At 45.1% G+C, this 144,179-nt stretch overlaps 1 protein-coding gene and 1 long non-coding RNA gene across 5 annotated transcripts; one reads left to right on the top strand and one right to left on the bottom strand.

Moving 5' to 3' along the window:
• Positions 1-90: 90 nt before the first annotated feature.
• On the bottom strand, positions 91-14,991 carry LOC134472743 (uncharacterized). Its single transcript, XR_010042680.1, has 2 exons — positions 14,513-14,991; positions 91-427 (listed from the first exon to the last, which is right to left on the bottom strand). It is a non-coding gene; the product is annotated as an uncharacterized LOC134472743 (long non-coding RNA).
• Positions 14,992-45,770: 30,779 nt separating this feature from the next.
• Positions 45,771-128,660, top strand: Chst15 (carbohydrate sulfotransferase 15). Of its 4 annotated transcripts, none has more exons than XM_063244894.1 (8): positions 45,771-45,959; positions 94,145-95,205; positions 95,941-96,280; positions 98,431-98,577; positions 101,754-101,910; positions 115,806-115,962; positions 124,609-124,756; positions 126,196-128,660. In XM_063244894.1, the coding sequence occupies exons 2-8, from the start codon at positions 94,660-94,662 to the stop codon at positions 126,384-126,386; spliced, it is 1,686 nt and encodes a 561-aa protein (XP_063100964.1). In that variant the 5' UTR covers positions 45,771-45,959; positions 94,145-94,659; the 3' UTR covers positions 126,387-128,660. The 4 variants fall into 4 exon arrangements, with proteins under 4 accessions (XP_063100964.1, XP_003479667.2, XP_012999045.2 ...); XM_003479619.5 differs by lacking the exon at positions 45,771-45,959 and adding an exon at positions 46,534-46,689; XM_013143591.2 differs by lacking the exon at positions 45,771-45,959 and adding an exon at positions 47,281-47,435.
• The last annotated feature ends 15,519 nt before the right edge of the window (positions 128,661-144,179 follow it).

Here is a 144,179-nt window from a genome sequence, read left to right as displayed (position 1 = left end):
TAAGATTAAATAGGTGTAAAGGTGTGTACTGTAATGTGTTTGGCAGCATACATAAGAGTGTGACCACCCACTAGCCTATCATGTCTCAGAAACGCACACACATCTTTTTTTGCAGGGGAGGGAAAGAATGGGGACCAGCACATGATTTTTAGGGAAGCTTGATGGGTGTGGAGAATATACATGAATGTGCAAGGCTGGGCTACAGACCAGACAACGGATGATAAATGCTCCTCTGTGGGACTGAAATAGAGGACAATATGTGTGACAACCTCTCCAGGTGTGTGGACAGACTTCAGCACTTCTTCCTTTGCTGAGTTTATCTTCTCTGTTAATAGCATTTCAGCCAGAAGACTGAACACAATTGTGTCCCTCTTTTGAAGGATCTGAGCCAGTGGATGAGGATCTTTGCAGAAAGTTTCTCCATAACCTAGTAGAGGAATAGGGAATGTCAGAGTGACCTTGGTCTTGAGGGAAGTTCAGAGACCTCTCATGATGCCAAGGTACTAGTCTTTGGAGTACTGTTTTCTGAATCCACCACCCTGCCCATGAATCCTCCCTGTCTTAGTTACTTTTTACTCGTTGCTGAGACAAAATACCTGATGCCCAAAGTTAGGGAAGGAAGGGTGTATTTTTTACAGTTCTTGGAGGTTTCAGTGTGTACTCAGCTTACTCCAAATGGCAGGGTGGCATGGCGGAGCTGCCCTTCATGGCCGTTACAAACAACAAGGTGCAAACTGGCAAGAGAGAGAGACAGACACATCTTCTTTCTGCCATTACATCGTATGCTGGCTCCACCTCTAGGCAGGTGTAGCACGCACACCACACCAATAGGAGCGCTAGACAATGAACCAATCACAAATGCTAGATTTGGTCAAGTCCATAATTCATGAGGCTTGGAGCCACTAACATAAACCATGACACTCCCTAACCATGAAACACTCCCCACTCATTCCTGGAACATAGTAAAAGGATAGGATTCTTGCAGAAGCAGGAGAGGCTTGACTGAATAGGGGTCTTTCTCACGTTGAGTCAATTCTCATTTTACATAGGGCACGTCTCTGTTCTGTGCCACTCTGCTGGGCCCTCGGACAGTCCCATTTCTCTGAGGACATGGGGCAGCAGAAGTGGATTGGACTTTGAGATTTGCTACTAATAACCTTGATTTTGTGTGTAGACCTAATCCTTTCTTTCTTGGGCCCCTTGGTCTCTGGTAAAATGGACATTGGTTGCCATCAATCTTTTCCAAATTGCGCCACATAATTCTAGTTTCAAGGGACAATAATGGATGTTACATAAAACCCCAAAGGACTAGTGGACAACATCCTTTGGGGCAGTGAGTCTCAACTTGATTAATTTTGGTTCCAGGGGACATTTGGTAATGTCTGGAGGCAACTTTCGGCTATCATAGGAGGAAAGTGCAACTGGTATTTAGTGGGTAGAGGTCTAGGATGCCACTGATGTCCTGCAATCCTGTAATACCTATGACAGCCACTACCATGAAGAATTGTCAAGTCCACAATGCCACCAGTGCAGAGGTTGAGATGCCACACTGGTGTCTGAGGACCTATTGGAATAATAAACGTTATTGTCAGCCACGCAGTGGAGAGTCCTATCTAATTTTTGAAGCATAATTTTTAAACTTTATTTGCCAGCAGAATATCTTTTGCTTTCCCATCTGGCTGGAATTAGTGTCCTTTGGGAACATGCTCCAGGAAATACTGAATTAGAGGTCATTTAATTCTTCTTGTCCTGCTCCCACTACCTTGGCTTCAATACTCAGGGAACAGAGATCCTAAGAATGGCCGAGGGGCTTCTGTTCATGGTGCTGCACAATGTTTAGAGAAAGCCTTCAGGATTTTTCAGGAAGGTGTCTTAGAGGAGATCCTCTGGCCTCTGTAGCCTGTGCATATATATTATTGCAAAAGCTTTCAGAGAAGATGCAGGGAATCAGATGGCGGCACAGGCAAGGAGCTAAACAAGGATGTGGTCTCCACTGCAATCTCGTCCACCTGGTCTTTCAAAGAGCTTTGGGGGTGGAGTTGTATCACAGTGTTGGAATCATTTTGAGGCATGAGGCATGAGGCCATCCAATATTGACTTTAGCCTTAAGGAGGGCATGACCTCCTAGCAATGTTTCGGCTCTCAGGAAATGGGAAAGGGTGTGAATAGTCACCAGGCAGCCCTCAAAGCTTCTGGGGCTGGCTGCATGTACAAGTAGGGGAAACACAAGAAGCACCAGCAGCTCCTACCTCTATGTGGCATGGTGTGCAGGAGCTTAGGAATTTCCAAAGCAAGGAGACCCACAAGTTAGGTTTCAATTGCCTGGTCTGTGGGCAAGGCCTTCACACTTTGTTAGAAGGGAAGAACAATTTGTCAGGTTAACTACTCTGCTATGTCATCAAGACTTTCTTTCTTGGCCTTACTAAGAATAGTTGAGAAGTAAGTGGTAAGAATGGTTGAGCGATGTTTTCCCTTCTTTTCTTCAGGCAATATTGGGGCTTTTCAAATCTCTCTCCCTAAGTTTTCTGGAGCGTTATTGCTGCTGAAAGTTGTGGATACCCACAGGAGTCATTGCATGGCTGCTGGGAAAAACTACAGAGGAGAAAACCAGCCACTGACAATGTCAGCCACATAGCTGAATACCTGCGTAGGTCAGGCCTCAAGTCAGGGATTATCTCAGAGGATCTAGCATTCTGAGTGGTCCAAGGTTCCACAGCTGATAAGTATCAGAAACTCAAGGCTTCTGGCTTCTCTTCATACCATTCCACATATGAGCTACAAGCCTTCTTCAAAGTGGCAGGGTGAGGTTGATGATGGCATAAACAAGGGTGAAATATGCAAGGACATGATGGAATTCTTTAGCTAGCTTCATATTTGAAAACATGTGGCTTCGAATTGCATGCCAGTGGAACATTCTGGGCCACTTTCCCTGCTCTTTTTCCTAGCCTTGGACTCCATAGTGCCTTGAAAGATTTTGTAGGTGTCAGCCACAGCTGCCTCTCCCAGCCTTCAAAATCATGGGCAGATGAGGCACTCTCCCAGAAAGTGGAGAGACAGCCAGCCCTTGTAGGAAGACATTGGGTTGGAGACAAGGAATTTGAAACCATGGAAGTTCTGATAACACCACTGTATCCTTTCCTATAAGTATTTATTCTCTTTTCAGGACAGCAGTTTCCCATTGGACATTTAGGGTGTTTTTCCCAGATTGTTCAATGTTATAAGTGAAAACGCAATAAATATCTTTGTATATGCAGATCTGCCTTAGTCTTGATGAATTCCCTCAGGATAGTCTTAAAATAACTTCTGGGTCAAATGTAACCACTTCTTAATGAAAGTCTCTTCTATACATGGCCAGATGGCCTTTCAGAAAAATTGCTCTAGCTTAAGCCCCAATGCGATTATAAAAACAATTCACTTCTTTGATTTTTCTACTGTTCAGGGCATTATCTTTGTTTCCATACTGGAAAAAAACCCAACATCTTAGTGTTTTAGTTTGCCTCAAGTTTACTAGAGTTACGGAAATTCAATGAATCTGTTTGAAGACCTAATTGGTATTTATTAGTTATTCGTGAAAGGAATGGCGTCCACCTTACAGCAAATGTCCAAGGAACTGAGCAGAAAAGATAGGCTTCAGAAGCAGAAAAGGGCTGAAGGAAGTAGAAGCAGGGAATAAACAGCCTATCTGGTCATTTCAAAGATGCTTTATGGGTACAAACACAGGGGCCTTCCATTTCATGCTAGATAAGTCTGGCCTATGCTGGGATCTGGCTGCCATTTCTGTCCTGATTTCCCAGAAGGTCACAGAAACAGTTTCAGTTTGGTGGTGTGGGATTTCAGCATGAGTGATTCCCTTCTAGTTGGGTCTGTTGGGGCTTAGTGCAGAAGCTCAGCCAGAGCCAAAGGCCTCCCATAGATGTTAGAGAGTGAGAGTGAGAGACTGAATACCATCCCCTGTGCTTTACCATCATCTGTGTCTGTTCTTTGTGAATCACCTCCTAAGAAACTCTGCACATGTGTCCCCTAACCAAGCATCTCATAAATGTTCCTATGTGTTGAGGATGCCAATCCTCTGTGGCACACGCTTGGCCTGCTCTTTCCGGCTTACAGTTCACCTCATCCTTATGCTGTTGGCATCTAAGTGTCTATCTTTCAGGTAGAAATGATACCCCAAGAATCGCCATTGCCCAAAACTTGTTGAAGGGCCTGTCTCTTTCTGCCACCACATTTTTAAAATTGAAGCTCATCTGAAACTACAGAGTTCAGTGGGGAAGAAGTTCAAGGGGTGAGAGCATATCCTGTTCCTCATTTCACAAACCACGCTGCTAATTGCCCAATTTAGAGTGATTTGGTGGCAGCACTTGGCAGCAGGATGTGAATTGCCTCACGCTCAGGACAGCTGAGGGTATTTTAATTCTGCTGGGTGCTTGTGTACACAGAGTCTTATCTAATCCTCTGCAGGGGCCCGTAGAGGATTAGATAAGATTCCCAGTGGCTTCTGGAATGCTGGTCTCAGAGACTGGCAGACTCGGTGTAAGTCCTAGCTCCTCCATTGACTGAGCTCTTTGTGATCTTGAGCTGCTATTGAGCACCTCTGAGCTTTCTGCATCTCCTGTTGCCCTGCAATGAGGATGCAATAGCGACAAATGGGAGGTGGTCCTCCCATGTGTGGTGAACTGGGATCATTGAGAGGATTCCCTTCTGACCTCTGAATTAGGAAGGATCATATTGCAAATTTTTATTTTTGCCTTTACTCTGTATGCTAGGACTTAATTTCCTCTCTCTATCTCTAAAATAGAATGGCTTTTAACTGTGTGAAAGGGAATGTGGCCATCACATTTCCCAGGGCTGTTCGGATTCTGCAAACAAAGTGCAAGGTCGTGCCCTTTGCACCAGCCAGAAAGCAAGGCAAGGGCTGTCTCAGCTCCAACTTGCAATCGCCCTTCCTGCAGGAAATGGGGTGGGGTGCAAGTGGGGAGTTCTAAGAAAAAAACAAGTCCAAATCACAAGCCGATCTGCTGATGACAGCGATGGCCAATCACTCTGAGCACTTTCTGGGGCCAGGCCCTTCACTCCGTGTGGCTGAATGCCAGAGAAATTGCATGTCCTTGAAGCCAACCATACAGCAGCCACTTCCTGGTTCACATGTAGCACACATACAGACTCTCACATTCTAACGCAGAGGTGCACAGCCCTATACAGTCACAGAGCTCTTCCAAGCGCACAATCACACACTTATACAGTCACTGCATGTTCACCTACTCATGTACTTTTAATATTTACACAGGCTTACATTCTTACTCACATTCACATGGACACCATGAGGCACATTCTTACATACTCAGAGCCACACACGCAGATACACTCCCGCAAACTCACAAAAATACACACTGATACATACATACACACTTACACAAACCCAAATCCAAATACACACACTTGATTCTCACATGGATTCACATTCTCGGTCACACATGGACATTTTCATGCATAGTCTTACATAGCCTCACAGACAGACAGACAGAGGGACACATACACACACACTCATGCACACACTCACACTCCATTGCATCAAAGCCCATCTGTTCTGTGCCTGTGCACAAGACTTGGGATATTGGACTGGCTCATACTGGTCACTCCTGTGTAATGATAAACACAGGTAGAGGGCCATTCAGAGGGATGGGCATCTTGTCTCAGAAAACACAAGGACACAGGGTCCAGCTGGGAGAAGAGACTACCCAGGGGGCCACTGATTTCCTCATGGAGACCTAGAGACCCATAGAAATAAGTATTAGGGACATCTAAAGGATAGATTTGGGCTGGAAGGATTATGATTATTTGTTTATCAAGTGTGTTTGGAGCATCCCCACTGGGATGCTTCAGGCGCTAGGCTGAAACATGAAGGAGCTAATACTACCTTCCTGAAAGAAATGGCTGTTGAAGAGGGAAGCCAGAAAGGACCGGCCAGTCACAGCTCTGAAAGGCTGTGCAGGTGCAGAGCCGAGAGTAGTGGCCTGAGTCACAGGACCTCCCTGTCACCACTGTTTTCAAGCAAGGCAGGGCTGAGCAGCTGATAGACAGGGATGTGGGTGAAGGGCTTTGAGGCCTGGGTAGAGGATTAGATAAGATTCCCAGAAAGATCTGCCTACCTTCAACTCCCTGGGGGCCAATATTTTAGGTTTCATACTGGCCAAAAAATGTGACATGTCTCAGCAGATGATATTGGCAGTTGGGAGGGCCAGGGTGCAGAGCGTGAAGGGGGAAGGACAAAGAGCAAGGCTGGACCTGCAACTCATTTGCTGTGTGCCTTTGTCAAGTCATGTGTCGTCTCTGGGACTCTGCAAGCATAGTGTTGGCTGGTTTCACAGTCACCCCAGCACCGAGGGCTATGAGTAACCCTGTATTGACTGTGACCACAGAAGGTGGGTGGGCGGGCCCCTGCAGTGGCTGTGGGGCCAAGATCAAAGGGCTGGGCAAGAATGTTTCTGGAGTGATGCTATTTATTCCTTTCTGGGATTTGGAACAAAACCCCAGACACAAACCACTTACTTTCCAACCCCCAGAGATTTCTTTCCAAGAATGATATGGGCTAACCAGAGACAGCTGTGTTAGAGCTGAAATTTTTTTCCTTCACACCCTCTTGATAAACCTCTACGGCGGACCCACCATTTGTCTTCTGTAAAACTCATACTATCACTTTAAACAGATCCTTGAAGATGTCCTTAGGGCTTGAGATTCCATTGGAGGGAAAATCCACTATCAGCTAAAAATAAATGGGAAAATAAAAGCTTTCAGCTTACATTTTAAAAACTAAAAAGCATGCAGCAGGTTTTATGAAATGTTATTAACTGGCTCTGATTCTCCCACTCCTTGATCCCTGCTAATGAGGCGTGGCCTTTGACCAGCTGCTCCAAAGGTCCTGACTGGGTTGTGACGTTTTTTCCCTCAAGTGGGCCTCTCAGCTGGTGACCCAGCTGCCTGGGTGTACACAGGGTCCTGGTTTTGCAGAGGCCACCCTATTGGTTTAATGTTCTGTTGTCTTGAGAGTCCTAATAATTATTAAATAAAGGATTCTGCTACAATATGCATCTTGAACTTCAAAGTCAGTAATAGGTCTGAAAATACCTAACACTGAAATAGAAATACAAGGAGAACTTTGAAAATCCACATTCATCACTTCATATATCTCTATTGATTGAGATGACTAAAGCAGTACAGATATTGAATAAGTCTGACTTATGAAAGAATACATATATAACCTTGTAGCTAATATATATTTGCAAAATCTTAAAAATGCATGGATTTTATAAAATATTGTTATATAATAAATCTTAAATAGTCTCAACAAATACCAGAGGATTCACATCATATTGTCAGCACAAGCAATTAATTTAAAAATCAGCATTAAAAAGATAAGTTTGTTTGGAAGTTGCTATGCCCTGCATGTTTGTGTTTTCCCCAATGTAGGGTGTTGAGATCCTAAACCCAAAGGTGATAGTACTAGGGAGCATGCTGGGGGTGATGAGGTTATGCGGGTGAAGCCTGCATGCACAGGATTAGTGCCTTTGTAAGAGGCTCGAAAGAGACTCCTCACCCTTCTACTGTTTGGGGACACTGCAAGAAAATGTCACCTGTGAGTTAGAAAGCAGACCCTTGCTTTCTAAGGGTCTGTGACTGATGTTGAGCCACCCAAGCTGCAGAACTGGGAGAAATAATTTTCTGTTTTTAAGCTACCCAGTTTGGGATTTGCTTGTAGCTGCCTGGATGAGTGAAGACAGAAGTTTTACAGTGTTAACCAAATAATTTAAAGCAATGGCATCACCATGGGAATGACAAAATATTTAGGGATAGACAAGAATAGAAGAACAAGAGCAAAAGACGTGAGATGCAGCGAAAGGAGCACACAGCGGCAAACTTAACAAAAAGAAACATGATAAATATAAGGATTAGCAAAATAGGAAGCAAAATAATCAACAGTTGTACAACAGACAGAGTTCTGGACTTTATGAAGATTTTTCTATTGGCACAGATAATTTTCAGTGAGCTTAATAGCTATCTTCCCTATAAAACTACATGCCATGTTTGTGTTTTTCATGATGTCTGACCCCTAATAGATATTTGTTAAATACTTACAGACTGAATGACTGAAAGAGATTCTAACCTTGCCATTTACTGTGTTAACTTTGAGCATTTAACTTACCCAAGCCTTACTTTTCTTATCTGTCAAATGGGAAGAACAAAGCCTCCCTCACAGGGCAGCTGTAAGAAACAAATGAAGTAATGCACATTAGACTCTAGTGCAGATCCTGGTCCTGGATAAGGAGCCAGACTGTGCAGGGGTGTACTTGGGTGTCAGAGACTTGGCCCGGACCCTGCAGCCTGACGTGTCTGCCCATCACTCTCGCCAGTTCTCTGAGGAGCAGCACTTTGCTGGACTGCAGAGGCACAAGAGGCACACTTGGAAAGCAGGGGAAATCTGGCCAGTGAGAATCCTGAGGAGGTGACAGTGACAGTCCTTGACTGTGGACAGGAGGCCAGCGTACGATCTCTGCCTTGGCCGTGCTATGTCACCTTGGTTGAAATCACCTCCCCCTCACTCTCTGCATGGACCCTCTTTCCGTCATGTGTTTGAATCAGTCATCACTTTCTGTCCTGATCATTTGCCTGTTGCCTTAAGATCCACCCTGCACTTACCCTGCTGTGCTATATATCACCAGAGGCTTCTGCAAACACCTAGCCTTTCTCCTCAGAAGATTCTCAGCTTTGCTTGTCATTTGGTTTCTTTTGGACTCAGCAGATGGGAGTGATGCTACGGATTGGAGGTGTGTGTGTGGTGGGGGGGGCAGGGTATTCTCCACCATTCACCTCCATCAGCTTTGGGGAACATCTCCAGCACCGCTCCATCTCCTCTGCAGTTTGAGGCTCTGGTGGGCAGCCTTGCCCTTAATGGCACCCCGTGGGCTCTGCAACAAGAACTATTCCTTCCAGTCCTTTCCTCAGCCAGCATTGTGGAAGCTGCCAGTTGTTATAGTAGCTCTCTAATTTGGGGGACACCTCCTGATATTGTCCTTTCCACCCTTTCAGCAGCTTTGTAATTAGTTCTCTGTGTCAAAATATTTCCCTTGATCTTCTGTCATGACTTGTCTTTTTCTTTTCTCTTTTCTTCCTTCCTTCCTTCCTTCCTTCCTTCCTTCCTTCCTTCCTTTCTTCCTTTCTTCCTTCCTTCCTTCTTTCCTTTGTTCTTTCTCTTTTGAAACAGAGTCTTGGTCTCTGTGAGTTGTCCACACTGGGTTCAAACTTGGGGATCCTGCTACCTTGACCTCCCAGAGTGCTGGGATTACAGGTGTGGATCACCACTCCTGGCTTATATTCGCTTTCTTGCCTGGAGACTGGCTGGTGCTCCTCGTCAGAGCACAGTTCCTCACCGTCTCAGGGGAAGCCTCTCTGGGCTCCTTCTGTCGTGTTGCCCCTGGTTGCACCCGTAGCACTAGCCAGTGGCTGAGGTGATCAGTTTCCTGTAGCTGCCCACTGGCTCACCACCTTCCTCCCTCAATATGAATACCAACCCCTGAAGCGTAAGCACGCTGTCACGTTCACCACTGTGTCCTCGCTGCCTAACACAGAGCCTAACAGGGGTAAGAGCTCAATGAGTGTTCAGGGCCTATCATCCCATACCACTAGTCAAACATGTGACCATAGGCAAGTTGGTCAGTTGCTGTCCCAAGACCTCCTAATCTCAATTGTCAAAAAGCACTGGGCTTGTTATTAAACATCTAGTGTTAAATAGCTGGGATTCTGTCTTTGGTTTGCAATTACTATTATAGTTCAGCCAATCTAGAAATAACGCAAAAATTTCTAATTCCCTTATCCAGAATTGTCAGTTCTGCTAATAAAAGTCAGAAATCACTGACTCCTTGGAGCATTCTGTTCTGCTGGAAGACCGTTTTTCCTGGAAAGCCATTGCTCTGTAGTGAGTACTCAAGTGTGTGCTCTCCTTAGGAAGAAATGGGACAGAGGAGACATCACTCAGTATCAGCAATGAGTTGACAACATGGACAGCTTGCGTGATCCTTTCCAAATACTGTAAATTAACAAATAAATAAAATGTTGGGAGTCAGGAAAACTCAGCCATTTACTGGATCCTGCCATTCTCTGGATCCTCTGGCAACATATGGAAAAGTTGGGGATTTGTGCTTCGAACTTGAACTCAGCTCCATGCTCTGTGGTGTTTCCACGTGGACACCCACAGCTCTTTTGAAATACTCTTTGGCACTTCATGGTTAGGCAAATTCTTGAACCCCAAGGCCATTGCTGCTGCTCAGCGGCCCCCTACTTCTGATTACCCTCTCCCCAGCTTTCAAGAGGCCCCCTCTTCTGCTCCATCTGACTCTAATGTTTCCCTACATGCAGTTTGGATTTTCCTGTTTATAGTGTCTTTTATAGTGTTTATAGTGTCATTATTTTTTTTCTTTCCTGGCTTATATTTTTTGTTACCTCTCTCCCATATAATCTGAGGTAAGGATCCAATTTATTTCTTATTTGGAGAACCAAGTTTCCCCATACCGTTTATCTAAAAGAAAATCTTTTTCTCTTATATTCAGTCAACATTTTCTGCAGAGTAAAGCAGTGATCATAGACTTTTTGCTTTATTCATGAGTTTAAAAGGAAACACTTTTTAATGTTTTAACATCAAATCGATGCTTATATAAATATTTTTTGCCAGATTAAGTAAATTGGTGACTTTTTCTAGAGAGCTGGGAATTTTTGTCATGCATCAGAATGAAGTTTTATCTAATACCATTTTCTGCTATTACTGAAATGCTTATTTTTTCCTTAATGTCTTAATATATCACAATTATCAGCAATTTACTAATAATAATCATCTTCATATTCCTAGGATAATCCAATTTGAAGGGAGATTATTTTTAGATGTTGATAGATGTGGATTGTTAATATCCTGTCAGGGTTTTCCCATGTATTCTTGTAATTTGTGTTAGCCACTGATTTCTCTTTACTATACTACTCTTACTTGGTTTGATTATCAAGGTCATAATAGCCTCACAGAATGGTCTCTCCTTGTCTATGCACTAAAGAATTTATACAACACTGCAGTTTAAAACTTCATTTGATGCTCCTGTACCATCATCTGGAGTTTGCAGATTTTGATGACTACTAATTCAATTTGTTTGGTGGTCATAGAACTACTCAGGTTTTCTGTTTCCTCTCGAGTTAGTTTTGGTACATGAATTCATTAGGACTTGGACTAATGTCAGGTATCAGATACTGCAGGAAGCCCTCTATGACCATTTCCTGCCTGTATTGAACGAAATTATCTCCCTCTTAACTCCGACACAGTGCAGTGCACTGTGCACATTGATTTATTAAAACAGTAAACCTACTACGTGTTTAGTCTAGGTCAGCGACGGTGAACTTTTTAAAGACTGAGTGCCCAAAATGCAACCAAAGTCCTCCTCATTTGTCACAAAACACCACCACTGCAATTAAACCTGAATGTCCTATGGTTGGCTGCTGGTGTGCCTTGGATTGAATGCCACAGAGAGGGCTCTGTGTGCCTGCTGCGGCATGGATGCCAAAGAAAGGGTCTATGGAGTGCCGCAGAAGGAAGGGCTTGAAGTCTTAATTATGTATTCAAAAAGATCACTGCTCACAATGCTTTTATTTAAGAAATACTTGTTGGGTACCTACCAGGTTCGAGGTACCAGGATTACAAGGTAGAACTAAATAGACAATATTCTTGCTTTCATGGAATTTATATTCTAGTAGGGATACATAGATAAATGGCAAAATACGTAAATATTACCATTTAACGATAGATGCTTTGATGGCGATAACAAAGGAAATTGGTATTAAATAGTGTGTTCATGGAAGACCCTTTGTAGAGGTGCCCTTGTGGTTGGACCTAAAAACTGGGAAGAAGACTGTTGAGCAGAGAAGTATACTGAAACTATTGATTCAGTTTCTGTCTTTTCCATGAGGCTCTGAATTCCCCAAGGAAAGACACCATGAATTATTCACTTCTGTGATCCCAGCATAGCACCAGGCCCAGGACATCCTAAATGCTCACCAAATATTTGTTACACTGTTAGGGGGAAAAGATCAAGGATAAGAGTTGGAAAACTTTAGAAGATTACCATTGGCTGGCTGGAGGAATCAAACTTTATAGTGCAGTTAGCCGATATCTAGTCAACAAATCCAAGTGCTACTTGGCACTGGGTTGCAGGTTTTGAAGGAGACTCTCCCCATCTTGAGATGTTACAATCCAGAGAATACAGACTGGAGTTATTTTCATTCCAGGAAGAATCTAGATCCCGAGCAACTCTAGCCTAGAGAAGTGGGTGTGTGGAATGGCAGTGGGCCAGGAACTGTATCTCCAAACCAGTGTGACCCAGCCTGATGTGCCATGCCCTGTGGGATGGAAAAGTGCTTGTCGTTGTAGAATTGGCTTAGGTTGTCCCTAACCCAGAGCCTTGGAGATGGATTTGAGTAGTGACCAAACTCAATTCCCAGGGTTACCCACTGGGTTGGAGGCAGGACACAAACCACCCTTGCTTAGAAGACAATCACAGCAGATGCTGTGTGTATCCATCCCCCACTGTAGCTTGTTTAAAGTCACTGGGGATGTTTCCTGGGCCATCCAGCTGCCACTGTTTAAACTGTGTAAACACTTGCTGCCTTGTTTCATGGAGTTTGATAGGACTAGTGGGTTGATTTACACTCTGCAAAGGAGAATGTGTCCTCCTCTGAGATGTGTCATCCAAACAGTGACAGCATTTGAAATTAACTGGGCAGGTCCATGTTTCTTCATTTTCTTGCAGTGTCCAAGTGACATTTCCTGCCAGTTTGCTTCAGGCAGCCTTCCTCCTATGGCCAGAAGTGTGTTTACACGCTTGGATGTTTGCATGATGTGTCTAAAACTTCAGCAGGGAAGTTGACACGTGGGGAAGTTGGAAAAACAAACTTTTAAAGTACATTAAATAATAACAACTCTTTGTTTTACTGTTTGCTTTTACTTTGTCAGCATGAGTTTCTAAGACCTTAGAGCCTGTTAATTTCTTCCAGATCCTATCGGTCTTACTGTGATGCATATATTCTGAGAAATGCATTGTTGGATGGTTACGTCATCCTCGAGCAGTATGCTGAACCAGAGTAAGAACACTATGACTTCACCAGGTGATCTAAGTTTACTGGGCCACCACCTATGTGTGATTGAACACTGCTTGAAACCTCATTGTGAGCCTCACAACTGTACTGAAGATAACTGCAACCTCTTTTACTAAAACAAAATTAGAACAAAAATTAGAAAAAAACAAATCTCCCACTACAACTAGTACATGCTGTTTGCTGTGAAGTCCTTAGATCCTTCTCTTGCCAGTCCCTGCTCCCAAGGCTGAAGCAGCCAACACTGGTAACCTCAGACCATTGCCATCTCTTCCTTTCTGCCCAGGCTGCCTCTGTTCAGGGATTTCATCCTGGGACCATGCTTTTCTTTGCCCCACCCCATTTTTTTTGGTACCAGGGATTGAACTCATGATCTTGCATTTGCCAACCAGGCACTTAACGCCGCTGAGCTAAACCCATGGCCTTGGCTTTGCCTTTTGGTGTGACAGATGGTGGACTTAAACTGTTTCAGAAAGTATGCAAATGTGAAGAACATGTAGAAGCACTCAAGCAAATTGAAATAGTACCATGACCCTTCCAGGCTGAGCCCAGGAGGAGCCTGATAAACATTTGTCCAGTGAATGAGTGAAAATGTCAAGTCCTTTAACTGGGACAGGAAAAATGATCGCATGATAGCTGACTTTTTAAATCCTCCATTTTAGCTCATTCTTGCTTTAAGGAAAGCACAGGTGACCATGTTAATTTTTAATACCTAGGAACTTCCAAGTTTCAGCCTGAGGCTAACTAGAAAGATCAGTGACTCTGGAGAGATTTGCCAAAGTGACAGGAGAAAAATCATAGTAACAGTTTCTGCCCGAGGGTCTGGAGGGAAATCCCCAGAGACTGCTGAAATGCACCAATGATGTTACTTCAAAAGGCTCCCTTCCTTAGTTCATTTTTGGAACTATTTTGTTTCCCTTCTTTCACCCAATTGCTTATGATTCACAGGCTCCCATCACCCCTTGTTATTTTCTTATTTTGGGCTTCATCTGAGTCCTCTTAGGACTAATGCAGATAGCACATTCCTGGTTGTAATATGAAAGCTGGGAGGTGCAAGGGAGGCCAAGAGGGAAACCAGGAGCAAATGAAGGGAAGGAGGATAGAAAAAGGTACCTGTCCCTGCCTGGGCCCTTAGGGGGTCCCCAAAGTGTCAACACAACCCACCAACAGGGCAGCATTTGGAGGCATGTTCTAAGCATATGTCGTCTCCTGTGTGTGCTAGGAGCTCAACTGACTGCACAGACTCACACAGCCCCTCCGCCATCCCACGGTGTTGAGACACCTGGAATTCCTGGATAGCTGCCTCACTTGTCCTGCTTAGCAAACCATGTCTCACCTGGTCTGGAGCCTGTTCTGAGCGGCCACCTTTTGGTGGAGTCCTGAGCAGTGGAGTTCCCTCCGCTGAAGCACAGCGGCTCCTCCCGTAGCACCCACTGCAGAGTTCCATAGTGTCCCGTTTTCCAAGGTCTCTTGAAGCTGCCCTTCGATGTCAGCAGGCTGGTTCTGGGTTCTGAGTTCCCTGTGCATCTCAGACCTGAGTCTGGTGGGTGGGTGGGGCTGAGTGTGTACAGGAGGCCATCAGCCCCCCTTTTCTCCATCCTCCTACTCCTGGGGTGGGAGTGGGCAGCAGAACCTCCAGCTTCCTTCCAGCAAGGGAGAAGAGCTGTCAGTTCTCTGCTCTATGGAACAGAGGGGAGGCAGGCACTCAGCATGGGGTAGGAAGTTGACTTGTGACTTTGGCATTCTTAGAGTCTGGAGAAGAGAATGCTATTTGGAGCACTGAGCTGTGAGTTTTGGTCCTGCTATTTTTTTCTCTTTCCCTCCCATTCCTCTTTTCTTTTCTCTCTCTCTCTCTCTCTCTCTCTCTCTCTCTCTCTCTCTCCACTCCTCTGCTCTCCTCTGTCTCTCTCTTTCCTTGCTCTCTCCCCCTTCTCCTCCTTTCCCTAGTGTGTGTGTGTGTGTGTGTGTGTGTGTGTGTGTGTGTAGCACCATGTGAGATATTTTGATCTTTCTGGGGTTCAGGCACACACCTGTGGAGCCACAGCTGCTGACCACCTGCTTCTCCAGCTGCTGTAAAGTCGGAAGCCCCTGCTGAGAGCAGCTGAGTGCACTGAACCTCCTGTGTTTCTGTGCTTTCTGAGAGCTTCCTGATAGCAGAACCGCACCCCTGCTTCCTCTAGCCTCAGAAACTAGCAGGCAATTGTCACTTAGGTTCCCCTTTGGAGATCAGGCATAATTGTTTTACAATGAGAACAGAGACTGAGAAATGTGGTCAGCACTCTGTGCGTTATGGCCAGGACTAGGACTAGATTGTCTCCACTGGTCCCGGGGACATAGGACTGTACCCCACCACATGGACCTCTTGTTTACTGACAAATGGAACAGGTGCAAATGGAGGGGAAAGAGGTCCTAAAGGCCTGGGTGCTTCTGATACCTCTCTGGGGAGTTGTAGGGGAATCTGAGTTGCAGCAGAAATCATAATTAGAAAACCCTGTTACATTAATTACCCTCTCCTGGAGCCGAGCAGCAGTTTCCCAGGAAGCTTTTAGCATCCTGCATTATGGCCACACTGTCAACCCAGGCTCTGCACAGAGAGAAATGAAGCTTGTCAATTATACATGGTCTCTGAGCAGCCTGGAGTCAGCACCCAGTGGGAAGCTCCTATTGGCAAGCCAGAGCCTCAGACCCACGCCCCTGGGAGAAGGAAGGAACATGACTCATTTTCCAGGATGTCCCACCTGGTTTTAGCCCCCTCCCCAGATGTGCCTCTCCTGGGAGTTATTTGGGTATGTAAATCACATCATTTGCACCGTGAAGGTGAAAAGGAGTATGTGTCACTGTCGGCGGAACTGCGCAGAGCATAGCTCTGCTACATAGCTCATTTCTGTGAGTTCCAGAGCTCATGCTGGACCCTGGAGGGCAAGTGTTCAGAGGATTCCTGTAACAAAACCTTGCACAGCATGTAGCACACGCCCACAGTTCACACATGAGGATGCACAGAAGGGAAATGAGCAGGGTGCCATGGAGCCTAAGGTACTGTTCCTGGGAGAGTGCGAGGGAGACAGGGAGGAAGGATAACTCCTCTGTCCTGGCTCTGGGCCAGGCCTTCCCCTTGGCACTTTGAGCCCCAGCACCCATCAGACCTACATGGCCATCTTCTTTCCCAAGAAGAAAAAAGCAAAGTCTGGAGAATGTGGAAATCCAGCCATCCAGAGGGTACTTAGGGCAGAACTGGAAATCCAACTCTTTCCTCATACTTGATCCCCAGAGGACCTCAGGCCAAGCCTGGATCCTCTGGCTGAAGCCTGCTGACACTGGCCCTTTGTAGCTGCTATATATTAGCTTTGTGTCTTGCCAGCCAGCCCTGTTTTGGAGGACCAGAGCCTGTGCATCCCTTCTGAGCACAGCGGATAAGACAGGCTGGCTGTCCTTTGGCCTGGCCATGAAGAGCCGCAAAGGCCCTGGTAGAGGTGGGGTATAATGAAGGCCAGGGCTGAGCCTGACGCTGTCCCTAGAAGATGAAGAAAACCAGGAAGGAAGTGGGCGCTAGGGCTACTTCTGGATAAAGCACTCAGTCTTCCAGAAGAACTGTGGTCACCTGGTCATCTGAACCAGCCACTCCTGCTTGAAAGCTTCAGAAGCTTTTTGTTTTGCCAATGGCTTCCTGCAGGGCTGTTCAGGCCTAGAGCATCATCCCCACCCACATCCTTACCCTGGCAGATCCTCAGTGCCCAGTCAGAAGTGGAGTGTAAGGGCCTTCTATCCCTTCCATTGCCCCATGGTGCCGAGACCAGCTCTACAGGGTACTTTGTCACAACCCTTGGTTGTCATCCCCTTGATGAGGTCACTGTCCAATCTGGCATCCTGGGTATCAAGGACCCACGCACAATGCAAGCCCCTAGTCAGCCTCAGTCACAATTGGAACCACAGAAAACAAGCCCTGCCAAGTGAGGGGACAAGAAGAGTGGTTGCAGTTGTGTCTTTAGAACTCCTGTCTGTACCCCAAACAAGAAAGGGGACAGCGAAAGGACTAGGCCAAGCTGATGAGCCAATGAGAGGTGTGGGGAGGGAGGCAGGGCCTGCAGCTGTCTGTCTGTGGACCTTGTGGTCCACACAGAGCCAAGAGCACAGGTGCAGATGTTATCCCTGTGCTGGAGTCCCTTGTTTGGTAGTGGGAGTTAGTGATGAGAAAGCGTGGTAGGGGTGATAGGTGCCCTGGGTAATGTCTTCTGTGGCCTGCTAGAAGTAGACTGCAGATTGGATAAATAATTTGGGAGCTTAGCATTTATTTCTGCAGGCAGCTATAGCATCCTGGCACTCTGCCCCTGGATGGACCCCTACGTAAGATGCAGAACAGAGGAAAATGGGCCTGGTCCTGACTGCTGCCTCACTACAGGGGCAGCTCTTGATTTGGAGAGAGCCTGGTGGCACAAGTTTATCCAGAGACACTCAGGCTTCCTAGGGCCAGGGTGCACTGGGCTTCTCAGCCAGGGCCCAGGGGTAGGGCCTGGTGGTGGGACCAGAGGCCCAGTCCACCCCATGCCATCAGGAGGAACTTCTTTGCAGGGGGTGACTGGCAGGACACTGGCTGGGGAGGCATCATGAAAAGCAGAGTGGAGGTCCCTCTGGGCTCTTGCTGAGCACCTGCCCTCGCTCTGTGCACTAACGGTGGGCCTAACTCATTCTTTCTGCCTAATTGCCTGGTTTGCATAAAAACCCACTATGATGAGCTGTACAAAGGCTATTTCAGGTGTCTGACATCACCAGCTCAGGGTGGGGGCAAGCCAGGCTTCCAATGGGGTCTCCATGCCTTAAAGTCAAATCCTTCTGGGTGACACCGTGGCCCCTTTTGTCAGTGTCCATCCCTTCCATTGATGCCGAGAGTCTGCAACCTGGAAAGTTTCTTAGGGGTCATCTGGTACTATGCAAGTCCAGATGAGGAAACTGGAGCGCAAGTCCCCAAGGTGAGGGAGAGTCAACCAGGAAGGCAGTGAAGAGGACTCTTTAATGTACTGTGTGTGCAGAAGTCCAGGCTGTGAATTTCCTTCGGAGTTGATTTCCTGTTCCAGATATAACATCTACAGCCTGGGACCGTAGATCTTTAAGTCTTTGCAGAAGACCCAGAGCTCAAGAGAGGGGCCTTCATTGGCCTATGTGGATCCAGTGGACAACTTCTGTGACCCAAAGAAGCAGTGAGATTCCAAATAAAGATGCCTGTAATCTCAGCATTCTGGGAGGCTGAGGCAGGAGGATCACAAGTTCAAGCTCCAGCTTGGGCAACTTAATAGCTTAATGAGACTCTGTCTCAAAAATAAAACATAAATAAAAAGACTGGGAATGTAGCTCAGTGTGAAGACTCCGGGTTAAATCCCCAGAACTGTAAAACAAACAGAGTAAAACCCCTCAGCTCTTTGGTGCCAAATGTGAATATTAAAAAAAAAAAATTCTGGGTAGGGAAGGTAGTGGGAGTTGTCTCTGTCCCCACAGCTGCCCAGATCTCCATCTACTGTGAGAGCTGTCTGTCTTAACACTGTTGACCTGGCTGACAGGGGCAGGGAGAGATGTGCTCACCTCCAGGGTAGGTGGTTTCTGAGGAGCCTGCAGTTCTCCACCCTGCAGAGTTTCAGGCCAAGGGCTCAAGGGCCATGTGACTAGATCTGGTACAGAAAGGCTCACATCTTTCAGAATGGAAAAATAATGGAAGTTTCTGGAACAGGACATGCAGGTGCTTCCTGCTGGCCATGAGGCAATGGTAAAGGAGGGCCCCATTGGCAGGCTGATGGCCTTAGAACTACCTCCTGGTACCACTGAGCTGTCCAGTGGGAGGTTAGTCCCTGCTCTGTCACTTGCCAGCTTCCATGGATTACTGAGCCCTTGTGTCTCCCAAACATTCACATATTGAAGTCCCCCTGCAGCTCCCCCGCACCCCGCCTTGCAGATGGGGCCTTCAGAAGGTGATGATATCTTGAAAGGCTTTCCAGATCTGATGGTCTGGATGTCAAGTTCATGAGATTTCAGTGTTATCATAGGAAGAAACACAAGAGAACTTGCTTCTTCTCTTGCATGTGAGGACTTATCAAGAAGGCACCATTCGCTTGTCAGGAAGAGCCCTAACCAGAATCCAACCGTGATTCCGCTTTCATTTTGGACCTTTGGAACTATGAGAAATGAATATTTGTTCAGTCAAGTATTTTGTTATGATAATCCGAACTAACTAACATACTAGATGTCTGGACTTTGCTAAACTCTGAATCTCTCTGAATCTTAAATGATTTATTTATTTATTTATTCATTATTTTTTTGGCACTAGGGATCAAACTTGTGACCTAGCGCTTGCCAGGCAAATTCTTGTGCCGCTGAGCTAAACCTCTAGCCCCTTAAATGATATATTTAATACTTAAATGTAAGTATTATAAAAGGCAGCACACTTCTGAATTTGTTTTCTTTCCCAACAAACTATCATACTCCTTTCTTCTAGGGAATGTTTTCTACAGTTACTTGACTTTGGGGAACAGTTAAACAAAAATTCAATGTTTATAAGAATCAATGGGACCTAAAAATCTTTGACACAATGCTGGCCACAGAGAAGCTCCTTAAAAATGTCAGAAATATCTATCTAGAACATGTAAAGAATTAAGAAATATCAGACCTCTGAAATTCAAAGACCCGATCCAAAAATGGCATCTGAGAGAAGTATACACTTCTCAGCTGAAGAATACAAATGGCAAATAAATACATGAAAAAATGTTCAGCATCATCAATCATTAGAGAAATGCAAATTAAAACAGCACTGATATTTCATCTTATTCCAGAAAGAATGACCAGGATCAAGAAAACCACCAATAATAAATGCTGGAGAGGTTGTGGGAACAGAGCAACCCTTCTGCACTGTTGGTGGGAGTGTAGACTGATGCAACCACTGTGGTCAGTCTGGAGGTTCCTCAAAAAGCTGGGATTGGAAGTCCCATTTGACCCAGTTATTCCACTTCTGGGTATAGTCCTGGAAGAACTGAAAGCATTATACCACAGTGATATATGCACACCCATGTTTATAGCAACACAATTTGTAATAGCCAGATCTTGGAAACAACCTAAGTGCCCATTAACTGAGAAACAGATAAAAAAAGATGTATTTTTATACAACGGAATACTATGCAGCTATAAAGAAGGATCATATTGAGACTTTTATAAGTAAATGGATGTGACTTAAGACCATACTCATAAGTGAAATAAATCAGACTCACATGTGTAAATACTATATTGCCTTCCTAGTGTAAGAAACTGAAAGAGTAAATAAGATACAAAATCTACAATGAACATTGTAAAAGGGTAAGAAATTGCTCAAAAGGGAAAAAACAGCTCAGATAGGGAAATAGAGAAAAGAAGAAGTACATAAATTTTTATATTATACATTTAAGATATCTAAAATGATTGTGCTACTAATTCTATTAGTTCTAGGAACAAAACAATTAACATTCATAGGATTAGATTGATTTTGCATGTTTATATCTGGTAACCTGAGTAACTCTTTTGAAGATAACTATGCAAAATAACAATCTTAGTTATGTTTCTACCACTTTGTTTCAAAAGCCTATATTGTTATGGTCTTGGGCTCTTTGTTATAGTTATTTATTTGTCTGTTTTGTTTCCTGTTTTTCTTGTATTTTGTTTTGTTTTGTTTTTTCTTCTAACACAGGAAGTATAGATGTACATGTATAGGCTTATACATACCTAGAACTTCTAAAGAATTTACAAGAATTGAAATTATTATGTGTGTTAGTATTAATAGCTACTTGGAAGAAAACGAGACATACCATAACCAATTGCTGATTTTCTACCATCTTGTTTTGAAGTCCAATAATGATTTTATTGTTTTGATTGGTTTTAGTCTATTTTCTATTATTTTATTTCAATATGTGTGAAAATATGGACAGCCATTTTGAATAGAACAAGACATTATGATGGTCATTGTTGATTTTCCTATTGTCTGGTTCTAAAGGCCTATAATAATGTTTTCCCAACAAACTATCATACTCCTTTCTTCTGGGGAATATTTTCTACAGTTACTTGACTTTGGGGGAACAGTTGAACAAAAATTCAATGTTTATGAGAATCAATGGGACCTAAAAATCCCAATGGGAAACAGAATAATGCCTTCATTATTCTGTTTTGATCAGTTTCATACTATTTTGTCTTGTTTGAATTCTGGTGTGTGACGATATGGACAACTGTGGTAGCCACTGTAGATTTCCTATTGTCTTGTTTTGAAATCCTGTGTTGCTTGTATTGTTTTTCTCTGATTTACTTTGTTCTATTTTGTTTTGTTTCATTCTCTTTAAAAAAAACATAGGAAACACTAGTAGAGTTCTTCTCTCTTTACCATCCTTTCCCTATCCACTACTATACAGGATCTGTGGCCAGGAGGCAGAGAACTAGACCATGAGCCCAGTGAGACTGAGGCCACCATTTTTCTGCACACAGGGAGGTGCTAAGTGAGTATTGGATTGATGTGAAAGTGCCAGGGAGAGCTTTGAAGTCCGGTCTTGGGTCCACATCCAAGTACCCTCAAAGGCTGTTTGAACCCCTAGTTTCTTATCCCTGAGGCTTGAGCAAGGCAATCTCTTTATCTCCTTTCACAAGCTCTGGAAGCTTCCATCGCTGGTATTGACTTGCCATCCCAGAGCTCCCAGTGTGGGTACTCATGAAGGTGCAGGAAGGGGCAACCTCAGGAGGCTCAGCCACAAGTACCTGGGTTTTCAGCCCAGAAGCCCAACTAGCTCACTTTGGGGAAGAAGCTGCTCCTGGGCCATGATACAATTCATCCCCATGCTCTAGGTCTGTGATGTGCTCAATTCAGGGGCTGGAAGAAAAGAAGGACTTTGCAGCTTGGAGGTCATACAGCTCAACTCAAAATGAGAATAGATGTGATGTCTGACAAGAATACCGTACTACAGTATAATTTTTCTCCTGTTATAAACCCATTAGGAAATTAAAAATCTCAACCGTGACTTTAAAAAATGGGATGGAATTTTCTTCAGCATCCCCCATGTAAGTTTTTTTTCCAGTGATAAATGCAGAATCTCGTGAATCTCAAGATTCTCACTGAAGAGTACGCTCCCAGAGGTGACTGCTCTGCCTGAGCTATTCACTGATTTGCAGCTAGGCTCTTATTTTTAGAAAAAGTTAACATAAATCCTGACAGGGAGTGCTCCAGGCTGAAAGGGAGAGTTGCGACTCCCAGGTATTGAGAGATTCCTACTGCGTGCTGGGGTCCCAAGGGCTGAGCCACGGCATGGAGGAGAGGGGGTTGAGGAGAGACAGGTCAGCTCATAGGTAGCTGGGAGACATTGAGACCTCAGTAGTTCACAGCTGGGTGTGTAAGACAGATTTGAAAGGAATAGTACAGAGATAATTTGATAAATACACAATCTAGCCAGTCACAGTTCCACCAGGACACATTAAGGCACGGCCAGAGCAGGTTAATTTATAAACAGGACTAGTCTACCACGGACGTTAGTGTGCGACCCGGTCAAGTCAGTGTATGATACATGAATGCTGAAATGTCCCACCAATCTGGAAATCAGACAGTCAGCAAACCTAGACATAGAACAAGCTCAAGATCTGGGCGTAGGAGTGCAGAAATAAGGTAAGTTAGGCCCTGGAAGCCTAGCACCTTCCTGGTGTGACAAGACAGTGTCTTCCTGTCTTCCCTTCACAGCAGGGCTTCTACATACAGGAGGACAGCAGTCAGCTCGAGTGGAGCCACCAGTCACAAGGAGAGGACAGAGCCAAGGTGAGGGTAGCAGCTGAGTCTTGGAGCCAGTCTGCAGCAGGAAGCCACAAGCCTGCACTAGAGAAGGGGAACTTGGGCTGACCTCAGATGTGTGACAGGGTATTGTAAGTGGGAAAGGCATAAGCCAAAAGACTTCCGTTTTGACCCTCAAAGTCAAATGACTGTTCTCTCAAAATATTTTTGCACAATTTGGTTTCATGTAGGCCCCTTCAACAAAAATGTTATCTTCCTGCAAATCTCCCGACAGTGTCACTTGAGGCTTAAGAATGTTACCAGGTGTTAATAGATGTGGATCCTGAATAGGGAGCACTGTCTTGTCATTGATTAGCTGTTAAGGGACCTATTTTCTGGCTCTGCCTGTGCTTCTGAAGTGCTATGTGATTTGGGTACAATGATCTCCAAGAGTCTCAATTTTTTTTTTTGGTAAAATCTGTAAAATGAGAATTTTTGTCTAGACACCAAATGATCATGTAGCCAGAGTCTATGTCAAAATCACCCAGTAATTTTTTTCAAAATGTGCCTGTTTAGATCACGTACCAGATCTACTGAATTAGGACATCTGGGATGAGCTCAGGGGACCTGGGGGTCCAATAAGCTCTATATGTTCTTTTAACCAAGAGCTAAAATTGGGAAGTAATTGGGTTGAATAACTCTCCTTATGATAAACAATGGCCCAGTTTTCTCTAGTTCAATGTGATCAAAGCTTGTTCTCATTCTCATAACAATTCACTTAATGGTTTGACAGCCAACTTCCAAGGAATGATTGAATCATTCTGACTCCTTCTGTCTTGCGTTTTTGTCATCTTCAATGCCATCTTCAACCATCTCTGTGGTTTCACTAGGATTGTCTCTGTTCCCAAACTATGGGGAAAACACCGGGTAGATGGATTTGACAGGTTAGACAGGAATTAGCATCCCTTACTTACTCTGATAAGAACAGTTACATGGTCTTGCTTCCTGCAATGGCTCCTGGGAAAGGTAATTTACAGTCAGGTAAAGATATGGGCCTGGGTGAGAGCTGGCAGTGTACTGTGGCACTGATGAAAGTAATTAAGGCTTTTTTCAGCAGCAAAGTCCCTGAATGTTCATGTGTTTTTGTGCCACCGCCCTAGTTGGAACATCTAGGTGGAGTCAGTTTCTTTCACTTCAGATCTGAGCATTTCTCTCCATTTACCCAGCCCAGATGGTGTCTCCATAAGCAAAGGCAGTGTGTCACTCATTATCACTCTTCCTGTTCTCCCAAGCTCCCTGCATGCACATTTGAACAGATTATGGTCTCAAATGTTAACGGAATGTCTGACTTAAGATCATGATTTCTACAAAACTCCTTAGCTCTGGGAAGAGGAGTAGGTTCCAGCCTGCCTCTGTCTCACACTGTGAGGCCCTCTCTGAGCCTTAATTTTAGTAAAATCCGGCAATGACAAAACTGGCTTCATTAAGCTATTGAAAGGATTAATGAGATAATGGTGATGACATGCTGAGCGTAACATCTGGGTGAGCAATTGTGTCTCCCCTTGTCTTTTCATGGGCTCATGTCGTCTTGACAAAACCCCAGCAGAGGGTTCATAACCAGCAGGGCCAGGCAGAGCAGACTCTTTTTATTTGCGATTGACTTGGAAGTCTCACATCATGGAAAATAACATCTAGAATGTTCAGTACTTTATCTAGGGGTCTAGCTGAGTTTGGTGAAGTCCCAGGAGGAGGAAGAGAATCATAACTGTCACTGTAACTCCTTTCACTTCTATGGTACTTTGTAGCACTCAGGTCCTTCACATATGTTGTTCCAGTTCAGGGTCAGTGAACCCTGGCTTTGCAGGACAGACCGTGACTGTCACAACTACACCACTCTGCTGAGTTAGTGTGGAAGAGCCATAAGCAATATGTAAATGAGCCAATATGACCATGTTATGATCGATTATTTACAAAGACAGGAAGCGGGTAGGATTTGGCTTACTCAGAGTTCCACTGAAGGGTGCAGCTTAGACATTTGGCTTCATAGGACTCTTCTTTTTGCTGCTAATTGGACAAAGGATGACCAGTCCCAAGGCAAGCAGTCTTTTGACTTGTGACTAATCACCTTCTTCCCTGGACAGCTGGGAATACCAAGTAAGCCCATGAGGGTTAAAATGCTTTGCTCTCCCCGGCCCCTTGGTTTCTCAGTATCCTGCTCACAGCGGTATCTTGTAGAAGCTCATCAAATGGAGGAATGGCTCAGGCAGCCTGGAGATTAGGCAGTACATGGAAGACATCACATTATGGGGTCAGATGCAGAAGATCAAAGAAGAAAGTAGAGAGAGGTGTGTGCTCCAAAGGGACAGAGACAGAATGAGACAGAAGATATATAGAGGCCAAGACATAGAGGGACAGGACTAAGAGAGACAGAGAGATATACAGAGATAGAGAGAGAGGGAGAAATGGAGAGAGATATACAGAGGCAAGGAGACAGAAACAGGAACAAAGAGAGATAAAGACAGAGACAGAGACACAGAGAAACTCAGAGGCAGGTAGACTGAGGCAGAGAGATGCTGAGTTCTAATGACATCCTACCTCCACTGGAGTTCGCTGACCCTTAAAATGAACTTCCTTTCTGAGTCTCTTGACCAAGGTTGCAGAGTGTCATGGATTAGGGTCTGGGGTTCCAGACTCAGTTTCAGGGCTGGCTTTGGCCATGAATAGTTCTTAACCTTTAGTGACCATGTCAGAAAGTCTGGCTCCAACATGGCAGAAAGGAACAATGGCTTTGCAGAGAAAGCACTCATAAGCTGCATTGTGTGACCTCCACGGTGGTCCTAGAACTGATTTCCCCGGGGATGGCATCTTCCCATGCTTGGGGGCAACTTCTTCCACCAGAGAACTCGTGGGGTCAGAGAGAAGCCCCACTTCAGTGATCTTGCTTCCATCTCCCTGAACACAGGGAGCTCTTTCCATAACCTCTCTGCACACATACACCACACACACACACACACACACACACACACACACACACACACAATACATGCACATACTATTCACACATATCACATGTATTATACCAATCTGCATGTTGGATGCTGACACACATGCAAATCATACATATACCATGTACATACACATATACCATGTACATACACATACCATATAACACATGCATCAAACCACACACACAGCCATGACATAACACATACCACACACACATCACACATATCACTATATATACATCCCACATTGCATATTACCCCACATACCTATTTATACAACACATACCATACATTACACAATGTAAGACACGCAGCACACTAAACACCACTGCACAAATACACACTTACCAGCCATCCAAACAACTGCCATACAGCACACACAGACTGGCATACCACATGCACATGTGCACATACACACACACACAACACACACATCCTGAACAGTTTCCTGTTGTCTTCCACTGTCAAGCCAGCCCACTCCCTTCTCCTGTCTCCTCCTTTTCACGCCTCCAGCATCCTACAGGCAGGCTTCTGAACAATTCAGCAATATTCAGGCTACATTCCAAGTTCCCCCTCATTTCCTCCTATTGTTCGGGAGAAAGCGTTTGAAGCCTCTATGAGTGTAAGGAGGAAGTGGCTGCAGGATGGCTTGTGTTTGTCAGGTTTGTCAGGGAGGAGGGGGTTACTTTACATTCTGATTCCTGGGGAGGAAATAAAGTGCTGGTGATCTTCTATCTTTTCTTCTAGGTCTTCTTTTCTGTGACTTTGGCACAAATTTGTAGAGTACCCCCTGCACCCATGGAATTAGACTGGCCTAAGTCCAGAAAACTGACCACTGGAAGGTGGGGAAGGAGAAGGGAACCACTCACAGCTGCTGGGCCCTGGCTGTGTGTCTGGGCTGTATGACCAGTCCCTGCCTCCTTGAAGTCCCCAGGGTGTGCTCAGTTTTACCTGATAGATGAAGCCAAGGTCCTGGTAGGAAGTGGCATCACCATCAAGTGTTACCCTTAAAGTCAAGTCTGCCATGGCTGGCCTTCACCAGGCCAGGCCACATTGGGAATATGCAAACCTAGCAAAAGAAACTTTCACCACACATCAGACACTATCTGAGTACACAAAAGGCCTTGGGAAGCAACCAGGAACAAATTCGGAGCTCCTGGGGAGGTGATCCTGACAGCAGTGGCAGACAGGAACTGCTGCTCTTGATTCTGGAAGGGAGCCCAGGGGCCCAGGTAAGAATGTCCAACCCAGCCGGGCGTGGTCGCTCATGCCTGTAATCCCAGCACTCAGGAGGCTGAGGTGGGAAGATGGTTGAGAGTTCGAGATCAGGTTGGGCTACAAAGTGAGCTCAAGGCCAGCCTGAACTGCATAGTGAGAGCCCATCTCAAAAAAGACAAAAAAAAAAAAAAAAAAAAAAAGAATGTCCAACTCAACCACGAGGTTCCCAGTCAGTGTTCTCTGCCAGGAGCAGCAAGCTGATAAGAACCACAAGACCAACTGTTGCTGGGGACTGTCCTTCCTGCCTGAAAGTAGCCTTGACCCTTGATGGAGCACCCATTTCCCTGGATCACCTGCCCTTCCTTCCTCTTCTCCACCTCTCCCTGGTTATCCACCCTCCTTACTCCTTCAGATCAGTGGTGGGTGTGTGTGATGCTGGGTCTCTCACTATCTGGAATGAGCTTAGGTGTGAGCCTGTTTCTTTAGAAAACTGCTTATTTCACAATATAGCAGGGGAGAGGTTTTTTTCTCAAATTTATGAAACCCAGTCTTAACAGTCCTGTCCAGTGCAAACAACTGTTGTCCCATTGCTAATGAAAATGAAGAGGAGACAGGCAGATGGAAGCCAAGCTTGAGCCACAGCTCAGTTACTGAGATGGGTTGGAAGGCGGTCGCTGGAAGGTTCTGACACAGCTCACCACCAGCTCTGCATAAAACCAGACTAGCCCAAGCACTTCAGGGAGCTGGGGTCCAGCTCAGGCTCTGAGATGAGCTCACAGTAGAGCTGGACAAACTTCTGTCTCCTCTTGGCCTCAGTTTCCCCACCAGTTCAGTGAGGTAGCAGGATGAGATAGCTCCTATGCATCAGAACAGCTGGCAGTTTCAAATACATAACTCAGGTTAAGCTCCAACCCTGGAGATTCTCAGTTCATTTGTTCTGGGTGAGAATTAGTTAATGGCCAGAAACAGAGTCCAACATGCAGCCAGTGGACAGAAGCACAGGCCTCAATGGCAGCTTCATTCTTCTCCAAGACCCTCGTGGGGGTGGGGCCTCTGCTTTGGAAGGAGAAAGCAAATGTTTGAAAATGGGAATTATTTTCATTCCCTTGTTTATTTTGTCAGGGTTTACAGTTAACTTAATTGAAATGCTGGCTAATGCTTTCATGGAATTTGGGAGTCCCTACCATGGAAGGATAGGGAGGCGAGAGCCCTGCTGTCCAGGATGATAGCCACTAGCCTGTTTAAAGTCAAATGGCATGAATTAAATAAAATTGCAACCCAGTTTCTTAGGTGTTTTGTTTACACAGGTGGTCAAGGACCACTGGCCGGGGCAAGGCAGTGTTGTTTTAGATGAGACTGCTGTCAAAACGTTTTAGTTTTTACATGGGGAAACTGAGGCTGGAATATTCTACTTTGGAGCAATTGGGGGAAGAGTTTGGGCTCTCAATGCAAGAGCTTCTTCCTTCCCATCTGCCTCCCTAATTCTAAGGCAAACTCAGCGTGCAGTCAGCACCTCACACATGGCAGTTGCACAGATGTGTTGACCTGAAGGAAGACGAGTGGAGGGAAGAATCTTGCAGGGAGTGAGCCTGGTGGAACAGAGAAGGAGCTGCCCTTGATTGTTAAGAAGCAGGTAGAGGTAATGGCTAGAACTGTAGGAGGCAGCGAAAGTGAGTGACAACTAGTGACAAATGCTACCAAGAGGCCAAAACAGGGACCAACTGTGCCCAGGGATTTGGGGGCAGTTGGTAGCCTTGGCCTGAGGGCTGATAGGGCAGAGGCTCTGAGGTGAGTTTCATTGGGCCATGTTTGCCCTTTACCCAGGTTAAATGATGGCAACACTCCCATCTTTCTGGAGCTTTTCATGCCAGGGGTACACCAAAGGACTCCTGTGACCATGCCTTGGGTGCCCTCTTTTCCTTGGCCTCTGCCTGCTGAACCAGAGGCTTTAGTAGGGAGGGAGCCTCAGCCTCACCTTACAAGCTCTGGGTGCTGTTTCTGCAAGTGCCAGGGTGGGATGTGATGGAAAATGGGTCTTCCTCCACAGTCCCGTGGCTCCCACAGAGATGCTCTCAAGCATCTTTACAAAAGGGCTGATTTTTATCAAGTGTGGATCAGAGTCAAACCCGTTATCTGCAGATAACCTTGGCTGGACTGCTTGAAAGCTCCACATCACCTGGGAAACATCTTTCCCCTCTGGCTTCCTCCTCCGCTACAGCCCCAGTCCAGTTCACTCTTGGGAGGTGGCGGGTGATAGCCCTGTCTCAGGCTGCAATGAAACCTCCAGTGGAAGGTATTTTTAAGTAACACTGAGTGATTTTTATAAAAGTATGATTTCATATTCTTCTTGCAAATTCTTAATGGAACATATGACTATTACCATTTTGAATTTTTATTTTATTGTATTTTTAGTATTCAGGGGGCTGATCCAGGGACAATTAGAGCAGTCAGTTAAAAATTCCACCTCAGTGTTCTGAAAGTCATGTGTTAATGGTAATGGAATTATAAATTCCAGGAGAGTGCCTTCCAGAGGAAGGAGAAGAACTTTTCTGAGGTGTGCTCTGGTCTCCAAGTTAGGCCCAAAGGATAATGGTGGCAGAAATGTTTTGTGGGTGGACCAAATGAGTGGTCTTTAAATGTAGCTCACTGCTTGGAAATAGGTGGCTATACCAGAGTGGAAGGAATACTAGGCAGTGGTTAAGAATCTGGTAGTGGGCACAAGTTTAGCTCAGATGTGGCTCAGATGCCATTTGTGACTGGGAGCAAATCACTTAATCTTCCCAAGCCCTATCCATGTTACTGTAGAATCTGTAGAATGGGAATAATGGTTCTCTCTCTGCTTCTTAAACTCAAGATAATGCCTGCCCAGGCACCTCTTGGGAGCTGAGTAGATTTGAAAAGTGCTCTGATGTGTCTTCTCCTGCAGGGACCTCAGACACCTAGAGAATGGGATTCATCCACTGTATACTTAAACCCTATATATAAATGAAATAGTGTTTGCATACAACGTACATGCATCCTCCGGTAGTTTATAGTAATTAATACAATCTAAGTGCTATGTAAATAGTCATTGTACTATATTCATTAGGGAATAGTGGCAAGAAAAAAGTCTGTATGTGTTCAGTACAGATATGATAATATTTTTGATTTGAGGTTGGTGGGGTTCCCAGGTACAGAACCAGTGGATACACAGGAATAACTGTACTTATGCATCTTCATCTTCAGCTGCTTCCCTGCTAGGGAATAATTCCTCTGATGGCAGGGATTTCAGCTGGTTTACTCATGGAAACAACCTTAGGATCTGACAACATGAATTCATAGGTTATCCAATGGATCCACATCTATTAATTCTTTCTTTGTATTTTGACAGCTTAAGTGGTCTCAGTCAGCCTTATTCTACAGACAAGAGAAAAGTCATAGGGCAGTGACTAACTTGCCCAAAGTTGATGAACCAGAATGGTGGCTGATCTGGTCCCTGATGGCTACACTGACGCTCCATCCTTTCACTTACAGGTCCTGTGGTGAACTGAAAACTGATGATCAACTTAAACACCAGCTGAGCTGCATCATCATGGTTCTCAGTGTAGAGGGTCCACTTGAGGACTGTTGCCAGTATAAAAAGGAGAAGTGGAGAGGAAGAAAGTAGCATTGTGGGTTCTCCTAGGTGTTGTTTGGAACTGGTGGTTCTTGTGGAGTGGTTGGTTTTCCTGGGGAGCTTGTCATGCTGGCCTCCCTGATACGAACTCAGCTGTTATCATCGGAGGAGCTTGGGATCTTGTCGCTGAGAACGGCTGTAGTTCGCTTTCAGGGAGCTCTGGTCCTTACTTTGAGCATTGCTTTCTGGCTTCCACTGTTGACCTCTGGGCCTTCCAAGTGCAAATCTGTGAAACAGACTTGCATGAGTCATTGTTGTGGGCTCTAGGCCTTCAGGTGGACTTTTGGGGAGCCTTGTTATGGGCTCTAGATCTTCATCTGGAATCACACAGGATATTGCCATGGGATCCAGGCCCTTGGCTGGATATTGTAGTGTGTGGACAGATATCCCACACTTTCTTTGTTTTTGACTCCTTAAGTGATCATTATAACTAATGCTATGAATTATGTGTCCTGTATGTAATCATTTTCCTTGGGATCCCTGACTACAGCAGATGCCCTCAGCAAAGGACTTCAACTTCTGTTTTTCTAGGTCCCTAGAAATGAGAGGAACACCATGTCTGCCACTCTTGTTAGTAGTTCAAGAATGAGACTCAAATGGCAGAGGACCTGCATTAACCCCTGCTCCCAGCACAGTGCTTTACTTCTCCCCTCCACCACCCAGGGCTCCTCTATCACCTTCCCAACCACCAGCATTCAGCAAAACATCGATTGCATGAAATGTTGGTTAAGATATTACATTTGGGGGTGTAATTATTTCAAAGGCAATTAAGTATTCAATATTTCTTATTCTTCCTGCCAGTAAGAATTAATAGAAAACCTTTCAATCAGCAACAACTGCAAAACAATTTCTGGCCCCAAAGATAATCAATATTACCCAGCCGAGCAGTCTTCTAGCTTCAGTAGGCAATTCATTTCTAATTTCTAATACTTTCTAAACCAAAGAAGAACATTCCATTTCCATCTTCACCAGAAGCCTCTGCCCACATCTTTTACATATATCCTTTGAGAAGGTGCAGGAGTCTATACAGCTTTTTCTCACTGTCCATCTGTGTCTCATATTCCAGGTGCTAGCAATGCTCAAACAAAACTCTGCGCTATGGGAAGAGGGGAGTGATGATTATGTTATTTAGGACATTAGTTGCTACCTTTCTAGAGCATCCTTACCAGAGTTGCTGAGGCTGTGAAGGGACCCCAAGAATATGAGAGCTTCCTCTTGCCACTAGGTATAGTCCCAAAATTTACCAGAGCCAATGGACCAAACATCCTCTCCTCTTCCATGCAAGCTCAGTCCTCACATTGGCCTTTGCCTCAATTTCCCTGCTACTGGAGTCCTGTGTGACAGGCAAGAGCCCTGATATCCTTTCCAGCCCTTGCCTAAGTGGAAGCTATGCAGGATGGGTCTATGGAATAATAGATTTTTGTTGAATCCTACTCTGTATCCTATCCTCATCCTCCACCCCATTTTCTGGTGTTCACAGAATGTTGTGCTCTTACCCCTGCAGGAGCTATGAGGAGGATTCTTGAACAATGGCCATTAATGGAATGAGAAGATTTTATATGCTAATAGGAACAGCTGATCTCAGAACTACATTTACATGCAATAGGGTAAAAGGGAATATGATTCAGACAGGTCAGGAAGAAGATCTAGAGAATGTTCTTGAACCAATGTATCTTTTGCACTGGTTCCTTGGATGTGATGACCACTTGAGTCAGTGTTATACCTGTGTGTTTAGGATTTGCCATCTGCTCATAGATATGCCAGTGTGGATATTTATCAGATTCATCAAAATACTGGCCTCATAGGTTTTAGAAATGCCACAGGAGTCCTGAATGCTGATGGGAAAGCTTCTGCACGGTCCTCTCTCTGCAGGAGCACCTTTCTGAGGTAATACCCTCCCCGAACGAGGACCTCCAATTTTTCCTTTAACCTCATATAAAAAAGAAGGATGTGTGAGCCTCTGAAGCTGTGTGTGAAGAGTAAGGATGTCTCTTTGGTCAGCTGACCAGGAGGGAATAGGTGACATTGGATGAAGCCTGAAAGTCCCGCAGAGCACTATCAGAGTGTGAGAAAGCAGACTGTAGAGGGTGCTACTTTAGCCTGCGATGACACTAGACTTTTTTTGAAGGGGGTAGGTCTCAGCCAGCCTCATTCATAGATGACAGAGAAATAACTTATATAAGCAATTCCAACAATGTGCTATTTAATCCATGAAAGAGAATAAATTTTAGGAGGCAAAAAAATCACAATGAGAAAACATTCATTTCCAACGACAGACCTGCATGCTGGCTTCTCCTACCCCTTCTCTTCCCTGCAGACATATCCACCCTGCCCTTCTCTCAGTTTTATTTTTTTGTAAAGGGATCATCTGAAAGTTATCCAACCAGGGATGAGAGAGCAGAGCTACAAATATAAATCTGTGTATTCCAAGTACCTTCTCCAATGGGACTCCCAAGAGATGTGATTAACTCCACACCATGTCTCTTAAGTGCCCTAAGCATCCGGTCTTCCATTTACTAAACATTTAATGAGCATTTAGGATACATTAGGAGGCTGCCCTGAGCGGTGTGTCTTATCTGAGGAGCATAAAGAGACTAATTCAGTGATCTGTTTTGTTTCTTGAAGTCCTGGAACTGAGGGTTCCTGGGTTTCATATGTGAGGTTTCCTGCTTTGTTTACTGGTGATGGGAACAAGGAGGCAGAGCATGTGATTTGGAGGCCACCTTTCCAATTAACCATGGTTTGTAGTAACTGTGTGTTAACATGGGCAGACATGAGCAAGTCACTGTGGGTGGCAAGACACTATGTGGTGTGCCTCCAGGGAGTTATCATTTGTGTCCATATGACAAGCTACACTGGTCATCTGATGCTTTTGTGGCACAGTCTTTGTGGCTGGATGTGTGGGCCACTTCATGGGCAAAGGTTCTTCACAGGGTAGGGGTGGCTGGGGTGGGTGCCCAGCTCCTATCAGCTTCCAAGTTTTTCTGCTCTGGTTCCCAAAACCTTTTTCTGATGACCCTATCTCCTTCATAGCACCCTGAAACTTCTGACCAGATAGATTTATTGTCACTCATCCATCCATCCATCCATCCATCCATCCATCCATCCATCCATCTATCCATCCATCCCTCCATCCATCTATCCATCCATCCACCTACCAGCATATACCTTCTGTCCTCTATTGCCAACAAGATAAGGGCCAGACTTCTGGTATAAAACAGTTTAGGATGATCTGCCTTGAAGAATAAAGGTCTCAATGCAAACTTATTTAAGCCATAAGGACTTCAGTTGTCTCGCAGTTCAGAAGCCCAGAGCAGGAGACCTCCAGAGAGGATGACAAGCTCTGACTTCACTTCTCTCTGATCTCATCAGCTTTGTCCAATCTTGCTTGTTGCATTCCTTCTTGGGCTTGAGGCATCTTTGCAAGGGACACACATGACACTGTCCCAAGGAAGAAGAAAGGCCCTGTCCTCTTTTGTCTCATTCCTGTAGATGGTAGGCCCAGATTGAGATGGCCTTTGATTGTACATTTTCTAATTCCTTAAGAGAAGCCAGGAGCTGATAATGAAGTGGAATGCAAACCCCACTGACTGTCTGAGTGGATCTTACATCAGGCCAGGACCAGAGGAGAAAGATAAACAAACAACCACCTTCAGTGGGTTCCTGGTGCCAAGGAACCAATCCACTGGGCATGATCATCTCAACAAACTGCTGCCCCAGACAGCACTGACTGTCCTTCCCAGAGCTTGGCATCAGCAACCAGTCAGTGAAGGATAAAATGTAACTGTTTGTTTTCCTCCCAGCCCACCTTGCACCACCCATGCCCCTTCCTGGAGTTGACTTCCCTGGCCCTTCTAACAGTCTTCCTGCTTATTATCTTGGATTCACTTTTCTTTTTGCCCAGGAATGAAGACATCTGCCCTAGCATTCATAGACAGCAAACCTCAGGACTCTTCACATAAAAGGAAGGTAAGAAAGTGAAGTGTCACTTAAGTATCCTTTCAACAAACTTCCCTGAGAATCTACTGAGTGTTATAACTTGTGCCAAATTCCGGAATATAGAAAGGTTATGTAAGGAAGGATCTAGTGACAGAGAGGCCCATTGGCCATGGACCAGGGGTTCCACACACTGAGTGATTAATCAAGGCACATGACTGCTCTGAGCCTCAGTTTCCTGGTCTGGAAGATGAGAATAATAAGTAGTACTTACTGTAGAAGAGGATCATGAGGCCTGGATGAGGTATACTGTGTGTGAGGTACTTAGAAAATAATCAAGAAGTGCTAGGAGGATGATGATAATGATGATGATGACGATGAAGACAATGTCTCTTTTTGAAATCATAGGATTGTATGGAAGCACACATGAAGCTGGACTCAGGTCTGCCATTCTATATGGGTTTGGCCTCTGTTACAGTCACTAGCAACTTCACGTGGCAGTGCTTTGGACACACAATATGTGTCCTGTCCTTGCACAGGCTGCATATACTAAGACTCAACATTCAGGTGTCCTTACAGAGGTTCAGTGACTGAACCTACTGTGGCCTTAGAGGTCCTTCATCATCCCCAGGCAAGGTCAGACAGCACTGCCAGGCAGCAGTCCCACCTACTATTCCATGTTTCTGCTAGAAATGACACTTGTCTTCATACTCCCAAACCCTTGGCCAGAACTCATCACCCAATCCCATCTTGTTGTGAGGGTCTTGAGATGCAGGACAGCAGGGGGATACTCAGTATGCAATGATATGTACCACACAGGGAAGGGTGGGCTGCCTTCCCAGCTGCAGAACTAGGAGCAAAGAAGGGACAGGTGCATGGGAAGCTATAAGCAGTGCAGGGTGCCTCTAGCAGTGACAGAAAGGAGGGAGGGGTGAAATCAGGGGGTAGGTGATGGGGTAGGTGATGGTGAGGAGGAGGCACTGCACTGGGTGGACTTGTGAGCTCTGACTACAACAAAGATAACGGGTGAGGGTGAAGGCTCATTTGTGCAAGGAGACCTTTAGGGAGGCTGTTTTAGGAATTGGGCAAGAGGGGGAGAGACCTGAATTTGGGTTATGGCAGTGGACAAGAGAACAGGGGCAGGTCCTTGAGCTGTCAACACTGCAATCAAGTTGGAGGCCAGAGTAATTCTCAAACTCTTTACCTGGATGACTGTCATATCTGAGCTGGGAATCAGGAAGGCTGGTCATCGCTAGAGGAAGATGAAGGACTCTCTGGATCCACCCAGCTGGCAGCAGGACCATAGCTTTTGAAGGCTCAAGAGGGAGACATCTGGGCACAGAGTCATGCCCCAGCCTCCTGTGTAGTCCCCAGGACACCATGCTGGCACCCAAAGCAGAGCTCCCCACCCTTCCTCTCAGACCTCTGCTAGGCACTGTTCAGAGGAGCTGAGAAATCAGCTAATTCTCACAGAACAAAGGTGAGGGAGGCAGATTTTAAAGGCTCACATATTATTCCAGCAACTGTAGTCCTGAGCCTAAGATTGATTCACAGTGTAGACATACCCAGTCTCAGGTGGTCGCTGGGCTGGGGGACACAGACCCCAGTTGCCCACTGTGGTCAGCAGGGATGTGCTCATAGCACAGAGGACAGAGCACACATATCACATGAATCTCATGCTTTGTAGCACAGGCAGTAATGGAAGCGTGTTTAACCCCCAGTCCAGGCTTCTGCAAAGTAAAATGCAGCATGTCATTTCTAGCTATTCAGAAACCTTCTCTGTCAGCCCTTCTTCCTGCTCCCCAGGACAGGAATGGGTCTTCCAAGCCTCTAAGAAATGAGAACACCTCGTGTGTTATTGAGCCGCGGAGGTGATCTATGTGCTGTGAAGACCTCACCGTCCTCTGTGGCTCTCAGACATTTCAAAGGCTCCTTTCAAGTCACCTCATACCTACTCGTTCAGCCTCCTGGAAGAAGGCCCTGCATCCCTGAGCAAGAGTCCTCAAAAAGGAGCGGGTTATCTGGAGATGAATCAGAGGAACCTTCTCCATAAATCAGTCAACATCTATATTTCATTTTGATCATTTCACAGATAGGTAAACAGAGTTGTAGAGGGGCTAAGTCACCAAGCAAAGCCATGTTAGGACAAAAAGAGGAGCCAGAAGTCCTGCTCTGGCAGATAAAAATCCTGTTTGTACTCTGTGCTCTGCAGAGGAGGACCAGAGCCTGCTAGATGCACTGAAAAGAAAGCTAAGCCTGGACAATCCCACTGGGCATGGCAGCCTCGGGAATGGACTGTGGCTGCCTAGCCTTTACCCAGGCAAGAGGTCTGAGCACTTTTTATTCAGCAGAAGACTATTTAACAATGACTGTTCCTCAGGAAGGGCCAAAGAAGTTACCCACAGCTGGCTCTTTCCCAGCCTGGCTGAGTCAGCAGGAAATTAGCCAACGTGTGGAAAACCTGATGTTCTGTGGTTTCAACGTGTTGATGTTTTTTAAAACACGGTACTGGAAAACCTGAGCCCTGAAAAACACCCATAGACAAGCCACCCTCGTGGTCTCTGGTCCCTGGGCATTGAAAGCCCAGCACTGTGAGGGCATGGGTGGATGGACATTACAGGGGATGGGGCATAGGAAGGGGTCAGAGTGAAGCTCTTACCTCACTTGCTTTCTTATCTATGAAATAAGTCAAATGGAGTGCACTCTTCAGGGCTGAGATGGGGTTGGGATTTTCCAAGCACAGGGTATTTAGCAAAGAGTGTGCTTGATTTGGATTGATTTGTTTATTTATTTGTAAAGGCAAGTGCTCCACCACTGAGCTACATCTGCAGCCCTAGCCTTTGCACTCAAACCCTCTGTGTGACAGTTATAACTCATTCGATGTGATTCCCTGAGAAAGAGGCTTCCCCTTTCTCACCCTACCACTTCATTTATAAGACAGGGCATTAATATTTCCTACATGAATCTTTAGAGACAAGTACTAGGCCCAAAGGACTAGATGAATGAGCAAGTGTTTGTAAGCTATAAAGCCCGAGAGAAACTCACAGCATTGCTATTTTTGGTGAGGTTGTTACCACTGCACAGGGTCTTGTTTATTTGTGTTCCACTTTAGATGAGACTGGCAGAAGCTCTTTCATTGGCATATAAAAGAAAAGGACCGATTCTGTGGGTCCCTTCATATAATAAATATTCCCAAATAATTACATGACTGTCTTTGGATTGATTTTTGACCCTTTAACCACTTGCTTAATTACCTGAACAAACTGAAAGAAGAGATAATTGTGTTTGCAGTCACTTCTCCAAGGAGACAGCCATAGACTGTGATCTCAGCCTAACAAGTTATGACTTCGATTATTGTGGGGACAGTAAAGCACATATCACCTCCTGAGGCCTGAAGGGACAAAGGAGGATCACTCAAGTGGCAGAGAGGCAAATATGGAAAAATTGACTTGTGCATCTCAAGTACCTGGAAGAGCAGGGAAGCCCCTGCTGGAGGCTGGTTTCAGGTTTGAATTCCAATAGAAAAGGATGGGTGCTTGACATTCAGGGCAACCAGAGGTTCAGGCCAGGGTTAGGATGTGTGGATGAGTAGAGAGGGCTATCTGGGGTTCTTCTTTAGCATCTGCTGTACCAGTGAGGTACCTGTAGGAGGCAGACAAGAGACTGATCGCAGGGGGTGACCAGGCACCAATGTTGCCTTGGTGCAAAGTCAGGGCGAGGGGGTCTTTCTCTCTGTGAAAAGAGAGGAACCAGTCCTACATGTGTCAGGGAGCATGGTGGCCTCTGAGCCCAGGAAATTCCTCCTCAACCTCTCAGGCCCCTCTCTCTAGAATCCCTCTCCATAAAGTCAACCTAAGTATGTGTTGAGGTAACGGAGAGGGAAGAGTGAGGGTCTTACCCTTGACCAAGGTCTCTAACTATAGTGAATTCTTAGCATGTTACGTTGCTTTGCATGAGTTTGGAATTTAGGTTAAACTTCTCATAGCTAAGATAGGGCTCAGTCCCCCTGGACAGTTTGCAGCTCCCCATGAGAGCTGATCTACAAATCTACACATTCACATCCCTGTGGGGAGACCTCATGCAACCCCACTGCATCATCTCACTGATGTGTGGATGGGTGTGAAAGATAAAGGAGCCATGTGTGGTGAGATTTAGTCTTTTATAGGTTCTATTAACATCAGAAGCATTTAAAGGAAGCTAAGTCTTTTTAAAGACTCATCTCTATGAGAAAATCCCATGGGCCTTGATCTTAAATTCTGGCCTTCACTCATCTATTAACAAGGAAGAGCATTCATCGGTACCTGGATGGAATTTTTAATTACTTTTTCTTTTAATTTCATTTACTTTGTCATCATTTTTTTATTTAAAAATTTTTAAAAATAGTGATAGTGGTTTTTCTATTTGTGAGAAAACATAAAAGATCCTTTAAATACATTTTGAACTTTTATTTTTTATGTGTGTGTGTGTGTGTGTGGTGCTAGGAATTGAACCTGAGGCTTTACACATACATAAGGTGGGCAAGAGATCTACCACTGAGCCACATCCTCAGCTCATTTTGGGGCATTTTTAATGGATATTTCCAAACATGCAGGACAAGAAGGTGGGTGTGAAATGCATTGCTCCCTAGCTTCACTCACCGTTAGTGTGTGGCCGGTCTTGTTTCTCTGCATCCCAATAATGAAGCAACTTCCAGCTGTCATACAGCTTCAGTTGACTATATTTCTGTATGCCAAAAGCTTATCTGTGATGGCACAGGAGAAAACATAGGTAAATCATGGTACAGGGAGGCCCTGAGTAAAGCAGACTCCAGAAAGCAGCCTGAGTAATGGGTTGTGGATCTTAGCCTAGGAAGTGCACTGGAAATCTGCATCCAGTGTTCACCTGCCCCACCCCTGGCACCAGCATCAACATCAATATCACATCTGCATACCCTTTCAGATAAGGGCCTCCCAAGGACCCTAGTGGAAGTTTCAAGGACTCCCTTGTGGTATCCCTGGAGCCTACTTGGGAAATATTTGCTGAAGGAGTGGGATGAGCGGGCTGACTCATTCTCCAATGAAGATGGGGGAAGCAGGCTGAGTTTTCAATGACTCCTGTGGTGTGTCGACATAGGCGGATCATGAGATGTCTTAGGTACTTGGTTTGGTCAAAGGTAATTCGGAGTCTGCCTGTGAGGTATTTCTGGAAGAGATAAACATTTGAACTGGTAGAATGCATAAAGCAGATTGCCCTCCACTGTGGGGTTGGCCTTATTTAATCCATTGGGATAAAAGACTTAGTAAAGAAGAAAAATCTCTCCTCTGCTTGACTCTCTTTGACCTGGGACATCAGTTCTTCTGTCTTCTGAGCTGGACTTTAGCTAAGATTTACACAATCAGCTTTCCTGGGTCTGGACTTCAGAGTGTCCATATCACGTGAACCAGCTCCTTATGACACACACACACACACACACACACACACACACACACACACACACGTACACATGTCTATGCACATTCTGTTTTCCCCAGAGGATTCTGACCTTTGTCCCTATCATTTGCATCACCTTGCTTCCAGTGTCATGCCTGTGAATACAGAGGATTACATGGAAGAAAAGACACCTGCAAGTATCACTGAAATTACTGCTGTGTAGAAAAGGAGGTGACCCTGTCTGGATTATGCCCAATGGGCTAATGGAATCATTTGAGCCTTTCCAGAAGGTAGCAAAGGCAGGCAGAAAGATTTGAAGAGCAAGGACTTGAAATGCTGCTACGGCTTTGAAAAAGTGGCCACATAAGAAAAAATGAGGTTGTCACAGTGAACCCCAGCTGACACCCAGCCAAGAGTGAGCAGTAACTATAAAGAAATTACTTGAGCTAACAATTTGGATAATCCAGCCTGGTTGAAACCTTGACTTTATTTTTTTGAGACCCAGAACAGAGAACCCACCAGACTTCTGACCCACAAGCTGTGCGCCAATGGAGGGGAGCTGTCTGATGTCATTAAGTTTGAAGTTATTTGTTAATTAGCAAGAGGAGATGGATGCAGATAGTGAGCAACCCAGTTCTGGCCATTTTTCACTATGGGTAACAGAGATCCTGATGATACACTGGAAGAAGGACTTGTGCCACTTTTTATGGCACAAAGAGGAATGTGAGATCCAATGAGATCAAGCTCCTAAGGAATGGAACTGAAGTCAGAATCTAAGTCTGGGGACTTGCGGCCATTTCAAAGACCTTATGTTTACATAGCAAAGTTGTGGTGGACTGGAAGAGGGAAGCACCCTACTCACATCCACAGACACACCCACACTTTCATCAGCGTGACTTTTAAGGACCCAACTTTCCTTACCTTATCCTCCATCTCAGAGTAGATGATTCTTGGAAATGGACACCCAGTGTTTCATGAGGTCAACTCCGTGATTCATTTTAGAACTGCAGTCTGGTGTCCCTGAGGCCCCTCAGAATGCAGTACTCATGGAGTCCAAGGGAGTGTAGAATCCAGGGACAGATGGGCCCAGAGAAGAGGTAGGGCCTTGGTCTTGGCCTGGCTATGTGAACCCCGCTCATCCTATTGCCACAGTGGCTGGACATGGCTGTCAAAGGTGATTAACCAGGGGACTCACAGGCCACATCTGTGTTTTGGGAAAACCCTGGCTGTGTACATAGAAAGAACCTGCTGGTAGAGGTTAAAGAAAGGAGGGAGGGGAATGATAGAAGCTATTATAACAGTCGCAAGGAAGACAGGCCATGGATCCAAACCAGCAGTTCTCAAATGTTAGGGGGTACTGGGGAGCTTGTGAGTGATTCAGAATCCAGATTTCACCCGATATAGATTGAATCAGAATCTCTAGGGCGGGGCCTGAGAATCTTCATGTTAGAATACTGCAGGTGTTTCTAAGATGAGCTACGCCTGGGAAGAGGATGGTGGCCAACTGGAGCTGGAATAAAGAAGTGCCAAGAGCTAAGGATGATATTCCTGCAGGTCCCTGGGCAGGTGCATGTGTGGGCACGACAGAGCTGAGGGTGAAGCAAGTGTGGATGGGCCAGCAGCAAAGCTGGACAGAGGAGGAGTATGAATCAACATCGGGCACTCCAAGTATCTGCCTGTAGGTGTCCATTCCAGTTTTCTTCCTAAACAAAAACTTTATAACATTTGACTGCATTAAACTCGCAACGAGGAAAATAAAATTTATTTAGAAGACATAGGTATTTCACACCTAGGGCAGCCAATGTTGCTCTAAATTTACCAACAGCTTATTTTTGTTGTTGGGTAGATTGTAAATCTTTGACAGGAGCAAGGAGGTAAAATGCTCCAGGCTGTAAACTTTATCTTATTGGCAAAACGTTTATTATGCAGCTAAAAACATTCGGTTAATAGGCATTGCCCTTCAATAACTGATAACAATCCTGGGTGGTGGTGAAAATGACATATATCTCTCCTCATCCATGGTTTTTTTGCATCACCAATTGTAGGTCATGCCTTTTCTCCTGGCCCCCAACGTTCTAAGCTGGACAGTGAGTGCCCTTTCACTGAACTCACTGGAGTCTGCCTGCCTTCAGAGGGCTTTACCTGTATTTTAGGATCCTCAGTCTTCATTGGTAAGAATACTTGGTTCTAGGAAATAGGAAAAATCCTAGAAAGTGAAGTCTGATGGATAAGTTGCTAATCAGACCAGCTGATTTCAACTGGATCATACATTAAACATCTAGGTGTATCTGCTGGCCCACGCTCAAAGTAAGGAACTGAGGATCCAGAGGCATACACGAACTCATTCCTCTGAATGAATACTGAAACCTTAAAGCTGCAGCAGAATTTTTAGAACAAGCAAACCGCCTCCCCAGGACACCCAGTTAGAACAGACAGCCCTCATGACAATGCACCATTGCGGACATTTCTTTAAAATTACTCCCATCCTTCCTTCTCTGAAGATTTAATGATAAGTCAAGTCTGTCACTTTAAGGAACTGCTGCTTATTATCCTAAATCCTGCAGAGGTTTTGGATCAGGTATAGGAAATTTTCATAAGAACCCAAATTTCACATCGATTTGTGATGGATTAGCTACTGAAATTGGCTTAAAGTGCACTTAATGGATGCATTACTGCAGGAGGGATCCACCTAACTAGAGTATTTCTAAATTTATGAAATTGAAATGCACTTCTGGTTACTGAGCAGTCTAACTTTGTCAAAGTCATAGAATGGGAGACAGATCTTTGCCAATGATAGAGGTGGCAAAAATCTGAAGCCAGGACTGCCAAAATGAATTTGAGAGCCTACACAATGACTCCCATGACTCCATTGTACCCAGGCATAGCCCTTTCCAATGGCAGAGCAGAACCGTGTATTGTGAGCCTCAGTGTTTTACTGAGCCCCGGGATATGCGAGACACAGAGCCAATGAGTGGAGTTCATCCTCTCCTCTGCCCCGCTGAACATTCCTGATCTGTTTACCCGTCATTAACTTGACTTTATTGGTACTGTGGGCTTTAATGGAACAGCAGTTGCATTTGGTTTTTTGCTGAGTGTTTCTGAGCCTCAGTCTCCTGGCCTGAAAAATGACCTGACAAAGCTGTTGAGAAGGTCTAATGTTGGAACACAGGAAAACATTTCAGAGAAAGCCCACAAAGGTGGGGCTTTGTTGGTCCCTTTCTTTGGGCTCCAAATTCAGTCCACCACATGACGCATAGGAGACATTCAGAGAATGTCTGCTGAATGAATGAATGAATGTGATTTTAAGGATCATGCTGACTCTACAGACTTGCAGTTTCCTGATGTCCTTGTACTTATAAAATCTTTTGTTCAAGTTATTGTTTACTGATTTATTTGACTAACAAACATTTATTATGTGACTATTATATGCAAAACTACTTTCAGTAACAGTGATTTTAATAATAAATGATATTTTGATCCCTCATTTTGGCCCCAAAATTGTGCTTAGTATTTTTCAAATATTAATAATTTATTTCCACATCATCCCATCGAGGGAATGTTTCAGTCAGCTACTGCCATAATAATCTTGTGTAACAAAATGTTGACATTTAGTGTCTTCCAATAATAAGCCTATTTCCACCCCTGTTTATGTGTGTATAGGTCAGCTGGGGTGGCTCCGAGTCCAGCTATGAGTGGGGTGACTTCATTCTATGGGTGTTCATTCAGGAACCTTGTTGGAAGGGGCAGTTGTGACTCAGAATGTATTTTTCTCATAATGGACCAACCAATTACAAGAGAGCAAGCCCTCGCAAACACATTTCGAACCTCTCATCCAGTTACATCTCCTGATGTCTCACTGTCTAAAAGCAAGTCCAAAGTCAAGGAATAGAGAAGTTCAATTTTCACACTATGAGGCTGTGACAAGGACATAGATTTGTAATATCAGTGCTATGGTTTGAGTGTGCCCCCCCAAGGTTCATGTGTCAAAATTTAATCTCCAAGGTATGAAAAGGATGAAAATTTAATTCAACTATAGAGTATGGAGGTGGCACCCTTGGGAGGGGACTAGAATTAAAGGCCTGATGATTGAATAATTATGGCTTTGTAAGAAGAGATGAAGAACAGAAGACACACATACATGCTCTCAGCCTCTTGCCATGTGATGCCACTCTGTTGGCAAAAGGCCATCACTAGATTGAGGTACTTGAGCGTCTCGGATTGTTTAGCTTCATAAAACTCTTTTCTTTAAAAAGTTAGCCAGCTTCAGGTATTTTGTTATAGCTAGTGTAGAACAGACTAACAAAACTAGTAGTGGAGAATGAAGAACTGAGATCAATAATTCAATCTACTGCCTGCAGGTGCCTCTGTAAGCTCAAAAAAATGATTTATCTAAGGTTGTTCAGTTAGTAGGTGACATAAGTAGGTTTGAACCCAGGCAGCATAACTTCACAATAACAGAGGCCTAAGGGCCTAAATGTGCACATCTAGGGGAGAAGGTGTTTGTTCTCTTAAATTATCTGCACTTTTGTTCACCTATGAGGTGGTGATACCCTGCCGGTATCAGTCTCTCCCATGTTTACACATCCAGCCACTCATTTAGGTGTGCCTTGCATCTGTGTGTTCTTCCAGCTCTCCAGAATAACAAGCCTGAACGCAACTCTTGGATAATTTTTGAAATCAATGTTGAAGGGAAAAATCACCCTCCAGTTAACCTTAGACTCGTGTCTAAATAGCTTTGGAAAGTCTCTGGTGGCATTCATATCAAAGCGCTACCGTGATTTTACTTAAAAACAATTTGCTCCATGTCAGCGGTGATTTCTGACACCTGAATTTGAAAGTCATCTGGGCGGGCCCAGTGCCATCTCTATAATAAGGCGTGTGTTACTTGGAAGGAAGCGAGGAAAGACGGCTGTAAGTGTGGCAGGGAATAATGTTCCACATACTCTTGCAGGAGGGGATTTCCTCCTTGCCGTTTCCATAGAACCTTCCCTGTGTTTGCTTAAACTCACTGTACACCCCCATCTGACAGCTGCCCGGCCCACAGCCTTTCTTGCAGAGGCCTGCACGACTCACCCTTTTTAACAGCAACCTGCACTGTGTCCTCTGATGCAATTACTCGAGTATATAAACCTCACTGAAAGGCTGGCTTTTCTTGGGAGCTAATAAATAAGCTCCAAAGCCACAACGTGTGTAAGACCTTGAAAAATGGCATCATCATCTATTGGGAATTGTGAACCCTGCAGAAAGCAGCTCATTGTATTTTCAGAAAAAAAGATTTTTGTTTAAAAATATAATAAAGAATGAAAAACTCACCAAGCAGAGTCTATATGGAAAAAGCAACCTGGTCTATGATTCTAGGGCTGGTCTCATTGCTACATTAATCTTTCCTTGCAGATTTTATGTAAGAGGCATTATTTGCAGGAAACAAGACAGGGTTTTAAAGAACTCCCCTCTCATCCCGGGTTCCCATCTGCAGTTATAATCCTCTGATTGTGACCTCTGAATCAGTTGCCATGGATGCTGAGCAGAAGTTTATGACCTCAGGGTGGTAATAGCTTCTGGGGGTGAGCTGAAGCCTTAAGCAATAAAGAAAAAAGGAGAAACGCACTGCCAGGAATCACCCTTTACCCACGTGCTGGCACTACAGTTTAGGAATCACTTTCCTGGTTGCTTTGAGAAACAGACACTGGATGCTAGCCACGGGAACACAGGCGGTTCAAAGACTGCGGATTCTGTTTCGTCCCTTGGACCTCATTCCCTTGAGAGACTGGTTTGGTGTTGCAATTGCCCTCCAGAGACACTCCCAGAGTTTCAGGTGTCATTTCGTTCTTTTCATTAACTAATAACAGGGAGAGGTGAGGGTGGGTAGGGGTTGAGTACTGGAGCGACTCCATGTCCTGGGGCTGCCCGGGGTTCCGTGGAGCAGCTGCTTTCGGGACACTGCGGCAGGCAGGCAGTGTCGCTCGGTTGGCAGGCAGTGTTGTTTGCTTGCTCCGAGTTCTGCAGAATCTCACCTCCCTGAAAAAGCAAACACCCTGAGCAGAGGAACCAAGCCAGGCTTCGCAAGATGCAAAAATACAACAGAGGGCGCCGAACCCACCAACACCATGGCCTAGAATATCAATGTATGGGCTGGCTCCAGACCGCGAAGTTCCTTTAAAAAATTGTCCTTAGCGGGGGGTGGGGGGTGGGGGTGTCACTGCCACACTTTCGGGGTTTTGCTTTTCTCCTTTGGAATCAGCGCAACACACAAACCATGTTTACTTGGTAGGGGTGGGGGCGGAGACCAAACCCACCTCTCGGTGCACAAGCCTTGATCTCACATTCCAGACTACAGCTGATGTGTGTCAGCGCGACATGGGGCGGGGGGAGGGTTCTGTTCGGATGTTTCATTCGCCGACTGCACGTCACTCCCAAACTTTTCCTCCCTGCTCTTGGGGAGTCAGGTTGATGCGCCTTGGATGCAGGGTTCGAGGCGCGGGGCTGGGCGCGCTCCCGCGGAGCCCGAGCTGCGGAGGCTTCCGGGTTGGGCTCGGGCTTTTCAGGTACAAGTTGGGTGCCAGGTGCTGGGGTGGGGCGGCGAGAAGCGGCGGGTAGAGGTCTGGCTCCGAGCTCCAGACCCCCTCTGCGGGTTTCGGTCAGGCAGCGCAGGCGGCGGCCTGGGTTGAGCGGTAGGAGTCCCGGCGGCGGAGGTTGCGCGCAGCCTCACTCCCAGTGGCGCTCCCGGCGCGGAGGCGGTGGCGGCCCAGGCAGACAATGAACTTACGAGCACGCCGAGCCCAGGCAGGTTTGGGCCCTGTGCCCCTTGGTCCGGCGTCCCCAAGGCTTCCAGGAGTCCCAATCCGGAGGCTCCCTTTTCCCACTTGCTTGTCCTGGGCGCGCTCCAGGCACCCGGAGCTTTGGGGGACCCTGCAGCAAAGGCTGCCCGGCGACGACGTTGAGGCTCACACGCCCCCTCCCTAGCCTAAGAATGTGGCTGGAGCTCGGGGACTGGGCACCCGGCGGCACGCGGTGGCGCTGTGGACAGCTGGAGGCGAGCGGAGGATGCACGGTGCGGAGCACGCACCCGCCGGCGGTCCCGCAGAACCGCCCCAGGAGTAGGAATCAGACTGTTCTTGTACCGTGCAGCTCCGGGAGCTGCAGACAGAGGACCAACGGACGAACAGCACAGGGCTTTTGCGGTGTGAATGCACCGTGAGTAGAGTAGGGGCAGAGATTTCCCCCGGGCAGTGCGCCCCGCACCCTACCCCCGGCACACTTCGGGGAAGTTACCAGGAGCGGCCCGGGGCAGGTAGGTGGGCATTTGCCTCTCTTTCTCAGGGCTCCGGCTCCCTGTTCCTCCAGATCCCCAGCTCTAACCCTGCGGCCGTTCCACGCGGCAAAGCTGGGGAATGAATTGGTCTCAGGCCGGGAGACCCGGGTACCGGAGCAGGGGCGGTGAGGCCCGGCCTAAGAAGGGAAGAGGGCGCGGTTGAGCCCCCAGCGGCCAGAACTTTTGCTCCCCGCCTTTTTCTCTCCGCCCTCGGCCCCTCCCCGCGCCCGCCGAGCCTGCGGAGGCGGCGTGACTCGGGAGTTGCGGTGCTTCTCAGAAGCGTCCCTAGACCGATCTGAGCGCCGCAAAGCAAACGAGCAGGTCTGAACCGCGCAGTGTGGCGGCCTTGGGAAGCTCGGGCGGGCGGCCACGCTGTGAGAGCCGGGAAGGCAGCGACTCCGGAGCGGGCGGGGGTGGAGGGGTGGGTACTGTTGATCGTGGTGGAGTGCGATCTGTTTAGATATGTGCGGGTGGAGACTGCGCGGTTACTGTGGGAGGCTAGTGGCGGGTCGTGGCGCGATTGGCCCGATGGAGCCCTCTGGGATGGCGCCTGGAGGCTCGGGGGCGAAGAGAACCTGCTCTTTGAGGGGAATGAATGAAGAGCTGTGGAAGCGCCTTCCGCCTCGGGCTTAGGGATTGGACGCCCTGCGCGCGCGCGCGCGTGTGTGTTTAGGATTCCGAGCTTCCTGGGTCCTGGGTACCGCTGATTGTCTGGGCATCCCGCGTGCCTACAAGTCGTCTGGCCCCTGGCATTCGGCGCAGCTGAAGCGGCGGTATAGGTGCCGCGCAAGGCTGGGGCACGGTTGCCGGCTGCTGGTGGCGGCTGGCCATAGGTGGTGACTGGAGAAAGGTCGGCAAGGCTGGGGGCTGGGGGAATGGCTCGCCCCTGCCCCTTTTGCATCAACTGAGATTCTTTAAATGTAGGGAATGCCTTGATGGATTCGGGTGGCCACCCATAACGGCGCTGGTAAGGCATCTGCACCCCCAGAGGTTGCCTAGGATAAAAACCAGCATAGATATTTCCCCAAAGTTTCTCTCAGGTCCTCCTGCATCATCTTCCTCTCCGGCGCTCTTCTGCAACCCTCACTCATCTGGAACGCTGCAAAAATCACAATCCCTTACTTCTGGAATGTGACATTTATTGATTTTACAAATTGTGTGTTGAATCGGAATCTCCTGATTGATACGTAATGATACACCTATCATGCATAATAGTGTGGGAATAGAATTATCTTTTAATTAGTTTTTGCCAATGAATTTTTCTCCACCAAAGCTGATTATTGGACTGGTAAACTGAGCCAGGAAGTGAAGTGGCTTGCTATGGTCTCCCCTAGGGCATTGATGTGCAGGAAATGGAACTGCAGGGCCAGCTTTCTCTTCCAACCCAGCTCCCCAGGAAGCCCCCTCAGGGGCTGATGAAAATGATGGAAATCCAACACTGTGTCTTTGTCCCTACCAACATGCATGACAGCAGTTAGGGGGCTCTTGTGGGAAGTGTGTGGCATTAGGTCATCTAGGGTATTGTGCAAGTCTGGGAAGGTTGCTCTGCTTTGCTTTCCATTGGTGACTAGAGCACAAAGATGCCTGGACCTCTGCCTTGAACAAGGACTTAACATCATCACTATGGCTGCTATGAGGGCTGCTGCATGCTTCCACAGGTTCCTCCCCCCCATCACTGCTTCCTGTGGCCAGCAAAGGTGAGGTGTCAGAAAAGACACTTGCTTTTTCTCATGCTGGAAGGAGCAGATAAATAACCCTAGGTTAACTGCAGGAGACTGGAAAGTTTGAGCTTGCATGACAGGAAGCTGTAGACTAGGACTAGGAAATGCCCTGATCTAGGGACCTGGGGAGGGGAAGAGGATGGTGGGGTGTCTGGAACAGGGCCAGTTGGGAATAAACAGAGTTGACTGGTCTGGTTAATTTTCAAAGCAATTCTCAAGCCTGGTATTAAACTGTGGCCCAAATTGGAGAAACAGGATAGAGGAGTGAATGTGAGTGTCCTTCCAGGAGTCAGAGATGTGATATATAGCCTCATATGATGTCACATTAACAGACAGATGTGATGCACTCAGGATCACCTGTTCTATGGTTCAAGAATTGGTGGCTGTGTAGCATGCCTGTGGCTGAGTGGAGATGGAAATGAGGCCTATGGAGGCACCTTTGAATGCCTGTGTCTTGCGTTGCTGTGGTTAATCAATGAACTCCACTGTATGCACAGCAATATTTTGCATAAAATTTTTCATACAGTTTTATTTGCTAAAAAGAACCCATAGTTGAGCCTTGGGATTATACAGAGTCCCAGCCTTCACAGGAGAGGGCAGACAAAAATGTTGAGTGTCAGATAGACACATGATTCCTAAGATGTGGTTAGACCCAGGGAGGCGGGTTTAGTAAGGGCAGGACAGGTATTGATTGATGAGCCTCCCTTTCCACATATGTAAACTGAGGTTCGGAGTAGGGGAGTGACTTGTCGAAGGTTACACACCTCGTAAGCAGAAAGTTAGCCCTAGCTCAGGCGCTGGCTCCTTCATCCCACAGGGCTGGACCAGAATCTTTTACAAACTCCTCTTTGAGTGGCCATTGCTTGCAATGGGAGGCCCCTGTGTTTCCTGTCTGCAAGTCCTGGTGCTGGTCCCTCTCTGTGGTCTCAGTATTTCAGAGAGGCCATTTGAAGCCTATTTGTAGGAGAGGGTTGTTGTCATCAATTCTAAAAGGAGGAACTATTTTTTAAAATTTTAACTGGCTTGGGAGTGTCATTCATTTTGACAGAGGCCAAATCTTTAGAGCATGTGATTTAGAAGTGATTCAGTCACTGGTGAGAATAATGTAACCTATCTTCCCTTTTCCTCTATAAGTTGATATTGTTACTTCAAAGGGTAACTTTATTCCTGGCCTGTGATTAAAAAGACATTATTTGCACTTAGTTGGTTAAGCATTGGGAGACTGGCTATTCCAACTTGCAGGGTGTGTTCTTTACCATCCCCAAGTATGAGGATCTGATTTCTTCACTGAAATGGCTTATCCTTTAAAATAAAGCACAGGACAAAATGATGTATGTGTGGGCGTGTCTCCACAGCATGAGATGCCATTTACTACTTAGAAGACCCAGGTTAAATATCCAGAGAGAAAAAGAGAGGTTTTGTGTTAATTTGGCCAATAGAGACTTTTTAAAATATGAAAGTTGAGGAAGGCAGTGAATCATCATAGCTGTCCTTACAGGATCACAGGTGACCCTGTATTAGGCAGAACCCACAGGTGTGTTCCTTTGTCCCCTTCAAAGGTTTGGGAGATGGCTGGAGATCACACACCCTGAGATTTTGGCCATCCAGACGTGCAGAGGAAGGAGCATAGACTGACAGTGGAGGAAGGAGAGGATGGTGGTGGGGTGGAAAGAGAATAACAATCGGGGCTCCAGAAGGAGAAAGCAGGAGTGAATCAGCAAGTGGTTAAATTGGGGGAGGTGGCAAGTAGGAAGCTGTTTTGCATCTTTGCACAATTCGGAGGGATGTGGAAGAAAGGGGAACCGCATCCCTGTCATCTGCAGCAGCTATCTGCAGCACTTATGCATTCTGCTAGGTATAGCTCCAGCCAGATGCATAGGGGCACAGAGTCAGCACTCAATATACAGTGGCACAGCGCTGAGATTAGTGGGTGAGGCAGAACTTGTGCAAGTCACAATTACATAATGCTGCTGACAGGAGTCTTTCAGGGGCTTTGGGAAAGTGCAGTGTGAGCCTGATTAGTAACCTGGGGGTTAGAGTACTCTGGGACTGCTTCACTGCCTCCTCCCATGTCAGTGTCTTATAAAAGAGTTAAACCCTGGCAGGTGTTTGGACAGTGCCTGATACATAGTAAGCACTCACAAACAACCGCAATTTTGATGTTCTTTAGCTCAGGAGCTCAAATCCAGAAACAGAGGGAGGTCTCTGAATTCCCTAAAATGCATGTCTACATTTTTATATAAGTGTATATGTAGCTTGGCAGGGAACATGATCTTTAGCATATTCTGTCTCAGAAAACATAAGACCAGGAATCCCTAGTTGCCTTGGAGTCCAGTTCCCGAGGCTGACTCTGTCTATTTGTGCAGAAGGGAACTGGGTGGGTAGCTCCCTTCCAAGTGCCCTTCACTGATTTTTTTGGGCAGGCTGTGGATCAGTTTGGCTCTCCTGGTTCTTGATGTAATTAAGCATAGAAGAGGTCAGGCAGCTCTAGGTGGAAATGTACTGGTGTTGCTCAGCTTTGAATGTTGCATCTTGAGCCACCTCTAAGTTCAAAAGTGTCCTAAGGGAGGGTATGGAGAATCTCCTGGCTGGTGACACATATTTTATATTTCTAGGATTCATCCTGGTCCAGGCCTTTTAGGTTTCTGAAGAAAGTGAGGCTGATAGATCCTCAAAAGCAGAGGGTGTCATTATAATGGAAACATGGACACTTTACAGAATTTTGTGGTGAAAATATTGAAATAGGCAGGCTGGTCACCCAGGTGCCTGGAAAATACCCCAACATAGGCGACTAATTAGATACGGCCTAGGCATAATTATTTTTCTTACAGTACGATGGTACATTTTATGTATCTTACAGTACATTTTATCTTGAAATAAAAATATGTGCCTGCTGGGCTATTTTGCTCCGTGTGGTCAAAAAGATAGCGAAATGGCTGCAGAGGAAGAAGATGCGATGGAGTTCTGTTCCGTTTTTCTGTGTCCACAGAGGTGGCTGGCCCATGGTAATGGGCCCATGGCATCTTTGCCCTGAGATCAAAATCTGTGTCTCTGTATCTGAGCGATTGGAGAAAATGTAAGATACACTATTAGTCTCAGCTCTGTTGAAGAGGTGTGGCAGCGTGTCTGCACTTTCATAGTGACTGGGAGCTCATTGTCAGTTAGGGAGGTTAGAGCAGCCAGCATTTCACATTTCTGTCCAGCAAAGGACCGATGCTGGATTCTGGGACAGGGGCTGGACAGGGGCCGTGTAGGTCATAGAGGAGCCTGGGCTGCACACTGGTTCAGGCTCATGACCCTGCTGTGTTTCTTTGCTCCATGACCTTGGCAAGTGGTTTATTCTTAGTCTCTGTTTTTCTCCTCTATAAAATGAAGTCAATAATCTCTACCTTGTTGGATCATTTGAATATTAGAAAGTACAATTTAGGATTCAGGAGAGTGTCCCGAATCTAGCCACTGAGTTTTGAACCTATAGAGAGACAGATGAGGAAGAAGATAGGCAGAGATCATATGTGATATTTGTTCCTGATGTTAGAGAACATGGCAGGCTCACCCACGCTGTCGTGTGCAGAGCTGGGAACTGGTGGCCTCTCTCTGGCAGCCCCCTTTCTCCACTGGAAGTAACTGCTCGTTATTGGACCAGGCCTGGCTGGGCTGCGCAGATCCATTTCCTCCTTCCACACTCTGAACGGTGTAGATGTCACTAAGTATAGACTCCTGCAGTGTTCACGTGTGGAGCTGCCTCCACTGGGCAGGATACATTGCTAAGCCCAGTGCCCAGTACATGACGAGGGTTGATAGATGACATCTATTAGATACACAATAAGAATGACCAGAGTGTGCATAGTATGTCTACTCCAGTGTCATCTGCTGTAGGCAATTAACTGGCTTTAAATTCAAGAAGCACATCCTTTTCCTCCTTCTGGGAAGATGGGGAGTGATTAGCCAAATGGAGATAACTACTATTTGTGGACCCCAAGGTTGCATTCTAACAACTCACTTGGAGCCTAGGTAGTGGCTGATTGTCAGCCTGGGAATCTTTTCTGTCTCATCGTCCTTTGTCCTCGCATCTGGTCTGCACGTCTACTAGACTGAGTTGTCTTTGAAGTAGTTTCCCTGGCTATGTGGGCCTGGACTTGGCTGCACTCAGTCTCCCTGCCCTCTAGTGAAGGGCAGTTCTTGAGTATGATTGTCCTGTTCCTTCGCTGTGTTGTTACTCCCTTCTTCTTGCCCTCCCAGTGTCATTGCCTTTAGGAAGTGCTAGTCACACTGCGGTCTCCCCCGTGTGCCTCCCCAACACTGCCCAAGTATAACCTTCCTCTTGTGACTTCTGAAATTACACTGTGTTCTAGTTCTCAACTTTGAACCTGTCTGTGTTTCAGTTTCCTGGGATCAGTTTGTTCACCTGGCCTGGTGTGCCCCTCTATAGTGAGACAGTGTGTCAGGTTTTGTTATACTTTCTCACAAAGACTCTCTTGATGATGACTGCCATTTATTGAATTCATGCATTGATTAAGAACCGTGTTTCCAAGACTACTTTCTCCCCGAGACTGTGTAGCATTCACTCAGAAGAAAGAAATCCTGTTTCGGGTAGTATGGTAAAGGAAAATTAGTGCTTGCCACTAAACTCAAAGGAGTCCAGAGCCTATTTTAATGATCTTGGGCTTCCTGGCACCAGGTTTTGGAGCTATTAAAAAAAAGTCTTGACCGTGTGTGTGTGTGTGTGTGTGTGTGTGTGTGTGTGTGTGTGAGAGAGAGAGAGAGAGAGAGAGAGAGAGAGAGAGAGAGAGAGAGAGTCCTGGGGAAAATACCGTGGAAATTTCATTGGCGTTTCACGAATATAAGCAGGGACCATCAACTTAGGCAAAAGGTAGGGGTCTGTTAGTCTTTCTTATAGCTGGTATAAATAGCTTGTCTTTATGTTCCAGAATCTTTTGTTTGGAATGTAAATATTTCCATTAAAATATATAGTATGCTATGGAATGTATTTTTAGCAAGCATAATTTCTAAACCCCAAATGAGACTATTGGTCCATGGAGGATTATTTTTTTCTGATTTGTGTATCTATTTATCTAAACACTCTTGCAAATGTACACACAACAAACCACGTTTGCTTTGCATATATAAGGGATCTCCAGGATTCCTGGAAAGTGGGGTAACCCAGGCGGGATCTGAGCTGAGTGGCACAGTTTCTCAGTGTGCACTTCATTCAGTTTCTTCTGTCTGTTAAATTTCAGGACTGTGGGGACAGACTGGGCCAGTCCCATGGAATTGTCTGGCCTTCTTCTGTCCTGTATTCTGGACATGCAGGTGGGGGCTTGGTGTCTGTTGGTTGACTTATGTGTCCTGACTTTACAGCTGTTGCTTTAGAAAGATACTGAGAAGAATGGGTCAGTGCCCTTTCTGTGGCCTGGTGGAGGAAGCAGGAAGCCCTCATTGCCGTGAGAGAGCCAGTGTTGACCTGGGAAGGCCTCCGTGATGTCTTCCTCTGTCAGATTCCCAGGGGGCCGGTCTTTAACTGCCATGGAAAAAGCCCAGATGTATCCAGTGCTGTGTGCTTCTCTGGTCCCCTCTGTTCTCCGTGTGAGCAGCAAGGCTGTGGAACTAGGCTTGGATCTCTGCCTCCCACGGAGGAATGGTATTCCTGAGACTGTCTCTGTGGCAACCCAAACCGTGGTGGGGTGACAAGTAACTTCCCTCCACCCTTCTAATTTCTTTGGCTGGGTTATAAACTAAATTAACAAAGGGCAAATGAGAAGAAAACCAACATTTGACTCTATACATACAAGTGTCCTGCAAAACAGGAGACTGGGAAAGGGTAGGGATGGTTGAAGGCCATTTTGAGTCAGAAAAGGAGGAGGGGCTGAGGGCTTCCTGATATGGCCAGCAAGTCATAGGCAAGTCAGGGAGCAGTGATGGTCTCTCAGGTCATCAAAATTGTCTTAGAGCAGACTCAGCATAGGTGAGAAGAGGGGAGGAAGAGTGGAGTAGGGTACGAAGGTGGAGGAGGCAGGAAATTCTCATTGCTATGAGGCTCAGTGGTAAAGGAATAGGATGTCTTCTTCTGTCAGATTCCAGGGGGCAGCTTCATTTTTCAAATGTCCTCCAGCCTCCTCTCTTCTGATCCACGTTAATCTTACCTGGCTGATGAGAGCCTGGGAGGGTGTTATGGCTTGTGTCTGGATATCCCCCCTTACTATTCTCGTGATCGTAAGTGGGGCTTCCAGGTGGTGCTGGATCTAGTGTGTGTGAGACTGGGATTAAGCATGTGATGCTGGGAACAAGGGTGTGTGATTGCTAGATTAGTCCACTGATTCGTTTGACATAGTTCTGGGAGTAGATAACGGGAGCATTTTCCCTGGGTGTGAGTGCCTCCACCCTAAGGGATGGAACAGAGAGGGCAGGAGGAGGGCTGCTGAAGCTGTTGCTAGTTGCTGTTGCGTGGCTACGTCGCTGTTCGATGCCTTGTGCCTGCCCTTCACACCTGGACTCTCCCTTCTCTGCAGCGCCCTTTTGCCATGCCACCTTGCTTGGGGCCTGCCAGCTCTTTGGACTGCGACATTATGTAGAATAATGTGAGTCAAAAGAAACCTTTCCTCTTTTAATTTTGGGTGTTGAGTTTTTGTCTCAGAAACGAGAAAAGTAACAGACCGAGGGAGTTCATGACATTGAATTTCTTTTGGAGGATCCTCTCAAGGCAGCTAAGAGAGCCTTTTCCTCCATCCTTTTCATCCTGTGGCCTTAGTTCAAGAGAATCAGCATACTAAGTGGCAAGTTTAGGTGGCATTTCTTGAATTCCTTCCAGCCCCCTGGCCCAGCTGGGCTCAGTAGTGTCAGCTTGTAGTTTTAGCTGCTGAGGAAGCTGAGCCTGGAAGGTTTCTTGAACCTAGGAGTTTGAGGTCAGTCTAGGCAAAACAGGAAGACTGTTTCAAAACTAACCAACCAAACAAACAAAACATGACCTCCTCAAAAAAACAAAAAACAACAATAACAAAACCCAAAATCAACCCTTCAGCCCAGAGGTTCAAGTAGAGAAGGCAGGGAAAGTGGAGGTCATCTGGTCTCCTGGAAGTTCAGGAGAGAGCAACCTGATTCCCAACCAGGTCCCAAGTCCAGGCTGCCCCTGCAGCCTCCCTCTCACTGCAGGATGAAGAGCACATGAGACTAGAGTCAGCCCTGGCAAGAGACTATTAGGGCCCATGACCCCTGGTTCTGGCCAGTAACTCTGGCTCCCTGCAAGCCTGGAACCAAGGGCATCTGTTATCTTTGCTTCCCATCCAGCCCATGCTCCTTCCCTTGGGCAAGGACAGCTCCTCCTCCTTCCGACTGAGCACTGATACCTCTGGACTGGGATCCTTCCTGCTTTCTTTCTGCATCTCCACCTTGCAGAGGGCAGGGAGTCCTGAGTATAGGAATGCCTGGTGTCTTCCCACAGTCCCTCCTTCACTGGGATCCCAGCCTGCTGAACCCCACGGGGAATAAGAAATGAAGGAGGTAATCCAAGGGGAGATGAATGACTGATCCTGAGTTCAAGTCCCCTCTTGTTCCATAAATCATCATGCATGGAACTTTTCATTTGGCCCTTTGACCAAATCTCATGTGAAAGGTGCATCATGGAAGCTTAAGAACAGGGGTCATCATCTTGCATGTTCTGGGTGTTGCTGAACCGTGGGAACACTTTGTTTTCTGTGGTCACCTTAAGCCTGTTTCATGATCATGTGACCCTCCTTACTGTCGTAGTGTTTGATAAAGGTGATATGTTACAGAAAGACCCCATCCAAGGCCACACCAGGACAAGGATCCAAGTGTATTATATTGAAAGTCAGAGGAAATAGCTGCTTTCAGAACCTGCCAAACTTGCCTAAGAAAGTTATCAGTAAGAATAAATGAGGGGATGAAAGGACGCACCGATTAATGAGAGCGATACCAGCCTGACATTTTGTATCACCTTAACTCTGCAAAGCTATTTATACCCACTTGATAGCAGCTTCAGTGAGAAATTAGATGGGGAGGATGTACCAAGAAGGAGAGTGGGAGCTGGCAAACGTGATGTCCTCAGCAAACTGTCTTCCTGGCCCAAGCAAAAGAAAGAAAGAAAAAAAAATTCATGTGCTCTCTGGTCATCACTTGAAAGTCTGTGGATCCTTTTCCTTGTACATTTTTGACTCAGAATAAAAATGATGTATTAAAAAGCACGTGAAACTTCAGTTGCCATTTGAGTGGTAGAAAATAAATTTGCTTTCAGCTGTTAAAATTGAAACAAATCAATAGAAATATGCAAGCCTGCCTATTTTTGAGTCAGCAGTTTTTTAGATGGCAGGAGGAAGACTTGACCACTGATCACCTTTGGTTTGCTCAGATGCTGCCAGAACTGGAGAATTTATATAAATAGATATTATGATAGATATGAACTCATCTAATTTATTTTGAAAATCATATAATAGATTTTTAAAATTCATTCAAATCTTTTTTTTTTTTTTATCGGTACCAGGGATCGAACTCACGACCGCCTGCTTGCAAGGCTGATGCTTATGTCGCTGAGCTAAATCCCCAACCCCCCATCAAATCTATTTTTTAAAAAACATTTGATGAGATATAATTCTTATATGTCATACAATTTGCCCATAATTCACTATTTTTTGGTATATTCAAAGATATGTACATTATATCACCACAGCCACTTTTTCATCTCCTTTTTATTAGTATGTGTTTATGGTACATAATATATGCATTTGCTATGTAGTATTGTTACATGTGCATATTGTATTTGATCTTTTTCCTTCCCTTCTGGCCTCTCTCTCTTATCCCCAGTTCTCTTTCCTATAACGTGTATCTCTCTGTTTCCTACAGTCTGTCTCTTATTTTGCTCTTAATTAGCTCTACTTTGGGTTTCTTTTATGAGTAAGTAACCATACAACATTTAATCTTCTGCACCTGACTTGTTTCATTCAGCGTTACAGTCTCAAGGTGCACTCATTTTTCTACAAATCACTCAAATTTATCCTTCTTTGTTTTTTAGTAGTACTCCACAGTGTATATATATATACCACATTTTCTTTACTGATTCATCTGTTGATGGGCTTGTAGGCTGCTTCTAAGATTTAGCTGTAATGCATTGTACTGCTGCTATATAAATGTGGGTATGCATGGATCATTGTAGCATTACGACTTTAATTCTTTCAGGAAGATACCCAGAAGAGCTATAGCTGTGTCAAATGGAATCTCTATTTTTAATTTTCTGAGGAATCTCCATACTGACCCATAGTGGTTGCACTGATTTGCACTCCTGCCACAGTGTAGAAGAGTTCCCTTTTCTGTACAACATTTATTTTTCATCACAGCCAACTTTAGAACATTACATCAACTCAGAAAGAAGCCCCGCACCCTTCGACTCTTTCCCCTTGTCTCTTCATACCCCACATACATTTCTCAGCCCTAGGTAACTACTACTTAACTTTAGCCTCTGTCAATCCTAACTCCTTTATTCTGGATTTTCACATGAGCAGAATCATATAGAATGTGGTCTATGGTGACTGACTTCTTTCCCTTTGCCTGGGTAAGCACAATTTATCCATGTTGCAGCGAGTGTGTGCCATTCCTTTTTATGGCCAAGTAATATTCTACAGATTGGATATACCATAGTTTTATTTATCTGTTTGTGCACTGGTAGTCATTTATTTCAGCTCCATATTTTGACTCTTATGAAAAATGCTGTCATAAATAGCATTTTGTAGACAGGTCTTTTTTTTTATGTGAAGTTTTTTTTTTCTAGGATTATATTTTTTGAAATATGGCTACTTTCTCCTATTAATAAGATTCATTTATTTGTTTATTTTCTTTTCCCTGGCCCTAGAGAAGTCTTGGTTTCCAAATGAGATCTTTACCGCCACCCCTTGCTGTGATCTTGGCTAAAATGCTGAATAGTCTAAATGTTACAGTTGGAAAGGTTTCCAGTGAACATAGTTCAGAACCACTTTACAGAAGGGAAAACTGAGGCCTAGAGAGTCCACACACAAAGCCAGATTGAATCCAGGTGTTTGGAGCCACAGTTTAGTTGCTTTGAATGTTCCCATAAATTCTAGGATGCCTTCTTGACTGGCCGGGGGTGATAGGTCAGGATTGGGTGGACAGATGGTGGCTGCCTGCCCCAGCCCATTATGCTAACCCTCCCTGACCTGACACAGGCTGGAGAACAGATAGTCCCTACCAGACAAAAAACAAGAACTGCAACTTGTGGCGCCAGCAGCTTTCTAGTTCCTTTTTCCTGCAGCCCTGGGAAGCCAAGTGCTTATCTGGGGAGTAATTAAATTAGGAACCAATTCAGAGAATGAAATGTTATCTGATATGGCCAAACCCAGAAAGAAGGGGCTATGATTGGGACTCCAGGATACATTATAAAGTTGTTTTTTAGAGGATTGTGCTGACTAAAATACTAAAAGAGTTATGCAGGGGTCAAACTGGAGACCTCCAGGGGTCCGGGGATTTTGCATGGACTGAGAGTACAGTCCTCAGGACTTGGCTGTGTCCTTTCAAGGACTTTGTTTCCAAGATCCACTTGAGCCCCTTGAGGTAACGATGCGTGTTTTGTGGTTGGAATGTTCTCTCTGCTTAGGAAGGTTCTTCAGTGAGAGCCTCATAGAGCAGCTCTCCTGGGAGAGCTGTATTCATGGGTATACAGGGTACCATGTCACACTTGGGCTGCTCACATTGCAGAAAAGGCAATTAAGGATGGCTGAAGCTGTTCCCAAGAAACCAGAAAGCAGCATGTTTCTTTGCCTCCTTTGTACAAGTGTACAAAGAAATCCTAGAAGAAAAGCCTAGAAGTCCCTGTCATTTTCAGACAGTTTTCCAAGAAGTGCTCTGAGAGATGGAAGACAGTGTCTGAGAAAGAGAAGTTCAAATTTGATGAAATGGCAAAGACAGGTAATGAAATCAAGCAATAAATGCCATGATCAAGAGAGGGGTTATGCACCAGCTCAAGCAGGCAAGAAGGACCCTACTGCTCCAAGAAGACCACTCTCTAGGTTCTCTCTGTTCTGTGCAGAATACTGCTTGTCTCAAGATCAATCCACAAACGCTGGCATCTCTATTGGAGATGTAGCAACAAAATCTGGGTGAGACGTGGGAATACTATAGGCGATGAGAAGCAGTTGTATGTCACTTAGTTGGCAAAGAGGAGGGAAGAGCACAGAAGTATGCTGCTGACTACATCTAAAGGGAAGCTGATGATGCCAAGGATCTAGCTAAAGTCACCTAGGAAAAGTTGGAAGAGGAAGGGAACCAAGACAAGGAGGAGGAGGAGAAGGAGAAGGAAGAGGAAGAAGTTGAATTGTTAAAAAACTTTCTTAAAACAGATTCTCATGAATGTATATCATGTTATCATTGGCAACCTAAGGCACCTTTACAACTGTGATAAATAAATTAGGCAGGAGCTCAATAGCTCTATTCAAGGGTGCCACAGTGGAGCCCTTTGGAAAAATGCGTACTCTCTGCTCCTACATCAGTTCTGTTGTGTCAGGTCTTTGGCGGTGAGTGCTGGACCTCTCTGTGTGTACCTGTGTGTGTGCATATACACACAAACATGACCCCACATGTGTTAAACTCTTAAGTTAAGGAGCTCTTCTGGAATTTAATAGTGATTATTCCTTTCACCAAAGAGCATTTCCAGTTCTTTCAGGACAAAGATGAGGGAAGGTGATCAGCACAGCGATCTTGGGAACAAGCCTTATCTGTCCTTGATCTGGGTTGAGATTCTTTCTGTGACAGTCCTCAGGTTTCACATCCAGATTTCCTGGATGGAGCTAACAGTTTGTTTCCCACTCTGGGACGAGTGTGAGATTTCAGATTTGCTTTATTTTTTCTCTGTGAACGGCCCCACCTCATCTCTCCACAGTGGCCAGGCTAGAGGTACAGATACATCCTTTGACAGTTACCCACACAGTGCAGAATTGCCTCCTTTCTGTCTCTGCCACTAGAAGGTTCTCTGTCCTTTGGAACAGGGAGTGTGTCCTATTGGAAGTTAGGTTCCCAGGGCCTAGGCTATGGGAAAGAGGGGTTGGGTGAGTGAATGGACAGACAGGTGGGTGAAAAAAGGTAGGCAAGAGTGGGCAGAACTATCTTGGTAATTGAGACCCCTGACCCATGAGCAAGGATGCTGAGGTCTTTCAGATCATTTGTTTTGTCCCCCTCCTCCTTCACTTCCCTTATAATGGCAGGGGAAACGAAGACGTGAGTGACTTGCCTGGTCCCTCAGCTTTCTTCATGAAAGACAGTTGGCAGCCTGAGCCTCTACTTTCTCTGACTCTTCTGTCTTGGGCTTGCATGCCCCACCCAGAGTAAAGAATTCTTTACTGGAGACCTGCTGTGCCCCATGGTGCTCCAAAACTAGAGGAACACAGTCCCAGAAATCACATCTGTTCTGGTGGCCACATCACAGCTATTGAGGGACAGAGAGTCCTAAGTACCCATATGAGAGAGGGCTTGACAGACTGGATGATGGGGACAACCTTACCAAGGAGGTGACATCTCAGCTGATTCTTGAGTGACAAGAAGGTGTCACTGCTTCAGAGGTGGACAGAGGAATAGCCAGTGCCCCAAGGAGGAGCCAGTTGATGGGATGGGGTTTAACTGTGTGGGAGAGAGACTTAGTTTATGGCATGGGTGGGTTGGTCCTCTTTTGTTCTACATCCTCCAAATTGTTATTTGCAATTCCATCTTCTCATAACCCACTTCTGGATGAGGAACTACTGTTTGAGCCTGTCTGGCCAGCAGCTGTTTTGTATCAGAAGACATGAGGAGCCAGAAACAAAGAAAACTCCCAGCACCTCTGTTGTCTTTTGAGGTTTTGGCTTCTGAGGAGAAGCTATTTTTATCCTTGAGGGGCAGGTCTCAGGCTGGGGAACTGAAAGCATCCTTACAAAGGCAAGATTGAAATACATTGTGAAATCTCAAAGGTGAATACAGGCTGTTTGGCCACAATTCCCAGCAGCCTGGTTCCAAGAGAAGGGATCATTTGGAGAGGGATTGTAAGTGATTCCTACACTGGGTCTAGCCACTCCCTGGAATATCCTTCCACTGTCCTGCCCACCCTCAGGGCTTAACTTGCCTGGAACCTTCTCAGAATTCTTGTTCCCTCCATGGCTGCCTGAAGATGTTTCCAGTTGTTAGCAGGCACTCAGTTCCTTGAGGGTCCTGCCATTGCCAGGGAAACACTGTTCTCCAGGGAATAGCGCTTGTTCTCTTAGGCACTCTATCAGGATGCTCTGGACAGACGCTGGGACTGCCCTGGACAACATGTCATGGGCGACATGTAATGGATCAATGTTAATGGAACGTTGCAGTGACACCAGTCTTTTCAGCATAGAAACCACATCCAAGGCACCAACTGGTTAACTTGGTGCACAGCAGATACTCAACAGATGATTCTCATTGTATTTCCATTCAAAAAAGTCTCTCTGGTCTTCTGTAGACATCATTGAGAAAGTTTTTCCAGTAAATGTTTATCAGTAGTTGCAGTAGTAATATACAGCTCTGTTTTGTGTTGTTTATGATTAATTTTTAAGCCATGAACAAAACACGAAGTTTTCCTGTGTTTTAGTAAATGGAGAGATAATAGAAAATATCTTTTTCCTGCATAGTTTATTCTAGAATCACTAGAGATGTTCACTCAACATCTTGTCCTGAGCTTCCCTGAGGTCATACCACTTCCTGGAGACTCTGTTGACATGTTACAAATTTGCTGGAAGTCCCCTTAATCTTTTGGCACTCCTGAATGTTGCCTGGTAATTATATTATAACTTTTTATTTTGAACTACTTTCAGGAACAAGAAGTTGCAAAACTTAGCTGGGTGTGGTAGCATTCTCCTGTAATCCCAGAACTCTGGGAAACTGAGGCAGGTGGATTGCAAGTTTGAGTCCAGCCTGGGGCAATTTAGTGAGACAATGCCACCATATCTCAAAAAGGCGGTGGCTAGGGTTGAAGTTCAGAGTGTAGGCCCTGGATTTAATCTTCACTACAGGAAAAAAAGAGGAAGCTGCAGAACTAAGAGTTTTGTTGACTTTGCTTAACTTCCCACAATGATAATCACCATGATAATGTTTCATGTAACTCTAAGGCATCAAGACCAGGAAATGGATACTGGTACATTAGCATTAGCCTACCTGCAGACCATATTCTGTTGCCTTCTAATTTTATTAAATCTAGGAATCCACAGCACTTTGGAAGCATTTAGAATTTCATAAATTTCAACGTTGTTGTTTATATTTAGATTAGTTTTGAATCCTTTCCAATTGGCAGTCAGTTAAAATTTAATTCCCATTGGGTCAACAAATACTTGGAAGACCCATGTAGTACGCATTTAACGTGTTCTCAGGCTTGTATAATGCTTCATGTACCACCCTACTGTGCACAGACACAGAACATTCTCCCCAGATCTGAGAGATTTGCCGAGACAAAGAATCCTAGAGAGCAATGTGAGATAAAAGAGCATAGGACAGAGAACTGGGGAATCTGAGTTCTGATCACAGTGACCAACATGTACTGAGTAGTTAATGTGATCAAGGCTTTACTTACTTAGTTTCATTTAATACTCTCAGCCACCTTTGAGGTGGATACCATTAACACTCCATTTTACAGAAGCAAAAACATGAGTTCAGAGGTGTTTACCCTGCCCAGGTTCTCACAGCTCAGTAGTAGTCAGGGCTTAAACCCTGGCAATCTGATGTCACAAACTGCTTGGGTCTTACCTTGTGGGTCTCCTTCCTCAGTTCCGTGTCCCTCACACACTTCTGCCTGTGGTTCTCACCGACTGCTCTGGGTTCAGGGCTGCTCATTTGACTTCTCTGAGTGCTCTTGTCTCACCTGCCAGGGGCTTATTGGAGGAGACCTGTCACTGTCCTTCCAGAGAAGATAGTTTTCATGGTGAAGCTTCTACTGGTAGACTAGGGGAACTGAAAGGCTAAAAACACTCAAAAGATGCACTCTACCCTTCCTTGTAAGTGCTTTTAAGATTGGGGAGGACTTCAGTCCTAGCCAGAGGACTGGTGTGTGTGTGTGTGTGTGTGTGTGTGTCTGGCTCTCCTGCCTAATCTCATGAGCAGCCTTAATCGTGAGAAGCCATGAGAGTGGGATGTGAGGGCTTTATCTGTTTTTCCCTAATTGATTTTGCATTTTCCACCAAGAAAAGTCAGGATGAAACTTGTTTGTAAAGGGTCTTTAAACTGTGCAGGCTTGAGGTAAGTTATAAAAACTAACAGAGCAAGGCACTGAATTGAATGGCTTAATTTTTCTTCAGGTTTTGGGCTGAGCGCATCACTCGACTGAGGTAAAGATTGTCACATTTATAGGGCCTGAACGTGAGTTAAGTCTCAGCTCGTAAATTTCACCAATGGCCTTGCTTGAGTACCTGCGCTATGGCCTAGACTCGGGGGATGAATGCATAATCACATTAGTGTGATAAATTAAAGGGACCCATGTTTTTTAAATCATCAGGCAGAGCTGCATTAGCGGAGATACTGTTAGAGATCAGAGTTACGATGATAAACAGGCTCATGGAATTGGCTTTTGCTAACCTCCTCCTGGTAGATTGTGATGTTCCTTCCACACCATTCCTGGAAAGGTTCCTGCTTACACCAGTGATGAGCTGAAACCCAAAGCATAATGCCATTTCCTGAGTATTTGCTTTTCAATTGTAACATATACCGAGAATAAGAAGGATTCCCAGGCTGTGTTCTCTCATTCCTACCCCAGTTAACTCTTATAGGCAGTGCCAGGATCAGCCATATAATTTGCAGGGCCCAGTGCAACATAATAATGTGAGTCTCTTAAGAAAATTAAATAAGTATTTTAGAATGGAGACAGCAGAGCACTGAACCAAGTGTGGAGGCTACAGTGTGACTGTTGCATTTTCCACACTCATGGAACTGGCCCTGGAACCTTTTATGATGCTGGACCCGGAATGAGTTGATTTAGAGCACCTGGGGGAGTAGACTGTAAATGCTTCAAGGGCAGGGCCTGCAGCTGCCTACCTTGGTGGTGGGAGACTAGCAGGGCAACTGACCGAGTACAAACGTAGGAGATGTTTATGGAGCAGAATCAGCAGAGCTGTTCTCTGCATCTGTCTCTGGGATTTCACGTGGCTGTCTCAGGTTCCATGCATCAGGAATCTGAGTCTACCCCTGGGGTGTTCAAAAAGGACCAGGCTAAGAACTAAATTTTGTAATGAAATCTACTGTCTTGACTGCTGTGAGAAGAAGAGAAAACCTGAATGTAACCCCCCCCCCACTTTCTCTCTCTCTCTCTCTCTCTCTCTGTGGGTATCAAGTTTTAATGATTTTTTTTTTCTTACTGCAGAATAGAGAAGGCTGACAAACAGCAATCATCCAGTGCAGTGAAGGCTAAGGTAGCTCTGTGTCTCAGTCCTAGAAGAGGAATTGTGTGGAATCTTGATTATTATGTGTGTTGGTGTAGACTTTTTTGATTATGGCTAATTGGAGAACAATATGTTTCACTTACCTGTATGTCAAATTCTTTTTCCCTCCTCTTGGCTTTTCATTTCTGCTATTTTCTGCTTGGGCTCTATCCTTCTTAGCTGAATGGAAAGCTGGGGGAGAGCCTGTGATTTTCAGGGCTCACTGCAGGTCACCCTTGTCACTTTTGAATCACAAAGAGTGCCAACTCACAAAGTTAGAGAGGAAACCAAATCCAGCACAGAGGCATCCCTCCCCTGGAGCAAATGGCTCTGGTGCTTGGAAGGAGCTCCTGCTCTTTTGTGTTGAGTTTTTGTTCTCCTCCAGCATGTTAAGCCCAGACTTGTCCAAGCCCAGTGGGTGCCCTTTCCCTTTCTAAAGCCAGGAGAAGGCAGAGTAGCATCCAGGGCTGGCTGCCAAAGAGGGGGCTCCCAGCCAAGGAGAGCCCAGACTTTTCAGGATTTAAATAGGAACTGGGATCTTGAATGGGGATTAAAGTTACCTTTATACTGGGGAGCAGTGTGGGGGGTTGGTTCTCTGCTCAGAGCTAATAGGTAGAGCAGCCTGGGGGAAGGGAAATGTAGCCTTGCTTGGATTTCCTCCTTTTGTCCTGGTTTGTACAGAGGGGGGAGATATGTCAGCTCAGAGCAAGCCAGGATGCTGTGCTCTCCTCACAGTGTCTCAGGCTGATGAGTCTAAATGGCTGGGAGCAAGAAAGACAGAAACTGTCTCTTTTGCCGTTCGGCTATAGAGAGAAAGCAGGGCAGGAAGTCCACTATTCTGGGGACCTGGGAAGGGAAGTTGTATTAGGTTGTTTGGAACTGGATCCTCCCAATGATGGGAAAACTCAGGCGGTACTTAACTTAGTCAATAACAAATAGAACACCTGCATGTTCAAGCAAGAGCTCATTTTATTTATTTTCTTTGTTTAATATTTAATCTTTAATATTTAATCTACACTCATTGTTTTTATTTTTAAAGGATGCTTTTATTTCCTGATGTGAAAGTCTAAGATATCTTAAATAGTTGGCTAACTGTGGAAATCAATTCAGTTGTCAGAAACAAGGATTCTGGCACATTCTGAACCTTAATAAAGGAATCACAAGTCCAGGCACTTCACTGGGGTTTGGGTAACCTGCATCCTGATGTTCCTGTGAATAGCATGCTGGCTTACACATCTTGAATAGTTGGTTTAAGACTGTATCTATTTGATACACAAATAGAAAAAGGAGAAAGAGAACAAGAGAAACAGGAAAAGATGAGTGTGTCCAAGCCATATCTTCTCTCTGCAAAACACCATCAACTCCACAGGGATGGGGATCCTGTCTGAGGTGTCCACCCACTGTACCCCTGAACCCAGTGGGGTCTTGTAATGAGCAGATGGTTCAGATATGAGGTCCCCATTAAGGGCTGTGAGTCAGTGTTCTTGGACAATGACCTCAAGTGGAAGAAACTATGAAAGCAGAAAAAGGGCATGTTGTCACAGTTGGGACTTTGCTGTCTCTACTTTGCATAGCTCATTGGTGTCTCTAGTCTGAAGGCAACATGACACCTGTTTCTAGAGGCTCAGAGAGGTTAGCTAACTTTACCAAGTCTACCCAACTAGCAGCCCTTGAGCTAATGTTTGATTCTAGGACTCATCCCAGTGGCTGTGCTCCGTTCTTCTTGTGCAGTAAGAGACAGAGAGAGAGAGAGAGACAGAGAGAGACAGAGACAGAGACACAGACACAGACACACACACACACACATACACACATACACACACATGCACACAACACACAGAGCAAGAGAAAGAATATGACTCAATGGATAAGGTGGTGTTCGGGTTGCTTTGTCATCCCTGCTTTTGAACCCTAAACCACAGACACGCTGATTGGGAGGCAGGCGTTCATGACTTGCCCAACCACTGCCCTTATGGAGCCTAGAGTGTAGGGGGTGGACCAAGTATCAACACTTAGTCTAGTGATCATCTATGTTTAGTTGTGACCAGAGGCAAAAAGCTGAGGAGTGGGGTGGGGTGTTTCACAGTGTACAAGGTGTGGTGAAGGATCCAGCGTGGCACTGGAGCCTTAGGCTATGATGGAGAAAGCCAGGAGGGGGTGAAGCAAGGGAGCTCTGAGCCCAGAGGGCAGGAGAAAAGAGCCAGGAAGGCCTTCTTGACAGGCAGAGCCCACAGATGTGTAAGGTGTTGTTCACGGGAATATCAGGTTGTAGGTTACCCAAACCCCAGTAAGGTTCCTGGACCTGTGGTTCAAAATGTGCCAGAATCCTTGTTTCTAGAGACTAGATTGATTTCCACAGCTGGCCGACTTCCCCGTAGAACTACAACCACACACCCATCCACTGTCTGCCCCTAGTATGTTGCCTCTGCAGTCCAGGTGATGAACATTGTTTAGGCCTTGAGGGGAGCTTTGGTTCCTCAGGTAGCATTTAAGGGTCTAGGGATTTCTTTCTTTCTTTCTTTCTTTCTTTCTTTCTTTCTTTCTTTCTTTCTTTCTTTCTCTATGGGGAGATTTGAGAAATTCTTTGGAAGCAATGTGCAGAGTGGGAACTTTTTATGGCAAAAGTGTAAGGATTGGAGTTCTTCTCTATCTTGGGGGCACCGGCTCTGTAGAGTAACAGGAGGACCCCGGGATGAAATCTCAAGTTACCCTCTCTGGGCATACAGCAGAATGTGTTTGGGCTTGCAGTTTGCACAGTACACTTCTATCTCCAAGAAAGCTTCTGTGGAAAGAGGGAAAAAACATATGGGTGACATCTCTTTTAAAGCCCCACCTTGAATGTCTTCCTTGCTCCTGTGTGCCTGGCTTGCAGGTGACTGCTAAGAAATCCACCTGGAATTCACCCAGAAGAGTGATTTAAGATGCTGGAATCAGCTCTAGCAACTAGAAGTCATTAGCTTTCTGACACTGGCAAGCTGGACCTCAAAGTAAACCTTGAGTGGTTATGAACTTTGTTAAGTGTTTTCAAATGTGAGGACAGAAAAAATTTTGGTTTGGTGATCCCAAAAGAAAATGGGCATTGTTTTGATGGGAGAACACTCACCTTGAGGGTCAGAGTACAAGGTCCAGTTGATCCATTGCCTGTGGTTGTTCTCATTTTCCAGTGTGAAATTTGCCATTTACCTCTCCCTTAGTTCTTTATAAGACAGAAACTTAGTTCTTTATAAGACAGAAACTTAATGCCACACATCTAACTTGCTTAGTTTTTTAAAAAAACTTTTTAAATTAGGGTATAACATACATAAAAAGCCTCTACATGAATGTACTTTTGATAGATTTTCACAGACAGAGCTAATCTGTGCAGTCAGCGCCTAGGTAAGGTGTGCAGATAGCACTCTAGAAGCCCAGGACCAGTGCAGGTTTTTACCACCTTCACCCCCGTCCAAAGGAAACCTCTATCCTGACTCCCATTGCCTAGATTTTTCTGGTTTGTTTTTGAATTTTTTGTAAGTGGAACTGTATGGTTATGTTGTCCTTTGTATCTGATTTCTTTTGTTCAGTACTACATTTGTAAGATTATGGGTGTTGCTTATTCATTTTCGTAAGCTGAGTTACATTTTTACCCATTCTCCTCTGTGTATACATCACGTGATTTACAGGTTGGAGCTTTACAAATAAAGCCAGGGTTTGTTCTAGCTTTCATCTTTTGATGAGTGTAGAATGTGCTTCTGATGGGCACATGCCCACGAGTAGATATCTGACCTGGGGATCATCCAAGTGATATTAGGACTATACAGTCTCCACCAGCAATGTGAGACTTTCCTGAAAGATAAACTAAGAGCCTGGAAAAATGCAAGGTGAGAAAGACTTCCCTTTGCCCCATGTCCAGTTTCCCCAAAAGAAAAACCTCAATGATAATCACTGCTTGGTTGAACTGGGGAGCGAGCAGAGAGAAGTTTTTATGGTGTCCCAGATAGATACCCCTGATTCTCCTGGATTCCAACACTCCACAGTCATATGGAAACCAGTGTTTATTTGCAGATCAGTCCCATGTCAGAAGCAACCCATTTTATACTTACTTCTGTCATGGTTTATGTCAGTGGCCCCCAAGCCTCATGCAATTATGGACTCAACCAAATTTAGCATTTGTGATTGGTTTGTTATCTAGTGCTCAGATTGGTGGTGTGAGTGTTACACCCATCTACGGGTGGAGCCAGCATACAATATAATGGAAGGAAGAAGCTGTGACTCTCTCTCTTGCTGGTTTCTGCCTTGCTGTTTGTGGTGGACGTGAACGGTGGCTCTGCCATGCCACCCTGCCTTGGAGCCAACTGAGTATGGACTGAAACCTCCAAGAACTGTAAGAAATAAACCTTTCCTTCCTTAACTTTGGGCATCAGGTATTTTGTGCCAGTGAGGAGTAACTAAGATACCTTCTTTTGAGCAGTTCATGCCTTTTTCTCAACCTAGGGTGAACTTTTCCTGTCCTCAGGCTGCCCAGTGTGACTGACAAGAGGAGGCTAGAATAATGAGTATTCTTTGTGTCCCTGAGCTGAGCACAGGTACAGGTCACCCCATATAGACTGGAAATTTTCAGAGGAGCAGTCTGCACTGTTCCACCTGGGATTATGGTTATCTGCCCTACCCCTACCTGGGAAGGTTCGGCAGATCTGGGCAAGAGCCTGAGGCGAGGCTTACATTCATTTTAGGAGGCTGGCTTCTCCGAGCCTCTGTTTGGAGGCTGGCAGGGAGGGGAATGAGGAGATAGGAACAGATTTCACCCTTCAGGGGCTCTTTGTCCCCAGCAGCCTGGAGTAGCTGGACCTCCTGAGATGCTGGAGATGCTATATACCTGCCCCCTTCCCACCTGTGCTATCCCCCAGGACAACAACAGACCCAAGCGGCCCAAGAGCCCTTGAAATTTTATGTTTTGTTTCACTTTAACTAATTTACATTTAAAAATGGATTTTCAGTTCAGTGACTGAGAGACTTAAAGATTTGGGCATGTAACTCTCCTTGTCTACCTGTATGTTTTTCGAACTTTAAGTACAGAACAGGTACTTCTGGTGAGAAGTTAGGATCTAAACTCAGATGTTCATAAATGCAAAAGACAAAACAAAGAAAAAAAAAAAAAAACACCCAACAACTTTCTTGGAAAACTTAGTGTGACATGACTAGAGACTTATTAATTAACTTCTCTTCTTGAATAACTTTTTTATTGAATCCATGTTGAAATGATAATGTTTTGGATAGGCTGGGATGGATAAAATATGTAAGCTAATTTGTGGAATGTTGAACGTAAGTGTGTTCACATTCTGTTTCTGTTGGACAGCATTGCTAAGAGGATTCTTTCTTTGATGCTAAAAGTTGAGCAGGGAATTGGAGGGGTGATGGGAGCCCTCTGCTCTGCTGGGAGAAGGAGAAGGATTTGGTTCTGACTACCCGAGGGCCCTGTGAATGACCTCTACTGGTTGCTGACAAGTCTCTTGGACTCTGGCTAGCCTGTCCCAGTCCTGCCTTGTTCCAAGAGCGAATGTCCTGGCCCCCACCTTTCCCTTCACTTACCCCATGTGGCGTCTTTAAGAATGAGTGTCTTCCTGGTGCTCCAAACCAAGAGTTTGTTTCTCCTGAGAATACCATGGGCACCAGTCAGAATGAGAACTCTGCTTTTAAATTCAAATTTAATTTAATTTTCAACTCGGATGGGTTAGAGACCAGCTCCAAATACTAAACAACAGAGAAATAGCCCCTGAAAGTGAATGGGGTTTCATTTTTGCCTTCTGAATTTACCTTTTGCTTCTGGAAGAGTAGTGGGGATCTTCTGGAAGGTATCAGGTGGAGGCTGCAGCAGGCAGGGACTTGCATGCCAGCATGCATGCTAGCATGCCAGCATTTTCTGGCATTCAGCACTTGGTCTACCTATCTTGTTATCTGTTGCATTCCTTGAGTTCTGAATGCTTCCCCACTAGCCTGTGATGTGGAGTGGATTTACCTGGAACCTGCTATCTTAATCTAAGGGTCACATGTGACCCTCAGGGGTGGGGAGAATGACCTCCAACAGGTGATCACCTGCATTTTTCTTGTAAGAAATTTCTAAGGGCAAGAGGCATGGGACTGTTAGGAACCTCAGATATACACTCTGCTTTATTCTGAAACCCCTAATGCAAATTTTTCTTTTTCTTGGAGAAATTGTTTTCTTGGACACAATATGACTCTTACTTATTGCAAAAAGAAATGCATGCATTTGTCTAGGGCTTTTCTTTGCAAAGTACTTACCCAACTGTCCTACATCATTTACTTCTGAAACATGCTGCCCTGCATCATTATTTTCATGTAACTTTGGGAAGCAGCTGTGACCCCTTGTCCAATGTCCTGTAGCTAAAGAGGCACACGGCTGGATCTTAGACCCAGGGAAACACTGATTCCAGGTGACTTCTTCACCCTTGTTATAGGTCACATTTAAAGCAACATAAGCATACAATCCTGGTTGGGGACAGGAAATGTTGAAGTCAGGCATTGTGAGAAAGCTGGGTCTCTTCTTGGAAGGATCGGAATCTGCTCTGGCAGGGTCAAGCTGGCTATCTGTGGAGGCCAAGCCTCACGCTGGCCTCTATGTCCACATTTTCTTCAGCAGGAGCTGCTGGAGGAGCACTGGTGCTGATATGGGGATCCTCTACTCTGCCTCTCCTAAATTTTTGCAACCTCAAATTTCTGCCACTTGAACACATAAACTTGAATTCCCCAGCCCGCCCAGACCACAGGCCCTGCATACTGCTCTGCTTGCTCATGTTTCTCTTTCTGTATCATCCTGTGAGGCTCAGTGACCTTGATGTTGACATCAGAGCAAGGGATAGGGACACTTGTAACTTGCCAAAGACCCTGGACTCCCCTTTCCCAAGTCCCTGGGGCTGGCCCTGATGGTATCTGTAGTATGTCATGTGCTTCTGCCCACTATCATCCACGTTGTCCTATGAGAAAGGAAGCTCTGGAAACATCAAGGACTAACATGCATATTACTAAGCTCTTGCATTTCCTCGCCATTTGCACGGTGCTGAACCTGCAGAATTCATTCGAACCTCTCTCTATATTCAGGAAATGTTACAGGATGTGGGAATTCAATGAGATGTTGACTGTGGGAGTTTGCAACTTGGCCTAGTGAATCCCAAAGCATAGGCTCACCATTTCCTTGGGAAGGGTCTCTAGGGAGTGATACTGATCCTCATATGAGTCTTTGCAGTGACAAGGAGCTGGCCTTATGGCTGAGCAGCCAGGCATTCGCCCTGCCTGGTCCTGTCCCACTGGCGCCTGCCACAAACAATCTGGAGAGACATGATCAGGCGTGTTCTGACAATATCCTCCTGGCTTGGATTATTTTCCTTGCTATACTTTCTTTGTGTGCTTCTGGGTCCAAAATACCATAAGACCAAACATTCTGAAATAAAAAAAGATTGTTTTTTTATTGTTTGAACTGGTGTTTTTTATTAAAATAAAATGTATTGCAGTTATCCCCAAGACAAGGTCTCCCTTTTATTTTTTCCTCTTGGATATGAGAGCGGGGATATTAAAGCAGGTGATGAAAGAATTTTTTATGAGAACGTAGTGATGCTTTTCACAATTGACTTAGAATACATTAAAATGCATGTCTTCTTCTTCTGGATTAGAATATGAAAGATCAGCTATTGCAACAAACAGTGAAGTAATTCATTGCTGATGCATTTCAGAGAGTCAGGCTTCTAGAAGTGCTCAAAATGACACAGACCAGGTCAGATCAGAGACGTAGACTGCATACCACTAGATTTAAACCAAAGAGCAGGTGGTGTAGGAATAATGATGACAACAATGATTATCATAATAAAGGCAGCTACCAACTATTCTGACAATTATAGAGTGCCAGGCTACTTGCTCAACCTTTTCCACGGGGTATCTCAGTTCTCTCTGGTCCAGTGTACTGATCTTATCATTGTCATCCCCATGGACCACTGAGGCGGGCTTAATGCCAAGAGGCCCCTGTGTCCAGATGGCCCATGTCCTTGTAACCACCACTTTGCTCCAAGTACTCAATACATACAACTACTGTAATATAGAAACTGGGCTTCAACATTGCCTGCCTCTGTCTCTGACCTCCAGAGAAGGTGAGAATTCAAAATGGCTCTTCCTGAAATTACCCACATGCTTATTTTTTGCTTCAGTTATTTTGCTAATTAAGGCAAAGTTTCTGGGAGTTTTGACATTAAGTACCATGATAATTGCCTCAATGCAAAATCATCACTATATGCTTAGACATAATCTTTAATGAAATTCGAAACCCAACTCTAGTGGGGGAAATGGTATTAATGTCCATACTTAACTTTCTTTCACAAAGTACTTGATGCTGTAGATTTTGAGTTATAAGCTTAATTGCCCAACATGCAAAATTTGCCAGTTGCACCATTCATATGACTTACACTCTGTTTCTCGTCTGGGAAATGAGGGCTTTAAACAAGGTGATCTCTCAGATGCCTCCATCTGGCCCTGAACTTTTGTTCCAGCATTCTCCATGCGGATTGCAGGCCTTAGGAACCAGGACAAAAGTAAGCTCTCTCTGTTTACCTTTTCAAGGAATAGCACTGATTACTGAGCCAATTGGTCTGAATACGTCTGAAAAACACCTGCAATTTCAGTGAATAATATGCATGTAAATTACTGGCCAGAAAATAGCCAACCAATGAAGATAAATATCTAAGAGCTCCGTGCTACCTCTGAAATGTTTCTATCTCCTTGCAGTCTCCGAAGATAATTTTAAGGGCTTTTTGAAGTACGTTGCTTGCAGATGTTCTGACATCAGTTGTGTCCTCATGGGTGTGTGAGATGCGAGTTTGGGGTACAGTTGTCACCTGGGTCTGGGGGTTATAGGCCCAGTGATGCTCTGAGAAATCCAGCCAGTTACTGTGGATTATACAGCTGTTCCCCCATTCCAGCTGAAAAGTCCTTTAGGGGGTGCCAGACCCTAGTGGGATGGGGACTGATGGGACACCGGAGGTGGAAGCAGAGCCTACAGTGCACATTAGCACTGTTATATAGTCACCCAAATGCCCTGCATGGCCTCAGAAGGCTGTGGCTAGGCTGGGGCTATGTTGGTAGGGGACCAGGAGGGCCACAGGACAGCAGTGCAGAGAATGAGCTGTCACTTTGCTGGAACCCACCCCCCTGGCAAGGAGGTGCTTGGCAGCCCAGATGAGATATCCCTTTCCCAAGATGAAAAGTCTCTATTTTTTAATTTAATTATAAACCAAACACTTTTGGCCATTCCAGGGGGGAAAAAAATCTTTAGGATTTTTTTCATGATCGTTCATTTTTGTTCAAGTGTGAAAACGTCAGGCAGAGGGAACTAAATAATGGGTCCATGATACTAATTGTATTGCATCAGAAGGTAAAATATTCTGACTTTCCCAATATTGAGAAAAAAGATGATCTGAAATTGATTTGTGACAGCTTAGACTTGTTTCTTTTACTGTTTTCGTAAGAGGTGTGGGGCAGGCCCAGAAACATACAGGAGCAGGGCAGAGCATGTCCTGGCTGTGGTAGAAATGGAGCCCTGGGATGCATTCCCAACCCCACTGGTGGTTGCTGAGGAGGCTGAGGAACAGCAGTCTCTTTCTCCCCTTTGTCCCGCCCTATACCCTGCTGGGGTGGAGCTGGTGGACACAAAAGCTTTCCAGCCTCAACATTCTTTAATGTGGTAGTAAGTTATGGAGCCTAAAATTTTTGTCCTCATAAAAAACGGTAAGTCACTCCAATTAATTCAGTGGAGAAGCTCATTAAGTGACTTGGTATTTAACTTTTCTGTAGTTTAGAAGAGAGAAGGGTAGCTGAGGGGCCCATAATAAGAAAAAGGAAAGAGAAAGGAAGAAAGAGGAAAGGTCAGTTTAGGTTTTTGGTTGGCTTTGAATATGTGATGCCTTGGTTACTTTTTTTATTGCCCAATAGCCACAAATTAAGGGAGGAAAGATTTCTTCACAGTTTGTAGAGGTTTCGGTCTGTAATCGACTGGCAATAAGGCAGGGTTGCTTGACGCAGGAGCATTGGAGAGGAGAAACAGTTCAAGTCTCAAAAAGCAAGAAAGAGAGAGAGAGAGAGAGAGAGAGAGAGAGAGAGAGAGAGAGAGAGAGAAAAGAAGATAGCAAAAACAGGCAAAAAAGAGACCTTAGCATTTTTTTTCTGCTCCTTTTATGGTTTGTCTAGGCTACTAGGATTAGAAGAATGCCAAATCAGTGGACTGATTCAGTAATCACATATCCTTAATCCCAGCATTGCATCATGAATCAATCGCATACCCTAGATCCACTCACCTCTGAAAAAGCTCCACCTTCAACCACATGAGGTTTTGGAGGGAAATCTAGACACAAGCCATAGCACTTGACATTTTGAAACACTTACAGATTTCTTTTATGGAAAAGAAAGGAACATGATCTACCGAGAGGAGGGATCTATCCGTTTCTTTTGGCCTGTCTCAGTACTTGGGATTTTGTGGTGTGTTGTGAATAATGCTGTCATTCTGATTCATTGGGAAATTTGCCTGAAAGAGATATGAGAACTAAAAATGGAGCAAAACAAAACAAAACGGAGAAGACCAAACTACCCATACGTAAGACTCATGTAATTTATTAAGACATATCATTTTGGTGTTTTCTTGAGTGTGAAAGCTAATTTAGAAAAGGCAGGGAGGCGTGTTTGAGGTTGATAGGAATGAGATGCCTGGAATCCTCATAGATCTGCTCCCTGCTGAACGTGGTGAGGAAAGGTGCAGCTTTCCTTTGGCCTTAGGGCCAGTTATGCCAGGGCTATTCTCCTGAACATCCCAAAACAGAGGCTGGTGACAGCATCTGGCCAGCAAGACACCAAGAAAGATTTTCAGTGACATAAGACTCATCCTAAGAGGCTGGATTTTAAAACCTGTAGGAATTTATATTCTGTTTTGGATACAAGAAATATAAACGTTATTGGGAGTGACTGTGCAATTTTTTATATATGTTGTCTACCTCTCTTTCTAATCTTCCTTCAGAAATCTTTTGTAGAAATGAACAGAGCCAAACCGGGCACAGTGGCACATGCCTGTAATCCCAGCACTCAGGAGGCTGAGGCAGGAAAGTCAATGTGAGTTTGAGACCAGCCTCGGCTACAAAGTGAGCCCAAGGCCATCTTGAACACATAGTGAGACCCTGTCTCAAAAAGCAAGAGAGAGAGAGAGAGAGAGAGAGAGAGAGAGAGAGAGAGAGAGAGAGAGAGAAAGAAATGAACAGAGCCTCTCCAGCCTTCATGCCTCTCATTGCCTGGTGGGTAAGGCAGGTGCCAGTCAAGATGGGCACCCACAAAGGTGCAAAGTAGAAGGGCCTAGCTTGACCTGGGGGTTCAGGGAGGGGTACCTTGGCTGACGTTTGGAGGATGGGGAGCAGAGATGGGTCCAGCAGAGTCAGTGGTGATGGCCAGAGGATAAGGGAGACAGAGATATCCACAAAGACAGAGACAAGAGATAGTGGGATAAAGGCGGTGAGAAAAGGCCGGAGGCAGATAACCGGGGTAGAGTTTTGTTTCTCAGTTTAAATCTCCTTGGAGTATTTCAGAGGAGCAGTGGACAGTCTCCTTTACAAGTCCAGGGATGACGATGAGGAGCTCCAAGCAGGCCACCTCCCCAAGTCACACAGTTGGTGTGGTTGCGCGTTATCTTGTGGGTCCACTAGACTATAAGCGCCACAAAGCCAGGTGCCAGGAATGTTCTGGTTGTGCTCATCCTAAATTGTGCCGGACTCTAAGTCCAGTACTCAGGTCTGCTACTTGGCCTCCACGGTGCCTTCTGAAGGATGGGGATGGCATCATGTGGGCACCTTGATTGTGTTGACAGGAATCATGGCCGACTGTGAACCAACTTCAGGTATGAATAACTTTGTACTTTGGCCAAATATTTATTTTTATGAAATAGAGACCAGGGAAATTTTCTTGATAAGTCAGCCACAAAGACATTGTGTTTTTTTTTTTTTTTTAATTTGAGACCTGCCTCTCTCCCTGGATGAAGTTTACTCTCTACACATACGTTCAGACCTTTTTAACGAGGCAGAAGTGTTTTCCAGATCTTTGTGGAAGAGATTCCAATTTCCTGTGGTTAATTTGAGGAGATTCCATATTTCTCATATCCTGGATCATTTGCTTTGTGGGAGATGGTTTGGCTGAGCCAGGGTCCCTTTATGATTTTTTGAGCAAATCTTCCTTTATTCAATTGTTTTCATAGAACTGAGAGCGCAGATCAGCTCTGGAAATGCTACTGATTTCATTTGCTTTGTCCTGGCTGCCCATTTCTCCCCTGCTTCGCCTAGCTACAAGTGGCAGCTTCCCCCAGAGCTAGCACTGCTCTTGAAGAGATGGCACTGATAGAGTTGGCTGGAGCAGCGTCTCAACTGCCCCCGAGAGACATTGCATTTGGAGAATTTACCCTTCATACAATACTTATTGCATGTTGATGTCTCCAGCTTTAAATACTGAAACTTGGAGAGACCTAAAAAATGTTTTCACCAAATACTTTTAAGTTGCCTGTACTAATGGAGAAGAAAGTAAAGAGGAACACAAACAAGCCTTTTGTGATACACTAGGCATGTACATGTTCAGTGTCTTGGGTGATAAATAAATACTTGTTTGATCTAGTTTACAGAGGTTGTGAATTAAATTCCAGATCTGCGTAGGGTTCTCAGAAACTTTCTAAAATAAAAAAGAAAGTTTCTTCTCTGGATCTTTCTTTCCACCCCAAAGCAGCTCTATCCTTGTGTCCTTGTGGGTCAAGGGGACCTCACTGTCTGCAAAGTGGGTGCCTCTGGGTGGTTTCATTCAAACTTTGCCCATCTGTTGCCTTGGTCCCACTGTTAAGTCTTCTGCCACCGATTCAGGCCTGGCTGGGATTTTAGACACAAGGCCAAAGTCCCTGTGGCTGGCTGAAGTCCTGTTTGTATAGATGGAAAAGGCAAGAAAGAGACCCCAGGAAGGTGGTAGTGGTTGTGGTTGGAGTTTATTGGGAGTTGGTAGCACCACTGAAACATTTTGTGTGGGTGAACCTGCTTAATCTCACAGTTTTCTGTGCGCTAGGTGCTGCATGTTTCTCAGCATTGTAGGGGAGCAGACCGGCCTAGAAGTTCAAAGCAGTCAGCACAAGGACACTGCTAGGAAGGAGTAGACCCAACTCAGATGGGCGTGCACTGTGTGTGTGTGTGTGTGTGTGTGTGTGTGTGTGTGTGTGTTTATATACTTCTGGGTTTGGACTTTTAGTCTTAGTGCTCCACCATGTTTACATGCCCATCATCATGCCTTGAGGCTGGATGGAAGGAGAGCCTAGGCCATCTCTGTCAAAGGCTCCTGATAGTATTGTTCCAGGGTCACTCTGTCCCTTTTGCTCTTGGACTTGGTGTTTTTGCCCTGTGCGTGTTTATAAAGATGTATGCTCATCCTGGGAAATTCCATGGTCTGCTCAGATTTTTCTTCAGCCTGATACTGCACTTACTTCTTGCACTTACTCCTGGGTATACCATTTGAGTTAAATGAGAATTGGATTATCACCATCCTTTTAAGGCATTTGAATGTCACAGTGTAGCTGAGGGAAGAATGTAAAGAACTGCAAAATAACTTGAGAGATGAGGGGTTTAAATGGGCCATATGTGTGACTCCCCATTTGCACTTTGCACTCAGCTCACCAGCTCAGTCCTCCCTGCCTTGAGCACTCCTGTAGCCTCCCTTCTATGCCGGTCCTTTCTGGTCTAATGAGGAGGGAATGAGTACGTGCAGCAGGTGAATAAACTGAGGCCCAAAGTGTTTGACCCAGTCCATTTTTATTTGCTACACATTTATTGTTCAGTATTTATTATTACTTCTTGTTATCTTTGCAGTTACTTGATTGGAGTAAACAAATTGAAAGCCAGGTAGAGCTGAGTATGTGGAAGACAAAGTCCCCCCAACTATATCCCACAGTTAACACTGAACAATAACATGAGGTGTGAGTGTACAGTTTCCTATCTAGTAAGAGGGAGGCCCATTAGAGGCTACAATTTGTGTTTAAATTCAGCTCTGAAAAAAATTAATAAATTCAGCTATACCTCTTTTTTCTAGGAAAATATAATTAGTTTAATGATTTCTGGATTATTAAGCAATCATATTTAATGATTTTTTAGTCACATATTCCTATTGTGTATTTATATAGTGACACATGTACACATGCATAGATACTTTTATACTTAATGTTTTTTCTCTTTTCATCGCAAAGGTGCAGCATTGGTGAGGAGGGAGTCCTTTCTTAGCCTTGATCTGCTCCATGATGCTGTTATCAGCTCTGCCTCTTGCCTGCAGTGTGACTTGGAGCAAGTCACTGCCCTACCCAGAGTCTCGGTTTTCCTGTGTGCATAATGGGGTGATCACACCAACCATTGGTGTTGCCAACAGTCAGGAGTAGATGAAAAGCAACTCAGGAAAGGAACAGATGCTCTTCTATCTTGTCTTCCACAGTGCTTCTCCAACTTTCCTCTCCCAAGGGCGAAGGACAGACTTTCTCCGTGAGGTTCTACAGCCACCAGGATGAGCTGTAACTCAGTGCAGATTTTGTATCATTTAGTAATGTAGCTGGGTCTAACCTAAAAGTGATGTTACTGGTGTTTAAATCTTTTAAACTTGAGAGCTTCGACTCATCTCTCAGGCTTCTGCAGTACCCTCTTGTGCCTCTACACTTCCTTGAGGGAGTTGCTGGCATATTTCCACATGACCCCCAGGGAGTGGCATACCCTCATAAAAACCCAAGCGGTCCTGGAACACCTCTGCACATAGCTGGGGAACCAGCACACCCCCCATACTGTGCAAAGGTTTTTATACTTCTATATATTCCTGGGGGGCTAACACCTCTGCAAACCCTTGGGGTGCTGGCACACCTTTGCATAACCTCTGGATGTCTTTGCCCACACTGGGGCTGGTGTTTGAATGAGGTGCTTGCTCTGTTATAGCAAGGGCTGGTTTGCTTGAGGGTGGGTGGTGAATGCGAACTCGTGCTTCATCTATGCTAAAACTTCCAGAGGACAGTTAGTCAGGAGGCCCTCTCTTTCCATCCAAGAGAAACCGCTTCCAACCAAGTGTGTCCAGCCGGTTCTTTTCCTTTAAGGGTTAAACAGATTCTTATTTTGCTTATCTTTGGAAATAAAACAATGTTTAAAACTAGTCAGATCAGCAAGGCCATCTGGTGGGGAGCACGCAGCTACTCCCCTTTGATTGTGCCACCTCTGACATATTCATTCTCGGGTGCCATTGTTCATGTGCAACATCATTATTTGCCGTTGGTTTTGGATGTGTGAGCTCTGTGTCTACTCGAGACCTTTTGTCTCCATTTGTACTGAAGGCCATCTGGGTTGGCCATCTCTGCTGCTCAGTGGCTTTGAGTTGTCCCTGAAGTCAGGTCCTGGTGGGCAGGAGGAGTTTGGGACCAGAGCTACCCTGCTGTTTTGGGACTAATATGTAGTCTGTGTGCCATTTCTTTTCATTGACTTTCTATTTGTATCAGGGAAAAATTATTGGAAACAACTGGAGTGGACCACATAGCTGTGCAGAATTGCTGCACAAGAACAAAAATGACCCCTACTGTGAAAATGTGTGATTTTTTTTTTACAGATTGTTAAAGTTTGATGTTGCACATGTTGGAGCCCTTGGAGGCAAGCAAAAAAGAATAAGAATTTTTCAAATGCCCTAGGTTCCTGAGCTCACTGGGTCCGAGTGCTAATGCTGAGCCTTCCACATCTATTTTGAGATGAGAATGAGAGTCTCAGTGGTGAAAGGGGGTCCCATGACTACTTAAGGAAGTTATGGTATAGACAGTGCTTAGTTCAAGCCTATGGATGCCCTGTCTGTGCCAGGCCCAGTCTCTCCTACCTGTGCAAGTCATACAGGGGAGGAGTTGTGTAGCATTACATTCTTGGAGTCACACTTTCCCAATATGTAAAGTGGAGTTGACACTTGTACTTTTCTTTTGGACTATAATGGCATTTAAGCAGGATGCTGCATGGAAAACCCAGCCTGGGGTCTGGACGCAAGGAAGCCGCCAGTTGTTAATAGCTGGTGTCACTCTCATTACAAGCAGCAAGAGCTCTGCATGTAGATTGCTGGGAACTCGTTATATATTCTGAGTTTCTTTCTTCTCTCATTACTTTAGAAACTGATCATTGAGTGCCCACCCTGGACAAGGCCCTGGACTTTGGCTGAAGGTGCAGTCCAGCTTTGCTTGGCCTGGGAGGCCAGTAGCCTGAGAGCTGAGTGACAGCCGACACGTTACTCTGAGAGCCTCTACTGGTGACAGCTGTGCTTTTGTGGCACATGAGAAGGATCAGAGGTTCTGCAGCCAAACTGAGCTGTAGTTGGATTTGGCTCTACCACTAGTGAGCTGTGTGACTCTGGACAGGTTTTTAATCCTGCCATGCCTCAGTTTCTCTCCTTGAACTTGGACCTTCCCATGCCTACCTCAGAGAATTTCCTTTTCCAAGGGTCCTAGGACGGTACTCAGGGAGTGGCTGACTCTGAACTAGTGTGCATTTCCTTTTTCCTTTACTGTCCCTGGGGTCACTGGGTCCACACACAACCTTGAAGTACTTCCTGGTTCTGTGGTTACTTAGTCACCTAAAGACATTTTAGTAAGTAGACTTCAAAGCACCTACTAAAGTAAACACATACTCATTTATCTTGAGTAAATTTTAGCTGAGCCGAAAACCATAGACTGTGGACAGACAAGTTTGGAAAATTTAATACCTACTGATTTGAATTACCACTGGATATAATAAAATGAGTGCTCTCAAATAGTTTTTGCCCCATTAGTTTCAGAAAAAGAAAATCATTGCTTGTGTCACCAAGACCTTTAGAGCCTTTCGGGTGTACTGAAATCACGGTGTGACAGCTAGTGTGAACATAGTTGCAGTCTCTGGTCCATTTTGTCCGTTTGAAGAGAAAACCTCAGTATCCCAAGCATTTCAGAGACTGCAGCATCTGGCTATAGCACAAGTTGCTGGAGCCCACTGCCATATTGGAGAAGACAAAGAGACCCCTGCACCCTGCTATCCTGGCTGCCAGGGATCTGTGTGGTTCTATAAAGCTCTACTGTTGGTAGAATACCTTTGCCCTCCACTGAGCAGAGCTGGCTCTTCTGCAGATTCTCCAGTGTGGGGTAGACTATGAGGCTGTCCTTGGAACTGGCTGTACATCTCTGAGAGAGGCCATTTCTGGAGCTCTAGGACCTTTAACTCTGGAGTAGCTGAGCGTTAGCTCCTGAGAACTGGACTATATGTTTCTGGTATCCTTTACCCCAGAAAATGCAGGTCCTGCACAGTGTACGTGATTGATCAATTTGTGCGAAAGGGCATTGGACTGCTCCTCAGGAAGACACTGCTGCATTTTGAATTAACTGTCCAATGTATTCAGCAGCTAACAAAGCAAGTGCCATGATAGCTTCTCAAAACCATGGGTGGGTAGCTGAGCAGCCTGGGAAGGCAAAGCTGGTGATGACGAGGTGGGGCAGGGAGGTGGTTATTAAGCAAAAATTAACTTCCCATCACATCTGTGAGTTTTAGAGCTGAAGAGCTTACCTACTGGGAAACAGGCCTGGAGAGAGGTTACTAGCTAGGCTAGTGACCAAGGCAGGACTGGGATATCCCTAGGAAAGGAGCCTTGCTGAGAAGGTGACACTTCAGAGGCTCTGAAGTTTCCAATGCACACTGTTAAAGAAGCTCCCCCCTCCCCCTACCAGTGCCTGGGCATCTGGTGCTTCCTTGCAGGACCTCAAGTCATGCAGATCCCAAGTTTGTCTCCTTGATGTACAGGAACAGAAGTGTTGTGGGCTGCGCTCCGAGGCTTGCCTGCTGTATGAGGGCAGTTCCATTCCTCTCTGTGGTGGTCTCAGCTGCAGCTGACTGGCCCTGTGTCTTCCTTCTTCCCAGCCCCCAGCCCTTGGCCTGGGCCTTCTTTGCTTTCTGTTGCTTCTTCTCCCTGCCCCCATGCTTGGCTCTGCTCCTGATTTCTTGTCTCTCTCCTGGTGCATGCCTGTTGCCATCCCTCTGCGCAGCCTGGAGGAGACATGCCTGAGTGATGAATAGAGTCAGAATTGAGACAGTTTAAGACTCAGTGCCCCAGGCGGACAACGCACTCTGCGGAGAGTGAATGAGACAGCTCCGGTTTTTTCTTCTTCCCTCCTGGCATGCTTCTCTCCCTTCCCGGACCTGCATCTCTGTGAGACAGCACAACTGTTCTTTAGCAAGAGATTCCTGAAGAGACTGGAATGCTGCTTGGAGAAGCTGCCGGACATGGCAGAGCAATCAGCAGAAGTCAGGATGGGTTTCTTGTTGAGATATGAGGGTGGGTGGCCTTTCTGTCTTTTGCCCTACCCTTCTGTAAGGAGCTGGGAAATGTAGAACCAGGCTAGGATTCAGTTTCCTCCCTGTAAAGAGCAAGACTGGACAAGCAGCCCAGGTTTGACCTGGGCTCTGCCTGCACCCACCACTGTCTTTCATATTGTGAATGACTGCCCTAGAAATTCCCAGGGGTCCTCTATGAATTTCTCTCTGCCACCTGTTGCCTCCCATCTTAAAGTAGCTGGCTTTCCCTAGACTTTGAGGGTGGACATGGTTCTAGAAAAACTGATCTTCTTTGTTTAGCAATGAAACAAGTTCTGCCTTGTATGGTCACTGTGCAGGGCTGGTCTTTTCCAGAGTTGTCCATGCAGCTGTCCTTGGCTCTTCAAAGCTACTGGCTCTGTTGGTGAGGTAAACTCTCCAAAAATAATTCAGAAAATGTGTCATTTATAGAGTCTTGTGAGGTAGGTGTAGGGCTAAGCATTTCAGGTATATTACCTCTTCACATTCTTTTGGAAGACCATGATATTTTTTATTGCTATCTTACAGGTGAGGAAACCAAGTCACAGGATGGTCAGGATGGTTAAATGTGTTGCCTGAGGTCATAAAACACTTATATAATTGAACTAGATTGAAAGGCAGGTCTGCTAAACTCCAAAGGCTAACATAATGCCTTACGCTGACTGCTTGGAAACCAATTTTGCTATACGCTACCGTCTTTCCACTGAGTTGAGAATAACTGGATTCCCTGGGCAGGGTTCCCTGGGCAAGATGCAAGGGGGTAGATGGCTACAGATTAGGGATTTGATCTCCATGGAAATGTCTGTTTCTTATAGATCTGGTTGATGGAATTTCAGAATGCTATTGTTAATCATGTTAGAGAATCCTTACTGTGGACAAAGCGTGGACAGTGTCCCAGGCATCAGGAAAGATAAAATTGGTCATAGAAACCACAGGGATCTGATTAAAGACAAGGCTTGCTCAGAAGAAGCAAGTGAGGAGTTACAGTAGCTCTGAAGAGAGGACAGGAGGAAGACCTTCTCATCAAGAGGTGGGAGAATGGGATCAGTCATCCAGATGACTGAGACAAAACAGCTGTGACTGTCATAAACACATGCATGCCAGAAGATATCTGTTGTGTGACTTTGGGGCAGGTGTGTCCCGATCTGCAATCAGCTCCCATCTGAGTTTCCAGCATCATTTTATCGGATCAGCTTGTGGTGTTAGCAAAGACATTCTTTAAGGAAAAACCCACTGATTCAATAGATTCACTGATTCTCTGGGTGAATTGCTTTGCCTGAATTGCCCCTAATTTGGTTTACTGGAACAAACGCACTTTTTGGAACCCATAAACCTACAGTTATTTCAGTTTAACCTTAACATCTTTTGTTCATAACCTGTAGCAGAATGTATCAGTTTTATCAGGTGGTAATCTATCTGTGAACAACCTCATAATTTTGAACAGCAGCTCTTTATTCTTTCTCTCCTATCCCTAGGGATGGGCTGGGGTCGTCTGGATGCCGGCTGCCTCAGCTGGGGCTCAGCCAGGTAGTTCTGCTACGCACATCTCTCATCTTTTAGCCCCACCATGTTCTCCCCTGGCAAAAGCAAAGATGCCAGAGGACAGGTAGACATATGGCATGTCTTAGTGCCTGGGCTTATGTCTGGCACATAGTTGTTGTTGCCTTATTCTTTTGGCTGGAGTTAGTCAACCAATTTAAGCCAAAGGTTGAAGAAAGAGTCTACTCCTTCAGTTGATGGAAAAACAAAGTCATTAATGAGATAGAGAGCATGAGTACAGGGTGGAATAAGAAACTGGGCCCAGTAATTCAAACTATCATAAACAGTAATAAATTATCAAATACTATGTTAGGACAATGCATATGTAACACTAGCCAACATTTATTGAGCTCCTACTATGACTAAATATTCTTTGAAGCACTTTACTTAAATTCATCTAATGGTCCCAGCAGTGTATGATATAGTTATTTCTAATTTAAATCCAAAGAAACAGGGAGAAAACAGGTTTGAAGTCCTGTTCAAGGTTCAGACTGGGCAAGCTCACTCCAGCAGTCAGACTCTTAACTCCAGTCTTGCACCTGATATCTTGCTCACAAGGATGTCATTTGGAGAACACAGAGGCCCAGATAATTTACTCATCTGAGATCACTAGGTACATATGAATTTGGAATCCTGACCCTCATGACCACTACTCTTGTCTTTTCCACTATACTAGAGGCTGTTGTCCATCGAGGTACAGCTTTATTCTGCTTACTGACTGTGATGTTGTTAAAAGTGTGAAACTACAGGTATAAGACTAAAACTGCTAATTCTCTGCTTGTACAGAACTCTTCAGCCTTGTTAATGTGTTCTCATTCTCAGTGACAACCTTACATCTTTGAGCTAAATGTAAAAAAATTCCTTCACTTGTTGATTAATGTTCTTTGGAAAAAAAAGTATTCCCATATACATTGCCCAAAGAAAGATGTCGGCATTTAGACATACTTATCAGAAGAAGGCTTTGTGTTTTAGTAAAGGTTAATTAAGACCCATCAAATTTTTTCCTTAAAACATAAAAGTAAAATAATGTAATTAGCTATTTTTTTCCTATCTGTCTCCAGAGGGCAGATGTAAATGTTCTTTCCAAATGAAGCTATTTATTTAAATCCATCTGGATTTCTTTTGAAGTTTCATACATCTTTCTTCTGCTATATCAGCTTATAGCTACAATAATTTATTAAGTTTTTCCTAGGGCGAAACTGGATGCCCTTTATCGATCTTACACCAAGGGGGCATTCAATTACCTAATCTAAAGCGGTATTTCTGGATCTCTCAATTACAATTTTGTTATAAATGGCCTGCTAATGATGCCTGAGGTACATAGGTTAATAGGGGGCATCCAAGCAAAGGCTGGGTAATTGAATGCTTTCTATTTGGAGACTGTTATCTGATCTTTCACAGTGGCACCGAGTTCCCACAGTTATAGCATACGTCCATAGGGCACATGGAGCCCAGGCTGAGAAGTAATCTAACTGAAATATATACCTGGGTGCTCTGGCTTATTACTTGAATAGCAATGCCAAGAGGTTGGTCTAATCTGAGTTGACTGGCACCCGATGTGGTTGTTGCAGATGGGTGAAGTGCATGGGGGCCATTCATTAGTTAGTTTTCAAGGAAGAACTATCTGAGCATTAGGTTTCTGAGATGGCTGTTCCTGGGATAATCTGTGGTATATGGAAAGGGCCAGTTAAGGAACATGATAGCAATCCATTTTCCTTCCAGTCCAGTCACATTAATTTGATCATTCTCCACTGAATTGGGTCACTTAATAGCTATACATATTTTAAAGTCTGTTTTGGAAGAATACATAGCATGCCTCCCTGTCTCTACTTGGGAAAATTCCGCCCCTTACTCTTGCCTTCTGGGCTGGTCCTCCTTGTCTGTATGCTTTCCGCCCGCTACCAACCCAGGCCTCCAAGGGCTTATCCTCTAACAGTACTCAGGAGCATTGGCTCCCCAACTTCTTTCCACAGTGCCCTGCATCCCCTGGTCCCTGTGGGGCCGCTTTGTTGTCACTGAGGCTTCAGCTCAGTGTCTCTCTGAAGTTAGTTCCTCTCTGGTCATTCTGGGCGTCATACCCTTTCCTCTAAGATAACAGTACTCACCCTGTGGGTGACAGTGTTCCTCTCGCCCCGCCCCTGGGCTGAACATTTGAATATGTCCTCTGAAGATGTTTTCTGGTTATCGCATCTTAGGGCAGGAGGGCTACTAAAACCCAGTAAGTGATGATCAGGGGTGCTGCTAAACACCCTGTAATGCTTGGAGTAGTCCCACAGCAAATGATCTAGTTCAAGCACTGTACTGCAGCACTGAATAGCCCTGTTTTGATTTTTTTTTTAACCTTTTCATTTTCTTCGTAGCCTTTTATCAGTCCCTGAGATTATCCTACTCATAATTTCTTAATGTCCTGCTGTCCTCAGGTCCTCAACCCTGGTGGGACAGGAGTCCAGATGGGAAGAAAGCCCCTTCTCTTTCTCACCTTTGCACTACTGCATCCATAAAATGGACAGTTTTCCAGAACCCCTGAGGCTCTAAGCCCTTCACTTTCTAGGATGCCAGCAAGTATTCCTCTGGCCGTAAGATGATTGTTTTTAATCAGTTTTGTTGAGGTATCTTTTACATAATATACAGTAGCTATATATTTTGTTTAAACTTGTGAGTGTAAGGTATTTTAATACTTTTTTCAAAGAGGTCCCCCAGAGGGGAAACTTCAGTGCCTACAAAATTCTCCAACAGTCTGATGCGAACTGGGGAGTCCTACTGTTCAATTCAATTCTGACAGCAACTTCCTGGAATTTAAGAGCTCAAAATCTTGAGAATTCCTCTGCTTTACATATCACGCTCAAGTACTGGGTCCCTAGGGAACCCATACTTCTTTCCAAATTGGTCACAAAATTGGAGGGAGGGCACTTTAACAAATTCCTGCGTAGATTTGGAAATTTGCTAGAACTTGGGCTCAGAAGTGCTTTCCTTAAGATCAGCAGGTTATCATGGAGTTCAGGAGTATCCAATTGGAGAGATGCCTGGGGCAGGGGCCAGGGGCAGGGGGCACCTGGAGCATCCTGTCCTTGCTCTGCATGCTACCCATTCATGGGTCTCCCAACCCCAAAGCTCTCTGAGGATCCCTGTTTAGCAGTTTTTGTGAAGGTCTCATTACAAAGGCATAATTAACTGATCGTATCACTGGTCAGTGGTGATTACAACTTGATCTCCAAGAGTTGAGGAGCTAGGGTAAAAATTCCAAGCCTCTAAGCAAGGCTTGGTCTTCCTGGTGATCCTCTTGCATCCTGAATCTCCCTGGGCGGGAGGGGGGGGGGACCATGAATCACCTAATTAGCATAAACTAGGAGTGCTTGAAAAAAGTTTATTAGGAATATCCAACTGTTCTTATCACTCAGGAAACCAAAGATTTAGAAGCTGCCAAGCACTGGGGATGAATATGTGTGTGTGTGTGTGTGTGTGTGTGTGTGTGTGTGTGTGTGTGTGTGTGGTTGTCTGTATACACATTCCTATCTTATACTGGTTCAGGTTCCTATACCTGGATGTGCCTGGCACACAGCCTTCAGAACATATCTGCTGAAATAGTGAATGACTAAATGATAGGAGATGATGAACAAATTTACTGTATTTGAGTGTTTTCTAAAGGCTTGTAAATCATCTTGAATTGTCTTCTTGGTTATTTATGTTTAAGAAATGAGCTGTAGAACAGCCAGTGTGGCCAGAGGTGCAGCTGTTCAGAGAGATGTGTGGCCAGGCATCACGTTCAGTCTACCCCTCACCCCAAACTTTGAAAGTATCACCCCTCAAACCCATCAAGTTATTTACATTGTTTAAATAGGACACCTTTAGTTTTGGTTAGAAACGTTTTGCCCATTTTGTTGTATTCATATTATGTATATTCTTGTCTGTGGCTTCAAAGTCCATTTTGTTTGTTTGTTTAAAAAGAAAAAAGAGTCTAATTAGCCCTTCCACAGCAGAAAGGCAGTGCAAACCCTCCTGCGGAGCTCCTGATGGGAGTCTCATTTTAAGCCAGATTTGGCCTCCTCTTCTATACGTGAAGGAATGTTTTCTTGGCTTTAGTGATGGAGTTTCCAAGTAGGGGATCTTGCCCTTTTGTTTCTTTGGTTTGGCAAAATTGTTTGTACCCAGCAATGAGTCAGGGCTGATTGAGCAAGTTGGAAGCAGAGGTTTGAGCCTTGAGGTCCCTGATGCGTCTGTCCAGTTGCCCTAAGGGGATATAAGAGGAGACAGTGGAATCAGATGTAGGCCTGGTCTCCTGGGACAGAGGAACAGGTTCTCCCCCTCTTTTCTCTACTCTGCTGTAAATACCCTACCTGTGCCCATCTCTCAACTCAGTCCTTCCTGACCAGCACTTTTCAGACTTGAGACCTGAGGGAGAAATTCAGTGGCCAATTATGTTTCACAAATTCTTGTATTACGTTATTCAGTATGGACCTTCAGAGCTTTGTGGCTACTAAAATCCCTGTTGTAAAGAATTCTGTGTAATTGTGTCCATCCCACCTTTTCTCCAAATAATTTAGTCAAACATACTTGCTGATGGCACATAGAACATTTTGAGTGGAAGACATTTTCAGAAATACTGCTTGGCTATTTTTTGACCAAGATAATTCAAGAAAACATGAGCTTTTGGTTCAAGAAAAGTGAAAATTTCTCTTAGTGGATCTTGATTTTTTCAGTCCTCTAGTCTGTTTAAAAAGAAAGGCTCCATTGAAGGCTTGTTTGTTGGCACCTCTCTAGGGACAATAAAGATTTTTGGAGGAGAGGATGTGTGCAGAGTTGAAGGTGAGTCTGCCATCTTTAGGTAATTCCAGTCCCTACAGAAAAAATGTGACAGGGGATCTGTTGTTTTTTTCATTGCACTTCAAATGGTCTTGGCATTGACTGACAATTAAAATTTATAATATAGTTGACGATGATATTATTATTACTAGTTATCTACCTCGTATGGGATGCTAAATATGGGTCGGACATTATGCAAACTATTTACATATATATTAACTAATTTAGTACTTGTTACTGATTTCTAATGGACACATTTATTATTCTAATTTTACTTGTGAGATATGTAAATCAATAAATGTAATCCACCATAGCAATAAAGCCAAAAGTAAGAATGACATGATCATTTCTATATATCCAGAAAAAGCTTTGATAAGGTCCAACATTCATTCATGATAAGAACCTTACAGAAAATTGGAATAGATGGTCTTTACCTCAATATGATAAAAGGCTGTCTATGACAAACCAACAGCCAGCATCATATTAAATGGCCCAAAACTGAAAGCCTTTACCTTAAAATCAGGCACAAGACAAGGATGTCCCTTATCACCTATTTAATATAGTACTGGAAATACTAGCCAGAGCAATTAGACAAGAGAGAGAAATAAAAGGGATAAAGATAGGAAAAGAGGAAATAAAATTATCATGATACGCTACATAGAAGACCCCCAAAACTCCATTGAAAGTCTCCTAGATATAGTAAATAAATTTAGCAGTGTAGCTGGATACAAAATCAATACTCAAAAATCAATATCGTTCCTATACACTAACAACAAAATCACTGAGAGAGAAATAAGAGAAGCCACACCCTTCACACTAGCATCCAAAAAAATGGAATACTTAGGAATTAATCTCACAAAAGAAGTAAAACATCTATACATGGAAAATTATAATACCCTGAAAAAGAAATTGCAAAGGATCTCAGAAAATGGAAAGACATCCCTTGTTCATGGATAGGAAGAATAAATATTGTAAAAATGGCCATTTTCCCAAAACTGTTACACAGATTCAATGCAATCCCAATGAAAATACCATCAACATACCTCACTTCTAAATCATCTGGAAATTACTCCTAAAATTCATCTGGAACCAGAAGAGATCTAGAATAGCAAAGGCAATTCTAAGCAGCAAAGGCAAGGCAGGAGGCATCACAATCCCTGACTTGAAGTTATACTACAAAGCAACTGTAATAAAATCAACATGCTACTGGAATAAAAACAGATCTGAAGATCAATAGACTAGATTAGAAGATACAACCACAACTACAAACACACTCAGCCACCTTACCGTTGATAAAGAAGCCAAACAGGTTCACTGGAAGAACGACAGTCTCTTTAACTAATGGTGCTGAAAAAAACTGGCTCTCTATATCCTGAAAACTAGAACTAGACCCATGCCTATCACCATGTACTAAATTAAAATCTAAATGGATCAAAGATCTGAATATTAAAACAGAAACACTAAATCTGTTGGAAGAAAAATTGGGTAAAAATCTTGAAGACATAGGGGTAGGTAGAGAATTCATGAACAGGAATTGAATCGCACAGGAAATACTTCCCAGGATCAGTACCTAGGATCATGTCTTAATAAAAAGTTTCTGCATGGCAAAAGAAATCTCTAGCACAGTGAAAAGAAAACCCACAAACTGGGAAAAAAAATCTTAGTGAACTGTCCCTCAGACAGAGGTCTTCTGTCTAAAACATATAAAGAATTAAAAAAAATCCAACCCTCGAAATTCAAAGATCCAATCCAAAAATGGGCATCTGAGATGAATACACACTTCTCAGATGAAGAAATACAAATGGCAAATAAATACATGAAAAAATGTTCATCATCATTAGTCATTAGAGGAAATGCAAATTAAAACCACACTGAGATTCCATCTCACTCCAGAAAGAATGGCCAGGATCAAGAAAACTACAAACAACAAATGCTGGAGAGGCTGGGGTGGGGGGAGAGGAACTCTCCTGCACTGTTGGTGGGAGTGTAGACTGGTGCAACCATTGTGGAAGTCAGTCTAGAGATTTCTCAAAAAGCTGGAATTGGCAATCCTATTTGATCCAGCTATACCACTTCTAGGCATATTCCCAGAAGAACTGAAAACATGATACCACAGTAATATATGTGCACCCATGTTTATAGCAGCACAATTTGTAGTAGCCAGATCTTGGAAACAACCTAAGTGTCCAAAAACTACGGAATGGATAAAAAAGTTGTGGTATTTTTATACAATGGAGTACCATGCAGCTATAAAGAGTGATCACATTGAGATATTTATAAATAAGTGGATGCAACTTGAGACCATATTCATAAGCGCAATAAATCAAACTCACTGTATAGTCTGCCTAGTGTAAGAAATGGTGAGAGTACATAAAATTTATGGTAATCATGATTCCCCATTACATTGCTTTGGAATCTTACAATGCTTCATTCATTAGTTGGAATGGTTTTATTCTGGGTTGTTTGATTTTATTATCTGTGATGGTATGAACAGATATTTTGAAGAAAACAAGACATTATAATAGCCAGTGCTGATTTAATATCAACTTGTTTTGAAGTCCTACCATACTTTTGTTCTTCTGTTTCCATTGGTTCTATCATGTAGTATCTTATTGGATTTTATCATGTGTGGTAGTATAAACAAAATTTTATGGACAATGGGATAATATAGTAACCATTGTTCATTTTCTGTAATTTGGTTCTGAATGCCCTGTAATACTTTCATTCTCTTTAATGGTTTTATGCTATTTTTTTATGTTTGATACTATTGTATATGAAGGTACGCTCAACTATTTCGAGGAAAGAGATATTATGGTAACTACTGTTATATCGGGTTGTCTTGTGGTGAAATACTGTGTTGCTTAAATTGTTCTGTTCTGTTCTGCTTTGTTATGTCCTCTTTTATTTTAATTTTACTTGTGAGGAAACCAAGAGAGGTTGAATGGCTAGCTTAGGTCAGAATGCTGGTCATTGGGGTCTACAAGGGCTAGAAACCAAGTAGGTTGCCTTTTGCTCATTCAGTACTCCTTGTATAATATCTACAAAGAAATGTCATTTGGGAAACAATACATTTTACAACCACAGGACTGTGCTAATGGATTTTTAAGAATCATGTCTTCCCTAGGAGGATGAAAATGAAAAATTGTTTCAGGGTCTGAAGTATTCACTGCTCAGGGGAATATTGTACATTGGATTTAATTGCTTAATAACTTAAAGTCAAATGGTTTTTCATATGATACACTCTACTGAAGGAGAGAATCATTTCATTGTTTCTAAATTTTCATTAACTTTTGCTTCCAAAACTGATATTAAAGGCTAGTTCTATGTAACAGATTGGGAGGGTAAGGAAGAAAACCCTATTTACTCTGCTTGTTCTCATGCTATACATCTCTATAATTATTCTCTATATTTTTTATATAAACACCACTGATGTTTCAGTTCATCTCTCAAATTCATAGCTGTGACTGCCCAAATTTGAGAATGATTGCAGAGTCCTGGGTAGGATTCTAAGCTGTCATAATTTAGATGTGTGATGGCAAAGGTATTAGAGAATATGGGAGGGAGGTGACGGTGCACACTGTGAGGTGTTGGACATGATGCCAGTTATTAGGACCACATTTAGTGGCAGAGGTTGAAGCCCAAAGCCACGCCCAAGGACCTGGAGCCTCCCTTTTATCCTGTATGATTTTCTTGACTTACTTGTGACCATGCCAGTTTGGCTGAAAGTAAGAAATGAAAAAGAAAAATGAACATCTGTTTTTTCCTGGGTTTTGACTGTTACTACATCATGTAATAAGTCTCATTTTATTTATGTTCAGGTAATCTGACCATTTAAAGCATTTGTTCTCAATGAAGAGGAAACATCCCAAAGGGACACAGAATGCAAAAGTAGAAATCTTCCCAGCATCTCCATGGATACTGTGTTGGGCCATTTGCCCATGAGAAGACCATGATATCTTCAAATCTCTGGTGTGTCTCCATGTTCTCCAGTGATACTGTTCTTCCTTTTCTTTGTGCAATGGGAAAAACTTGAAGGACAGGCAGAATTACTCCTGTACTCCTGACAACTTCCACATTTCAGGGTCTCCAATGGAACATGACAATTAGAGATCACTTCCTTTCGCTGTCTTTCAGAACTGAGCTAAAGAATGTACTTCCTTATTCTCTAGTGGGTTGCTGGCTGCTCATTTTGATATTTTTTTCTGTTGCCTTTGCTTTCTGACTATCTTATAGAATCAAAAAAAGTCATTAAGATTCCCAGCACGGTCACACGTGTCCGGACGCCTTGGGGGTCTGCCATGGCTCACTAAGCCAGCAGTCCAAGGGCACTACCATGAGGCACTGCCTTAATTGCTGCATACAGTTGTTACCAGACAACGCACACAAACAGAAGGTTGGCTGTCAAGAAGGCCTCCAGCACAGCCACCAGGCGTGCCCCACGTGCAAAGGAGAAAATAAAATTCTGTTTCGTGTAGACAGTAAGCAGATGAACTTGCTTGCTGTTCTTGAAGTGAGGACCGAAGGGAATGAGAACTGGGGAAGTTTTTTGCGCTTTAAAAAGGGCAAGAAATGTAGCCTTATTTTTGGACTGATAATAATGACCTTGGTGATGGCTTCTTACATCCTTTCTGGAGCCCATCAGGAACTTCTCATCTCATCTCCTTTCCATTATGGAGGATTCCCCAACAATCCTAGCTTGATGGATGGTGAAAACCCCAGTGATATGAAAGAGCATCATTACCAACACTCTTTAAATAATATTTCATATGTGAAGGACTATCCAAGCATTAAACTAATTATCAACAACATCAGAGCCAGGATCGAGTTCACGACCAGACAGCTCCCAGACTTGCAAGATCTCAAGAGGCAGGAGTTGCATGTGAGTAGCACTGTGTTGAGCTCAACTGACTGATTTAAAAAAATGATATATCCTTTCCTATCGCCATCTTTGGGAACACAGAGAATGACTGAAAATTTTCTCAGCCATAGCAAGGATAATCTGACAAACTTGTGAGTCAGGACACACTGTTTATCCTATGGGACACTCAGAAGGGAATTTGATGTTCTGAATGGCCTAGATAGAAGTATTTAAGAACCACCTTTCCTCAAAATTGCATTCTAGGACTTCTTGCTTGGAACCCAGTAGTGGTGGTTAAAGTTGAGTTTTCAGTTCACCATCATTTAGAAAGCTGAGTGCAATTTGACTTTTTCTTCTGTTTTTCCAAATCTCTATTTTTGATTCTAAAATTGATTTAAATGTAAACTAGTAAAAAATTTTTCCACCTGTTTAGATTGCCGTGTGTGTGTGTGTGTGTGTGTGTGTGTTGTGTATAGTATATAAATCATGGTAGAATCAAATTGCTTAAACTTTTTATCTTCCCTATTCAAAAAATTCAAAAAAAAGTTTTAAAAATGTATTTTGGAATAAAGGAAACATAAATAGCCATTGGCTATCTACTAACTTTAGCGTTCTTTTATCTTTGAATCATTGTGAAATATAGTTCAACTCTGAACACTGTAATCCAGTTTAGGGCACAATTACACTGTGATTAGAATGAGTTTTCACTAATTGTTCTTTTCCTTTGGCATGTTTCCATCCTTTGTTTCATTTCAGATGTTTTCAGTCATCCCCAGTAAATTCCTTCCCAACAGTAAGAGCCCCTGCTGGTATGAGGAGTTCTCTGGGAGAAACACCACCGACCCCTACCTCACCAACTCCTATGTGCTCTACTCCAAACGCTTCCGCTCTACGTTCCACGCCCTGCGCAAGGCCTTCTGGGGCCACCTGTCACATGTGCACGGGAAGCACTTCCGCCTGCGCTGCCTGCCACACTTCTACATCATTGGGCAGCCCAAGTGTGGGACCACTGACCTGTATGACCGCCTCCGGCTGCACCCGGAAGTGAAATTCTCTGCCATCAAAGAGCCACACTGGTGGACTCGTAAACGGTTTGGTTAGTTCCTTGTCTCCTCTCATTTTGTTCTCTCTTTCATTCCTTCAGCACACTTCAGAGCTGGGACTGGGGCCAAAGTGAGGCTCCCTTAGGAAGCAGGACGGGAGATGAGAAGACGTGCTAAGATACAGAGATCTGACACTTCATCTGCCACTAGGCAGTTGTATTGGTCCATTTTGTGTTCCTGTACCAAAATATTAGAGGTTGAATAGTTGAAAAAGAGATTTATTTGGATTAAGATTCTGGAGGCCCCAGGCCCAAAGTATGGTGCTGAAGATCTGGAAAGAATCCCCTGGCTGCATGTCAGCATTGCAGGGAAAGGAAAACGGCCAAATGCAGAAGCAGCTAAGTGCTGGGTGGCTTCACTTTGTAATAAGTCACTTTGGGAAGAACTCATTCACCCCAAGAGTTTAGCATTAATCCCTTTCCAGGCAGTATACCTGTGACCCGATCACCTTCCACTAAGCCCACTTCTTAAACACTCTGTCACCTGTCAACATCACCACACTGGAGATCAACCTTACAGCAAATGAACCTTTGTAGAACACACTCAAACTGTTTCCAAAACATAGCAACGGTTTATAGGCAAAGACCCACAAGGGTTGAAAGCTAGTTTCTAACCACCTGAAAAGCATTGATTGATTACTAGCTGTATGCAGAATACAGACAGGTGTGGAATGGGCAGCTCTTGTCCTGAAGAGTCTTGGCTCATGACTGGTGGTGAGCAACACACGCTGGAGTCTTGGTCAATAGAAGCAACCCACTTGTCTGGGATGGTTGATGCCTAGTTCTGTGCTATTTCACTGGCGCCTCCATATCTGGTAGAAACACAGATGCCTTGTGCCTTAGTTTCAGTGACTGACTTGTTTGCAACGTATGTTTTGGTTTGAAATCCAAAAGATAAAACACTGGCGATCTTCCTTTCCATACCTTTTTCCTGCTGACCCTGGACACCATCCTTCTTCTCTGTAGGGTGGTTTCTGCTCCAGCCCAACCCTAAGCACCCTGTAGCCTTCTGCTTACTGTTTTCTCTCCATGACCTTTCCTTTCTGCCAGGAGACATTTGGTCACTGGAGCAAAGGGTGATACATGGCCTGTTGTCTGCCAAAGTCTGGGTGGGCCATGAGGGTGTTTTTTGCATAAACAACCCAGAAGAGAATCTTAAAAGTTTTCCTTAAACCAATTCTGAACATGTTTCCTGAAAAATGTTTGATTTTATGCTTTTGATGTTTACCCTGGTATCAGCAAAAATAGAGTATATTTCTTTATTGGAATAACAGTGGCCACCATAATAGCCAGCGTTTCATGTCCATATGCTTTTGTCAGACATATCTAAATACACTCTCCCACTATTGGGTGCTCCCTAATGAAAACTGGGAGGAGAGAGGAAAAGCAGGGTGTGCCTTGGAAGCTGGTATTCAGTGTCACCGTGAACCTCCTGTTTTTTGGCCATTTATATTGTCTTTCTACTTCATAGTAACTTTGGTAGCTTCTGTTTGGCAATGTGTTCTTAAAACGTTTATAAGTGAAATTGACCTTTTTTTAAAGGCAAAGGATAAATTTAGGCTGCATGTGGCCAATGCCAGAGTCTGTTTCCACCTAGTTCACCTTACTTTTTCAGACAAGTAAATGGTAGTCTGCTTGACCAATGAGGTCAAGAGGTAGAATACCAGGCAGATGCTGATTGGGCCCCAGTGAAGAAATGTACCATGCAGTTGATTGAATGCTGTTCCTCTTGACTGGAGGCCTTGTCATCTTTTCTTGTTTGATAATATCATGTGGATCCTGTATGCCATTGCTGCCTGGCCACTTTGCTGGTATACATGTTAGCCATCCCTAAACTCTAGCCCTCCATATAAACACATTTATAACCCTTGAATACACGTGCCATCCTTTAAGCAGCCAGCCATTGCCCAGAAGTGTTGGTGTCCTCTACCCCTTGAAGTGTACATGCATTGCAAGAAGAGAACTGGTAGGCAGAGGCCCCACCTCTACCCCATGTACCCCTTCTTGATGCTTACCTAGCCTGAGCCTTTTGCTGCTATAGCTGGACTTGTTAGAACTTTCTCTCCTTCTCTGGCTGCTGTAGGAAGCTACCACCCTATCAGTGGCAACTTCATCGTCCAATTTTTGCTTCTTGCTTTCTGTAGGAATTGTCCGCCTGAGGGATGGACTTCGAGACCGCTATCCTGTGGAAGATTATCTGGACCTCTTTGACTTGGCTGCACTCCAAATCCATCAAGGACTGCAGGCCAGCTCTGCAAAGGGGCAGGCCAAGATGAACCAAATCATTATTGGTATGGCTTCTGGGGACCCACCCAAGATTAGAGGAAGCAGCGGGTTCATATTCTGGGTTGTGTCCTCTCTGCCTCACCTCAAAAGCATTTTCAGATGGCTGCAAATGGTCACTGAGCCTCCACTTCCCTACCTGGCCATCACTCTGTAACTCTTGCTCCCCTGTGAAATGTTCACATCACTTGTATCTTTCTATGAAACAGAAATGTTTAGTCAATTTTCTAATTACACGCAGACTCAAGGACAGTTGAAGTGACTTTTTAAATGAGTTGCTGTACCTTTATTTTTATTTAAACTAGGCAGACTTGACTCCCTTTCATAACTTGCGGGTTTAAGTTTGGATGGAAGGTCATAAATACAACCGATTAGGTGTTGATTTCATATTCAGGCTTATGCGGTCCCAGCCTCTATGACCATGTCTGCACCTGAATTATTCATGGCACCGGGTACTAATTGCTGTATAAATCCTTCTTCAAGCTAAGGACGTTGAGCATTCAAAATGACTTTTTTGATTTATCACTTGTTTTAGAAATTTACAAAAATGTTTTATTAAAATATATACTCATTCTTTTTACATTTATTTTTATTGTATATATTTAGGTGTACACATAATGTTTTGATGTACACAGTGAAATGATTACTATAGCCAACAGGTTAACACACTTGCCTCTTAGATCCTACTCACTCCTCTTCCTTTGATGATAGCAACACCTGAAACCTGCTTTCTTAGTAGATTTCAACTATATGACATGACATTATTAGCTGTAGTCATCATACGGTGACTTGTTCATCCAATATAACTTTGTAGTGAATTCAGCTTGGGATAAGGGATTTATCCACTGATAGTTTCTGAATGAGAAATTTAATCATTCATTTTGCTTAAATTGGCTACCTGAGGCTGGGATCTATTTTTTATTTTTCTCAATGCGTTATATTTTGATTCTTCAAATTAAGTGAATCTCTTAGCAGGATAAATTGTAGGCAGCCACTTGAACAAGGATGTTTTCTTGTGATGCTTATGGCTAAGGAGAGGCATATGTGCCTAAGTCTGCACCGATTCCTCTTTTGTTTTTAAACTCAAAAGTTAAGTCATTGGGAGACAGTGAGATGGTACCCTGTGTCTTCAGTAAAAACTGGGTATTAGTTTTTCTTTCTCACAAATTTAAGGGTCTGAACACCCCAGATGATAAATCTGATTAATATTTCCCTGTGAGTCCCATAACGTCCTTCTGGGAATATCTCAGGTTTTATGAAAGAGCTAAAAACTATTCATCTTAGGAACAGAAAACAGAGACTTAGATAATGAATGGAAAAGGAAAGCTTTCATTTAGTTTTCTGATTTTAGTTACTGCTAGATTATAAAAAGAACAAGAAATAAAAATACCACAGTGATTTTTACTTCAAGGAGGGTTTGGTGTGCTTAACGGTAGTCTCATGGTGTGATAGGAAGGGTAGAGTGGTAAATGGAAAACTGACGTCTGGCTTGTGTGTGTCGTAGTCAGCTCTGTGCCATGTGACAAGTCAGACTTTTGTCCTTGAACTCGGTCAACATGTCTGTAAAATGGAAGAGTTAGATCAGATCAGTTCTAATCTTCTCTTTGCCCTGGAACATGATCTGGTTTTGCTTTTGTTCTCCCTTCCAGTATCCTTGTCAGAGGCAGGAAGTTCTCTTGCCTGGGGCCTGTGCATCAGAGCGGGCCTCTGTCAGTCTAGCAGTGAGAATACAGGAGCCTCAAGACTTAAGAGGCGAGACTCCAAAGGGCTGGGACTTTTGGCATCTTAGTAAGTCCCTGCATCTTTGCACATGGCATCATGCCCTGTGTCTTCTTGGCAACTTTACATGGTAGCTGATAGCTTTTGAATTGTCTGTCTTTACCATAGATTGTGAGGTCTGATGAGGGAGGGTCCATGTCTGTCTGTCTAGTTTCCCTCTTCTGTCCCCAGTTGAAGCACGATGCAGGGCATAGATTAGACATCACTTGCCTGTCTTCTGGATAGATGAATGATGAGATGAACAGATGGACAGACAGCCTCCTGGGGAAATGGATGCATGGTTCTGTAGTTTAGAACCAGTTTCTTTTTGAGATCTGACAGAATTTGTGCTAATGTAGTTTTAGATACTTCACTTGTCTTTTATATTCCTTTACTCATTGCGAGTAGACTTTTCAAAAGACTTCTGATTGACTTGTCTATCTTGTATCCTAGAGTATTATCTCTTTTAAAAAATAAGAAAAGAAGAAAGGCCAGAACAGAAATGTTCATCTGACATTATTACATATCCAACAGAAGAAATGGGGCTTTGCTACCTTCTTGTGTGATTATAATGTGCCTATCAGTGACCAAAGAGACTTAATCTTTTAATTCAGATTTTCCCAGAATAAGTGCCTTGCAGATTATTGTGTAGCACTACGCATGGTATCCAGAAATTATATCACTGACTGACTGATTTGCTTTTCTTCCTAAATCTCTGAAAACAGTCCTAAACGAATCATGGAGTTTAGTTCAGTTTTAAAGAGTCTATGCAGTGGAAATGCCTCTGTCTCAACCTCACCACTGCCCTCCAAGGTAGGCTTCACATTCTCATCCTTCAGCCTCCTGAACTGTGATAAAACAGGGGCTGGGATCTGTTCACACAGCAGGATAGTGGACCGATAGTCGTGTAGGAGACAGACCTTGAGGCTGAGACCCTGTGCTTCTAGCAGAGCATCCTTCTCGTTAGACCTAGAATGTACTCCATGACTATTAGTGTTCCAGGAATGGTAGACTAAGATTGCTTCTGGTTTCCTAGTGATTCTTTTAGAAGGAAATCATCTAGCATATTCGTAGTGGGCCTTTAAAATACTGCACAGCTATGAGCTACCAGCAAAATTAAATGTTGTGAAACTGAAGGGCTTCAAGGGCTGTGTTTTTGTTCACCCTGAATAAAGAAGCTCAGGAGGAGGCATTCAGTGTTTCATGGACTCCTGGGTTTTCAGATAGAGTAGGAGTAGGGTCACTGCTGCAGGGGTGAGCACCAGTTCTGTTTGCCCTTGAGTCCATCTGCCAGGGATGGCTATGGGCTTGCCTGTCATGGATATTTAGGAGGAAGAATGGGAGCTGGGCTTGGCCTCCAACACACAATGGGAGCCTGCACTCTACAGCCTAGCAGCTGCTCATTTGCGGGAATTTCTATTTCCAGGGGAAGCCAGCGCTTCCACCATGTGGGATAACAATGCATGGAGTTTCTTCTATGACAACAGCACAGATGGAGAGCCGCCTTTCCTGACCCAGGACTTCATCCACGCCTTTCAGCCAGATGCCAAGCTGATTGTCATGCTCAGGGACCCTGTAGAGAGGTGAGTGAGTCTTCTGTTTGTGGTTGGGGTGAAAAGAAAAGGTGCTTTGGAGACCAGTGTTTCCTTCCCATCACAAACAAGATTTTGCCTCTATTAAAAAAAAAAGATAAACAGGCCTAACTTGCACTATCACTGCTATTTCTAATGTAAATATTATTCTGGGGACAGTCTTCCCTCCCTTTAAACAAATCTCCTTAGCAATTCTGACACTAATCTGTGGGTTGTGGCCTCTGGCATCTTTGACCTGGGAATGTGGGAAGGTTCCTGGGGCTGTCAGGGCTTCGGATCATTCTCAAGATCGGGGATGTGGGGCTTTTCCTATTGTCTAACTCCCAGAATTCCATGTCTCCTGACTTGGCTGATACCTTTTGCCTCTTCAGTTGTGAATGTGCTTGCTTCAGCTTTCCTTGAGACCAAAAAGAAGAAATAAGCCAGACACTACTGCTTTGCCTTTAAGATCTGACCAGTCCGAATGGGGCGAAGCTAGTGTAATACTGAACAGATAGTTGGGAGACAGCCTGGCCAGCTCAGGGCAATGTGGAAACCACTGGTGATGCCTGTATGGATCACAGAAAACTGCCAGACTCTTAATATTACTTAGTCCGGTGCTCGCTAAAATACTACCGTATCAGACACATGTGGGCCTCCAGTCTGTCCAGCATCTTCTGAGACAGGATTTCCCACCCAAGATGACCAGTGTAGGCAAGGATAGCTCAGTTTTTCTTATTTTGAGAGCAAGCCTGTCTTTTGGGAATTTTTATACTTTAGTCCCATTTCTTCTTTGTAGAGCCAAAGAAGTCCAACTCTAGTACTTTCAAACTGGGAGATCCTGTCAGATATTTAAGCAGAGATACTTGTCTTGTGTTTCTTTGGATTCAATGTTTTAGTATGAGTTGAATTACATCCTCCTTTCTGTAAAATATATGCTGAAGTCCTAATCCGTATATGTGACTATGACCTTATTTGATTATTGGATCTTTGCAGATATACTCAAGTACTGTCCTACTTTAAAATACAGAGAGAATGCCATGTGAACAGACTGGAGTAATGTGGCCACAAGCCAAAGCATGCCAAGGATTTTTGGCAACCAGGAGGAACTAAGAGACAAGCATGGAGTAGAGTCTCTCCCCAAAATGTACCCACATGCTAAATGTACCCACACTAGGATTTCAGACTTCTGGTTTCCTGAACGATGAAAGACTATATCCCTGTTATGTACCTATGATGAATGACAGTTTATGACTAGCATTAGGATAGCCATACCCCTGACTCTTTCCTCTGATATAGCATATCTGTCTGGCCTCAGTTATAATAGTTAGTTTGTTATAGAGATGTTGGAAAATACACTGAAAAATTATAAAGGAACACTGTTTTCAAAAACACCTATAATCTTCCACTCAGATAAATACTATTTGTATTTTGTTATATTTTCTTCCAGACTTCCGTTCTGTGCAGTGTAGTGTGTATATGTGTGCGTGTGTGAGCACAGCTGGTGAATATGCAGTCTTGCCTCTTGCTTTGTTTAGATTTGTTGCTCCAAAGAGCTTGCTTGAAAGTTCACACTTGTGTTGACCTGTTTGTTTCTGTGGATTTCTCAGAACAGATCTGTCTCCTCTGAGTGTGACTGGTCAGAGGAAAGCTATACTGTCCCTCCCTGGGCACACAGCAGCTCACTTGGGGCCATGGCTTTGGGCAGCTGCTATGTGTGGTTTCTTTGGCTGTCTATGTCTCCAAGCCCCAGGAGCCCTGGAGACTGAGCAGCCATGTCCTATAGTCCATTCCTCCCAGAGTGGGCTGGATTCTTTGGGCCCAGAGGAGCTGACCTAAAGCCATGGGTGCTCTGTGTAGACAAGGTTTCGTAACCATGGATGGAGGGGATGGGCCATCAAGGAAACCTTCCCTTGCCACCCGCTGAGGTGTTTTCACAGCTGCTTTGCTCCCTGTTACTACCCTGTGGTGGTCCAAGTTCACAGGATGGAACATTGCTTGTACTTTCTGCTCAGGTCTTCTTGTCACTTCTTGGTTTCCAGTTCTGAGGAAAGTCAGCCTGCGTTCAACTTCAGGGACTAGATAGAGTGAAAAGAGCCAGGCTTGGTAGCTCCCTGGTCAGAGTAAGAGCCAGTTTGCCTTTTATGTGCTTCTGTGTGTATAGCCCTTTTTTGCCCTGGAGAGATGGAGCTCCCAGTTGTTTGGGGCTGCTGGAAGGGCCATGGTTAGCTCCTGAGCTGCAGGAGCCAATGCCTGGCTGCATTTTCAAGGAGAAGTAAGAGTTTGCCACAAAGCAAGGAAGGTGAGCCCTGAGGAAGAAGCTTCCTGAGCAGAGGGACAGTGAGCACAGAGCAAAGACTCCAGTGTTTTTCCACTGGAGCATGGGGCCAGGCTCCCTGAGTGTGTCCTTCGCTTCCTGAAGTCTGGCTCTGATTCTGAGGGCACAAGCACTATGACAGTGAGCCTTTGCATGGGGAAGATATGAGTGCGGGTCAGGTTCAGATGCTCGGCCAGGTGCAGGACTCGCCCACCTTGCTTCCTTTACCAAGCCATACGTCTGTCATCTTGCAGGAGACTCACTTCCATAGCTGTGTTCTCCCAAGCGTTGCTGTGTTTTCCTTATTTCTTAAAGAATAAATAAGAGGAAGATTTCTTTCCTCTCTGGTCCTTAGCTTAACAGAAATAGTTCATCAGTTCTAACGTTTATTGGGCCCTGGCCACATGCTAGGTACTATGTGGGATGCTGAGTATTTGGATGGTAAGTGACAAAGGTAGCCCAGTCACTGCCTGCCCTCTGGGAGCAGAGAAATAGGCTTTGGATTTGTCCTGACAAGTGTTACAGTGCTAAGGATCAGGCAACAAGATCCAGGGCAGCAGCAGACTTCAGGACACTCAGTAATCTGCGGATCAGTTATCTGTTGCTGAGTAACAAGTAACTCTAAAAGGAGCATCTTAGAACAATAGCAATATATATCCCAATCTCTGAGGGTCAGCAGCTTGGGTACCTCTTAGTGGTTTCCCTACTTCAAGGTCACTCTGAAGGCCACAGTTACCTGGGGGCTGGAGTCTCTGAATTTTCCAGCTGATGTTCAGAAAATTGGTGCCTGGCCTTGCAGCCCAGAGAAGAATAACTTCCAGCTTGATGCCAGCTCCAGTGGCAGCAGGGGTACATGTTTATGCATATATTTTCTCTATGAGTTACAGCAGCAGCTGTTTTGTTACTTCCTAAACATTTATAAATATATGCAACAATAGGAATTTCTCCTTTTTCCACCCATGACTCATGGCCTATCTGAAGTAGTTGGCTCCTTCCATCCCAGCCAGAACAGATGATAAATTCTGTTTGTTTAAGTCACTGTTAAAAAACAGATACTCTGTGACCAAGTCCCCATTCGTCTAACTGGCTCCTGAGCCTTTAGCCTATTTCAGTTACTCTGTAATCTTTACCCTTTTGCAAGTGGGAGATTCCTTGAGCTGTTCAGTGCCAGTTGAAGGATGGAATATTTTTAGTTTTATAGGCACATTTAGCTTTTATTTCTATAATTGATCAAAGGGTAGAAGGTTTGCAAATGTTAGAATTGGAAGCCAATCCAAATCACTTTCATATTTCCAGGGAAAGATGTAAACAGTGAGTCCATTTTTTTTCCACTATAGGAAAACAGAATTAATGGAAAGAAATGGGTGGAATGGTTCATATGGCAAAAAAACCAGCCAAGAATTCTTGGTCCAAGTTTCTCTCTTTAAGAGACTGCGACAATTTAGAAATAAAGGAATGCATTCCCAGGCTAACGTGGCCCACCTAATTAAAAAGAAGCCACCAATGATGAGCAGAATTTTTCGTCATTTAATCTCACTCTTAAATAATAAAGACAGTTCTTTTTGGAAGCATCTCACATTCTTCTCCTGCCCATCTTTATTTGTGAACTAGCTGGGCAGTTAGAGCCTTGTTCAATATGAAAAATGGCTGGAAGGTGCTGTCCCTCTGACATCAGTGTACTCTCCTTCCATTCAAGGGATATTTTGAGAGGCGTCATGCACCATCTGGTTTTATTTTGCATATAGTCTTAGTGCCGTGCCCAAAATAACCTCTGCAGGAACCTTGGTTTTCACATTTCATGACAATGGGTCTATAGGGATGGAGAACTGAACTTAGTCAGAAAGTAGAACTTAATTTTGACCCAAATCCCTTGAGCCTTAGAGCCCAGGAAAGGGTTTACTTTATCTGCTTATATAAACTGGTTTTTTAAACACCCTCTTGGACTGGTTAAATAATTAATCTACTTATGAAGATTAGGAAGGGAAGGAGGCTTTTAATGAAATGCATCCATTTGTATGCAGTTGCTTGTGAGGACACAGAGTAATGATGGGGCTGAACATTTGGACAGGAATCCGGGTTTCATTGATCTTCCTCTTGCTGCAGAGTATGTGGTGGGCATGTGGGTGAGGGGCAGCTTCTGCCACTGAGTTCCTGTGGGGAAGCGTACCAGGGTTGTGATGGCAGAGACAACTGCAGTGCCCCGTCAGGCTGTGTTAGGAACCAGCTGGCTGCGGGTAAGTAACCTAACCTCGGTGTCTCATTTCCTTAGCAAGGTCGGGGAGTAGTCCTGCCTTAATGATGGTGAGAATTAAATGACTTCATATATGTAGTAATGTTTTTAAATTGTGATGAACACATATTACATACTTTTAGCTATTGTCATAGTTAGATATCAGTATAGTAAGTAGCTAATGATAACAAAACTGATCACTCACTAAATATCTATCTAGCAGTTTTGATGTTTTGAGGCATTGTGTACAGAGGATCTGCCCTCATAGGACCTGTGTCTATTGGAGGCTTAGGGATGAGGCTCAGTGAAATCAGTGTCCTGATGTGGGCTCCTAACCCCAGCCCAGCTCTATGACAAGCTCTTTTTTCCTTGTTTGAGCTTTGCCAGTGGGTGGGAGAGCTGTCATGATGTGTGCATAGGTGAGGCATGTGACTTCAGTGGAGTTAAGTCACCTAGCCAGAGTTGCACAGTTGGTGGGTGGCCAGGCTGGGATTCCAGTATGGGTCTGACTGAAGCCAAGCATTTTATCCAGATATTGGTTCATTCCTGGTGTACCTACTCTGTGACCACCATTTATGTGCAGGGGGCTTTTAGGAAATACTTTTGGGAAAATCACTGTGAGTGGTTTTGGAGGTGGGATAGGCAGAGAGAAGTGTGGCACACCAAAGGAGTTGGACCAAAGCTTACCCATGGGAGCTCTGGGGCTGGGATGATTTTCAGAGTTGTCCCTGGGAAAAGCTTCTCCCATTGGGTTTGGATTCTTGGGGAGGCTTTCCCTGGGTGAGGCAGGTCTTTTCAGCCATGGGCAGTTCCTGAGACACCTGGATTATGGAGCCCTCAGCAGGATTATGCTCCATTTCTGCAAAGTTATGGGAGCAGTGTGTACCCTAGCCTCTGGTGCTTGAGTCTAGACTTGCCAGATCCACTTCATTTGCATCTGAGGATAACAGGGTAAGAAGCAGTACAATGGAGTTACCTAAACGGATCTTGGGATTGCCATAGACCTTTGACTTGGGTTGGTGTTCTGTTGCTGCACATCCTATACTGAAAGCCTTTCTCACAGTAGTTCTGCCTGTGCAGATCTAAAAGCACAGAGCAAAGGCTGCAGACGTGTCCCTGCGGAGAATGCCTGGCTCTGGTCCATTCTCCATAGCAGATTGCACAAGGGCTGAAAAGCAGGCTGTTCCCCACTACTGAGGGATTCACTAGTAATGCAAACTATCTCCAAGGGAATCTAGGAGAGCCTCCCCAGGGTTAGGAGATGGCGGGAGGAAGGCTGCTGCTGTACAAAGCCAGTGACAAGGGCCGCAATTGACTCTAAGCCTTCCCCTGTCCCTCCTTCACCTCTCTCTCTCCTTGGCTGTAAGACTGGAGGATTAAGAAAGACAGAATGGTCTGAGGAAGGTGCACCACAGTTTTTATTTAAGCTGCCTGATCATTTCCTGGTGAATTCAGGCAATTTGCTTCTCAGAAGCCTCCTGTGTGGGTGTCATTGCATACCTTCCCATGGCCCTCAAAGTGGCTGAGTTCTCTTTATTAGGACTGAACTGTCCAGCACTGAGTGCCTAGGGGGTTGGCTTCACCCTACAGAGCAGTGAAGGAGATTCTGTAGCAGCCAGGCTGCCAGGACATCTGGGCCTTTGTGAGGGGCTCTCTGTTGTCCATTCAGTAGTAGCCACCTGGTAAGGGACTGTGTCTTCCTCTTGGTGGGAGAAAAGCCATCAGGCTGAAAACTCCCATGTGTTCAACTCTGTTTCTTTTTGGGAATGCATTTGTAAAGCCATTGACAGTCTTCTGCATTCCTAGAGGGACTTTGGAAAAGCTGGCTCCATGTGGGGTGCGGAGGCACACCATGGTGAAGAGGGCCATGTTTCTCTATTCACAGGGGTACAAAGCTGAAAGAGAGGTGTTCCTTCAGGTCAGGATCTGGGAATTGAGGACAAGCAGCTGGGAGAGTTCAGAGACTTGTACCCAGAGATCTGTAGCTATTCATGGAGGTTGGCTGTGTCAAAGTAAGGGGTGGCAGCGTGTGCTACATTGGTCTGCAGTAAGAGTTCCTTGCCCAGGACAGGCCTGGCTTGGTAGCCAGGGTTAATCTCAGTTTTCTCCCTGTACAGATTTCTGCCATCAGAATCACTGGTTAGTTGTGAGAGGTGCTTGCAAACCACACAGGGTCAGAGATACCAAGGATGGATGTTGCTGCTCTGACATTCATTTGCTTGGACATTCATTTTCTAATCACTGGCTGAGAGCCCAACCCCCCAGTTGTTTGCACTGGAAGAAACAGAGATGGGCTCAGAACCCGACTGGGTTCTGTTTAAGGAGCCTTAGGTCTCACGGAGGGAAAACAAGATGCCCCTGCCCAAATGCCTCCACTGAATAGGAAGTTTTACATCTGTCTACACATGCTTTAGGCCCAAATGGAAGCCATTATCTAGTAGAAAACAAGTCTCTATCAGTGTCACCTGTGTGTTTAATTTAAGGCGCCCTTAGACAGTTTTCCAAGTAGGCTGGCTGCCTTGCCTCATCCTGCCTCACCATGCCTTGCAATGAAACACTCATCTTGTGATTCAGGGGACAAAAGCATTCATTCATAGTTATGTGGAATAGTCTGTTTTTCTTTATAGGAAAAAGCTATGTAATCATTATTGATGGTGCCATATCAGAGATTGGGAAATTATTGATCAGTGTTTTAAATTTGGATGCTGGCAAATGGAGAATAATGAGGTCTGGCTTTCATTTATATGACCTTCATATTGCTGCACAACTATGAGATGGCAGTAGGGGTGAGTTGGAGGTCATGAGTATGTCCACCTCTTGAGGGCTTTTAGGTAAGGAAATGTGGTCATTTACGTGTGTGTCACTGAGAAGTTGGTGGGCAGGCCTTCCAGGAGCACAGGAAGGAGACCATCAGAGCTATGGTGCACTAGTAGGCAAGGGTCAGTGTACCAAGCCATCCACTGCTCCAGCGTCTGCTGTAGGTCCTTTCTCAGAGTGTGACTGAGAAGTCCAGTGCCTGGAGCAGTAACTGGAGGAAATGTCCCAGGTCAGGGCTGCACTATTCTGAGTTGAACCTGAGACTGAAGCTTGTACTTCTGTGTGTCTTCTAGCTGAACCTTAGTAGCTTTCGATGTGTGCCTGTCTGGGAACTGGCCTGTTAAAACCAACAGACATTTGCCAGGGTGATAAAAATGTTTTGGAATGGCAGCACAACTCTGTGAATACCCTGAAAACTGCTGGAATGTTCACTGGAGAGGGGTGAATTTTATGCTGTGTATTATCTCTTAATTTGAAACTATTATGAACAGAAATACTTTAAAAGAAGGAAGAATAAATTACAGAGAGAGGTTTTACCAAACCAATGATCTTGGAACTAGAACTTGGAGATTTCCTTCATTCAGGGGAGGCCAGTGAAAAAGAAAATCATTACTTAGGCGCTCAAGCTACCCAAGTGATAAAAAGATCACACACTGTGTGCTGTGTATGATAATTCCTTCAACACCCATTTATTATTGCTGTCATTTTTCTACATGTCCAACATGATGCTCCCTAAACACATTTGCTTTTCTGGCTCTTGGCAGTGAGGTCCCTCGTTTCATCCCTAATGTTTGTTTGCTGCTGTGTTACCTGTTATAATTGTTTATCAGTCTTCTGTGACTTTTTAAGTTGCTCTGAAACAAACTGGCTTGTGCTTCCAAATCACCATGTACCTAAAGTAACAGAAACATCAAAACAAACAAAAACCCACCACTGGCTCACATAACCCTACAGTGCAGTCAGCCATTGATTTGTTTCCCTTCCTAAAATATGGGGGAAGGGACCATGTCCTGTGAGATCACTGGGCTTTGGGGTCCAGGAGACTGGGTTTGTTTCTGAGTCACCGTGAGGGAGCTCCCGAACCACTTTAAGCGTCAGTGTCTCCCATGCGATGGGGATGAGTGTCTCACATGGGGATGGTAAAGAAAAGCCCGAACATGTGTGCAGTGTTCAGCCTAGGGTTTGGGATCAGCTCCTTAGTAATTGCCAATAGCCACATCAGTCTGACAGGATTGCAGGCTTCAAGCCAGGAGGGTGCTTGCAAGTTGCTGGCCACAGACTAGTAACTGTTCCTGCTTTGTTTTGGTTTGTTCTAATTAATTAATTAATTAATTTTGTGCAGTGTTGGGGTGGGACTCAGGGACTTACACATGCTAGGCTAGGATCTACCACTGAACCACAACCCACCCAGTCCCTTGCTCCTGCTTTAATAGCCATCTGTATGATGATCTGCATTCATACCCACTCCCACTGGCTCAGAGTGGTGCCCTTTAAATGTCACTGAGTCAATTCAACAGTGCCCTTGGGTACCCAACTGGATTTTATGTGGTGGGGCCTTGGAGCTCACTGCAGGCCACTCCTTTGTGCTCATGGAAGAGAAGAAGTCACTTGCAGAAAGATCCTCCCTCATCCCCAAAACACATCTAATCCATTGCCCATTTCAAGGACCCAGGACCCCTGCATGCCACAGGAAGGGGGCTGAACTACCCCAGTGTGTAGGGCTCCACCAGCAGCCTTCTAAAATAACCCAAGCACAGAAGGCCTGGAATGTATCTGGGCTTATATTTGGAATTGCTGTTGGAAACAATCCTGGCCAAATGTAACACCCATCTGTTCAGGATGGTTTGGAGTAAGAAAATGAGGTGGTTCAGTAGGAGGGGGCTGGGCAGCTCTGAAATTCAGGACTGGGGAGTGTCAGGTCCCCTAGCTCTCACCCTGCCCCGGAACCCTCCTTTCCCTTCAGCCAAGGCTGTTCTAGTAACTGGGGTCACTTCCCTGACTTGAGAATTTTTTCCCTTTTACAAAACCAGTCTTTCAGATCATCTTTCTTCCTGAGCCTTCTACCCACTGGTCAGTACTTTGGGTGGGCCGAAGAGGTATGATTCCTGCTGAGTCTTTGCTAATCCAAGGACAAGCACATCTGCCTCCTCACCATTTGGCATCTAACACAGAAGGCTCATAGAAGTGGGTTGTGACTCACAGGAGTGGGTTGTGTGTTCACCTCAGTGCACTGCAGATGGGTGGAAATCCACAGTCTCAGGGGGGTGGGGGGGGGCTTTTGCCTGATCAGAACACTGGGCATGTCCTAGTTTTCCCCCTGAGATTACTTCTGAGGAACTGTGTGGAATTAGTAGACTTTCAATGATGTTATTTTAACATTTTTTATTTTATTGCAATACAAGTAGACATTAATAAGGAAAATATAATAATTACTCTTTTATGAAAAAATAAAATAAAATTTTATAACAAAATAATTAGGCAATAGCAATAGTCTTAAAAAAATGACCAAAATGTTACTCAGAGTATAAGTCATAGACAAAAAAACAAAACAAAACAAAACAAAATAAAAAAAACACTTCTCTTGCAAAGGAGAAACAAAGGACTGAATTTTCTTTTTAGTGAACAAAAAGAAACTACTAGTATAAATGAAACCAGTTAGCATATATCTTAAAATATATTGTTTCAAATATATTTGAAATATGCTGTTTCAAATATATTTTTGAAACAACAGAATAAATAATTTGGGGAATTACTTGAATTTCTCCCTACTTTATGGTTATCTTCTATTTTGCTCTTTATTATGAAATTATTTTGTATCTAAAATCAATCCAGGTTTCAGTACTTTTGTTCTGTTTATGAGCCAAGTGTTCAAAAGAAATGTTATACTATGAGGGGAAGAAATCTCAGTGTGATGGGTTTTTGAAAAGGAATTTATCTGTTAGAAATCTAGTTCCAGTGAATGGTTTGGATGGTTCTGTGAGTATCCTTAGTAACGACGCTGAGCTTGAGCCTTTTTTTTTTTTTTTTTTTTTGTGGTACCAGGGATCAAACTCATGACCTTGCACTTGCCAGGCAGGCATTTACGCCACTGAGTTAAATCCCCAGCCTAGGCTTGAGCTTGTTAAATGTAGACTTCATCAATAGTCTCAGAAGCATCAGTGAATTTCCATTGACATAGTTGGCTTGGGCCATACTGTTGCTAGGACTGAGAGGAAATACGTGAGCTGGGAGGGACATCTATCAGACACACTGTTGTGTGGGAACCCTCAGTTCATGTAGCTGAGCCACATGCCAGGGTCTGGGCAAATCCGACAGGCATTTATCAGTCAGCCTTTATGTCCTTTTATGAGTGGCCTACAGTGACAGCCATGTTTTAGTCTTGGTGCATGTTCTTTGAAGAAGAAAAGTAGCACAGCTGATGTTAGGGCACCAGCAATTGGTGAATAACACAGAGGACATTGTAGTGGACTGGTAACTGGTGGTCAACTTAAAACACAAGCTGAACTGATTCAGTGAGGGGCTGAGTGTGGCTGGCCCACCTGATGACTGTTGCCAGCATAAAAAAGACCTGCAGAGGAAGAGTAGCATTGTGGGTTCTCCTAAGTATTGTTGTTTGGAGTTATTGGTTCTCATGGAGTAGCTTGTCACACTGGCTCCCCTGCTGTGATCTTGGCTGTTATCATCAGAGGAGCTCAGGCCCTTGTTGCTGAGAATGGCTGCAGTTCACTTTGGGGACACTCTGCTCCTTACTTTGAGCATTGCTTCCTGGCTCTGGAGGGGATGATGTGCAGTGTTTAATCTCCAAGCGAAATTTGTCACACTGGCTTCTTGATATGTACTCAGCTGTTCTTGTCGTTGGAAGAGCTTGGAACCATATTGTCGCTGAGGACAGCTGTAGTACTTTTTGGAAGAGCCCTGATCCTTATTTTGAGTATCACTTCTTAGGTCCAGTACAGAATCCTCAAGCTGTTGGCACAAATCCTTCATCCCACTGGCATAGACTGTCAAGTTTCCACTGCTGACCTTTGGGCCTTCCCAGTGCAAATCTGTGAAATAGACTTGTGTGAGTCATTGTCGTGGGCTCTAGGTTTTTAGCTGAACTCATGCAGGTTATTGCCATGGAATCCAGGCCCTTGGCGGGATTTTCTAGGTCTTTAGTATTGTGGATGAATCTCATGCACTTCTTGTATTTAACTCATGTGACTTTTACAAAATAATACTATACATGCTGTGTCCTGTATGTAGTTGATCTCTTTGCAACCTGACTATGACAGATGTATTCTTGTGTATCCAATTTTGTCACTGGCTGGTTAGCACTTTAATGACTCATCTTAAGGCCAGTCCAAGACTGGCCAGAGTGAGATCAAAAAGACAATCTGTTTTGGCATACGTGTGGATTCAACCTGTGGACCCCTTCCAAAAGGTCTCAAAATGTCTAAGAAGTGACTTTTGTGGGCACAGGATGAAGTCTCTAGGATCTTGCAAGAAGGGACTCTACTGACATTTGCTCCAGAGGTAAGATCCTCTCTGGTCCCTAAGAAAGGACATATGAGGAGTTATGATGTAACTAGAAACAAGGGTGGTGGAGGAGAGACCCTGCTGTGCACCTAGTGAGGGGACCATGCCTTCGACAGAGAAATTTGTGGCTGAGTCCTAGGTGGAAACACCCTGCTGTGATTGTCAGGACAAATATACAACACCAGAGCTGTGGTGTGTAATGGGAATCACAGAATTGCCTTCACTTGGAAGAGGAAAACAGGCTGAAGATGTTAGGAAATATGGAACTGAGCAGAGAGCATGTCTACTCAGAGCCAGGCGGTGATAGCTGGCATCGGCCTGGCCTTGCCCTGGCAGGAAGTACAACCGGGGCTTGCAAAGTGGGTTAAAAGTGTTGGCAGAACTGTGCAGGTATGAGGAAGTATGTTAAGAAGAAAGGAGGAAGAAGTATCTGGAAGAAAACAACAAAGGGTATTCATGAAGCTAAAAACAGGAAACTTTTACCTACTCTGCAAGCAGAAGTGGAGGAGAAAAAGGGAAGAAACTCACAAATCAGAAGTTCTGTTGACAAAAAGTCACCCTCATATCTGCTAAAATGATAAAACAAGACATTATTCAGGGCTATTGTGCTAGGAATAGGAACTGCTGTGATGGGAGTAGAGGAGAGATTGCGCTCAACTCAAAACACATGAGAAGGATGGATTTTATATCTGAGATGCTGAGTGAGGAACTGGCGGGTAGATAACTACTGGGGGAAAACTTCTAGGAAAAGGGAGATTCTAGCTATGCCAGCCCTCTAGGATTCTGGCTGAAGAGATCTAGACATCTGGACTATGAGAACCAATCAGATCAGAGGGTAATCAGATCTAGGTAATGGAAATTCTGACTGAATCATCGTAGCAGTGTCTAAACCAATTTTCAGTGGATTTAGTTTTAGGATTGAATTGGCTTTTATGAGTGAGATTCATGAGCTGAGTAGCATTTTATTCTTATGACAGACATTCCGAAGAGCTGAGCAGTCTGGATAGACATTATTGGCAGAAGACTGTGTAAGAACTATAAGTAGAGAACAAAAAGTAGTTGTTTCAGCTGCTTTTGCTGTACGGGTTAAAGCAGCGGGGACTCATCATACTGGCACAGCATGACTGGGCCCCTTTTGACTGGTTGCTGCACCTTCCAGGTTATGGAAAACCAACTTTTCTAAATCCACTTTGATTATCAGGAGTCTAGGGGGAGTGCCTCAGTGCTGATTTGATCTGGGCTGTTGGCCCTGGTCTGAAAGCTTAGCCCCAAACACTGGTATCCCCTACATTTTCTTTAAGAGCAAGATTCTTGCTAAAATACGATGGTTCAAGGATAGACATGGATGGCCAAAGCCAAGTTTGGTCATAGAAAGATCATCAGCTTCTATGGGAAACTTGGCTACATGCACAAGAGTGATATTCATGTGCACATATCCAAGCCCATGGGGTAAACACAATTATCTGCAGGTGTTTGCAAGCATATGTGTGGGTGCTTTGACACTGGGCAACAAAACAGGTCCCCGAGGGTCTAATCAGACACATTTAATACTTTTGAAACATGTTAGGAATGTCTGTGGGAAGAGCCAGGAGTTTCACAAGAGATTGTAATACTACAAGAGTGGCAGACTGTCTGTGTTTGTTCCCTGCAAGAGGAGAGAGGAAGAGAAGATGTGTAAAATTTTCATGGCTGCTCTGCTGTTGTATGATTGTTGGAGTCTGATGTTGTAGAAACAGAGCCTTGATGGGAGGTAACTGCAAAGAATTAAATAAAGAAAAAACAAACTCACTGGCTGACTGTTGCTGGGAGCAGCGTAGACACATCTGAGTGGGAAGGCTTGGTGGTGTGTGAGGAGCGGCAGCAATCAGGGAAGTGGGGAGAGGCCTCGTCTGCAAGAGGAGAGAAATGGTTGTGTTTTAATGAGCAAAATGAGATAATGTAATTGCACATTGATTTTCATTGTCACCCAAAGGGCGAGATTTCACATTGGTACATAGTAAAATTATCCATTTATTTTATTCACAGGTTGTATTCAGACTATCTCTACTTTGCAAGTTCAAATAAATCCGCAGATGACTTCCATGAAAAAGTGACAGAAGCTCTGCAGCTGTTTGAAAATTGCATGCTCGATTATTCGCTGCGTGCCTGCGTCTACAACAACACCCTCAACAATGCCATGCCTGTACGTATTCACTGAGCGCCCTGCACAGAACAGGCTGCTTTGTGGTTATGCGAGGGGCATTGTGGCCCTGGGTTTAGCACAGAAGCACAGACAGCGGCATTTTAATGCGCAAATGCTACTCAGCTGCCTTTGAGAGGTGGCTAATGGGAAAACAATTCCGCGGACATAAAAGCTGGGAATATGGATGGGCCCTTTCAGCAGGCTTCTTGCTTTCTTCCCTGCTGATCAACCAGTCACAGTGCTGCCTGGCCCCCTTCTGTGAAAGAACCAGGGTGCACTTAGGAAGATTATCATTTAGCGAGGCTACTAAAACACACCCAGCAATTAGAGTTGCAGGCAGGAGGACACCTAGCTCTCAAATTGTATTTAGAGCATCTCTGTAGTGTGGATTGTTCTGTTTTAAAAATTACCCGCCAGTGACTTAGAAAGGTTCTTTGACAGAGTCTCAGTTGAAAACTGTTTCCCATTGTTCTCACTGTCCATTTTCTTGCTCTTCTGTAAGGATTATGTCTGTATTTTCCAGCCTTCCTTATGCAAGAAAATGTTGTTGACGATGATTCTGTACCATTTGGCTGAAGATCTTTTTTCAGTCTGGCTTTGGGTGGTCCTGAGTGCTTCTTCAGTGGAGTTTGTGCTGCAGGTAGCCAAGGCTGCCACGTGGCCCATAGTAGGGTTTCCCACCCTTGCTCTACCCAATGGGCAAGGCACAAACCACTGTGGTGGAGGCTAGGACACTCCAGGGCAGTGGGGCTCAAGGCTGAAACTTCATTCCCTCTGCCTCATTGTCCAGGACATCTTCGCTGAAGTCAATACACAGAGGCCGTAGGTAGAATTCCAGGCTGCCTTGCTGGCAGGCCTTGTAATTTACCAAGAAGATGCAATGTGGATCAGGTAACCACAGCACTGGGCATTCTGAAGGAGTGACTTTCAGAGTCGACAGCATGTGGGTTCAGATCTTAGCTCCTACATTTACTAGCTGTGTGACTCCAGGTAGCTGTTTTTAGCTTCCATGAGACTCCATTGCTTTGCCATAAAATGGAATGCTAGCATTGCTTTACTGGGCTAATGCAAGGATTATAGATTGATGGTTTTTCACACTGTCCTGCATTCCTTCCTTCCTCTGTGTTCCTTGCATGATGCTAACCTGCGGTAGAAACAGAGCAGATGTGGTCCATGTGCTCAACTACAACCTACTAGGAAGAGTAGAGAGAGGCCAAGGTGCTCTGTCCCCCACCCCCACAGAAACCACTGAGGACAGAGCAGTTGGTAGAATGCTACCTAGGAGAGGGAATGTCTGTGCAGAGATCTCAGGGATGAGTTGACTATGGTGACAGAGCACTCTATGTAGAGGTAAGAGAGAGGCAGTGAAAGCATTTGCTGGAGCAGAGCACAGCCAGAGGCTGGGAGCAAGGCAGCTCAGGGCAGGGTGCATGGGCTTGGTGGCCAGGAACTTGTGAACCTCTGAAGATGTCTGGATGGAGACAAGAAACAGTGGAGAGTTTTCAGTGGAGGATACATAGCATGTGAGCTTAGGGAAGTGCCTGCTCCATCTTCTGGTTTGATAGAGTGATCTCCATAGGTGGATTAAAGAGGAGGAAAGATGTATGGCTATATTAACACCTAGAACAAGAAATAATGATAGTATAGGGAACACTCACAGGAGCATGGTGACCTACTAGGCTACAGTGACTCAAGAGACTTACGGACCCCTTTCTCCATAGGGGAAAGTGAGAAAGGAAATGTCAGGGGAGAAGCATGTGCTTTTTAAGGGAGCTCTGTGGACTTCAAGAACATACAATGGTCTGGACATTCAGCTCATGGAGCATTCAGCCCACAGAGCAAACATGGTTTGTGAAGGATTCTCTGTGGGACCAAAACAGAGAATACTGGTGTGTGACAGTTTGTTCCGAAGCATTGACAGACTTCATCTTTTTTCCTTTGCTAAGTTTGGTCTTCTCTGTTAATGAGTTTCAGCAAGAAGATTAGAGCAGTTGTGCTCCTTTTCTGGCAAATCAGGGTAGGAGGGAGATGAGGGAACTTTGCAGAAAGCGCTCCATGTGCCAGGAGGAAGCAGAAAGGTCAGAGCAACCATGATCCTGAGGTTCTGAGGCCTCTTGACATGTCAAGGGGACAAGCCTTGGGGATATCATTTTCGAGCCTGGTATAGATATTAGAATATCTTTTTCACCTATTGCTAGGTTCATGGCTGAAACTCCTATAACAAAAGACAGATTAACAAGAGAAAATCTAACACATTTAATAGAAGTTTTTTTACTTGATACAGGAGCCTTAATAAGGAAATGAAGATCTGAAGCAGCAGGGAGAGCTGGGTGTTTTGATGCTTAGTTTTAATGAGAGTGGAAAGGCACATAGAGTGGGGTTGGGCCAAGGCAGTGTGAGCTAAGGGTAGTGAAAGGGAAAACTCAATGAGGCCTGTGTGCTCAGAACCTCCTGCATTCCCTGTGTCTTCAGGGGTGAGGACAGCCTTTCCCTCAGGTGTAGGAAGGACACTCTTACCTGCATCAGGCCAGGCCATGGTTCTTAGCAAGCATCAGGGGAGTAGGTTTCCAAGGTGAGAGTGGCCTTCCTGCTCCTGTTGGCATCACAGTTGCCAAGGCACCTAAATGTTTAGGAGCAGTGCATCCTGAACTCCTCTGTAGTTACAGCAGTTCTGCCTGGTGCAGAGAGCCGCAAACTTGGTGTGGGGATGGGATATCTCTCCAGGGTTGCTATACAAGAACTGGTAGTTGATTTAGGGTAGTGGCATAGGGTAGTAATGTAGAGGAGGCTTCTGGAAATTATGAGGAGGAAGAGGGAAAGGACTTCTGGATGGATTGGATTGGGGTGGTGAGATGAATGGAGAAACCAAATCTAGCATGCCCAGTGCAGTGTTTGGCCTATCATGGCCCTATTGCTTGTTGTTACTATGTTTATACCTGGTCTGTACTATGGTTGTAGGTCATCCAGGCAAGGATACAGGAGGAAGAGCCGTGTCCAAGAAACAATAAGTGTGTCATGAAATGGGAACTAGCTTCATTGCAATACAGACTTGTTTCCATCAGTGTACACTGGGTATCTGCTGTGCTCAGCTCCCTCATCAGTGCTGGAACAAATCACATTCCCAATTCAGGACTCTGTCCTCAGTACACCTCTCCTCCTTCTTTCCCCTGTCACTCCAGCGTGGAAATCACTGCTGAGGGACCATGATGGGGCCTGGTATAGCCTCCTGCCCACTTCTTACTCCTAAGTTTAACTGATTCTGGACTCACAGGATTGAGGCCCTGGGTCAGGAATGATATGTGCTGGGCATATGCCACACAAAAGGACAGTTCCCCGGGACTCCTGTTTCCCCTGTGAGGGTGGCCACAGAGCTACTGAGAGTCACAGAGGGCGACTCCAGCATCACAGGGGGTCATAGCCCTGAGGTCACATCTTTGGCTGGCATGAAGCTCTTATTTAGTCAAGTGTGAGGCAAAGAAAGCTAGGAAAGTCCTGAGTACTACTAAATGACATGCTCTGAAATTCTTAGGGCTTAATTTTTTAGGAAACGTTCTAGGAAATCCAGGAGGAAGTAAAGCAAAGCTTTCCCCTCGTGGGAGCTTCATTCAGGGAAGGCAGAACTTAGTAAAAAGCCTCCAAGTGGCCTGAGGTAGGCACTGCAGCCCCAGCTGGCCAGCTGCTGTTTTCGTGGCTGTCCTCTTCCCAGGTGTCTCCCTGACGGAGTCCATTGAGAGTACTGAATGCTCGAGAGTGTGGCTGGGAATTGATGGATTCAGCCAATACAGACTATACATCAGCCTGGCACTTTGATATAGACTCTCCCATGCCTGGGGCTTCCTGTGTACAGCTGGGTAAACTGACAGGCTCAGACAGGCTGCCTTCTCCTGGAGTCACTTACCGAGTCAGGGGAGGAGCCCACGCCTAGGCCTTAGGACTTCAGGGTGTCCTTAACAGCGCAGTCTTTGTAGGTACCCCTATATACCTACTGTGTAGTGGATTCTGGGAATTGAGAAAGAAGGTACAGGGTGGTCTGTGTCTGGAAAGAGGGACTATATGTACCTTGAACAAAGGCATGTGTCCCCCACCTCGATGTCCTTTCCTACCTGGCTTTGTGAACTTTCTGTGTGTGATCACACAAGCCAGTGGGTTGATAGGAAGACAGGGAAATGGAAGGCAGGGTTGGGTGAGTGTCACTGTTAACAGATGAACACATTGAGAGATACACTGTCTGCTTAGTGTGGTTGCTAGGAGGCACTGGAACCTTCACATCCAGGCCCTGTTGTCACCAAGTCCTAAAATATGCTTGAGCATCGAGGGACAGGTTCAGATAAGCAATGGGGGCATCCTGAGAGGAAGCAGGCGGGTGTGATTGGCAGGGCTAGGAAAGGAGGAGAGTTCCAGACCCTGACACAGTCCCCTTGATAGCTGTGATTATGCTGTTGGCTGTGAAAGACCAAATCTCTGAACAAGTGTGGGTCTGTATGACGCCCGGCACTTTAGACCATAGGGAGCAGAGTGGACCATACCTCCTACACCTTCTTTTGTGCTGGGCAGTGCCTAGGGCTAAGGAAACTAGATGTGCATCTGTCTGTGTCTAGATAGGTTTCCTGGAGGTAGGATTTCTGCAGCCACTTCCCCCTGCAGAAGGAAGGAGTGGCCTTCCCTCCTGCTTCCTGTCCACACTCCAGCTGTGAATGTGGGAACACTGCTGGATCGGGGCCAGAAGTTCCTGAGTGCCACCTGATTCACTCCATTTCTGTGCATGCCTGAAAGAAGCATCCTGATTTTCTTTTTAAAGGGAGGCTTTAAAAACTCCAGTGGTGCAAGGGTAGAAGAAAACGGACTCTCACTCAGTGATGCTGAGAGCTACCCTAATTGCTTTCACATCTCATAGACCCTCTAACTCAGTGATGGTGAGCCTTTTAAGGGACAAGTGTCCAACTGCAATCCAAAACCCAGTTATTTATTCCAAAGTGCCACCACTGTAATTAATCTTGAATACTGAATTCAAGTGAATGCTGGGAGGAGTTGCAGCCTGTGACGTCATTGCCTAGTGCCACTATTCTTTTCCGAGTTCGCCTATGGCCCTTACTACACTGTTAACTGATGCTTGGGTGCTGGGGCAATGCTGGGGTGACTTGTGTGCTGACCAAGAGGGCTCTGTCTAACCGTGGTGGCACGAATGCCATAGGTTTGCCATCTCTACCTTAACTCATCCCTGTTTTATAGATGAGGTCTCTAAGGCTCACAGAGACACTCCTGCTGGAGCTAGTAAAGGCTCAAGGCCAGGTGTGGAGGCGTTAGAAACTCACTATGTTGCCACCTTCCTACTTGGATCCTAAAAGCAAAGTGTAGAGCCAGCAGGAGGCGTGTGCTTTTAAATTTAATTTCCATTTTGCTGAGGACAGTAGCTGAGCTGGCTCCCCTAGTCCAAGGGAGCTCCTCCCCAGTACAGGACAATGGACAGGACAGAACTGGTTAGATATAGCAAGAACAGGTCATTTGCCCTGTCATTCCCTTCACAGGAGGAGCCCAGCATAGCCATCCCTCTTGCCATGCCTAGCAGGTATCATAAGATCTGGTCCTTCAGAACTAATTCATCAGAAATACAAACTCTCTGCCACTCCACTGGACCAGAACCCTAGAAAGGGGGATGCCCATCTGTCTCAGAGGCCTGCAGTAGGTGTGCCTGCCCTCAGGTGTGGGAACTACTATGGTTCTGGATCCTTTTCACTGTTTCTCCTCCACCCTAAGATGTGCCTTTTTTGAAGGACTTCCTGTCTCTCGGGCATTCTTTAATCTCATCTTCTTTGGCCACCTAATTTGTTTTCTCCAAGCTTGTGTCACAGTTTATGATTACAGAATTTGTGTCATTACCGTTTAGCTGAGTTTTCATGACTAGATCATAAGACCCATGATGCCAGGGCCATGTCTGTAAGGGATAGTGTATCTTCATCACCTGGCTTGGTACCTAGAACATGGCCTGAACTCACAGTATGTGCTGAATTCATAAATGAAGTAGAAGGAATTAGGGAGACTGGTGGGGAGGTCAAATTGAAATCCCTAGTAGGGGACAGAGAGATTCAGTGTGGTACCTGTCTCGGGAGAGGTTGAGTTTGCACCAGGCTCAGCTCAGCACTAACTCTTGGGCTCCTCTGTGGTGGCCTCTGGACTCCCCTACACTGCCCCATGGGCTGCTCTGAGATGCTGTTGGGGGCTCCCTCTATGTGTGCCCTGGAATCCTCAGTTTCTCCCTCGGTGCTCACTCTTTCTCAGGACTCACCTGTGGTGGAACAAGCCTCTTGGGCTTGAGTCTCTGATGAGCATAGACTACTGGCCCCAAACCAGCCCATCACACGTGGGCCCCTGTTCTTCTGTCAGTGAGTCAGCTGATGCCCATTAGCACTGCAGTTTTGGGGGGTTGAGGAGGGAAGAGGAGTGAGACAGGGTCTTGCTATGCAGCATTCAGCAAGTGCGTCTCCTGCCTGCCTGTAAAGAAAGCCCTGCCGCAGGTCTCCGTAGTGAGGATATATGGAATATGAGCAGAGAATGTTTTGTCATCTTACCAGGTACAGGTATAAGCTACACCTGCTCTAAACACCTGTGTCCTGCCATAAACATCTGGATTCTTTCTCCCCAGAAGGCTTTCGAGTCACGAAGGCAGGTCTCTGGAGGAATAAACCCATTCATACTGGTCCTGTGGTGGGTGGTGGTGGTGGTGGTGGTGAGCTGGCCAGGGAAAGAGAATTGCAAAGCTGTGCGAGGCCTGTGATTTAACAACATGATGTCCTCTTACCCATTCTTCTGTGTTGGAGGCAACACATATATTTGTTCCCGAGACTGGCATGTACTAATTTTCTTTGTAGCTTCACCCCAGCTTGAGGTCTTTTTTATGAGCTGGTGTATAAAGTAGGAAAAAGTGTGGGTTAGGCAGCTAAGGAATTTTGGAGATAACTTATCTATTCCCTCTAATTGTTTTTCTTCCTCTCTATTCTTCCTACATCGTTAGAAAAATAATGAAATGGAAAGAGAACAGTGAGAGATGAAGCTAGTGTCTGCATGTTTTGTCAAATGGTTCATCACTGTATTGTTAATATCTTGTTCAACAATCCCACCGAAAACCAGACTAAGCACTGGCAGAAGGCCTTATGCAGGATGACTTGTTGACACAGCCATGACGCCAGCACTCAGGGAACTCAAAATCAAGCTGGACAGGAAGGAAGGATTGCAGAGCTTTGCTTCAAGAAAGCCCCAAGGGGGAGGATGGGTCCAGCAGGCACCCCGTGGGGGAGGGATGAGTGGAAGTTCAGCCTGGCCAAGGGCTTTCTGCATGAGGAGCCATGATGTCTGAGCAGGAGCTGGCCACTGCCCACTCTGCTTTGCAGAGTGCTTGCCTGTGGCAAGATGAGGGCTGGGACTGCAGGGACAAGAGGTGGAATGCCTAGTTGGGAGCCGTGTCAGTGTTCTGGCTCCTGCCGTGGTCTTGGACAAAGAGGAGAGTGAAACAGGGAGGTGGGGAGTGGGCCTGCCTCACTTTTCACACCAACTGCGCGTTCTGGAGGGGGCCCCCCTAAGCACCCTTAAAGTTCAGTAATGTTCTAGAAGGGCTTATAGTACACACTGAAGGCTACTGTCACTATGGTTGGGATCCACTCCAGGGGAAGGATACAGATTAAAATTAGCTAAGGGAAGAAGTATGTGGGGCAGGGGTGACAGGTTGGGGTTGAGGTGACAGTGGGTTCTGGGTGCAGAGATGCTGGTCCTTTCCCTCCTGGAGTTCCTGGATGGTGCAGGCCTCTCCCAGCTGTGATGAACGTGTGACCACACTCATGGGATGTTTCTAACCCAAGTCTTAGTGCTTCATGTTCTTTTGGGGGCTCAATCACATATTGGTTTGTGGCTGAACTTAATCTTCAGTCCCTCCAGAGATCAGAACCAGCACCCACCATGTGGCCTGGTCCCTGTCATGAGTGATTGTATTAGCATGTCTGTGTCCAAAGCTCAGGCTTCCCTGTAGGGAAGCACATTCTGGGGAGTTAGAGGGCCCCTCCCAGGAGCCAAGGGCAAAGGTCAGACCTCTCTTGGGTGGTTAATTTTTCACCATACGTTTTATAGTTTGGTACAAGAGACAGAACACAAGGGTGATGATCCAGGCAATGAATAGGTAGAAAGGACAAAGGGTTTATACCTATTGGGTTAATTCTATAATAATTATATTCAGATATATAATTAGAGAGAGACTTTCCTGTTACTGCACCTGGGCCATCATTGAGACATCTGGAGTTGATTTTTCCCAGCATGCTATGTGCTAGGCAGGAGTACAGCTAGGCTGTCTTACTGAGAACATGTGTGTTCCTGCTTGCTGCAGCCTTGACCTGCTTTCTGCACTGCAGTCCTCACCCGCCGTGTGGAGGTGGTGTGTAGCAGCCTGTGGGGTTTGGTGAGAAGCAAATGCAGTCCTAAGTGAGGGTATTCTTTACTCCTGTAGCACAAAGCTCTTGATGAAGACACAGGAATATGTGTTGAAATGCAACTTCTGAAGGTGACTGTTAGCTGGGATGTCATTCCTGTGATGGTTTACAGTGAGCTGCCATAATACTTTTGGAAAAGTGCATCCTGAAATAATGCCTTTCTCCTCTCTCCTAGGTGAGGCTCCAGGTTGGGCTGTATGCTGTGTACCTTCTGGACTGGCTCACTGTGTTTAATAAGGAACAGTTTCTCATTCTGCGCCTGGAAGACCATGCATCTGATGTCAAGTACACCATGCACAGGGTCTTCCAATTCCTGAACCTGGGTATGTGTTATGCTTCAGATTGAGGGGACATAGTGTGAGCCCGTGGCTACTGGCTTTTTAGAAAGGTTCCAGGTCCAGTATAGACGTGGTGAGCTGGGTAGAGAGGGCCACACGGGAGGCCAGTTCAGTTCTTGTTTATTGAGTAACAGCTGCATATGGGTCATTGTGCACAAGTGGTGTGGTGAAGGACTCTGTAGGGCAAAGGAGATACCCTCCCCTCCAGAAGCTTGCAGTCTGGTAGAGGAAGAGAAGCAGTTGCAGTTCAGTGCATTGAGGAACTAGTAACCTGCAGTCTGTACTGAGAACCCCAGCAGTCCAAGGGTGATAGAGACTTTGTGAAAGAAAGCAAGTGGTTGAACTTTGAAGGCATGACCCTGTCACACTGGATGACTGGGACAGTGCTGTAGGAGACATGAGGTACGGAGGAAGGAACAGGCCACGGCATCATGGCAGGTGTTGCTGGGGGAATCTCTAGAGTCAGGGCTGCATGGCTGGGTTTTTGGCTGCTAGCCATGCTCTGGAGGAGAACAGCCTGTCCTTAGCCCTAGGGTACCAGTCAGGAGTTCTGAGGGACACTGGGTGAACTGGCCGTGGTGTTAGTTGGGGCAAGGCTGACAGAGGCATATGCAAAGGTGGGGGGTGCAGCCTGTGTGGATAGTCATTAAGGACATCTGGAAAGGCTGAGTCAAAACAAATTACGTTTCTTCCCAGGATACCTACCTCCTGTGACCCTCTGTAATGATCTTGCCTGGGAATCTTGTTAAGTGAATATTTCTTGAACTATACCTGCCTACCACTGGGACTCAGAACGCTTAGTCATTTTTTCCCCATTTTGTTTTGGAATGCTGTTAACGTGTTGAAATGTGGCATGGCAGCCACCCTGCTGGCTTATCCCAGGGCCTGTTGTCACTGATGCACATCCCATAGGTGGGTCTCTGGACGTAGGTGGCCTGTCCCCACTAGGGCCTCTTCACAGCAATACAGGTAAGCCTCAGGCACAGTGCCCTTTGCATTCAGAGCCTGAAGTGGAAATGACTGTGGCAGATTTCCAGCAGGCTCGTTAGCAGGAAAAACTAAGCCCCTGGACTATGTCTGGCAGGTCACACAGTTATTCAAGACAGGCAGAGAGCCATAGAAAGCAGCCCATTAAGGGCAACTGGAAATGAATCCCTGAGGTGAATCTTAGGTGAAAGTGGCATATCTTAAAATACCAGCCAGGCTCCCCTGAAGGTGGGTGCTAGACACAAGGCCACAAGATTTTTTTACAATTTCATAATGGTAGTTCCATTTTCTCCCTCATCTCCGTACCGATCTTGCCCAAGAATTTGAGTGCCCAAACATTTTCTTCTTAAAGGAATCTCCTCACTCAGCATGAAGCATAACTGGGAATTTTGCAAAAATCCTTTCAGCTGGGTACGATTCTTTCCTTTCCCTTCCAGGGCCCCTAAGTGAGAAGCAAGAGGCCTTGATGACCAAGAGCCCTGCATCCAATGTGAGGCGTCCTGAGGATCGGAACCTGGGGCCCATGTGGCCAGTCACGCAGAAGATTCTGCAGGACTTCTATGGGCCTTTCAATGCCAGGCTGGCACAGATTCTTGCTGATGAAGCGTTTGCATGGAAGACACCGTGAGAGCTGAGTGCTTTAGGCACTGGGCCCACCGACTCTGACATTGCCATGACCTAACAGTCTCTGTGGGTGGGGAACCGTTTTACTCACAGCGTGGAGAAAACCCTGGAGACTCCAGTCTTTTCCTCTCCAGGCACCTGTTAATTATCTCCATTTCAGAACTTCCTTTCTGATGTTCTATCGCTCAGAGACCCCTCACAGAGTTCTTCTACCTGAGGCTGTTGAAGTTGCACTTTGGCAGGAACTCAGCTCTGCTCCAAGAGCGCTTGGAGCTGCGGAGAGGAGGCCACAGGAGGTCACAGGCGAGCTTTGCCTGCCCACCTCCTGGAGTCCCAGCCTGGGGCTTGACAATTCCAGGATCCAGTGAAGCAGCTAGAAGTCATGGCCCAGGGGTTGCCAGAACTTAAACTTCACATGCACGTTTCAGTTCAAAGCGTTCTTTGTTACATCGCAGCCTCATGTGTGCAGAGAACCCAGCCTCTATAGAGAACGGAGGCTCTTTCCTTTTCATTTTTCACTCCAAAGTCAGCCTTTTAGTGACATTAAAAATAGCCCTTGTTTGGTCACTTCACTGCCTCCAAGGGAGAAGCATCAGTTTGGTTTTGGCAGTACATTGCTCTCTCTCTGACCTCCTCTCTCTCCCTCTTCATAGAATCTATTTATGTTTAACATAGAAAATGGATGCATTTAAAACAAAACTGCTTCCTGCATTTGACTAGCCTTAGCTCTCTTTTTTGCTTCTTTAGATGTTTTCTCAAGAAATTCAGTTTATATTTGGAGGGGAAATTTTTGCTGCCACTGCTAGAATAGAGCAACCTCAAAGAATTGAACACTGCACAGACGATCTTGGAAACCGAAGCCCTCATTGTGTGTCTAGGATCATCTGAGAACTGAGGGTGTTTAATTTTTTTACTCTGTGGGAGGAGTTTATTGTCCATGACTTCCACCAAGTATGGTCAGAATTTCTTACTCAAGGAACCTTGAGATATTTGTGCCCAGAATCAGAAACACAATGCACAAGCTAAACTTGGGCTGAATGTGGAATCCTGGGTTGTAGAATGCAATCCCTGAGAACCATGTTCTTAGTGGAATTTTCCAGACCTCTTGACAGTGTATGTAGTTTATGGTGGATGTGTTGAAGGCTTTTCGCTTTTTAGAAGTCGTGAGGAAGACTGGAGAGAATGCTTGAGCCCATTTGGCGGACAGCTCCAGCACAGGAGGACCATGAAGTTTTGCACTGAGTGCTGTCTAGAGAAGCTTCCTGTAAACTGACGTTCCCAGATCTGGTCTGCAGAAGTCAGAAGCTGCAAACACTAAATACTTAGCTGTCACTTACACGTGTGAGCGGGCTGTGGTGGTGGGAGGACCTGCAATTGCTCAGCTGTCTGAGCCTACTGCTGTCATCTAACTTCTACTTTGCCTGTGGAAGGTGCACACAGAGCTCTCAGCACTGGCGTGGCTGGGCCTGATTCTGCTACTGAAGGAGCCATGTTTCTTGAACACCCATGTGCAAGGGCATTCCTTGCCTTTCACTCGCAACCAACAATCAGAGCAGCAGCCAGCAGGAAAGTCTGGCCTGAGCACAAGGATGCTTTAGGGAGATATCACTTCAGTGTGTGTGTGTGTGTATTTATTTGGAAGAGCGTGTGCATGTGTGGGTGTGTTTTCTGAGTGGGTCCCCCTCCGTTCTATTGTTGATGAGGTTCCTCCACTCTGGACAGGATGCCTTTATAGATTAATTTCTCTGCCAATTAACTCGTCATTTCCAGTACACATTTCACTATTCCACACGGACCATGATTATGAGGGGTTTTCCTTATGCACTCCTATGCATGTGAATAACATGTAGGGTAATCTGCTTCTTACAGAAGTACTACTGGAGGTATTATTTCCAATATTATTTGGTTCATTACCGATCTTTTTTATATACACAGGCCCACCCCTTCTGCGCCACCCAGTGCCATCCGACCACCCGACATGGTTTTCTCTCTAGAGGCCACTCCAGAGGCCACATCCATTGCCTTTATTTTCTGTTGAGGCCCAGCTCTCCTTGATAGCACAGGTACCATTTTGGGTGGTGGCTCTCTAGCCTGCCACCCCAAACCAAAGCGAGATGGAGTGTTTCTCACAACCTGGTATTGAAGTTACTTTGTGTTCCCAAACGCTGTGTACGGACTGTATGAAACTGTACTCCCTTAGTCCTGTAAAGTATGTTATGTGAATCACTGTTATGCTGTAATTTTATTACTATTTAACATGATTAAAGAATGGACCCAAGTGACTGGTGCATGAGAGTGTGTGCCACCTCCATCCCAAGGACCTGTCAGTTTCTTCCACATCACGTCAGATGTGTGGAACCTGGTGGAGACCACTTGGTACCTCACACACACAAGCCAAGTATGTGTGGACACTTAGTGCAGAGGGCAGCCAGTGAGAGATGGTGTGATCCTGCCTACACTGGTGAAAGAAACTCAAGCACAGAGCTAAAGGTTGAGATGTTTTGGGGACTTCCTGCAAAGGTCCTGCTGAGGGTGTGAGTTGGGGTTGCAGTCTGGTTCAGCCACAGTGGGCCTCCATTGCTTGTAGATGTTAGAGTTTGCAGGTTAGGTGACCACACTCCTGTGGCTTGCACAACTTCCATGGGCTGAGAGTCTGAGACCCCTGGTGCATGTCATTATCACTGGACTTTGAACGTCCTACTGTGGCTCAGGGTGGGCAGAGTACCAACTACTGTGGTTGAGGTGACTTAGACAATAGACCTTTATTCTTTCAGTTCTGAGGCTGGAAGTCCAAGGCCAGGGTGCCAACAGGTTGGTTTCTCCATGACTGGCTGATCACCACCCTCTTGCTTCCTTTTCCTGTGGCCCTGTCTATGCATGTCTTTCTCTTCTCAGAAGGATGCTTATCAGATTGGACAAGGAACCACCCCAATAACCTCATATAATTTAATAATTTAATCACTTCTCAAAATCTTGTCTCCAAATATATTCATGTTCTAAAGTACTGGGGAGTGGAAAGGGAGACACAGTTCAGAGGTTGTCTCAGACATGGGGCTCTGGAAACCTGGACCATCCTGGTCTATAGCATGGACCCTAGTTAGTCCCCTGATTCTAGGAAGATGCCTCTGGGACAGCTCGTTTCCTGATGTTGTCTTCAACATATGCGTTGGGGTTGTTGGGGGATTGATGTTCAGTCTGGAAAAGAGACCCTATCCCTTCAGCACAGGCCAGAAACAGCTTTGCTCAGAGGAGGCGGGGAAGGGGGAAGGTAGAGGCTGGGAGCAGGACAGGAGGGGCAGGGCTCTGAGAACCACCTTTCCCTAGACCCCTTCCCAGCACCCTCTGCCACGTGGCCACCCATTCCCCTCAGGAACCAGCTCAGGAAAGATTCTGGTGAGGCTTATGCACCTCCTCCAAATACTCCTGCCTGGCTCTGGGAGCAAACATCACAGTCCTCATCAAGGAGAAGTGAAGTGTCATGCAGGTTGGTGACTCCGCATTCCTGTGGCCCCTTAACCTACAGGTGGAGACTAACAGGAAAATGATTAATTTTTTTATTTGAGTTTTCCTAAAACTTTAGGGCCCTGAGAGCACTGGAGCAAATAGGGTGTCCACTGAGGGTGGCAGGGGCTGTGTCAGGGGAAAAGCCGGGACCTGGGTCTGGGTGAGTTCCTCATGACTGGTGTAACAAACAATTCCAGGCACAGTAACTTGAAACAACACACATTTCTTACCTTATGGTTCTGGAGGTCAGAAGTACCAGATTCATCTTACTGGGCCAGAGTGAAGTGAACGGGCCTGTGATCCTTTCCCAGAGCTTTGGGGACCATCTGTCCTGGCTGTTCCAAGCTTCTAGGGGCCACCACATGCCTTTGCTTCTTGTTTGTTCCTCCTCCTTTCTTGCATAGCATCTTCAGCCAAGACAGAGCTGTTCCTTCTCTGGTAGAAGTGATTTTTGATTGCTCATGGTTTTGCTTCTTTCTCTGAAGTTGTATTGTCAGCTCCCCAGCAGGCATCGCTGTAGCCATAAGGCCATTTGCAGTTTCTCAAGTCCAGCTGTCGTTGAGCTTGTTATGCTTCAGAGAGAGAAGCTTGCGAAAGACACAAAACTAGAATATTTTCTGGTCTCCAAGAGAGCTTCAAAGCCCTTGACCTTTGTGGCTTTGTGACCCCCATGGCCCAGCCTCATGCTTTGTGCAAGGCTAATATGTAACCTCACTGGCATTCCTGGTGGCCTCAGGCTGGCCTTGCCTCCATGAGCTCTGCCCCATTCCAGCAGTCTGGACCCCAGTCCTGATCCTCCCACCCTAGCCTACTCTCCTACTCCCCCCGCCCCAATCCCTTTCTTCATAAACCAATTGTTGGCAGGAAGTCAGTGGATCCCTTGGGCTGTCAGTTACTGTCCATGGGGATCCTGAATGCTAAGATGAGGATGGAGACAGTGGACTATCAGGCAACTGCTGCAGGTCAGGGATGTGGGCAGGGCAGAGCAGTTGTGGCTGTGGCAACCTGCAAGCAGGGGCGCCCAGGCCAGGCCTGCTGGTGGGTTTACTGCTTGGCCTGGAGCAAAGGAGGAGGGGGTAGTGGGGTGGGGATGGAGTGTCTATTTGCTGAATGGTAGGTGCTGACTGGTCTGGCTTGGTGTGTGGGGCAGAGAAGAATGTGAAAGGAGCCTTCTGCCCCACAGTGGAAAGCCCTCGCTCGCACAGCAGCCTTGGGGAGCTGGGCTGCCTTGGGGCTCCAAGTGGTTTTCTGGGGGTTCCCCCAGCTCTTTGCTCTCTGAAATGCCCTTTGAGGGTCAGGCCCCAGTCAGATCTAGAAGTGGACAGACCTCAGTTGAAGCTGAAACCCTGACTTCCCAGAGATGCATGACTTGCCCAAGATAGCACAGGAAGGTGACAGAAGGGATGACAGCTATGGCTTCTGGGGGTTCTGGGGGATCCTCACTCCTGGCAGAGCAGAAAAAGGCTGACTCCAGGGACATGAGATGGGGAAGTTTCAGCTGCTTCTCCCAGGCCTGCTCACCTCTTCGTCTTCAGCTTTTCTTCACCCAAAAGGACAGTCTGATTTTCTGCCACTGAGCCCTGAACCCTTCTACCCTCAAAGGACAAAGTGGGGTAGGGTGAGTTCTGGGTCTCAGATGAGCTAGCTTCAAGGCCTAGTGCCCTGGCAGAGGGCTGAGATAGCCATCCCACACCCTCGAAGGCACCACTGTACCTGATGCACTCCCAGGTCTGTCATGCTCATGAATCCATATCAGAGCTGACAGGCTGAGGATCAGAGAGGCTGTATATTTGTCTGAGGTCACAGCTTAGGTCCTCAGAAAGAAAGAGCAGACTGTGAATTCAGATATTCTTCTGTTAAACTTTGGAGTCAGCGCTTTTAACTGTGGTACACACTGTCCCCTTCCCTAGTGTGTGTCTGCGTTGCCTGCCTGCCTTCTGAGCATCAGAACTCCTCCTCTTGCCTTTAGCCAAACTTCAAATGCTCTCCATGAAGAGCAGTGGTTTCTGAGGTCCCCCAGTCTGGGGCTTTCTGTGGGGCTACCCATGCGGGGTTCTAGGTAGTGAGTAGAGTTTCCAAAGGAAGCAGAAAGTGTGACTCCTGAGACTCCAGCGGGCAGGTTTCCTTCCAGCCGGTGGACTAAGCCTCCCACATGGGCAGATTTCAGGGGACTGGTTGTGGCCAGGCATCCTCTGAGAGCTGAGTCACCACAACTGTGGGTTGCCCCACCTTCTGAGCTCCGCTTCAAAGACACCAAGGTACACACCCAAGTAGACATTATGAAAGAATCAACATTTCATTCTCCCAGCAAAATTTCTTTACATCTACTTTGCACAAGGCAGTGGGTCAGACACGGGGTGGGTGTGCCTGGTCACTTATTCACTCATTCACCAGTCCTTTCATCAGGTTTTTCAATGATATGTAAGTGTACCAAAGCCTCGTAGTGAATATATTCATTTGTATCACAAATATATACTAATACCAAATTTTTAGAGAATAAGTTTTTGGTAGAGAACCCACTATGCACTGGTTATTAGAGATACCCAGAAGAGCAGAGGCAATTCCCGCCCCACCCCTGATCCAAGTGTTCACTGCAGAGGGTAGACATTGATCAGAAATGGACAGACATTGATTGGTGTGGCACAGGGATGCAGTACCACAATCCTGATGAGACCACCCCACCTCCTTAGCCACTGTCACTTCCCTGTCTTTTCAGAGATCAAAACCAAGGAGAGGCTGGAACTGCGGGTCAGGTTTTCCCAGGCAGCATGGAAGCCAACCCTTGCACTCCACATCCCCTTCGGAGCCCAGATCAGCCAGGTAACCCCAGGGGACTGGACTCCTGCTCCAAGCCACCATATCTTTGCTTTGGATCATCTGGGCTGCAGGTACCCTCAGCCACCCTCAGAAGATCTCTTTCACACTTTTTAGTACTAGATAGTACATTCCTAGCCCTTTCTATCTCTTTATTTTGACATAGGGTCTCGCTGTGCTGCCCAGGTTGGCCTTGCCTTGCCCAGCTAGGGAGCTGGGATTAAAGGCAAGGGACACTTCACCCAAGCTATGCTTCACGTTCTTTCTGTGGCTCAGTGTGACCAAGGTTTTTATAGGAAAGGCCAGACAGAAATCTTATCAGGCTGTGGCCCCAAGAGGCAAAATAGAAGCTATTAGGTACTAACACATGAGAGAAAATAAACATTCTCAAAGTATTTACTGATGGATTTTAAAATACAATAATCCAGTACAGTTGTTTGGCAAGAGGTCTGCTTACAATAAGAAAGGGTTCCTACTATGGAAATCAGTATGGATATTCCTCAAAAAAGTAGGATTAGAAGTTTCATTTAATCCAGCTATTCCCCTTCTGGGTATTTTCCCAGAAAAATTGAAAATGTCATGCCACAACAATATATGTGCACCCATGTTTATAGCAGCACAATTTGTAATAGCTAAGTCTTGGAAACAACCAAAATGCCCACAAACCACAGAATGGATAAAAAAGATGTGGTATTTTTATACAGTGAAATATTACTCAGCTATAAAAAGGATAACCTTGAGACTTTTACAGGTAAATGGAGGCAACTTTATACCATACTCATAAGTGGAATAAATCAAATTCACATTTATAAATATCTTATTATCTCCCTAGTATAAAAAATAATAGAAAATAGAAATCTGAAAGACTAATAAGATCAAAAATATACCATAGATATTGTAATAATGAAAGGGAAAGAAAATGCTCAAAAAGACAGAACTACTGGGATAGAGAAAAGGAAAAAAGGAAGAAAAGATTATATGTATATTGGTATGTATTTCTAATCTGAACAACTAGTTCTGAGATAACAATATGCAATATATTTACTAGTGTTAGTTTCCTACTTTTTTTTGGAAATTCTGTATAATTTCTATCCTTTTTTTCTGTTTTGATTTTTAAAATAAAAAAAAATAAACAAAGAAAAAGGCATAGGTCTGCAGACAGGAGCTCTGGTGTGCCTTTGCACAAAATCATATCATAATTGCCACTGATTTCCAGTTTTGGTTTCTCTAACGAGGCGAGCAATGTGGAGGCGAGACCTTTGTTATTTGTGTGATTATTTCTCCCAATTATTTCCCTCATCTGCAGGGTCATTTCCGCCGAAGCAGTGGTACTGACTGGAGCAGCAGGGCCTGGCCTGGCACTGGCCCCTCAGATGCTGCGGAGACTCCATCCTGGCTTCCGCCACCCCTTGCATGCCCTTTCAGTTCCCTGCTTCAACATTGGGAGAAGCTAGAAGCTCCGATGGGTGCTGTTGGCCCTGGGGAGGGGCCCCCTGACTTTGAGGGAGATGGGGGAGCACCTGCTGCAGCTCCCAGGTGAGGCCTCCCCATAGTCAGAGCCTGGGACGCCAGAGAGAGCCAGTTCTGAAGTCGGCACAGGGCCCCTGTGGTCAGCTCTGGCCACCACAGGCTCGAGTCATGATACAGGAATGGGGTGAGGCTGTTCTCCACCACAGGGCTGGCCTCCGGCTCTGAGGGGCAGCTGGGCCCACCACAATGACCATGGCAACCATCTGCTTACTCCCACCTCCACATGAGATAATCTGGAGAATTCCTGTCATGTCCTGCACTTTCAATATAATGGAATTCAGGAGAATTCCTAAGCAAGCCAGACAGATTCTAAAGGCAGGGACCCAGGCAGGGGGCAAGAGCCCAGCGTACTGCAAGGATCCCATCCTATCCTCACCCCCCTCCTCCTTTCCCCCACCTGCGCCCCGCCTGCTCCACCTGCCTTTGACCACGCTATTGCTCAGCTAAATGCCCACCACATACTGTACAGCAGAGTCTGCTTCTACCTTATTCCAAAGTCGAGTTCCATTGTTAGCTTCCTCCATGAAGACGGCCTGAAATGCTTCATGTCCACTCCAGACACCTGGCAGAGTGAAATTCTTAAGAGCAGCACTGCAGGCGTGAAGAGGGGGTGGACATGGGGACAGAGGAAGAGCTGGATGGCCTCAAGCAAGTTATTTAACCTGAGTCTCTGCTGTCCCAGCCTCAGAGCAAAGTGAGAATCTTCAGACCTTCCAGGGGCCCTCTCAGCTTTGCCTCTTTATTGCCTTTTGAAAATCAGCCATTTCCCCAAACTACTTAAATTCTTAGTGTGCTTTTTACAGAGGAAATGTGTGAATAACATAGGGACCCGGCAGTGACAATCTCATAACCCTGAGATTCTGCAAGCTGCTTTGGGGGAAATCAGGACACACTGAAAAGTGGCCCTATACTGTCCTCTTGTGGTAAATTCTGGCACTGCATCCGGGAATCTTTTCTCACCACGACCGGTCTCAACAACCCATCCCGACCCCCTGGGACCACCACTGACCTCCTGGATCATCTCTGAACTGGATCAAATATAATCTTAGCAAGACAGCATCTAAGGACTGAAGGACTAAGGTCTCAGTTATGTCAATCAGGACCATGGTTCTGGAGGTGCCAGGTGTGGGAAGGGATGGTTGTGCCCCTCCAAAAATGTGCCCCACATGCTCCTGTGATCTGGAGCTTTCCTCACCTGCTCAGTCATCAGAGATGTCCAGAAGCCCCAGAAAGACACCACATCAAAAGGGGGACAGAAAGAGGGGCTTCGTGGATGCTGTCTTGACCTGGGTACAGTGTCCTTCCCACTTGGTCCTGGGCTCCCTATCATAGTTGTGGACAGATGGAATGGAGACCTTTTAGCCTCTGTGGCACTAGTAGCAGCCAGATACCACCCCTAACCCTGTCCTTTCAACCTTGGACCACTTCCAACCCTTTTTGCAGACTGTTACCCACCCCGAGCTAGGAGGTGTCCTTGGAGGTGAGGTGTTGGTGATGGGAGGGTGAGGGGTAGGATGAAGACTCCTCCTTCAGACCCTCTGGGGATCCCCACTGCCATCCTAGTTTTAACCTGGCCTTCCGCTTCTCCAGTCATTGTCTATGCCCTGGACTCTCTCACTCTTCTCAGCAGAGTGGCCACCAGGCTCCAAGCCCAGCTCCTTACCCCTCGTATCTGTGGCCCCTTGACCCTTTGCAGGCAAACTCTCCTGCCCAGCTGCCTGACTGATTCTGTTCTTAGAGGGAGGGAGAAGCTGGCAGGCCCAAGGGTTGGGGGCTCACCCAGCCTGCCCCAGTCCCACACCTGCCTCCTGGGTTCCACTTTAGACAGGGGGGGGGCTGCCATCTGATGCCCTCAGTGCTACTGTAATGTGACAGATCTGTCCTAGCCTCCGCTTTGCCTTTCCGTGCTTTCTACTGCATGCTCAAATCTGTTCCCACTCTCTCTCCTCTTGCCTTATTCTCCCCTCTAGCAATGAAGGCTTTGCTGGACCTGGCTGTGTTTGGGGTTGGGGTTCTGAAGAGCAGAGATCTGAAGAAACTGCTATAGTGCAGACCTGTATACCCACAGTCTCCATGAGAAGCTAGGCTGATACTACCCCTGACATATCCCATGCCCCGTGTTGCTAGACCATTAAAAAACCACTTCCCCACAATCAAAGAAACTGCTCCAATTTCCTGGTGTCTCCTGCGGGCAGGGGGAGGTTCTTCAAAGGTCTGTGTGCAGCATCCACTGTTTGGTGCTGTCTCCCATAGCAAGGATTCACAGGTCCAGGAGTGAAGGTGTGAAAGCAGGAAAGGTACCATCCACCACTATTCCCAGTGATCCACTAGCAACAGTTTTGCTTCCTGTTCCCATGACCTTGTGCTCTGTTGGCTTAAAGTCTTAGCTCCAGAGAGGGGAAGGCTTGTACCAAGAGGCATAACAATGATACCATTGTCAAGACTTCCCCGTGGTCATTCTGGTCTTCTCATGCCTGTAAGTTAACAAGCTGAAAGGAAGTTACAGGGCTGGCAGGGGTGACTGACCCAGACTATCAAGGGGAAGCTGATCTATTACTCCACAAAGGAGGAAAGGAAGAGTTTACTAGGAGTGCAGAAGATCTGTTAGGGCACCCTCTGGTGTTCCCATACCCTGCTATTAAGGTCAGTGGGGAATGGGGAACTTCAGGAATGAAGGAACAAGTCACCCCACCAGTAAACAGCCAAGACCTGCTGAGGTGCTTGCTGAAGGCCAAGGATGGATAGTAGAAGAAGGAACTCTAAATATCAGCCATGACCTTGGACCAGTTGCAGAAGTGAGGACTGTAATAATGTTGATAGTATACAGGCTCTTACCTGTAGTTTTACTAATGTCATAATGGACTCACACAGGACGCTACAGTGAGCTCCAGGCCTTTGACCAAACCCTTCAGCTCTCCAGCACACAGACGACAGCCCTTTGGCTCTCTTCCAAACCTGACTCTGTGGGCGGCTCTTGTAAGTCAATCTTACAAATTCTCATATACTTGTGTATCTTGGATATACAACCTGTTTCTTTAGTAAGTATTGATAATCAAAGGAAGTGACTTCAATTTACTGGTATCTCCTGAAAGATGTTTTTGGAGCATCCAGTGTGTGACCCTTTGTTCCACTCCTTGGTTCTGTTTTCCGGTTGACCCAGCTGATGTTCTCTCGCTGTCACAGCAGCCGTGGCCCCCTCCCCGACTTGGTGTCCCCAGAGCAGTGACCTTCTCAGTCCAAGCACCAGAAGGAGGACCATGGAGGACCCAGCTGTGAAGTGTGGTCTCTTTTGTCAGTGTCCAGAACTAAACCCGGGCCCTGTGCCACTGGGAAATGGGGAGGCATCTCTACACCTGGATGGGGGCTGTTTGGGGAAGTCTTGCACGCTCACCCCCTCCTCGGAATCCCCCAAGTTCTGGCTTGGTGGTTCTTATTCCTCCTTCTGCCCTTCGTTTCTGTCAATTCCTTTGTCCCTCTGCTTCTTTGTATCTCTGTTGCTTTCCCGGAAATTTCCTCTTATCTGTCTTCCGGTTCACCAAGTCATTCTGCTCTCCTATGCTGCCAATTCTGCTATTAAAACAATCATCACATTTTAAAATGAACTTTTGGAGTCATTTTCAGCCTTAAAACTCTAATTTGCTTCTGGATTTTTTTGTTTGTTTCATGGAATCTTGCTTTTTCAATGTGCTTTTTATTCCTTCTTTATGTACGTAATTATTTAAAGCATATTGAGTTTATAATTTGATTTGCACAGTTCTGTTAGCATAGCCTAGAGATCCAATTACCCTTTTATTGTACCTACTTGCTTTCCCTGTTCGGTGAATCATTTCCTCTCAAAGTCTGTGATATTAAAGAATTACTGGGAGTTTTTTATGGGATTCCCTGAGCTAGAAGTGTTCCTAAAGTGAGTGATCTTAGCTAGCCAATGATTCACCTAGCCGAACCTGCATTTCATAGTGGGATTTCTCTACTTTGTAGAAAAGAAAAATGAAAACTTTACATCTGATTGGGGTGGGGTGATTTGCTAATGCGAGACTTTGCTTGCACGTTTTCTGAGCAGAATCAGGCTCTTGGGCTTTTTCAGTTTTTTTCCTAAAAAGGAGCAGTCTCGCGGGGTCCCAGCTTTACCCAGAGTTCAGTTTACTTCTACTTCGTGAGGGTCAAAGTCATATTTCCTTTTACTTCATGGGCATTAAAGCCCAGTGCACTCACATTTGCTGCTTCCGTGGGCTTCTGTGGCTTGGGCTCCTGCCTTCTCCCGGAGCTGGCCCTGAGGTGTCTTCTCGCTGTCAGTGCGGGCTCCCTTGGTGCCTCTTTCCTTCCTTCCGGCTTCTCTATGAATTGTAAAGTGATTCGGTATCTCAGGGCAGAGTTGTCTAGCGAGACAGAGAAGGAAATTTTCCAATTAACATTTGGTTATTAATTCCTAGATTAATTGTAAGGCAGTCTAAGGACTTGCTTCTGGATGATCTAAATCCCGTGGAATTTGAAGTTTGCTTTATGACTCAGCGTTTGGGTCATTTTACTAAGTGATATGTGTGTGCTTTGGAATGTGTATTCCCTGATTACTGGATACAGTGCGATCTACAAATTTTCTACCTGCTTTCTATCAGATATGGAGAAAAGTGTGTGAATACCTCTCCCTAATGCTGTGAACTTGTCACTTTCCCTAGCTCTGTTCGTTATTACTGTAAGGACAGATTCCTTCACTACAAAGCATCCGTATGTCTCCATCAGGGCCTCTTGCCGGGAAGTCTACTTGGTCTGTATCAGGATAGTGATAGCAGCCTTCTGTCATCAGAAATAGTTTTTTCCCCTCCAACTTTCACTTTCATTCTTTTTTGCTCTTGAGGCAGATCTCTTATAACTAACATATAATTGAGGTTTGGGCTAGGGAATAGCTTTCGTGAGTCTTTGCTGGCATTCACAAAGCCCTCCTCCCAATCCTTAGCACCACAATAAACAAACAAAATAGAATTCAGGCAATGTTAGTCTCCTTTGGAATATCCTACCCACTTACAGTCAAACGTAGTAATTGGTACATTTGGATTTATAATTATTGTATCACCTTGTGTAGCGCTTGTTTTACGTTGCTTTTCCATAACTTTGGGTCTTTGCTTCCTTTTAGCTTAAGTTTTATTATTTATTTTCATTGTGTCTACTTGGAACCTAAATATTCTAATCTGTATTCTAGCCATTACCCTGAATATTATAACATGCATCATTGGCTTATAATTGTCTAATATAATTTAGGACTTACTTCTACAAAATGTTAGAACTAACTGAGCCCACTCCTTTCCACTATTGAACATTTTAAATTCTACACATATTTTAATCTCACAAGACACAAATTTTGACCTGGGATAGAGTTAAATATTTACTTATTTTATGCATTTACTCTCTATGGCTATAGCCCTTAATTTGTTATGCATTTCAGACTTTTTCATCTGGGTTATTTCCCTCCATCTGATTTTAGGCGGTGGCTACTGTAGGCCACGGAGTCTCTCTGGTCTGCTATCTTTAAATGCCTATATTTTTCCTCCTTTTTTGAAGGCTGTTTACACTGGGTATAGAATTCCAGGTTAGTCTTCCTTCTAGGACTTTAACCATGACATTCTTGCTGAAGAGCCAATTTTAGCCTTTGTGTTATACCTCTGAAGAGATTTTTTTTTCTCTGACTTTTTAAAAAAGATTTTTTGTCTTTATTTTTAGCAATGTGACTATCATAAGATATGATTACTTTTATATTTCTCTTTCTCAAAATATGTAGTGATTTTTAATCCATGGATTAACATCTTTTCTCAGTTTTAGAAAGCTGTCATCTATTAGTTCTGTAATTTTTTCTTTACCTTATGGTCTCTTTCCTGTCTATGTGGGCTATAGTTACATATAGCTCTTATATTTTATCTATCCATCTTTTATGTTTGTTTCCTTATTTTACATTTCTTCTGTGCTTTTGTCTGAATTCTTTTTTCTTTCTTTTTTTTTTTTTTTGTACCCAGGATCGAACTCATGACCTTGCACTCACCAGGCTGGCACTTATGCCACTGAGCTAAATCCCCAGCCCCCTGAATTCTTTATATCTATCTACTTCCAGCTCACTAGTCTTCTCATTTTTATTTTTATTTATTTATTTATTTATTTTGCTGGTGCTAGCCTATTAAGAATAGATTACCGTAAGAATAGGTTATATTAACAATAGATCTATCTACTGGATTTTTTTTTTTGCCATAAATAAGAAGTTTAACAAACAAATGCTGGCATCATCTTGAAAAATTAACAGGTTTATTTATAGTCATTACGAAGTTGAGCTGTTGAAATTTGTTTCTAAGCATTTTGATTTGCATTCCTGTTTTATATTCCCACATATCTACTAAAATTTCACGTGCACACATGAAAATGGAAAAACGACTAATACCTGATTTCTGTCCTTTAGTTTTCCACTTGATGTCATATACTTTTGACCACATGGGAAAAAAATTTAACATTCAGAAATACCAATAGCAAGAAGAAGATGAGAGCAGTGTTTTTAAAAATGAAATGTTTCCCATCATAGTAGGATCCATCCACTGGAAAGGAAATGTGAGAATCAGAATTTTAGGAGACTTCTGACGATGTCTGGTCTCCTGGAGCGGCTCAGAGCCAGGCCTGTAATGATGACTTGTCTCACCATTCCTGTTGGGAGCGCACTCCTGCGAAAGGCTTTTGTAGCCTGTTGTTTCTTGGGTGCTTCAGCATTGCTGGTTTTGTGAGCAATTTGCCTTATATGAGACACGGGAGGGGGACCTCCTTTTTTACCATCTTCTCCTTTGGCTGCAGCTCAGCTAGTGAGAAGCTGCACTGCCATCAGAGAGATGACAGCCATGAGGCTGCAGATCCCTATCTATTTAATTTTAGTTCTTGAATTTTTTAGTTCTCATATTTTCCTTTTTAATCCCTTTCAGACGTTTTCAATTCGGACATTCTATGCATTTTTCATCTATCTCTTCCTCTGTTGCTTACCCATATTATTCATCACTGTCTTAAGCTCTTGTAAACGAAGTCCAATATGAATCACTGTGGGTTTCTTCCTCCTGCCTGGTTTTTTTTCTTTCGTCTTTGGCCCTTTGGTCCTGTCTCTTGGCACGCCCCTGACAATATTCCTCCTTCCTCTGGTAGTGGACTTGCTTGAGCTTAGTCACCTTAGCCCAATCAGCAATGGAGGCAATGCAAGGCTGGGGAGGGGGCAGTATTGGTTCCTACCCATGCCCAGCCCATGCATGCTGCTGGAGGGGGATTTAGAGGTTTCCTGTGCAGAGGCTTCATGGTCAACCAGCCCCTTGTTCTATGATAAGTTCTGATTTCTAGTCCCTGTGATCTCAGCACAGTGAGACTACCGAAAATTTCACTTAGCTTTTCAGGAGCTCCCTGTTTACCTTCCTGGTTTTCCCATTTCAGAGATGAAACCTTCAAATATGAGTGGAGTTAAACAGCCAGGCAGCCCACAGTCACACTGGGGCTGAGCAGTTCACACTGAGGCTTTTTCCATTGGTACTTTTTCTTTCCAGCTGCCCCAGTAACCCCTGGGTCCTAAGACAGCAAAGATCCTGAAAGCGCATTCTGTAGCTGGATGGTAGTCAAGTGACTGTCATCAACTGCCACAGTCACACTGTAGAATAAACAAGAATAAATGGATAATGCAAATGTCATATCAATGTGCAATGAGGACTAGTCTGCAATAAGGGCGGCTAAACTTGCATTATTTGTAGGAAAATGGATGTACCTTGAGGCCATAATGTAAGTGAAATGCATAAGACACACAACTTAAATGCTGCATTGTTTCTTTTATATGAGAAACCCAAAATATAAACAAAAAACAGAATAAAGGATAACAGGAAATGGGTAAATAGATACCTCTAAAAATGAGAAGGGACCAAGATATCAAAGGAGAGAGAGGGAAAGGAGAGGAAAGGATGAAAATAGAGTTGAGATGTACTGTATACAAATACCAACACCCCACAGGAAGGAAATCATTATGTGTCTCAAGCACATACTAATAAACATAAAAATTCAAAAACATAATTAAAGAAAACTTCATGCACTATAGCAATAATGTTGTACTATTAACTCTGGTCCATGAGTCCATGGCTCAGGTACTCAGGCAGCTCTGCTGGGAAGGTCTTCAGGTATTGGCTGGGCTTGTCCACACGTTCCCTGGTTAGCCACAGGACAGCCAAGCTAGGAGAGGCAGCTGGGACAACTGGGTATCCTGGCTCTGTTGCACATGGCTCCTCCTCCAGGGTACTTTTCCTGCTCTCAGGACAAAGGACCAGAGATGCAAATGCTTTTCCAAGCTTTGTTGTGTTATGTCTGCTAGCACCCTATTGGCCAAAGTAAGTCACATGGGATTGAGAAAGTAACCAGAAAGAGAAAGCCTTGAAATCTCCACGGCTACAGTGTGGGTAATGAGAAGGTATATAACAGGACATAGGTGCAATCAGTCTATAACCAGAAGAAGACTGACAAGCCAGCTAGTTAGCCAGGAGACAGATAGCAGAACCCACCTGTCCTCTGGGGCACCCAGGAAAAATTAGATGGTGGGTTCCTAAGTTCCAAAAAACTCTCAGTTGGGTTGGTAGTCAGGAGACCACATTGCCTCCAGGAAAATCAAACATAAAGCAGAATTTAGGCAAGTCCCTGGCTTTTAACTTTCTTGGACTAGAACCAATAGGCAAAAAATTCAGAAATACATGCAAATTGTGCCCCTCATCAACAGTCACTTCCTTTCCTTATGGGTCCCCAGTGGAAAGTAGCTCACAGCTCCTGGGAGGGGAGGCAGGGGATGCCACTGAGGAGGGTTGAAAGGTGGGCTTGAGAACTCACATGGCTACTTCCCTGGGAGATCAGCAGAGGGGCAGAAAACAAAAGGAAACAAAAGAATCTGTAAGAGATGACAAGGCTCGTGTACTCAAAGCAGCACGGTTCTGAGCTTGCCAAAAATCCCTGGAAAGGGCGCCAGGCCTTATTGTTCTCCAATCTGCAGAAACTTATACTTCATGGAGCTGGATGGGCTGGTGCCAGCTGCTAAATGGGAGAACTGCTGTTCCTAAATTAGGAATTTATCAGCACTTCTGGGCTTACGAGAAGCAAAAGCATATTCAGGGTGTGCCAAGTCCAAATGCAGACAGACAAAGGGCAAACAAGATAAATGAAATCTCAGAAAAGGGACAGAATGAAGGGAATACTCCCCCAAGTAGGTGAACCCTTGGGGGGTGGTTTCATTCACTTGGGTGACTGCTTCTGTCCCATAAGATGAACTGCCCTTAGGGTGACCCACTTGTCCTGTTTAGGCAGGATGTCTGTGATTTCAGAACTCCTATCTTCTTGAAAGTCCTCTCAGGTCAAGTCACCCTATTTGAGGTCAGCAGGAAGTAGGAGCCATGGCCACCTCTCTTGTCCTGTCTCTGATGGGGTCCATCCACCTGAGCTGTGGGAACTGGACACTATGGCCACAGGCCATCTTGTGGTGGATTTCCATGGCTGGGTGGCCTGTGGTGTCTACTGCCCAGTCGGGTCCCTGAAATCATGGGATAGGAAGTGGGGGGTGCTCCCCTCCTTATTACTTGCCTGCCACTTCCCATCTCACATCTGGAGGAAAATCAGGCCAGTGTAGCATGTTTAGAGGCACAAGAACTTGCAGTAATCCAGATCAGCAGAGGAAGGGCCAGTGGGCTGCCGAGTGCTTCTCAGTTGCTGCTAATGGTAGACCGTGTACATCCCCTGGCCTTGGTGGTGCTGGGCAGGCCTCCCCACAGAAGAGCTCTACCCTGCTCCTGGATTGACTGCTGCAGCCCAGACTCGTAATCAGAGGGTGCTCACTAAAAAATTAAAACTAGGCCATTCTCGGACTGTGGAGGGAAAGAATCAGACCTCACAAGGAGGTGATCTCTACCTGGAAACTGTATCATTT

This window comes from Cavia porcellus, unplaced genomic scaffold, assembly GCF_034190915.1.
Source record: "Cavia porcellus strain 051 isolate PalLab524CR breed Dunkin Hartley unplaced genomic scaffold, mCavPor4.1 scaffold_2, whole genome shotgun sequence".
NCBI classification, from domain to species: Eukaryota; Metazoa; Chordata; class Mammalia; order Rodentia; family Caviidae; genus Cavia; species Cavia porcellus.
This window is presented reverse-complemented; position numbering and strand designations above follow the sequence as displayed.

Coding starts and splice junctions, on each gene's coding strand:
- Chst15 (XM_063244894.1), top strand. CDS start 94,660: ATGAGGCACTGCCTTAATTGCTGCATACAGTTGTTACCAGACAACGCA. Junction 95,206..95,940: donor TCAAGAGGCAGGAGTTGCAT/GTGAGTAGCACT, acceptor GTTTCATTTCAG/ATGTTTTCAGTCATCCCCAG. Junction 115,963..124,608: donor CCCTCAACAATGCCATGCCT/GTACGTATTCAC, acceptor CCTCTCTCCTAG/GTGAGGCTCCAGGTTGGGCT.